General features: G+C 37.7%; 8 protein-coding genes across 14 annotated transcripts in view; 5 read left to right on the top strand and 3 right to left on the bottom strand.

The window, feature by feature from the left end:
• Positions 1-14,225: 14,225 nt before the first annotated feature.
• LOC410293 (collectin-11) lies at positions 14,226-76,598 on the top strand. Its single transcript, XM_006557421.3, has 7 exons — positions 14,226-14,545; positions 16,277-16,454; positions 35,358-35,448; positions 47,260-47,541; positions 70,749-70,861; positions 74,209-74,444; positions 74,566-76,598. Exons 3-7 carry the CDS (start codon positions 35,364-35,366, stop codon positions 74,681-74,683), a joined length of 834 nt encoding a protein of 277 aa, XP_006557484.1. The 5' UTR covers positions 14,226-14,545; positions 16,277-16,454; positions 35,358-35,363; the 3' UTR covers positions 74,684-76,598.
• Positions 41,201-47,245, bottom strand: LOC100576370 (DNA ligase 1). The gene is made up of 4 exons (XM_026443751.1): positions 43,690-47,245; positions 43,340-43,504; positions 42,941-43,276; positions 41,201-42,713 (listed from the first exon to the last, which is right to left on the bottom strand). Exons 1-4 carry the CDS (start codon positions 44,490-44,492, stop codon positions 42,395-42,397), a joined length of 1,623 nt encoding a protein of 540 aa, XP_026299536.1. The 5' UTR covers positions 44,493-47,245; the 3' UTR covers positions 41,201-42,394.
• Positions 76,599-83,473: 6,875 nt separating the features above from the next.
• On the top strand, positions 83,474-86,845 carry LOC410289 (paraplegin). Its single transcript, XM_006557420.1, has 9 exons — positions 83,474-83,918; positions 83,982-84,263; positions 84,339-84,564; positions 84,659-84,961; positions 85,063-85,231; positions 85,356-85,708; positions 85,779-86,275; positions 86,359-86,484; positions 86,573-86,845. The coding sequence occupies exons 1-9, from the start codon at positions 83,751-83,753 to the stop codon at positions 86,705-86,707; spliced, it is 2,259 nt and encodes a 752-aa protein (XP_006557483.1). The 5' UTR covers positions 83,474-83,750; the 3' UTR covers positions 86,708-86,845.
• Positions 86,846-87,768: 923 nt separating this feature from the next.
• Positions 87,769-92,574, bottom strand: LOC408336 (exonuclease mut-7 homolog). 4 transcript variants are annotated; one of them, XM_391887.5, is made up of 13 exons: positions 91,946-92,574; positions 91,734-91,874; positions 91,277-91,461; positions 90,962-91,200; positions 90,716-90,897; positions 90,445-90,636; positions 90,169-90,366; positions 89,937-90,086; positions 89,531-89,809; positions 89,267-89,418; positions 88,747-89,184; positions 88,472-88,662; positions 87,769-88,388 (listed from the first exon to the last, which is right to left on the bottom strand). In XM_391887.5, exons 1-13 carry the CDS (start codon positions 92,085-92,087, stop codon positions 88,013-88,015), a joined length of 2,865 nt encoding a protein of 954 aa, XP_391887.4. In that variant the 5' UTR covers positions 92,088-92,574; the 3' UTR covers positions 87,769-88,012. The 4 variants fall into 4 exon arrangements, 3 of the variants coding, with proteins under 3 accessions (XP_391887.4, XP_006557480.2, XP_006557481.2); XR_407478.3 differs by having other exon boundaries at positions 88,010-88,388; positions 88,472-88,679; XM_006557417.3 differs by having other exon boundaries at positions 88,010-88,388; positions 88,591-88,679.
• Positions 92,575-92,590: 16 nt separating this feature from the next.
• LOC726780 (transcriptional protein SWT1) lies at positions 92,591-96,755 on the top strand. The gene is made up of 12 exons (XM_026443948.1): positions 92,591-92,882; positions 93,132-93,720; positions 93,831-94,040; positions 94,118-94,356; positions 94,527-94,763; positions 94,849-95,076; positions 95,140-95,394; positions 95,487-95,679; positions 95,763-95,878; positions 95,967-96,124; positions 96,220-96,360; positions 96,475-96,755. Exons 1-12 carry the CDS (start codon positions 92,751-92,753, stop codon positions 96,716-96,718), a joined length of 2,742 nt encoding a protein of 913 aa, XP_026299733.1. The 5' UTR covers positions 92,591-92,750; the 3' UTR covers positions 96,719-96,755.
• A 443-nt stretch (positions 96,756-97,198) lies between these two features.
• On the bottom strand, positions 97,199-101,903 carry LOC410288 (phytanoyl-CoA dioxygenase). The gene is made up of 5 exons (XM_393769.7): positions 101,748-101,903; positions 98,357-98,500; positions 98,153-98,266; positions 97,915-98,065; positions 97,199-97,795 (listed from the first exon to the last, which is right to left on the bottom strand). Exons 1-5 carry the CDS (start codon positions 101,766-101,768, stop codon positions 97,377-97,379), a joined length of 849 nt encoding a protein of 282 aa, XP_393769.3. The 5' UTR covers positions 101,769-101,903; the 3' UTR covers positions 97,199-97,376.
• A 6,697-nt stretch (positions 101,904-108,600) lies between these two features.
• On the top strand, positions 108,601-116,930 carry LOC100577537. Of its 2 annotated transcripts, none has more exons than XM_006557415.3 (5): positions 108,601-108,982; positions 112,923-113,436; positions 113,767-113,907; positions 114,217-114,403; positions 114,550-116,930. In XM_006557415.3, exons 2-5 carry the CDS (start codon positions 113,234-113,236, stop codon positions 115,204-115,206), a joined length of 1,188 nt encoding a protein of 395 aa, XP_006557478.1. In that variant the 5' UTR covers positions 108,601-108,982; positions 112,923-113,233; the 3' UTR covers positions 115,207-116,930. The 2 variants fall into 2 exon arrangements, with proteins under 2 accessions (XP_006557478.1, XP_006557479.1); XM_006557416.3 differs by lacking the exon at positions 108,601-108,982 and adding an exon at positions 111,821-111,959.
• Positions 116,931-119,162: 2,232 nt separating this feature from the next.
• Positions 119,163-122,769, top strand: part of LOC100577504 — a 20,937-nt gene continuing 17,330 nt past the window's right edge. The window contains exon 1 of one of the 3 annotated variants that reach the window (XM_003249075.4): positions 119,163-119,393. The gene's annotated coding sequence lies outside the window, so the exon portion shown is untranslated. Of the gene's footprint in view, positions 119,394-122,292 lie in introns of those variants that run through there. The other 2 variants (XM_006557413.3, XM_006557412.3) reach the window with 2 other exon arrangements.

Here is a 122,769-nt window from a genome sequence, read left to right as displayed (position 1 = left end):
ACGCTTTTCTTCTCAACACTTTGTTTAATTGACGTTTTACGAAAAATGTCGACCTTTTATAAACTTTTGGGTACCAAGACTCAACCAATCAAGACACGTTCTTGAATATCTTTTACGTGATTGGTATACTGCTGCTACGAAAATATTTTGCATTTAAAAAAAAGTCACCAATTTTTCTTGCTTATTTATTCGCAAAATAAATACTTTTATCTTTTTTCTTTTTTAAGATTTTTAAACTAATTGGAATAATATAATATAATAGATAATTCGTATATTATAAATACTTTGTAATATATATAATTATTATTCCGTTAATACGAAAATTTATAAAATTAATATATTTTTAAATATTCGCGATTCATTTAAGCACTTTTCACGCGATTCCCACTTTTCAACACGAAACATTCTATTCAATTGACGTTTTACGAAAAATGTCGATCTTTTATAAACTTTTGTGTACCAAGAATCAACCAATCAGGTCGTATCCTTAAATATCTCTCACGTGATTGGTGCGATGCTACTACTAAAATATTTCACATTTAAAGAAAAATCGCAGAAAATCATTTTTATTTATTTATTCGCAAAATAAATACTTTTATCTTTATTCTCTTTTAAAATTTTTAAAACTAATTGGAATAATATAGCTAATTTATATATTATAAATATATTATTAATAAACTGTTATTCCATAATGCAAAAATTTATAAAATTAATGTACTTTTAAATATTCGCGATTCATTTAAGCACTTTACACATATTTTCCACTTTTCAACACGAAACATTCTATTCAATTGACGTTTCACGTTTCATGTCAACCTTTTATAAACTTTTGGATACCACAGCCCAACCAATCAGGACACATACTTAAATATCTCTCATGTGATTGGTACGCTGCTGCTACCAAAATTTTTCGCAAAAAAAAAGTAATAAGGAATGTTTTTTATTTATTCGCAAAATAAATAATTTTATCTTTATTCATTTTTAAAATTTATAAATTAATTGAAATAATATAGGTGATTTCTATATTATAAATAAATTGTTGTTATATAAATTGAAATTTTATAAATTTGATATATTTTGAATATTCGCGATTTATTCAAAGATTTAATACGAAGATTTCGCACTCTTTTTTCTTCTCAATACATAACAATTTGTTCAATTAAAATTTTACAAAACATGTCGACCTTTTATATACTTTTAGATATCAAGATAACACCAATCAGAACACGTTTTTAAACATTTCTCACGTGATTGGTGCGATATTAAAATATATTTAATGAAAAATCGCAGAAAATCGTTTTTGCTTATTTATTCGCAAGATAAATATTTTTATCTTTACTCTTTTTTAAAATTTGTAAACTAATTGCAATAATATAGATAATTTATATATTATGAATGCATTGTTATTCCATAAAACGAGATTTTATAAATTTGATATACATTTGAATATTCGAGATTTATTCAAAGATTTATTACAAATATTCGACATGTTTTTCTCCTCTCAACACGAAGCATTCTATTCAATTGACATTTTACGAAAAATATCGACCTTTTATAAACTTTTGAGTACCAAGGATCAACCAATCAGGACACGTATTTAAATATCTCTCACGTGATTGGTGCATTGCTGCTACCAAAATTTTTCGCAATTAAGGAAAAGTAATAAGGAATGTTTTTTGCATATTTATTCACAAAATAAATAATTTTATCTTTATTCTCTTTTAAAATTTGTAAATTAATTAAAAAAATATAGATGATTATAAATAATTTCGGTAATTTATATATTATAAATACATTATGATATAATATACATTATAATGTTATTCCAAAATGCAAAAAGTTATAAAAGTAATGTACTTTTAAATATTCGCGATTCATTTAAGCACTTCACACACGTCTTCCACTTTTCAACACGAAACATTCTATTCAATTGACGTTTCACGAAAAATGTCGATCTTTTATAAACTTTTGAGTACCAAGGCCCAACCAATCAGAACGCGTTCTTAAATATCTGTTACGTGATTGGTGCATTACTGCTATTAAAATATTTCGCATTTAACGAAAAATCGCAGAAAATCGTTTTTGCATTATTTATTCGCAAAATAAATGCTTTTATGTTTATTCTCTTTTAAAATGTTTACACTAATTGCAATAATATATGTAATTTATATATTATAAATACATTGTAATATAAACTATTATTCTATAATGCAAAAATTTATAAAAGTAATATATTTTTAAATATTCGCGATTCACTTAAGTACTTTGCACGCGTTTCTCACTTTTCAATACGAAACATTCCATTCAACTGATGTTACACGAATAATGTCGACCTTTTATAAACTTTTGAGTGCCAATGCTCAACCAATCAGGACATCCTTAAATATTTTTCATATGATTGGTACAATGTTACTACTAAAATATTTCGCATTTAAAGAAAAATCACAGAAAATCATTTTTATTTATTTATTCGCAAAATAAATATTTTTCTCTTATAATAAATATAATATAATAAATCTTTATTCTCTTTTAAAATTTTTAAAACTAATTGGAATAATATAGGTAATTTATATTATATAGGTATTTATATTATAAATATATTATAATATAATATATATTGTTATTCTTTAATGCAAAAATTTATAAAAGTAATGTACTTTTAAATATTCGCGATTCATTTAATTTAACACGAAACATTCTATTCAATTGACGTTTCACGAAAAATGTCGATCTTTTATAAACTTTTGAGTACCAAGGCCCAGCCAATCAGGACGCGTTCTTAAATATCTGTTACGTGATTAGTGCATTACTGCTATTACAATATTTCGCATTTAACGAAAAATCGCAGAAAATCGTTTTTGCATTATTTATTCGCAAAATAAATACTTTTATGTTTATTCTCTTTTAAAATTTTTACACTAATTGCAATAATATATGTAATTTATATATTATAAATACATTGTAATATAAGTTGTTGTTTCATAAAGCAAGAATTTATAAAATTAATATATTTTTAAATATTCGCGATTCACTTAAGCACTTTGCACGCGTTTCTTACTTTTCAATACGAAACATTCCATTCAACTGATGTTACACGAATAATGTCGACCTTTTATAAACTTTTGGGTACCAATGCTCAACCAATCAGGACATCCTTAAATATTTTTCACGTGATTGATGCGTTGCTAAAATATTTCGCATTTAAAGAATTACAGAAAATCATTTTTAGTTATTTATTCGCAAAATAAATACTTTATCTTTATTCTTTTTCAAAATTTTTAAACTAATTGGAATAATATAGGTAATTTATATTATAAATATATTATAATATAATATATATTGTTATTCTTTAATGCAAAAATTTATAAAAGTAATGTACTTTTAAATATTCGCGATTCATTTAAACACTTTACACATGTTTCCTACTTTTTAACACGAAACATTCTATTCAATTGACGTTTCACGAAAATTGTCGACCTTTTATAAACTTTTGAGTACCACAGCCTAACCAATCAGAACACATCCTTAAATATCTTTTACGTGATTGGTGTATTGCTGCTATCAAAATTTTTCACAATTAAAGAAAAGTAATAAGAATCTTTTTTATTTTTTCGCAAATAAATAATTTTATTTTTATTCTTTTTTAAAATTTGTAAGTTAATTGCAATAATATATACGATTTGTATATTATGAAATGCATGGTTGTTTCATAAAACGAAATTTTATAAATTTAATATACTTTTGAATATTCGCGATTTATTCAAAGATTTAATACAAATATTTCGCACGCTTTTCTTCTCAACATTTTGTTTAATTGACGTTTTACGAAAAATGTCGATCTTTTATAAACTTTTGAGTACCACAACCAATCAGAACACGTTCTTAAATATTTTTTACGTGATTGGTGCATTATTGCTATTAAAATATTTTGCATTTAACGAAAAATCGCAGAAAATCCTTTTTAGTTATTTATTCTCAAAATAAATACTTTTATGTTTATTCTCTTTTAAAATTTTTACACTAATTGAAATAATATAGATAATTTATATATTATAAATACATTTTAATATAAGTTCTTGTTTCATAAAGCAAGAATTTATAAAATTAATATATTTTTAATTAAATATTTGCGATTCACTTAAGCACTTTGCACGCGTTTCTTACTTTTCAATACGAAACATTACATTCAACTGATGTTATACGAATAATGTCGACCTTTTATAAACTTTTCGATACCAAGGCCTAACCAATCAGGATACGTACTTAAATATCTTTTACGTGATTGGTGCATTACTGCTATCCAAATTTTTCGCAATTAAAGAAATATAACAAGGAATCTTTTTTTCTTATTCATTAAGTTATGCCTTGGTAGGTTTTTGAAAATTTTTCCTGTTTTACAATTTTTCTGTTGCAATAACTTGATCTTACTTTTATATTGCTTTTTTTTAAAATTTACTATTATTTTAAGAGTGTAGAGAGGTATTTAACCTCTAGGTAACTCTACTCATTTTCCTATTATATTTTCACTAGCTTTTTAGCTTGTAATTAAAAAAGAAAAAGGAAATCTTTTTTCTTTATTTATTCGCAAAATAAAAGCAAATTGTTCGAAAAATCTAAGTAATTCGTATTTATTATCATAAATACATTGTGATATAAATTGTTGTTCCATAATGCGAGAACATATAAAATTAACAATTTTTAAATATTTGCGATTCATTTAAGCACTTTACACGAATTTTCTATTTTTCAACTCGCAACATTCTCTTCGAATGACGTTTCACAAGAAACGTCGATCTTTTATAAACTTTTGGGTACCTAGGGCCGACCAATCAGGACACGTTCTTAAATATCTTTTACGTGATTGGTGTACTGCTGCTATTAAAATATTTCGCATTTACAGAAAAATTACAAGATATATTTCTTGCTTGTTTATTCGTAAAATAAATAATTTTATCTTTATGCTTTTTTAAATTTTTTAAGCTAATTGGTATACTATAGATGATTTTTATATTATAAATACATTGTTGTTCCATAAAACGAGATTTTATAAATTTAATATATGAATATTATTCTCGTTTATAGTTTTTAATAAATTTGTAATATACAAATGCCCATTGTATTTCATCAATTTGTTTAAAAATTTCAAGGATAATAAAAAGAAAATTATTTATTTGTCGAATAAATAAGGAAAATTTCCTGCTACTTAAATGCGAAAAATTTTGGTAGCAGCAACGCACCAATCACGTGAGAGATATTTAAGGATACGTCCTGATTGGTTGATCCTTGGTACTCGGAAGTTTATAAAAGGTCGACATTTTTCGTGAAACGTCAATCGAATAAAGTGTTGCGTATTGAAAAGTGAAAAACAAGTGCAAAGTGCTTCGAATGAATCGTGATTATTTAATTTTATAATTCTCGCTTTACGAAACCTCCAGTTTATACCACAGTGTATTTATAATTATAAATACGAATTATCTAGGTTATTCGATCAATTCGCTTAATAAATTTATTACAATATAAAGCGAGAATATTGTACAATTTTTATCGATATTCTTTTAAACGCGATATACGTTTAATAATCCTTTTTCGTACGAGTCGGAAATCTTTTTCGATGAGAAGTGGACCATCAATTTTCAAATGTTAGGATTATAACAGCCGTGTATTAATTATTACTTCTTTAGCCAGGTATGTAAGCATGAAATTTTTATTATCCCTTATATTATTAAGTTTCGAGCGGATATACTTTTATGCGAATCTCGTAATTACGACATTTGATTTCATCATTTATTACGATCTCGTTTAAATGTTTTTTTTTCACAAAAATGCGCGAAACTTAAATCTCTTTCTAATTATTAATAAAATAAATTAATATTCCTAATTACAATTAAAAGTCATACCTTCTCCACAATTCACCATACTTTCTAAAAACACGGATTTTCGCTCGCATTCGATGCAAATTCAGAGTTTTTAATTTATTTTTCGCAAATCGCTCTTATTACGTAACTCAGTCACGTATCAGTCGTTCGAAGCGAACTTTGCTCGTTTGATAACCATAAAAATCCTTATCGCTCATTTCAAAGCCATCAAAGTTTAACGTTGGATCGATTTAATGCACAATCACACGAAGATTTGACTGATTTCTATCAATTATTCTCGCTGGCGCGTTAATTTTTCATCGTGACCTTTTCTCCCGGATGCAAGCTCCGACCACGAGCTCGTCGTAGTTGGTCAAGAACGATTGCCGTTAAATGATTAATCCCAAGAAGCTTTAACATGTACGCGGACGAAAGATGCAATTTGTATTTGCACAAATTTGTGCTGTATTCTATATGTTTACAATAGTTTCATCGAAAAGAAAAGATATATAAGATGGAAGAATAATATTCACACGTTGAATTATACGATACTTGTCGAGCAAATTTAACGGGATTTAATTAATTTTGCTCGAGGCATAAATTTCGTTACGCGAGGTGACGGCAAAGCGAGTGTACGAGTCGACGACGAATAGGTTTGCCTTCAGATTTTGCGTTAGTCTCGGCTAATGACTAATTCCGAGCGACTGCTTTGGTAGGCGAAGATGCTTTCATTGTGTTTGCATCTCGTTGCTGTTTAATATTTAACGGTAAAGTGGTGCGGAGCTGGATGGCTGAACGACGTTTCAAACGCCGGAGGAATTCAAGCTTCGGTTACTTGATGAACGACCTCTTGTTTGTCGATAATTAAAGAGGTTCGTTAGAACAGAATTATCGAGTGTGAACGAAGAAGTTTGACTCGATTATCAGCATCTCTCGAGATGATACAATACTTTTTATTTTTTTTTCCCTTACTCAAACGATTCACAATTGAATTGAATCGCGATAAATTTATCAATTTACCGGAGGAATCGTTCGAAAAAGGAAAATCGAAAGATCGAACGTCGAGCTCGTAACAAACATCGTTTGACTCTTCGAATAACCTGTTTATTATGCGCCTGGTTTAGTCCGAGATCGATGCACGCGTTTCAATTCCCTCTGTGGAAAAAGTGTACATATTCGATCGATACGGCGTTTAAACATCCAAGTACGTCCATCCCGAAATGGATAGGATTTGACCCCGCAACTTTTTAATTATAATAGTTTCACGCATTACACTCCCCTCCCCTCATTTTTTTACGTAACAAAGCGCGGCACAAAGAGCTATCAATAAAATACGCTTCGTTACTTTTCTCTCCAAGCCAAAGCCCGCCCGATGTATAATTAAAATTACTCTCGAACACAGCTATTCCAATACCTCTGCCACGTTCGAGCTTACGTGTTTTAACGAGAGAGAGAGAGAGAAAAGCTCTCGTAGCAATAAAAATACAATCATTGGGCAAAAGCTGCGATTCATGGCGATACGTAAGGGTGGATCGATAAGAGAGTTCGCGAGCTGTAACGTTGCGCGAGCCAGGCAATAAATCAACGACTGTCAATTTTACCGCGAGTGTAACATTATTTCGGTCGGACAAAGCGAAGCGTGGATTTTCGTTACGGTTAATCGAGAGAAGAGGAAGCATTTCGCAAGCAATGCAGATGTCCTGCTGGGAATGATCCAACAGCGGCGGCCGTCCTGGCCTTGCGAGGCGTGGCCCAGCGACCTGATATTTTTCCCGGATACGTGCAACGACCTCGTTACTTTTCCACTCGTTGTTCCAGTTTCTTCGCCGCTTCTCCCGGAGGGTCCAATATCCTCGGAGTGGTTTCGCGGTGATCATGATCCATGACCGCCGACTCTCGTCTCCGCCGCCACGGTTTCCAGTCACTCATCCCCGAATTCCGAGGGGAGGAATCCGAAATTATGCCATTCGAATCCTCACATTTCTCGAATCACGCATACTTGGTACACAGCCACTTCGATTACCGCTCGAGTATTTTTACATTTTTGGAACTGTACCAGTTGACCGGAACATTAGGAATTTTCTCTAGCAATGCAAAATAAAACGGATACGTTGAAATTTCGCTTCGCAAATATTTTCCACCGGTTTTATATATCGGGCAAGCGATCGATGTATTCTTATTTGGAAAATTTATTCGTCCGAAATTTCGCTCCAATATCCTTTCGTAATCGCAAATTGTCGACTCGGGTTGTATCCGGATGATAGTTTGGTAAATTCCATTTTCCTTGCTAGATCGGCGAGATGATCGAGGATAACCATCTATCTAGCGAACGAGGAGGAGGGGGCAAGATCAATCGTCCCGCTTCTTCTTTCCACTTTTATCGCCATGAAAAATAAGTAAATATCGTCGCGTCGAAATATTACGTATATAAAGCTTCGTAAACATCCATCCTGCAAAAATTCCGCCTACATTTTTAATATCGATAACGCACTTTCAAATTGAATTGCCGTTAAAGGATAGAAAGATTTCGACGCGAGAATTCCTCTTACAGTTATTCTTATTCTTATCGCGATTGATCTCATTTCTCCTGCTTTCCTACTTTGGCCGTATTTCACAGGATCCCCGTATGGCCGGCTCACAAGACGGAAAATTCGCGGATAATTCGCGGCCCCTGCCATTCGTTTATCCAAAGAGGAAGCTCGTTTCCACGGAGGTGGAAGAGATTCGGAGACGCGCATTCCGCCCTCTGTTCGCGCGTGTCGAGCCGGAAGGATATTTTGAAAGCGAGCCTATTTGTCCGCGGTGACCCCGATGGTGGCGCCGCGCTTTTTCCACCATCTTCTCGCGTCATCTCGCGTCCCATTTTCTCCCTTTGTGCTCTTCCTCCCCTTCCAATCCCCCCTCCCGCGATTAATGACGCTCGTTTTCTCCCCGGATGGCCCGAGAAAAAGGAAACATCCCCTATCCATCCTCTCCCCTAATGGACTGCACAACTATCGCGCGTAAGTTTCTTTCTCTCCTCCTTCCCCTGATAATTACCCATCATTGGCCTCGTTTCGCGAATTTGTTATCGAGTCGAATAGGAAAAGGAAGGTTTAAAATTGCCTTAGGAATTCGATCGAAACGGAGGCTCGATTTCCTCGGGAGAAAGGGAGAGGAGAGCGATTTAATCGAAACGACAATTGCCTTGGATAACTCGACACGCGATTTTCCCGATCCAACGATCCTTGCCTCGATCAAAGAATCCCGAGATAATGGCGCGTGGCGAGAGATCCTTTTATTCTCGGGGATGATAGAGAGGATACGGAGAGAAGCTCTTTCGAGACCTTCCTCCTCCTCCTCCTCTTCTTCTACCGCGATCGTCAATTTTCATCGATTGCTCTTCTATTTCGCGTGTCAGGCATCCCCTATAAACATCACCATCCATCAAATACGTGGTATCGTGACTCTGTATATCGGGCTGGCTCGGGGAATATGTCTGGGCGGGACATCGATGGTTAATGTCTCGTTTCGAAATCGGATTTCACGCGTCTTTCGAATCGAACCGTTCGTCGGGGAATATACATGTCGAAGAATTGGCGACTTTTGCCTCGCAACTTCATGTCGCGTTCTTTTCATTTATCGAGCAGAGCAAGATCGTTCCCTTTTCACGATATATTTTGCAAAGATTAAAATTTACTTGCACCGGTAATTAATTTACAAATTTTCCCTGTATTAATTTACGAGCGAAATTTTGCAAATTTGCATTCATACGTTAACGAAAATAACGAAACGTACTTTTACTAAACGCTTTGAAATTTCATTTCGAGAAAAATCATCGAAGATACATCTATGATATAAATACGATGATATTTCTCGTAATAAAATTACACCAATGTTCTGCATTTTAAAGTTTTCCTTAAACCGCTGACCTCTACAATAGATGTAATCTTGAAAATTACAGAAGCGCGGAAGAGAATTGGACAGCGGAAATAACGTCTCGTCGTATCATTTTTATCGCCAAATTCCAAAAATATTCCTTTTTTCTTTTCTTTCTCAAACAGAATTTATAAAACTAGACTTAACGGTTCACGAAACTCGGCTGTGATACGCGACACGGTAATTACATTCGCTCGAATCGACGATGGAACGCGTTATCTAGGGACGTCAGCGTGCATCGGGCGAATTGACGCGTCACACGCGGAACCCTTCGAAGAATCTCTCGTTAACGCGGCGCGTTAAAGGACGCGCGAGGGTGGTCCGCCACGCGGAATCGCGTTATCCGGACCTAATAAATGGGTTGATCGGATGAATTAGCGCGGCGCAATAACCGGGCGGACAAAGCGCGTCCGCATAACGAAACGTCACACAGTGGCGAATGCAGTCGTTAATTAATCACCCCTCTCGCTCGGGTATCGAATAAACGGCCGAGCATCGGAATCATCTCACCACCGCCAGGTGATAAATATCTCCGCATTATTCGTTATTCATATAACATGCATATATGCATAGGCGGGGCGCATTGTGTCGGAGAAGGGTGGGCGGGATGAACCGGCGCTGGTTAATTCGGTATAAATTTACATGTAATAATATTTCCGTTTCGCTCGACGGGCCACCGCGATTCTTATCGCGCGACACCAATGCGCATCGCGTTCATTGAAATTTCCCTACGATTTGCGATTCCTTCGTACTTTTTTTCCAACAATACGAAATTCATTTCCGTTAGGAAAATTCACGATACTGTTCTCGTTGGATCGAGTATAAAATATTATTATTATTATTACCGTTGTTACAGTGATTCTGGAATTTTTCGTAAAGAAATTTTCCCTGGGAGGAAGTTTAATATTCAAAAGTCGGAGGGGAGAAAAAGTTTGCGAGTTTCAGGGATACTTATTGCGTCGCGTAACCATTTTGAGTCTCACGATTCTTGTAATTTCTAGCCTCGCGAGAAGACAAAGAAAGAAATCTTCTTTCTACTTTCGAAACTCGATGGTGGTTTTCAAATCGGTTCTCAAAGTATAACGAGGGATATATTTCACTTTTAATCCGGGTATCTGGTTTACGGGATGATAATGGGGCGTAGTTTGATTTGTTTTGTATTAGTTGGCAAGTAACACGGAACTATATAGTTTACGATGTTGTTCGACACCGGGTTAATATTGACGGTGGCCCCATGTTCGTCACTATGCGCCCAATTTGCATAACCGAATCGATTCATCTTTCTCCAGGGGATCGAACATCTATTCTTAAAAGCCTCGATTCTTAAAAAGGAAAGGAAAGAGAAAGGATAAGTGGTTAATAGAACAAATGGGAAATGGAAAAAAATTATCTCTCGAGGAAATTAAAATGCCAGGCTGACGCGGAGCAGAAGCCCCGCTTGCTTATTTATTCCATTATAAAAGCTCGTGCTTGTTCCGTTGAACGCGCTTCTTCCCTCGACGTCGCGTTAAAAAATTCGGTTCTCATTCCGGGATATACGAAACGTATATTCCTCTTAAACTCCTTTCGACCTATTGCTAGAAAAATACGTCGAGATCGAAATTCATCTCTCGAAAATGCTATTCCACTCTTTGATGGATCGTTCCTTTTGTCGTTATTCCACATCTTTGCGCGACGAGTCCAGTCTCTGAGGGGAGAAACGCGGTGGAAAAATTGCAGAAACGCGTCAGCCGCACAAAGTCCCGGTTATTTTCCCGAGGCGGAAGTAACAACAGGACAATCCGCGTCCGAGCTTGGTCGGAGAGAAAAATTAAAAGTCGTACGCGTGTCTGGCGACGCACAAAGGGTTAACGAAGAGTCGGGGGTGGCGATGATCGAGGAAAAGGTGAATTCTCTCTCGCCCGGCTCGCTTCTTTCGCGTCATCGGGTGCGACGCATCCCGTTTTGAAATTCTTTACGTTTCCGTACGACCCCCTTTCATTATCTCTCTTTTTCTCTTTCTCGTCTCTTTAAAAATGTTTTCTGGAAACGGCGTCGCGTCGCAATTTTTAAACAATATCGCCTCGAAAAAGGAAATGCTCAAAATCGAGCGCTTTTCCATTATCGTTATTCGCGATAAAACTCGTTCCATATCTTTCCATTTTAAAAATCAGATCATCCGCGACGCGAGTTCATAGAGCAACGAAATCTACGAAATAAAGTTCCCTTTTCGACAGATTTATCCGCGCGTGTTACACGCGTCGATACATCGACAAGCTATCAAAAGCGGCGCGGCGTTTTGTGAAAAAAGAAAAAAAAAATATGGTGGTCGATTTCGTCCGATTCCACTTTGTTCGTTCTACGCGCGAACCGAATATTAAAAAACGGAAAGGAAGAAAGGGAAAGAAAAGGAAAAATAGGCCTGGCGAATGATAAAGGGGATTATCGATCGTGGATATTGGTCGGTTTCTCGATTGTTTAATCCCCCCTCCTCTCGGCGTGTTTATCGATTTTCGAAGAATCGGCCACTCCGCCGCTCTTATTATTCGAGGACAAAACTCGACGGCGAATTCGCCCCGACAGGGTGTTAACACGGAATACGGCCGCCCCCCTTCTCGATTATCCTCGCTTTGGCCAAGTTCCCGTATCTTGGAGAGGAGGAGGAGGAGAGTCGAAGGCCGATAAAACTTTGGGGAATTATTTAAATGGCTTGCACTCGATCGACCATTCATTCGTCGAGTTGCAACCCTCCGCGAGATTCAATCACGCGACCTCGCCTCGTCCTCGAATTACTTTACTCGAGAAACGACCAATCTTCCTTCTATTAAACGGCCGATCGATTTTACAATTTTGTTGCATCCCTCCTCGGAGGAGGATTAAACTTTAAAACGTGCGAAATTTGCCAATCGGTTTCTTCCTCCTTTGTGATCGTGAACGAGTTTGAACGGGAAAGGAGATTAATCGGAGGGATTTGCCGTGTTATTATACTTTTTATCGTTCGCATCCATCGATCCTTTGCTCGATAAGGCACTGTAAACGACCTTCGAAACTCGTTTTAAGAAAGGATCTTTGTATCGAAGATGATAATTTTGAAATCGTATCCTTGAATGTAACGAAAACGAGGGAATTAAGATCGCGATGAAAAATATCCTCTAAGGATATATTACGTACGAAAAAAAGAATCCATCCTATTTATAGGTTGTTCTCAAGGCGAGTCGGTGTTCGAGTTAATAGCGATCTCAGGTGCGCGCCAGTTCGGAGGAGAATGGCTGCAAGGTGGGCGCAAAGTGTCGCGCTAATAGGCCTGTCAGTCCAACTGCTGTCGCACTTCTCTCGTTCCGTTAATTGTTGCGGCCGCTTTGTAATTTGCGGCTCGGGACAGCATCGAAGAAGCGAAGCTCTTTTGTCGGTCGAAGCGGTGTACACCGATTTCTTCGAAGCGAAATCGTTTTCCATTATTAATTAATTAACCGTGTCGTTTGTCTCGTTTCGAATAAAATTTGAACAAATTCGGCATTTTTCACGCGTAAATAGGATTTAGAACGTATCCGTGCAATGGATCGGAGGAGCATCGATAAAAAGTTTCCTTTCGGAATTGCGTAAACGAAAATGATGGTAAAGCCTTCCCATTTTCCATCTAACTACTTACTTACCCAGCTAACGATCGGAATTTATTATTCCACGCTCAACTTAATAAATATTCATGCATTTAATGGGCAAATTTTTGTCGAAAGAATTTAACATTCTTTACAGATTTCTCTCTGTTTTTCACTGTTATTATATTAAAAAACAATCGATGGACGATCAATTAAGCCAGCTCGACGCGTTTGATCCGGAGCAGTCGGTTCACATCTATACACGTTCCTGCCAAAGTAGAAATCAATATTTTGAAACGAAACAATTCAGTTTCTACGTAAAATACTCTGCCCGTCCAACCTCGAACGTACAAATTCGTAATGCAAATTTGCAAACAAGCGTACGATATAGAAATTAATACATATATTTTTTTTAATAAACATCGCGAAACGTTTAAATTAACATGAGCGTTACGCGGCGGAACGTGGAATTCCAGGATTGTGCGAGAAGACGGCACGATTAGGTCAGCTATTCGGTTCAAATTTTGCGCGTAATTAACACATACCACGCGCGATATTTTGCCACGAAATTTTGGCAAATTTTGTCGCGTGTCCAAAATCGAACGTACATTTACAAAGAAAATCTCTCTCGATTCAACAAAATTACGATAATTAACGTGCAAAATAAAATCCTGCTGAATGGGCGGGAGGGAGAGAGGAGAAAATGGTGGAAAGCTTGGGAACGGAGACGAACGAGCAGAGAGGCGCGTCCAAGTGGAAGGCACGATCGGGAACGGCGATCCTTTCCTTCCATTCTCTCCCTCTCGGTTTCTTTCTCGTCTCACTCTCACCGGCTCGCCCGAGAATCGGGGAATGTCCTCGTGGCGAGAGTGGTCGTCAGTGTCTCGGTAGACCTCCATCTGGAACCTAGCTGCGTTCACAGGAAACGCTCGCTCGCTCGCTCGCTCGCTCGGTGTCACGTGTGTAACGCGAGGCGGAAACGCGGCGTGCCCGATGACGCGTAGAATCCCAAAGCCAGTAGACGAGGGATCACGGTGATCGCAACGTCTTCCGATTCGACTCGCTTGTTCGCAGATTCGATTGTCCGTCTCGTCGGTGCTACGTGTGCCGCGAATACGCAACGATCGTTCACTCGGTGTGATGAAACAGGATTGCGCCCGCTCGCTTTTGCGTCGTCGTCTCGATGCGTGGTCACAGGTGACGATCCTTGACAAACCAATCGTTCTTCGATTACTCTCGTTTCTATCGCTTTTCTCGAAATCTCGTTTATCGGACGTGTGAGAAGAAGAGCGTGGCTGTTTGGAAAAGCGAGATCGATTAAACGGCGTAACGGGCAGGTTGTTAAACGCGCACCGCTACGACCAATTGATGGGAGGCATTGTGTCGTTAATAGTTGGCTCGTTCGTTGTTAAACGAGGCATAACTCTTTCACCCGCGATCCCGTTGACACTGCATCAACGGTGTCTGAAAGCCAGCCACGGTGTGGTTCGCGGCGTGACGCGACCGCGAAAGGAAATTGCTCGAAATGACGACGGGGGTGAAAATCTCTCGATTTGCGCGCAATTTAATCGAACGATTCGACTGCATTAGACGCGGCGGCCGATCGGCGGCCGGGGCGAGGGTGCGATCTATGCCTGCCTGTAATCAGGAGGAAATAATTTGTTTGGTCAAGCACCAGTTACGCGAAATCTGATTGGTTACAGATAATCGATCGGTTTACGTAGCGCGAGGAGGAATTAGGGCCCGTTTCCCGGTTATCGTTGCTAATCGCTCGACCGTGCTCGCTTCCCGAATTTTGATTTTCATCCTACATTTGCTCACCAGTTTCAAACGAACATTTCCCCGGAAAATATGAAATCGAAATTAATTCGTTCGAACGAGCGTTTAATTGCCCGATAATCGATCGATAATCTTTCGTCCGCGCGTTAATCGCGATATTTTCAATTTACTTTCCCCGCATTAAATACGTTATTTCGATTTAGGTATTCTTTTGATTAAAAATATATTACATCGTGTAAGACGGGCGTGAAATTTTCGCGTAATTCATTTACACGGAATTTTCATTCGCGGTAAAAAAGCAAGAATTTCAGCAATCTTTCTTTGATCGATCGATAAAAGTTGCGCGAGATGTTTCGTTTCCGGTTCGAGTCGCCGGTTTTTCGCCTTTAAGATTCGAGGCAACGAAAATCGGCGACTTGTCGGTTCGCGACGGGAGTGGTTGGCACGACGTTACACGACGGGAACGTTCCGCGAGGGGAACGAATGAAAAGGGTGGAAAGCTCGGCGGGGATGAAGAGACTTCGATCCCTCTTTGATACCACGGATTTCCCCCCTCTCTCTTGCATGCGGTTTAAATTCACGAAAATCTTCTTTGGCAATTCCCTCCACGACACCGGAGAGCGTGCTCGAATCGCTCCATTTCCCATTTTTTTTCCTCCGACATCGACGAATTAAAGCACGTTGAACGATTCGATCGTTCAGTTCGATAATTTCTATCTTTAGAATTTTAAATTTTAAATTACTCCGCGAGAATTCTATTATTAACGAGTATTAAAAATAATCATTTTACGTTAAATGAACTTTGCACGAGACGCTATTTTTATCGTAATTAAATTTTCGCGGCATGCGATATTAGCCGCGCCCTCTAGCGGTTAATCGATAATCGATTCTGACATTAGATCGTGCGCGTCAGTCGTGCGCCCGGTACTGTAACGTTCGTCGTCTTTTTGTACGAATCGTCCGTTAATTCTTCACCTTTCGGCTTAAAACCGTTAAAATACTTTCGATTATCGCAGTGTCTTAATCTTGAGTGTAGTAATTGGTTCTTTTCGAATCGTGCGAACCTCGGGCGAAGCTTTCAATCGCGTAAATACATTTCGAATGGTTCTCGAGTGTCGATACACGGTGTGTTCTAATGGTGTGTTCTAGCTGAAACAAGTGCTGCGGGGAGTCGACAAATTTCAAGTGACATCGCTAGTGCCGCGAAACAATCTTACGCTTTATATGCTGTGCAACTGAAAGTAAAGTTAAGAAGGAAACGAAGAACGAGGAGAGGAGAAGAGAAAGACACCGAGGGAGGAGCTCCTTTAACCAGTTCGAAAAAACGGTGAGTCGACGAAATAAAGTTTAATAGCTTTTACGGTCGTTACTTTTCACGCATAATTATCCTATAGTTTAATAGTTTTCGAAGCGAAAACTTTGTGATGTCGCAAAATCACGAGGTAAAAGATCGATAGAAATGATAGGAAATGGCGGAAAATGGCGGGAAATGGCGGGAAATGGCGGGAACATGGCGGAACATTACGTGATGTCACGATGACATCGATTTCGCAACGATAATCGATAATCGATAGAGATTGGCGAATATATGTATCGAGACGAAATTTTATACGACGATTAATTTTATATTTTAATGTTCGTTTATAATCGTTAATACGATCTATTTTGAAGCGGTACATATTCGGTCGTGATATTAGATTATTCTTCTTGAAAAATTTCGAGGCCCTCGCGACATCTATGAATCGTAAACTATATTTCACATACACGTGCGCGATGCTTTGTGTTTTCGTCGAATGTTTCGCAATACATTTTTCTATGTATTTTCTTTTCTTTACACTTTTGATTATTTTTTAATTTTCTGATTAATCTTTCAGAAAATTAACTTTAAAAAAGAAACTTTTATGCTTAAAACTTCACATTATATATATATATATATATATATATATATATATATATATATATATATATATATATATGAATACACAGAGTCATCGCTTAGGAGGTTATATTCGAGGTTATGTTCGAAGGAAACACGTTTCTATTCTTTTGTGACAAGGATAAAAGTGAAAAATTAATTTTTGGAGATTTCCTTTAATTACGAATTTTAAGCGTATATTTCTTACACGTGTACCGCGACAAAGTATATTTAACGGACAAGACAGGTTTAAGTTTTGACATAATCGCGGACGATAAACAGTTCCGCGAAGAGTTAACGAGTAATTAAATAAGCGGGGAAATTATTTCCGTTCGCTCGAAGATAACTTTTTGCGAAGATGTAGCCGATAATTTTGATATACGAACGGTGCGAGACGGTACTAATTCTCGCGATAAAATTAACCAGAAAATGTTGGATATCCTATAACGGATGGAGAAATTTCGCTTCGTTGAAAATAATCTTTACGCTTTGAAATTTTTCACGTTTTTTCCAACGAAGATTATCGCGTAGGACGGGAAGGGAAGACGAGGCAACGAACGAATTTACCGAACATTTGCCTGCTAATTCACCTATGCGAACAGTGTAATCCGGTTATATTGTTGAAACCGCAGGAATGTGCGGCTGCGTACCTGTGCGGTTAATAGAACCTCTCCTATTCTCCGTCTATTCGCGCGTGTACACGCGCGTCCCCTGGTGTATTTACACGCGCGCGTGTGTGTGGCGCGCGCGTCGCCTGGCCGGTATGCACGGCTCGACCGCGAACAAAAGGGTGAGAAAGAAAGGAAACTGGGTCAATGTGATTTCGCGAACTCTTTCCGTACCCGCGATCGCAATTTAACTTGCACGACCGCGTGTTGTTCGTTGTGTTTTACGAACCTCCGTCGCCCCATTTCGCCTTCCTCCACTCGACGCCCCGTTTAAGCGAAAGAACAACCATTTAATGGGTGTAATCGGGGGCCGATTTTCACAGACAAAGGAATTCCACGATGAAATTTGCGCTCACCTGTGAATAGTTTTCTTCAGAGGGGAAACGTTGCTCTTGTTGCTCCCGAGTATTCGATATCTGTAAAGGTGTACTGTTTTACCGGTTTGATCACTTTCACTTCGCTAATGTATTTCGTTATATATTTCGCTCGTTACTCGAGCAACGCTTGGGAAACGAATTTATCATATCGGCCCTAACACGTACGATTTCAATACGAATCTATCGTACACTTTCGCTCACATCCATGATAATAATAATCATCGATATCCATGAGCCACCAGAGCTACCTTTTCCTATTCGTGGATTTAAAAATCGGCAAAATAGCGGGCGGATGAGAATGGAGAAAAAGCGGACAAGGTGGGACGAAATTCCGTGTCTCGATTATCGATTCCACACCCCTCCCCCCTCGCTACGTGTCCCGCAATCGAATTGGCCGGTTTGTCGAGGCTCGGCGAACGTTTGCCCGCCAATTTACTTAGGCACGACGTGCGTGAACCTGCGACAACCTCGTTAACGTTATCGGGCACACGGTAACGTGCAAATGCGCCGCGATTATCGCCCGGTGCAAATTACGCTCATCCCAGAGATTAAAATTTTCCCGTATTTCGCGAAAATTAAGGAACGAATCGAGAAAATTGTGGAGCGGGTGTTCCTCGCCACTCTTGATTGCTCTTGATGGAAAAGTAGGGATATAAATAGTCGAAACAAGTTTGCAACTAGTTTGATCAAATACGAGTTGAAGCATCGAAATGGAAAGTCAAATATTTGGGGGGAGGGGAGAGAAATAACAACGGAAAGAGAAATCTTGGAATAAACGTTGAAGGAATTAGCAGAAACCGATTATCCAACGTCTACTTATCTCCGTCAAGAACCTCTTAGTCCTTCTTATCGTTATTAAGAGCTTTTCGCCGAGTGAAAATAGAGGAGAAAGTCCGTGTTATCCTCCTCCCGGAAGTTTTGAAGAGCGTACACGCGACGGGAAGAAGCTCGACAGCCGAGAGAGAAATCGTGATCGATCGAAGCGCGATTAATTAAGACGTTCTCTCGATTATCGCTCCATCGTAAATTGGAATGGAATTTTAGAGCTCGTTGCGACGCTCGAGTTGGGAGCAGGCAGTTTAGAGACCCGGCGCGATTGTTAATTTTCGGGTTGGACGTCGTATTATCCGAGGGTGCAAATTGCCTCTCTCTTGGAACGAACTTGAGAGTTACCTGGACGTCTTAATGGGGTTGGCTCGTACTCGCCGCGGATTTAAACAACCTCCGCCCGGGAACCAACTTAACTCGCAGTTAACCGCGGTCGCGAATCCCTCGTTTCCTTCTCCCCGGGGCTTGAAACTCTCGTTTCGACCGGATCGAAATTAAGAAAACTCTCCTTTTACTCCGGTTTAAATTTCCTTCCGAATATTTTTCTTCCTTTCCACCGCCACTTTCGAGTCGTAGAAGAGAATCTCGTCGATGCATCGTAGAGATACTTTTTTCCCCTAGCATTTATGTTTTGTCGAATAGTTATTTCACGTTGTTTACGGGCGACGAGATACACGCGACGATATTTTAAACTTTCAAGTGGGAAGAAAAAAGGGAACGAAGATTGAAATATTTCACGCGTAAAAATGAATTGTTCCAGGATTAAATCGCATTTTTCACAGCTTCGAAAATCGGTATTTATTACGTTCCGCGCATATCGCATCGCGTATCCTTCTCTCGGTATCCACGTAATAAATCGAATCTCGGCTCGATTGTTTCCCGTTGTTAAATATTTACAAAGAACCCGTGTATTTTTTTTTTTTTTTCCCTGCAATTTGTTCCACGGTAAACAGAATCGGCGAGCGTACCACGGTCATCGAAATTGCATAAATTTTATTATCAATTGACCAATTCTAGCGCTTTTTCCCCCGCACGGTATTATCGACGTCCGATCGAACGAGCATCGATCGTGATTCCGGTGTACTCGTTTCTCGTACAAAAATAGAGTCGTTCGATAATTTTCTTCTTTTTTTTTCCTCCCCCGCGAATTTTGTTTCGGCAATTTCGCCGTGAAATACTCGATTTCGATACTCGTTGGACGATGATCGATTCGACGCGAGAATTTATATTCCGCAGGGATTATTATTCCGTATGGTTTGTAGCGGGTAAATCTGTAGCAGGGGTGAATTGGTTCGAATAAGTTGCCAGATAGACTAGAATACCGGTTGTTTAGATATCGATTATTGGATATTTGATTCGATTAAATCCGAATACCGATTCATTCATCCCCGATTACGTATAACCGATATAACTTTTGTTCCTATAATACTCTTTTGCGCGATATTATACAATTACACTCGAATTATCGATATCAGTTTTATCGATGTAATCAAGATATTGTCCAAGTGGTTTAAACAATTGAATTGTAATAGACGGTTCTCGATTCGACGAATAGAAAAAAACTCATTACTATAAATATCGTCCAAGTTGAAGCAAAATTCGTAGGGGAGAGACCCTTATTTGCATACGTCTTACGTCACCCAATCCGGCGCGACGAATGCTATAATTCTCGCAACCGCGACACTCTCCAACTCCGCAACGGAGACGGGAAACGGAACCGAGTCGAAATGACTGGGGAAGTGGCGAGCCGCGAAACGTCGCGAAATAATCGTCGTTGCGGATTCGCCCTCACGTCAATTATATCCGCGATCCACCAACAATTCCGCCATCTTCCTTCTTCCTCTTCCTCGATCTGTCCTTAAGAAGAGCGAAATTTCCACGCCTCGTCACAAACGTTGAACACTGTTCCCTCTTTCCTTCTTCTCGTTCCAATTTATGCGATATTTTTACATTTAAGCGGAAATTTCAAGTGAAACGAAACTCGAGTGCGTTAAACAAAGCGGGAAAAATTTGTCGCTTCGCGCGGCCGATCGACGGTGTTAAAAATTGATGGCGTTGCGCCGGAACAAGTCCGAGCGTCGGTCAGATTGTTCGGGCAACGTTCCAATCTTTTCGAAACTAATTACAGTCGCGGAAATTCATATCGATCTCGTCGATTAATTAAATAATGCGATCGCTAATTTTCTACCCTCCCCACCGTCGGGATATGAAATAATAATTTCGAAGGGGAAATTTTCTCACAACGACAGCCGGTAATCTCGATCGTAATATTTCCATGTTGCGCTATTCATTTCGCGTTACATACATTTCCAATAATTAAACTTCTCATTATCCCCTTCTTTCTGCTTCATTTTCGAACCGTTGCCGTGTTTATCGGCAACCGTGCTCCCCGCCTCATTTAACAAACAGAATGGCCAATTAACGCGACGATCGAGTTTAAAAATCATTTAACTCCCCCCCTCCTTCTCTCTCTCTCGCGGTTTTCCACCGGGTCGAAAATTGTCGGAACACAAATTTATTCTCCACATCGAATCGACGGGGGGGGGGGGAAGCGGTCGAGGAGACGGTTGAAAAATTCAAGGACCGATCCGTGCGCGGAATGGAAATTCTCGTCGGACGAGGAGCGTTCGAGACAACGTTCGTGCTCGATAATTGATCCTTCTCTGTCATTTTTCCTTCCCCCCTCTCTCTTTCTCTCCTCGATCGCGAATATTCCGAAATTCGAAACGAACCGTTCGTTAGAACTTTGAGTTGCAAGACGGAGTGATTTCCTCGTATTTACGTTGACACGTTGTACTCGTCGTAATTCTTTTATTAACCGGCGATTTATTCAATTATCGTCGGGAAAGATTCTCGCGAAACATTTTATTATTCGCTTTATCCGGCTTGGATAATAATGTATTGATTGCTCGTTTCTGCTTCGTTTTATTGCATCGTTAAAAACTTCGTAAAAGGCGATATCGGGGGGGGGGGGGGGGAAGGGGGAAAAATTAAAACGAACGGGCGATTTTTATAAAACGCTTTTCTCAACCAAACAAACCTGAAACGAGAAGCAATTTGCAGTGACAAAATATACGATAATCCTACGTAAGTAATTGCGAAAAGAAACAATTAAAACGAATACACTCTCCGTGTACACAACGAACCGTCACGACTCGTTCCACGAGCTTTCGAATAATTTCTCGCCAAGCGAAACATCGTGACTAATAATCCTTTTACGTAAACCGCGCCAAGGTAAAACGATCGCCGTGCGTATCCATCCATTTCCGCTTGGTCGTCGCCTCGCGTTTGAGCTCTAATTACGCCCCTCCATATCTCCAACCTTAATGCTTTCTAATCCCCGTTCTGGACACGGCGCACACGTGTCTCCTTTTGTCTCGTCGAAGCAAGGAGGAAAAAAAAAAAAAGAGAAAAGAAAAATCCGCAACCTCGATTATCCGCGATACGCGAGATAACCGCGCTCGATTTCCCGCTCGACCAGGTAAAAGTTAGTTCCTCAGGGGAGGGGATTAAAGGGAGAGGAATCGTGCAGATATATCCGAAAACCGGCGTTAACCGGCTTCCCCGCAGGCGGAATAACTCGGTTGGAACCGCTTTTGTTTCGGATCGGGGAAAAATGGCGGGCCAAATTGGAGCGTGTTTACGGAAACGGGAGAACGAAGCGAATTTTCGTTTCGTGCAATTAACAGCGGGCGAGAGAGAGAGAGAGAGAGATTTTTCTCGCTAATTGGCTGCCCGCTTCTTGCTCGGTCGCCCTTTAACACATAGATAGGATTCGTTTCTTCTCTCTCTCTCTTTCTTGGCCGAATTAGAGCAGGAAATATTCTGTTGGAAACTGGAAGGTGACGCGTGTAATATCCTGTTTCCGATAGGTCGCCGCGCCGTTTAACCTGGTTGCGCTCTTGGTTACGTAACGATTACGTAAGGTCACCGTGTGGCAGTGAACGCAACCAGGTGGGTTTATTGTTCCGTCGTCGAAGGATATAACGCGGGTTTCCCTCGATCGCGGTGAAAATGCACGGGTGACGCAATACGTTTGTTTCTCTCGCACGCGACGTGGAATTCGCGAGGCGTGCTGTCTGCTACCCACCGTGACGTAACGTGGAAATTTTCATCCATTTTCGAGGCGTTACGTTGAAAAATATTTGCATCGATAGGTCAAATTTTGGGGGAAAATTAATTTTTTATCGATCGACAATAAGAACTGTCATCGTTTCGATACGAGCAGCTATTTAGCTGTGGATGGGAAAAATATTTTCCAGAGTTTAATAATTTTCGAAAACTCGTAGCAATTAATCAGTTGGCCTTCCCGTCTAAGATCGGGATGCTAGTAGTTTGGGGCAAGAAACCGTTTAATCGATAAAAACGAGGGGAACGACGGGGGCAAAAAGTGGGAAATGATGGAGGTTAATGGTAACGCGATTCGGGCCAGATATGATTTCGCGAGAGGAATGCGGCCTACCGTCTCTATCAATCTCCGGCGAAGTCACCGGTCGGATCGCAAACAACTGGTCTAAGAAACCCGTTTTAGAAGCGAGACGTGACCCGAGCGGCGAGTGTCCCGAATGCCTGTCGAGAAAGAACTTTACCATTTGCCAGCCGGCCCCGCGATGCCGCGAGCCCCCGACAATATCCGCCGACACTTGGTAAATTGAGGCAAGATGGCGAAACTGTCGTAGAACCGGCGCGAACGACGCTGCAACTTTGACAACGATCGGGATAGAATCCACTCAGGATACGTACAAGTTTGCCAGACCGTAGTGGACGCGGTAGAATTCCTCCAGATTCCAAATTTCTCCCAAACTATGGTGGGATCGAATCGATATCCGTTTAACCGGCTATCTTTTCTTTCGATCCCTTCTTATCTCCTCCTCGATCATTCAATACAATACGATTCAACACTGATTTATTTTCCTCGTGAAACGTGTAACGACTCGATATTCCGTCGTTTCTCGCGTATTCCGATCGAGTAGAAGCGATCCAGTGCCCTTATTCTACCTGATTCGACCAACTTTCCGATCGTCTCGCTCGTTCTATTGACGTTCCGCGTTGTCCCTTGAATTTTGATCACCGTACACAACGTTTGCGCGTCGAATCAAGTAGAAATATTTAGATTACGTTCGAAGATGGAACGAAAGAGTCAACGATACTTTCTTCCTCCGATCATTAATTGACGAAATTCGTATTTCCCTCGATGTATATATATATATATATATATTTGGTCGGTCGATTCTCGAGCAATTGGCGAGTAATTGAAACTCACGGCGCGCGCACGGACTTTATTAAACTCGAGCAATGAAACTTTACACGCGGCGTTATTCTTTTTAAACGATCGGAGAGAAAGTTTTCTCATCGCGATAAAAACGATCCTCGTTCCGTCGAGACGAAATTCGGGAAGTGCGAGGCGAAACCGGCCTCTAAAATTCTTTCTCCCCGTACAACCGGAATAACTTCCGTGTTCGCATCGCCTTACGCAAATATTTCTCCGAGTTTTCTTCTCCTCCATTTTTCACTTCTCTGCAGAAAACGGGTTCGAGCCGATCCCTGTGAATTATTATTATTATTACTATGAAAAGAACTTGGATAAAAGTTTTACTTAGCCTTTTCCTTATCAAAAGTGGATTAATCAAAGAGAGAAAAAAGTACAATTCGTATTGGTTGTTTATAGTGAAAATATATCGAAGAGGTAGCGAAGATGGAAGAAAATTCGAAATCAAAGGGCAGCAACGTTCAATTTGAAAATCGTCATAGTGGTAATTATGCCTCGCGGCCATTGCGTAATTAGCGCTTTTTATCCCGTCGAACGTAAAACGCATTTTATGCGCGATATTAACGGTAATGGACGCAGGGTAGTAAAAGAGGGTCCGTGGACTTTGTCGATACTCCCCTCCTATCTTCCTTTCGCGATCGCGAAGGATCGTAAAGCGAATCCTCGTCTCGATTCTTCTACCTAAAAAAAAAAAAAGAAAGAAACCGTATTTCGATCCCAATCGAATAAGATTTATCGGCGAGCAAACCGTTTCCTTAATAATCAATCCTTATTTACCAGGACGTAAATTTAGGGAATTACGGGCGCAAGTTTATCAGGTGGTCGTTTGTCAGTTTATCGGGTTGACCGGTGACAACTTGGCAAATTAGCGATCGTTGGGGCAAAATTTGGTTTACGCGGCGATCTCGTTTGACAGAGCCTGTGAACGAAAAACTCTTTCGTTTCCCCATTGAATTCTCTTTCGACTAATGAGAGTTTCATCCGCTCATCGGATTCCGCGCGACAAATGGTCCTTCCCTTCGCAAACTTGCTTCATTAAAACGGCTGCATTAATTTGTCACAGATTCGCGAGCTCCAATCTCTTGAATTTCCGTCTAGGATTATGTCAAAGAGGAACCAACCATCCCTCGGTCAGATATATATATATATCTCTCTACCATCCCAACTTTCTACCTTTTATTTATTCTCTCGAAAACATCCTAACTGTACGTGGGCTCCCTCGAAAAAATTTCCCTCTATCAAAGCGTCAAAAATCATAGGATAAATTACACGAAACTTTCGAACCGATTTTTCACCTCGACCAAAGAAAAAACGTGGAAAGTTTATCTCTTGCCAAAGATGGAAGTTTCCACCTAGAGTCCACGAAAATCGACAAAATTTCTCGCTAATTAATTTATCTTGATAAATTTCGAGGAAATTTTTAGAATCCCCTTCTCCTCTTCATCGACTCCAACGATTCTCTCCTCAAATGCCACTCTCGACAGGTGTCGTGACGCCGAGTGAAACGATCGTTCGAGAGATCGAGGCATCGACTTGCGAGTCGAGCAGGCGATCAGCTGACTCAGGAGATGGCGCAGGTGATTCGTTTCACCTGTATCTTCCTCCTCCTCCTCCTCCTTCTCCTCTTCGTTCGAAAAGATCGATTTGACGACCTTTCGATAGTTGACCGGCCTGGAAAAGGTAAATCCTGGCTTCAGGTGAGCAAACAGGTGCATTCGACCAGGGGATCAGGTGACGCGAGAGATCGCGTTTCGAACCGGTTCCTCGCTCGCTGGAATCTCAGGTGCGCGAGGAACCTTGCACTCGATCGTCGTGTCCCCTCTATTTTCGTTACATTTTTCACGCTCCTTTATTTAGAACCCGTTATTCGATTATCATTTTTCCAATTAGTATTTACACAATTTAGAAGATCAACGTAACCGGATTAATTAAAAATGATGATTCGCCCGAGCGAGATTATATTAGCCGTGCAATAAATTAATTATTTTGCTAATTGCGTTATAAACTCGCCTCGACCTTTCGTAATTAATATCGTTACGTAACGAATTTACATACTTCACGCGTTTTAAAATCTCTGCCGATCTTTTCGACCAAATTTAAATTTACACGCGTTTATTTCCACGGAAATAAGTCGATCCGAAAAATAATTCATGAAATATTCGCGTCGCAACGTGGGAGAACTCGATTCCAACTCGAGAGGAGAAAAGAAAAGTAAGAGGAAGATTGGCGATCCTCCTTCCCGCTTGTTGTCCTGGTATCGAACACCTGTTCGCGCACCTGAATCACCTGGAACGTGAATTTATCTGCGCACACGGGGTCACCCGTCGAGAGTCCTCCTCGCGATCTTTACCGCTCTGGTAGGGGAGCTGTCGTTTTGTTTTAACCCTTTCGAACCTATGACTTCCCTTTCTAGGGAACGCGCAATCCTCCAACGCGATAACTCGAATCAAACCCGGATCCTCTTTTTCCAACCCGAGTTCTCTCCTAAAAAAAATTTATCGTTTTAGAAATCCGTGCCAATTTTTCGTACGCGACGAATATTCTGGTCCCTCGAATAATGAATAAAAGAAACCACGTATATTTATATATTCGTTCTAAAACGAGTATAAATTTCAGCTTAAATTTCTAGGTCAATGATCGGTATTAAAATATTGAAATAGAAAGAAAGGATACATCGGTTGTTTAAACACGAAGATACGTTATTAACGTATTCAATTTGACGGTCATTTACATGCGTGTATAATTGGAAGAGAAGACGAAGCAAAATTTCTTCGAGCCGATCGATCGACCGAAGGACGATGCGCTCGTTTAAAACGTTGAAATATTTGCGTTTGAACGGACTGTTTAAAATTGTCGAGAGAGTCGTAAAAAAGTCGGTATATACACGCCGATATTTTTCGAACGAGAGACACGTTTTTTCTTTACAAGATACACACATTGGACGTGTCGGCCGTCAATTCAGGTATATCGGCCGATTCCGCATGTCAGGAGAGCAGGAAATGCAGGTGGAGGACATCGATCGCGTTCCACCTGAGGCGAGTGCAACGTGCAACGTGTCTTGGTGCACTCGACTCTGTGAATATCGTTGTAGTGCATCTCGGACTAGGACAGTATACCTCGACCATTCGTCGTTACAGTTTTGCGCGTACGAAAAGCGAAGGGAAGAAAGGTAAAAAGTTTGTCAAAGTTGGAACGAGGGTTAAAGATCGGAACGATTCATCGCGACAATATATTTATACGCTTTGCGTATGATAATTAAATTCTCCTTTTTATATCCCTCCGTTTTATTATACGATTTGCGATTTTTCACGCTTCGAACACTTCTGACACTTTGCAAACAGGAACGACCCGATATTTACGATCCGTTGTATGCATTCCATTCTCGATGAAAAAGGAGATAATAAAGAAGATTCAGGAAATACCAGAGAGGATGTTAAAACTTGTAATCATTCTCCGATTTCATACGACTTTCTACGCAAAAATTTCCTCGATCGCCTCGCCGACATTTATTCCATCTCAAAAAGATTAAAATTCCACTCGAAACTCGCGTAACGTAATCTTATTTTAATCGGGATGATAATTAAAGTAAATTAAAGAAAGAGGGTTAACGAAGCTGCGAAATTCGTGTCGCGAATGTTGTCGGTCCAGAAGAAAATGGACTATCGATCGCGTGGAATCGCAAACGGGGACACGGGTGACAAAACTGGTGTCTCTTCTCCAAACTTGTTTTCGTTAAAAAAAAACCGATATTAAACTCGCGTTTATTAACCGTTCGATTCGAAGATTCGAATGGGAAAAAAAATTAAAAGTCAGGCCAAACGCCCGAATAAAAGTTGGCCAGATTTGCATTTGTCCCAATTTCACGGAACACGAAAGTGGCGAATCCATAGCGTTAACTCGACGGAACGATCGAGCTTTTCTCCACGATTTAGAAAAGCGAACGTTTGTCTGGCTGGCGACAAAGCGCAATTACGCGACGCGAGGTGAAAAATTTCCATCCGACTCGTACGCGTTTTATTATTCGAATATCAAGAAATAGCGCATAACGTGGACGAATTATTCGTGCTCGTTCGTTCGTTAAATAATACTCGACTATCGATTTTCCGTCAATAAACGCGTTCGAAAACAACATAGAGCCTGTGTCTATTCGTAGAATCGAATATTAATTATCGATTCAAACTCTTAAATCCTTTCGTTAATCGAGCTTTGGAAACGTAGGAATGATCATCTCTCGAATCGTAGGTCGGAATGATGGCGCGCGAGAGAAGGAAAGGCGAGGTAAGACTCGGTCGACGTCCACCGATTTCTTGTTAACCTGTTACTTCCTCGTGCGGTTTACCCCTACCATGGACGTGGGACGGCGGCAAGAGGAGAAGGAAGGAAGGAAGGAAGGAAGGGATGGAGGAGGTGGGGATGGAGAACCGCGACCTTACACCTTGGCCGTCCCACGGCTGCGACATCCTTCCATATCTGGTGCCCTGTTCGCCCACGCTCGTGGAATTTACCTGAAAAGGAAATCCGAGCTTCCTTTACCTGCTCACGCGCGTTGTACGTGTGCTCGTCACGCGGCGAGAACATCGACGCGCCACCACCTCGCCGCGTCGCCTCTCGTGCTCCCCTGGTATTCCCCACTCTCGCGCGAATCATCGCGTGGATCGAGCCAACCAAACTTTTGCGTTTCGCCTTTCCAGCTACGAGAAAATGTTGCGGAACGGAAGAGTCTCGAGACGAGTTAATTCTATCGATCCAATCTTTTTGTCCGTGGTGGATTGTTTACTCGATATTTAATCGCGACCGAGCGTTTAGGAGGAAAGGTTTTCTGGGTCGAGTGTTCCAGCGGAGAAAAAGTTAATTTTAAATTTACTTTTGATTCCAAGTATGAAAAGAAATTCGTTATTCTTTTTCCCGATTTTAAATAATTGTTTCACGTATATATATAGATATACGAAATACAAAAAAATACAAGGAAAATGGAAGCAAAATGGAATATATTCGCGTATTCTTCGTGGAATTCGGGTGGGAGGCGAATCGTAGAGGGAGAAGGAACGTGCGAACGAAAGCTTAAAGATAAAAGTGGGAGGTGTGGGCGTTGGACCAGGTAAAAGGCTGCACCTCTGATTCCCAGGCGAGCAGCAGATGGAAGAATCAGCTCGATCGCAGGTTGCATCGGTGCTAAAAGCAATCGCGTGTAACGCCCACCGATATCCTCTATCGTCTCCGAAAAAATGATCATCCGTGTAATAAATTCCTCGATATTCGTGGATCCCTCGCGCTTCAAGCGTTTCACAGCCGGCGTCACAGCGAATCGCTTCGACGCGTAAAATTCGATTTGATCGTTTCACCGAGTATTTGTCATCCTTTTTTTCTTTTCTTTTTTTCTGGCGAATCGTTCTCGGTAAAATGAAATTCATCGAGATTCGGAACTCGAATTATTTGTAGAAATAACCTTTCGCGTATTCGTTTTCGCTCTTTTTCTATTTCATTACGAGTCGGTGGACTCGATAATATTTCGATATTCTTACGCGAATCTTTCGTAAAATTTGAGAACGAAGCTACTTGTGATCGTCGGCGAGCGAGGGCAGTCATCCGGCATCGATTAACGTTCGTCGGACGACGGTGCTCGGCGGTGGACGCCTGCGTAATAATCCGTGAGGGTTGGTCACGCAGGTGCAAAACGTAACGCGTTGCCAGACGAATCGACGTGCGCAGAGTCGCTGGTTATTGGTATCGCGTTAACCGGCTAGCAGAAACGCCTCGAAGCTCTTTCGCGACCGAGAACCAAAGTCGTTTCACTTTCCTCGTTGCGGCGATCCTAGAGTCCAGTCCGAAGGACGAATCGGGTCGTTGATCCTCGCGACAAAGACGCTGATCGTGCGATTATTGTTCTGGCATTTTTCTTTCCGTTGCTCGTTTCTCGCGCGTTACCTTTGAATAAATTGCTTCAATTTGAACGGAGAAACGGATCTAGTCGATTCAAAGAGCGTTCTCTTTTTTTCTTCTCATTCACTCGTGTCGAATTATTTTTAAATACTCGTTTGAATGCTCGATGGTTGCGGAGCGAGTATCCTTATTGCGTCGATCGGAGCGTCGTTAAACTCGTTGCCAGCGTTTTTCTCTCCTCGGCCACCTCGCACGACGGACGGAACGAGGTTGCGGTAGCGTGCAACACTCGCCATATAAGAGGGTATCATGAGAACGAGAAAGTAATCCCTGGTTATGCAAAAACCCTGACATTCCGATACACGGGAACGTTCTAACCGCGTGCTCGCCGATTATGCTCCAACGAGTTAAACGGTCCCAACGGTTTTACACGCGAGCCACAAATTGTCGAAACGCGTTCGATATTCGTTCGAATAACTGCGTTGAAGGTATCGTAAATTGAAAAAGATTATCGATACATGGGAATAATTTTATTTTATTCGTAAGAAAATGTATATATTTTTCTCCTGATCATTTTATTTTGAAATAAAATGATCTTTCGATCGAATAAATTGGAATTACGAAAACGGTGGGGAAAAACGGTGGCGTTGTCCAATTTCCAGGGCCGCGTTCCATCGATCACAAAGCGGCAAAAGCCCTCCCCTCTCCCCTGGCTCCCTAAACCACGACGTTTAATTAAATTCCGCAAGCTGGAAGGCCGATTGTAATCCCGGACTAATGTACGCACGGTCTGCTTATGCTTACCATAAAGCTACCCCTAGAGAAATCCCGGCCCAGGTGAGCTCCCGGGACAGGTGTATCGATCAGTCGGTTAATTAAATGCCTGCTAGTCCATCCCCACGGGCTCTCCACCCGTTCTCTGATACCCTGTTACCCTCCACCGGTCCCTTGCCCCCGCGGTTTTTCCGCTCAAACTCTCGAGACGAGAGCGGATTTTCATCGATCAACAGGTGGCCCTTACGCTCGTCCCTACCATCCTCTCCCAATCCTCTCCCGAAACCTACAACCTTTTTTCCTTTTCTTTTTTTTTTGAATCGTTCCTTTACGTGAAATCAACAGAGATCTTCTTTCCAGAAGCCAAAATTTTATAATTTCTACTCGCTTCGTTAATTTTACGAATATGGTATTCGTCGATTAAAATTTCGGGAGATCGACTCCATCATGGACGGATGGATGGATGGATGGATTCGCGCCTTTTAATCGGCGAGGCGAAGCTTTTCTTTTACCCCATCATTGCTCCTTTTGTTCGCTCTCAATCACCGCTTTTCACTCGCTTCATTCGCCGATCGTCCGAGCGAATTAAAGCATTTTCGCTTGATTTCGGTAGTCAACGGCAGGAAAATGAGCGACCCCTGTACATAAATAAAACGGCACGAGATCGGTAATGAGATATTAAACGAGAGGGGGGGCGTAATGAAATTTCAAATACGATTTAAATTAATCGGAGGCGGCGCGGCGCGGTTTAATTCATCATCTTGTCTCCTTTTGTAAAATATTAATAAGCCGGGTCGACAGCCCCTGGATTTAATATCCAGGAACCGATTGGAAAATATCCAGTCCCGACAGTTGATCGGAAATCGAGCGGCCGTTTTCACGAGTAATTATTCGTCCGGGTGATCGACAGAGGCCGGGATAATTGGATCCGATCCGATTAAAGTTCGGACAATTATCAAAACTGGGGGGAATCGCAACTTGTACCAACCTGTCTAATTATCGCCCCCCTCTCCAACGAGAAATCGATAGTTTCGCCAAAGATCCGATAAAACGGATGGGAAAGAAATACTCGGAGCATGTATTAATTTCCTGGAGGAATTCTCGAGATTTCTCCTCCCTTCTTCTCGATCGACGGACGAGAAATACGCGTATTACCTTGTTTCCCCGCCCGTCACGTTCCAATCTCGACGAACACGTTTGCGAAGGGAAAATGGATAAAATATCGAGCCTCGGTCGGCCACGTTTTCTTACGTTCCGCCCCTCTCTTTCCATTATCCCTCCTCTCAAGTACACGCGGCCTCTTTCGACCATCTCCGACAAATCGGAAACGCATATCCACTTCCCTTTCGATATTATTCTCGAGTTTCCTCCTTTAATCATTCCAAACAGTTCCTCCTACTATTAAGACTCATCGAACAAAGTAAATAAATTTTTGAGAATCTCGTAGTATTTTTTCTTTCTCAGAGGATTAGCATTAATTAATGGAAGCATCGATTAAAAGTAAGGTGGAAGAGCGATTAGAGTTTCGTTATTTGGTGTGGAAGAGGAGACGGGTTTATTACTTTCCGCGTGCGGGGTCACAATGGGAGACGAGGAGGAGGAGGAGGATGGGACGCGATAGCAATAAGGGAGGCGAAGTAATATCAAGAAACATACCGCGGAAAACGAAGCAGACGCAACGTTCAGGTGGTTCATCTCGGTGATTCCGGGGACGGGTTGAACTTTCATCTTCTTCCGGCTTTATCCCCGCCCTCTTTAATTCTCGCCCCCCCAAGAATCGGGATGAGAGTTGCTCGCCATTAATAATCCGCCAGCTATCGTCCCTGCAAACTTATTTCTGTTTATTCCTGACCTTACGCCGTACCTGGATTAACTTCCTCTCCCTGTTGAAAAGAGCGGGGATATTTCGAGAGTCTCTCGATCGTCCAACGAGGAAAGCATCTCTCGAAATTCTTCGGTTTTTCGCCGGTTACCGGCAATTTCCCTCGAGTCTGAGGTTACAAAGTATTTTACGCATCGGGGGTGAGCGAGTTTGGAGCAATAAGGCCATCTCGAGAATCGAGACGAAACGTCTCGCGCGTTGCTGCAAGCGTTTACGAGACAAGGGGCAACGTGACCGGAATACTCGCGCAAGTATATAACGCGATTAGCAAAGTTTACCGAAACGCAGCCGCCAAAGGCTGGAACTTTCCGAAATGATTTCATTAGCGGCGAGGTTAATTCGGAGTGGCGGGTAAGTTGGGGCACAATGCCTCGCATCTCAATCGTATCGACCTGCGAATATTTTAGCTCGAACGAGGACGACGTCGACTCCATCGATAACGATCACTTGGAAGATCTCGAAAAAGCTACTATTTTCGAGTGGATGCCAGATCGCAGATATGGTTAACAAAGTTTGGAAAGTTTCGGACGGAAGTGAATTTGTCGGCGGTGAACAGAGGCACCGGTTTAATCTCCCGGGAAGCTACTTAGGCAGCGAGTTTGCTCGATCGCCGCCCTTTCTTGCGGGGATCTTGCCCCTCTCCGTTCCGTGACGAACAGCCCTAATTATCACTCGGTCGGATGTGGCCGGAAATTCCCTCGCAAATCCTCCCATTCTCCTCATTTTTCCCTCCGAGAATTCCGACTCTCAAACGTTCCCTCCTCGCGAGGACGGTTGAGAAATGAAGGAAAGAACCGCCATCCGTCTCGATAATCCCGACATTTCCAAGGCTTAACGGAACCGTAATCGTTCCCATCTTCGATTTTTAGAATTTCTCGGGGACGGGAATTCGGGTGGACAACGGAATTCGCTCGTTTCCAAGACTCGTCCACCGCGCGAGGATATCGTCGAATACTTTGGCGCGAATTTCGCCGCGAATTTGCCGAGATCGTGGAACACAAGTTGGTAGCAACGCTGTTAAACAATTATATCGAAGCATTCCAACAATTCGCTGGCCCGAGATACGACGATATTATATCCGGACGAATCTCCTCCATTTTACATCCCATTATTTTCAACATCCCTTCGAACTTGGATCGATCGTTGTTCGGAAGAGAGAGGTATCGATCGGATCGAAATGCATCTCCTCGTTTCATTGGCCATCGAATATTTCAGATCCGGGTAACCGTGAAACGAGATACGCGCGAGGTGGCCAGCTCCTCCTCCGATCGATCCGACGTAGGATCCTCCGAGGTGACGTTCCACTCTCCAAATCCTCTTACCTCGGAGAAGGAGCTTCCACCGGACCGTGTCCCTCTCCTCTTCTCTCTGGAAAAATGGAATGGTTTCGTTCCGGGATATTTTTCCGGGAGGGAAAGGAAGGATAAGCGAGAGACGTAGGCCGGCGCTGACAAAGTCGTCTATCTAGGAATCTTTGCTCGTCCGTCCGCGAAATAAGCGAGAGATAAACCGCCTCTATCTTCTATCTATCTATCTTCGATCACTCGAGATACTCCAAGATTTGCGAAAAAGCTTAGATAAGCTGTACCCTCTGCGATTAGTTTCAACGATAGAAATTGACGAAGGAATGGGAGAGCGCCACTTTTGATTCGTCGTATGGCCGGCAGAGAGATATTCGAAAGAATGATCCAAGATTCGCAAAGAAATCTGTACGTCCTTTGCGATTAGTTTCAACGATAGAAATTGGCGAAGGAATGGGAGAGCACCACTTTTGATTCGTCGCATAGCCGGCAGAGAGATATTCGAAAGAATGATCCAAGATTCGCGAAGAAGCCTAGGTAAACTGTACGTCTCTCTGCGATTAGTTTCAACGATAGAAATTGACGAAGGAATGGGAGAGCGCCACTTTTGATTCGTCGCATAGCCGGCAGAGATATCCGAAAGAATGGTCCAAGATTCGCGAAGAAGTCTGTACGTCCTCTGCGATTAGTTTCAACGGTAGAAATTGGCGAAGGAGAGCGCCACTTTTGATTCGTCGCATGGCCGGCAGAGAGATATTCGAAAGAATGATCCAAGATTCGCAAAGAAGCTTAGGTAAGCTGTATCCTCTGCGATTAGTTTCAATGATAGAAATTGGCGAAGGAGAGCGCCACTTTTGATTCGTCGCATAGCCGGCAGAGAGATATCCGAAAGAATAATCCAAGATTCGCGAAGAAGCCTGGATAAGGGTAAAGTGTATGTCCTCTGCGATTAGTTTCAACGGTAGAAATTGGCGAAGGAGAGCGCCACTTTACGCTTCGTCCTTCGTTGACGTGGACGGATCGAATCGACTCGCTTTTGATTCGTCACATGGCCGACAAAGAGAGAGAGAGAGAGAGTATTACGATCGATGGCCTATACAGGACAGGAAGATCGTGGTCCATTTCGCGTTAATGCCAGCATGTGTTGGCGAAGCGGAGTCACTGTGCGCAAATTGTTGGCCGCTTTTGTTTGCCGGGGCGGAAATAGCGGCACGGTTTCGCATTGTCGGGGATAAGTCCTCTTGTTCGAAACGATCCACGATGATCACGGATAGATTGGGTATCGATCGATTGGAAAAAGATTCGAGTCGCTATTAATCGATGTGTCTGCTTGCAGGTCGAAATGAGAAGGTGCGGCTTCGTCCTGTGGCTGGTCCTCGCTTGCCTCACCAGCGACGCGTTGCAACAGTACAGGGAAAAGAACATAAGTGAGTGATCATTCTCTCTTTCCTCTTACTCGCGTGTCTCGTTTCGCGTCCCGAAATTTTAAAATTTTAAAAAAGGGAAAAGTAGGCCGAGTTGATTAGAGTCGTTGCCAAAAATTAGGTTCGATCAAATTGAATCTCGGTTCCAATCTCGAACGTATTTTCTAATCTAAATCTTTACTCGATACTTTTTTTAGAAACCTATTCCTCGTCTTTTGAATTATTCATCGTTCGTGTATTACCGATGTTTTTTAACGAACCGTGTGATACATCTTGTTATCGATTCAACTTTCGTACAACTATTTTCCACCAGGTAAAAACGTCCCTGGAATACGTTATGTATTTTAGATAAGGAATATTTATAAAATTCTATCCCATCCTCCGTCGTACGGAAGATGCGCGAGTAATTTTAAAAAAATTGTCTTCGACGTGGAAGCAAGATCCGCGTAAAAGGGGATATTTCTACATTTTCCATACGTGGAAAACGTGTCTGAGCGATTTTAAAAAAAATGTATTCTTCTCGTGAAAAAAAAAATAAAAAAGAAGAGAAAATTTTCGAATCAATCGTTTATCCCACTTTACCGGCTCGAGCGTCCGTCTCTCTCTTATTACGAAGAAAAGGAAACAAAAAAAAGAAAAATAGGAAACGTACGGTAGCGACAAAAAAATCCAAACGTCGTATTTCTCTTGCTTCCTGAATCGCGTTCCCTTGCCAGTGGCATTGAAAAAAGGACGGAAAAAGGGAGATGGCACACCCCCCTTCGCGTACGCCATAACTATAAATCCGCCCGAAACGAACGTTCCGAAATACCTCTGCCGAAAAATCACCTTTTTGCCAACTTTTTTTTCCCCGTCTCGATCGCGATGTGACGCATAAATGAATTATCCATCGACGAATTAACGAAACGACGGCGAATGATTCAAAGATTCGAGCTTTTTCTCCAACAGGAAAGGAGAAAAATAATCGTTCCTCCCGCGATGTTTATGAATGGATATATATACACGTATGGGCGGAATATGGAAAGAAGGGAGGAACATATGGGAGACGAGATTCTCTATCCGTTCGATAAACTCGACGCATCGAAATCGAGGGGGAGGGAGGCTTTGGAATTGGAGGGAGGGACTCGAAAGCAGCCGACGAATACCCCGGTGATATTGGGAGCAGATTGGAAGCGAAGAATCCGCGGCGAGATTGAAAAGTTCACTCCCGATTCCCTTTTACCGCGGACAAGACGGCGGGATGGTAAAAAGGGAAAATTAAGCGCGGCCACGTAAGCGGAAAAACCAACCCTGTCGTTCTCAAAGCGCCTCCCCTCCCATTTTTCAAACTTTTCCTTCCGTTTTTAAAATATCCAGCTCGCGGTGTTAGATTTTCTCTTCGAGTCTCTTCGAGAATTTTAACCTTAAACGGGTTATCGATATTGCCTCAAATTTTGATATCCAACTCGTTCGAATTAAATACAAAATAAAAATTTCCTTCTCTCGAGAAAGTATCGATCGGGGCATAAACTGAGAGAATTCCTTTGCCGATATCAAAGATTTTTCCAACCGAGTAGAACAATCGTATTTTTCAATCCGGAAAAGACGTATTTTCCAGCTAAATAATCTTGGAGGATTCGTTCCTCGAAATCGTATTACGGTTAAGAAGATATACCAAATAATAAAGCAGATTCGATATTACATTTTTTTTCTCATAAATTCGATCGAGGAACAACGAAAGGATGGAGAAGAAATAATTGATTCGATCCGATATCGTTTTAAACGAACGCGCGAGAATCTTTTCTTCTATTTATCCATTTATTTAACGGTGGGCCGCGATAATCCTTCCATTGAAATGAAAATCGGTGGATATCTTTTGTGTCTCGCCACCAGACATGGAATAATCCGCATTAGTTTGTCCGTTAAACGAGCAATAACTATTATCAACTATTTTATAACGAACTGCGGGGAAGGAAAGAATTTGCCGATCTTCGACTTCGATATTTATATAATTACGAAAAATTATACATTTTCTGCAAAAAAAAAGAAAAGAAAGAAAGAAATAATAAAATTCCACGCGATCGATAAAACAATTTAATACATGCCGTTAAAATTATACTTTGAATAATAAACAAATTCTCGCTTCACATTTTTTTCTCTCTCTCTCGCATTCCGATATTTAATAATACGAGGGACAAGTTATTACGTCCCAATAAAATATATTATCGTAAAACGTCATTTAATTACCGCTTAATATACCGGTTGTAACTGTAATCCCCCGTATTATTCGTACACTCGAGTGTACGAGTATACAAGATTTGCACGCGCGATACAATGCCTCCCCCACACACGCTTCAACCTGTTCCGTAATCCGACGTAAGATAACTGCCGTCCTATCGAGACCGTCCCTCGAAATCCGATAACCGCGGAGGAAACTCTGAAACCTCAAGATCGTAGCTCGATATCTGGGGTCATCGCAAAGATCCTCGGAATCTTCCAATCCGCCCCCTCGCATTGGCCAAATTCTTCGTATCCGGAATCCGCCAGTCGTCCGATCGCGCCCAAATTCCAAACGCACTCTCTCCCCGACATTCTCTCCTTTCGAATTTTCGAAATGGATCGGATGGAATCGGATGGAATCGGAAAAGGATGAATAATTTATGCTTCGTGCGGAGTGAATGAACGGCAACATCTGTCGCGCGCCACGGAGCTTTGCGTACGCCGCTTAATTGGTAATTAGCTGGCGTATTTAACGGCGAACAATCGGTTATTCTCTTTCCAAATTCGTTTAACGAACGAATCGTTACAAACCAACGCTCTGATTGCGATTTTCCTCGCCCATCCTGCCTCGATCAACCTTTTTCCCTTTCCACATCTATATGTACACATTTTTTCGTTCCCTTGGACGAAGGAGAGTATCTTCTTTGATCAACGTGGAAGAAATGGAACGTGACGGTCGGGGGAGAGGCGGGATATCGCGGCGTGTCGCTCCGCATTTGCATACAATGCGCCGCGATGCGTCGGCCAGACAATGGCGGATCGCGCTCCTTCTTTCTCCCTCCTCCTTCGTAAATCATATCTCGAGATGGATTCGGACCACTGTAAACGGCGCAATCTTATCTCGCTCGGTCACGGAATCGCGTGTCGGCCAATTTTGCAACATAATTGCCGCGACCCTCTTTCGTTTCATTTTCTGCCTACTCTTCTACTTTTCTCTTTCTCTTTGTTGCGCGATCTAAAAAAAAAGAGAAATGGTTTCTCGATGCTTCTAATTTGCTCGCGATAGTTGTCGGCGGTAGTTGCAGGAGGAGCGTAAGAAAAATGAAGCGTCAAGGCGTTAAAAAACGGCGACCGAGAATTTATCACGGTTGTCAACCGTTATCCGTATACACCGTGTATACGCAACTCGATACTCGTGTTGGGCAAAAAAGGGCTGATCGATTGTTTCGGGCAAAGATAAATGATAAAGCGATCGTAGCAGCACGAATTTCTTTTCTTTTTTTCCCCTCTCTCTCTTTTAATGCCACTCTGGAGAAAAATGACGAAACGGGTAATCCCGTACAAAGACGTTCCAATTTACCTCGGACGAGAAAAACGTCCGATCCGATGTGTAATCGTCTTGATTAACGAGGACGCGTCCTTGATTAAATTGGGACCGCGATCGAGAAAAGGCGGGACTCTCGTCGACCATCTTCGAGAGCGCGCGACATTTCGCAATCGTTACATGGAAACGATACCACCTTTTCTTTATCCGACTGTGGAAGGAAACTATGGCGATTCGATTCCTCTTTTCCATTGGAAATTCTCGCAATTGAGAATCCGAGCAGAGAACGAGTGTAAAATTCTTCCAAAGGCGCGCGTAATTTGTAAAAATAACGATATTTTATTCGAACGATCGAATCCCAAGATTGTTTCGCTTCGTTGCGTCATTTTCGTTCCAACTTTTCTGCTCGCGTCTTTCGAGATTCTAGGGAGGACGCTTCTCGACTGCCTCCAATTATCTCGACAGAGAGAGAGAGGGAAAAAGAACTACCAATTAGGAAACACGATTCTCGTTCAGACTGGAACGGCCTTGCCAAGATTGGCGTATTACGCGAGATCGTGACCAGAATTGGAAAAAGGGAGCGATCGTTGAAAGCGATGATTTGCACCGTTTTTAATTGCTACGTGAAATTAACGAGCGCGCGATCGAGAGGATGCTTTCGAAGTAGATACTTTTCGAATTATTGTTTAATTAAATAGCAATAATCTTTCGATCACTTCTTCGACTTGAACTTTTTCCAGAATAAAACCGAAACGAAATTGTAAATTTTCACCAAGATACCTTTAGAATGCTCGATCGAACTTTAACCAAAATTGGAAAAATCTTTCCAATTTTTTACCGCTTCGAAAGAAAATTTCTCTTCAGAATCATCGTCGTTAACGAGTGGTGGAGATTTTCTATTCTTCGTCGATCCAACTATCGCATCGAAATTCTTTCTTATTTGTCGCGTATCCACGATATCCACGAATGCGAAGAATAAAGAAAAGGCAAGTTGGAATTTCATTAGAAGGAAAGGACAAACGGGGAGAGAAATTTGACGGAGAGGAAACGAGTTGAAAGACGAGAGAGGAAAATGAAAAAGTTACGATCTCGGAACTAAACTTGAACGAATAAAATATTAACCAAGTTACGCGTTTACACAATTTTTAGAAAAGTTAAGCAGAATTTCTGCAAGACGCACGAAATCCGTAGAAAATTTCGAGGCAAGAAAAAGAAGGGAAATGGAGCGAGGAGAAAGAAAGAACGGGAAGAAAAATGACGAAGATGGAAAGAAGCTGTTACCAGATTTCTTTCCCCTCCCTCTCTCTCCATTTCGCGAAGAAAAGAAGATCGGAAGATTGCCAAAAAGCGCCCCGCGATCTCCTCTATCGGAGGAACGCAATTTTTAGGGACGGGATAAGTATTAACTGCGATTAATATCTGGATGAAAAGCACTCTTCGTGCAGATCCAACAGAAAAATTTCAGATCGGAGATCTGCCAGCACTCATGCGTTTCCGTCAATTCCGTGGAAGAAAGTAATCATCTTTTCTTCCATGTGAAGAATAAACAGGTTACAAAGTAATTCTCTTCTCTTTCCATTTTCTTGCGCGCAATGATGCAACGAAAGAGTTTATTGTTCGAACGCATCGGTAAACGAGGGGGATCGAAGGCGAGACTCCTTCTCCTCCGAGACCGGTAAGTGCTGACGAAGGGGAAGGAAAGGAAGAGTGAAGGGGAAGTGGAGAGGTACATACGCGCGAATGGGCGAAGGCTCGTTCTTATTTCCGGCGCGGTTCATTGTGCATTGTTCGTAAAATGGAAATGGAGTCGGCGGTAATTTGCGTTTGAACGAGGGACCCCCTCCTTCGCTTCCTTATCCTTCCCGCCTTTTTCACCCCCCACGCCACTTTTCAGCCCGAGAAAGTCGAGGAGAAACGTTTTACGATTACTTACGATTACTCGACCATCCACACGCAGCGAATAATCGAACTAGTCGCGTTTCGAGGATACTATATCGTGATTCCTGTTTTTATTGGATCCTTGGAAAATTTCATGCCACGAAGAATAATAATAAAATTCGTATCGATATCGCGAAAAGTAACTCTGAACATCTTATGTTCGATGATACGAAGGTTAATTTCGGATCCAAATTGTGCTTTTTCGCTGTGGATTCGGTTTAATTTATGGAAACGAGGCTGGATTTATATGAGAAAACTAATCGAAGGAGGATAGAATCAATTTAATGACAGATCGAGATGTAACGATATTTAATCGGAGGTAAACGAGATAAAAAAAAAAAAAAATTTTCCAATTATATTTTACATTTAAAAATGAGATTTGAAAAGGAAATTTTTCTTCGTGATATTACATTTCTTATATTGCATCCGATTTACCGCGAAAAGATAATAATAATCGCAGAGGCGGGAAAAAATTAGTCGAGGAATAAAATTTCTTTCTCTCCCAATATACGAATCGAGTTATTTCTAAGAAACGAGGAGATAAATTATAAATCTTTAATATCCATTTGTTATTGTAATTTCGTTGGTTCCAACAATGATTCGAAGAAACAACTCAATTAGGAGAAAGTTAATATATACGTCCATTACCTGGCAATTTATCGGCATTCCGCTTGTAATATTTTCACGGTTCAAATTTCATCCAAACGTTCGATACCCAATCACGGAATGTATAATAAAGATCTGCAGCTAAAATTTCAATCGCGAAGAAACGATTATTCGCGAGGATCCGCCCAATCTCTCGCCGAGCAATCATTTCATAGGAAAAGAAAGAACTTGTTTCTGTTGCTTGTTTCATCCGTTTCGTTCGACGAGGAGGAAATTCGGCAAGTTTTTTGTTTTAAAAAGTAACAACGGAACAAAGAGGGAAAAGAAATGAAATGAAAATTCAATTTTTCCATTCTCTCTGTATCGAATAAATTTTCCCAAGAAACGTGCGATCAATCGGCGACGAGAGACACGACAGCCGCGCAAAGCTTTAACCACTGTTTACAATTACTCGAGTCTCCTAGCACGTACGCTACGTACTTTTAAGAGTTTACTTTGAATCCTGACCATATTTGCACTGGCGGTATGAATCTCTCTCTCTCTCTCTCTCTCTCTCGCCTCGCATTTCTTCGGTGAAAACAGTCGAAAGCTTGTCTCCAAACATCAAAGACGATCGAATAGCGTTTACTCGCTGCCTCGACGACTTATCTCCAAGAGCTGGTCGTTTCTCCAAACTTTTCTTTTCCGATATCCTCTCTCTTACTCGGTCGAAGACGAGTTGAGAAAGAATCGAGATCGTTTCGAAATTCGGTTAAATATTTCGATAATTGTTGATGATATTCGTCGTTTTTTTATTTGTTCAACAAACATTTGCGAAAGATTTCGAGGATTATTAAATTCGAATTATGCGGTACAAATATTCGGACGAAACTGCGTATTCTTTCACTTGTTTTTACTAGGCGTTATGTATTTCCATCGATGCCTTTCCGGGGTGGGTATGTAGCTAGGGCTCCGGCTGCCTTTGCCCTTTTCGTAGATGAGATTATCCGAAGCTTTCCGGAAGATGAATGTCGAGAGATCCAGACTCGCGAAAACTGTTTTCGAATAAATCGCGTCTGAATTCGACGCTAGTTGATTTATATGGAACTGCATCGAGACCCGTTTCTTTCGAAGGGGGCAACTTCTCACCGCTCGAATTACGTACACGTATTCTGTCTGCGTTGATTTGTTCGCCTGATTTTGCTGATTGATCACGGTAACTCTAAAAAAATGCACGAACAATCGTTTTCAACAAAATTCAAAACTTTCGCAAAGTCTAAACTTTCTCTTCGTGCGATTTTTTTTCTTGCAATATTTGGAAAAGACCATGTATTCGAATTTAAATTCGTATCATCGTGAAACGCATCCTCGATATTTTTTCAGGATATTTTGAAACAAAGGATAGGAGAGAGAGAAAAAGGTTAAACAATTCGTGGGACAACAACGTACTTCCTGTGCCTGATCGATCGTTTCCCCTCCGCATCCTTGAGGCAAGGCGCGTTCACTTTTCTCTCGAGCTCGATATTCGAGTCCGACTTGTAAGCGGTTCCTATCGAGTTGAGAGAGTAGCGGGCAGGGTCGATCGTGGTCACGTCGATATCGTTCCTCGACCGATTTTGCTCTCGCTCGCCGTTGCTATTCTCCAGCTTCGCGATCTGCCGATCGATCCCGACCTTGTCGGACAAATGATAATCCGATTCGTCGTCGGCCCGCTTACGAAGGCTTTCCTCGAGCTCCAGCAAATCTCGGAAAAACGTTTGGCCTTTGCCGCCGAACAGACCTGTTCTGAAACAATTCCGCGTGTTTACCGAAGTTTATCGAACGTTTCCGCGCTCAAATCCGATATACCTGCTGTCCTCGCTCCGCCTTTTCCTCGCCAGCGTGCTCTCCGTGTCCGAGTGAGCCCTCTTCAGCACCGTCTCCTTCTTCCTGTGCCTCTTCAGCTCCATCATTATCATGCGCCGAATTATGGCGTTCAGGTCGTCCTCCTGTTTGCCGTGGCTGGTCGTCGGCCTGCATTTTTCCCAATTTTTATTACTCTTCACGCTCGAATTAGCGTTAAACGAGGAGCAAACTCTTTTTAGAAATTTAATTGATCAATTTTCCGAGGAAAATGAGAAACGTTGTTAGAAATCGTCCTCGTATATCGCTAGAGTGAAATAACAAATAACGAATCGTTTCTATTCCGTCTTACTTACGATCGACTCAAGAAGATGGTGGATTCAGTCGGGTTGCTGTTCTTCAACGTGTCTACGTCTGGAGAGGGTCCAACCGTCTCCTCCTTTTCCTTCCGATCGTCCTCGCATTCCATATCGTTCTTACTCGAACGCGTTGCATCCGTACGATTCGCTTCGACCTCCACCACCTCCGCCTTCTCCTCCTTGCTCTCCTCCTTCTTTATCTCATTCTTCTCCTCCTCCTTCTTTATCTCATTCTTTTCCTCCTCCTTCTTCTCCTTCCTCTCCTTCTTCTCCTTCCTCTCCTTCTTCTCCTTCTTCTCCTTCTTCTCCTTCTTTTCCTTCTTCTCCTCCTTCTCCTCCTTCTCCTTCTCCTCCTCGCGATGGGAGTCGGCGGGCACAGGAATTTTCTCCCTCGAGTCGGCCGTGTTCGTGAGATTTTCGTCGTCCTCGTGCTCCTTCTCCGAGATGCGATCTTTAGAAGGGTGACTTTTCCTCAACACGTTCATCTGAATGCTCAAAAGTTCCTTCGAGCTCGCCCTCAGCACGCCGCTCTCTTCCAAGATGGAAACCAGAAACTTCTCCTCCAGCGACGGATCCACCATCGTCTCCTCCGACTCCACCGTTTTCACGTCCAAATTCCTCTCCGTGGTCAGGCGCTTCCTCCGCCTCTTCCTCGCGTTCCTCGTCTCCTCCTTCGTCCTCGCGGCCCTCGTCGCGCCGCCTTCGTCCTCGTTCTTTCGTTCGCTCGACCCTTCCTTGTCCATCAGCAACGATTTGCTCGGCCCTCTCAACAGTCTCGTCAGATCGTTGCTCGAATCCATCGTTTTCGCATTCTCCGCCTCGATGATCTTCACCGACGATACGGAATCATTACGATTCCCCTTTCCCTTGCAAAAATCCACGATCTTGATCAAACGTTTCAACAAGTAATTCCGCGTCTTCTCCAATGTTTTCGCTACGTTCAAATCGATCCGCGCACCCCTCTGCTCGCTGAAACGCGGATATATATGTATATATATTTTTTTCCTTTCAGAGGAATCGTTTTTCGAAATTAATAATTAACACGTCGATCACATCGTTATACATTTTCAAATTTCGCAATAGGAAAAAGGATGAGGACGAAAGTTAACTCGAACGAAAATCGAATCGAATCGATTCTTTCGCCATTGTTCGATTCGACCCGATTTAATTCGTTTTCCCTCTTTCTTAACGTAACGATATTCGTGATACGACGGAGGGGATGGGGAAAAAAAAAAGATAGGAGTTGTAATCGCGGTTACGAGCTTACGGGATAAAGTTACACTCGGGGAGGCGATTGGCCAAGAATCGTTTCCCGCTGTGGCACAGGACACCGGTGGCGTTCAGATGATTCGAGACGATGTCTTTGAAGCTGGTTCTCGTTTTCACCACCTTGATCGATAACAGCCTCGAAACGGTGGTCGTGATGAGGAAAAGATTCCAAGCGAGGACACCGAGCAGGCAGACGCAAATTAGTGACAATATTGAGCTATCTTGTCCCACGATACTTGACATTTGCATAGTAGATGGGTTACTGGGAATGGTAGCACGCGATCACGAGCACGAAAATTTCTCCATATCAGCCTAAACGTATCGTTTACACATCCTCGTTTCTTGGTTCACCCTTAACACGATTAATTTTCGCCGAAATTTACGCCTCGCGTTGTTAATTTTCCTTCCTACGAGAGATTTAGGTTATCCAAAGATATGAATTTTGCAAATTGATTGCACTTGTTTTCTTCACTGCCCCACCGTCCAATTTTCCGAACTTTGGTTTTCTCGGCGAAACGAAAACGAACCGGGAACGTATTGAAATTCGCAGCTTTTCCGTTATTCGTTCGATCGTAACGTTGCTTCCTAGCGCAAAATTTTACCGACCAGCATTTTTCCATTCCAAATCGGACAACGATTTGGAAAAAAATTTGCTGGAAAAAGTGGCAGATAAAAAAAGTATATATTTAACGCGATATTCGACGAAAGGAGAAACTATAAACGTAACGATTTCAATCTTTTCACTGTTTTTCGATTATTTCATTCTCCTTTTTCGTCGGTATATATTTTTGCACATTTCAACGAAAGGATCTCGCGATAGAGAGCGTAATGTAGTCGGGAGTATAATTTCTGAATCCCCGCATTTTCGACGTAAATATTTTTCCCCTCTCCCTCGGTGAACACGAAAACAAACGAGGAGGAAGACGAATTTTTCGAACACGTTCGATAAATTATAAGATACAATTTTATGCAAATATTTTTGCTCGGATATTAAACGAGGACGTCTTTAGAATTGCAAATGCCTCGTGTTATTAATATTTATGGATCGTGGAATTTAACGATTTCGCGTCAGACGCGATTATCATCGACGACCGTGCGTATTATTATTATTATTATTAATACAAGATTCAATGTCGCGAAGTTCGAGGCCACGACGAGTAATAATTACGTGTCATTTTTCTTTATCGATTCGAAATCGACTCGATCCCCCTTCTTTTTTCTCGTAGAAGAGGAATCCGGACGATATCGAGCTTTTTCTCCTATCCCCGAGTGGCGTGTATCGAGTTCACCCTTTAATCCGCACGCATCGCACGTACACGTTGACGTTGACGGTTGGAGGACGTTGTCGAGCGTCAAACGCATGCCCGCGCTCCGGAGGACTCTCTAATGGAGTGTCCTGCCGGCTCGAGTGGATCCGTTGCATATCATTTACCTTTACGAGCGAACGCGGTTCCGCACTCGGCATAACGCCCATGCCCTCGATCCTGTTTCCTCTTTGTAGTCCATCTCTTTCGTGCAAGTCGCGTGTAAATATTTCTGCCTCGTTAAAATTTCCATCCACAAGTTTCGAATCCTTTCGAATCTATGCCTGTTTCGGATCCCTTCCATCTCGAAACGCTTACGTAAGATCCATACAAAGGTGCATTATTGTTTAAACGACACGAGAGGAGGAAAAGTTGAGATCGAAGTGGAAAGAAAATCTACTGGATCTGGATCGCGACGACACCCGACCATTTTTCACTCGAATTACGTTGGCGAGGATTGGAAGAAAGCGCCGCCGCCACAAAGCGAAACTGCGTCCCCTTCGAAAAGCTGGGAAGAATGGAGGCGAACAGAGGCCGAGGTATTACTCCAGTTTCTCTCAGGGACTCTTAGCGACGTACGTACGTAAAAGTTTCATGCATACGAATGTAACTCTGGAACCGTTTTTGAAATTGAGACGCCGAGAGAAGGAAGAAAAAGAAGAGGAAGAGGAAGAGGAAGAGGAAGAAAATTTCTGTGACGCAAACGTGAAAGAGGAACACGAGAAGAAGCCTCAGCCTAATTACCAAACAAGAGGAGAACACGATTCCTTTTCTTTTTTTTATCTCGTGTATGGCACAACGAAAAAGAAGACGAAATAATAAAATCGAGAAAGGAAAGAGAGAGTAAAGTATCGGGCTGATTATTGGAATAACGTGATCTCTTATCTTACAGGCGGCACGAAAAGGGAAGGAAGAGGGATTGTTTGATAATAATATTTAAAAAAAAGGAAAATGTTAGCCCGATTACCAGAGCAACGTGATTTCTGTCTTACAGGCGGCGCCGAGACAGACGCGGTGCACGCGATCTTGGCCAGATACCTTCAGAGGCGTCTTCAGGGGTCTCAGCTGTCGACGCCTCCGCCGCCGGCGGTCCTCTTCAGTAGCCATAACCAGGCCAGAGTGAGACAAGGTCAGAGGACGACTGGCAATGCATTGCCGAGGAATGCGAGCGAGAAAGAGAGGAGGGGAGGAATGGAGGATTACGAGGATTACGAGGACGACCTTGAGGGCTTCGAGGACAGTGAGAGGAGCAGGACCAGATTCGATTTGTTCGCCGGTAAATCCTTGAGCCTCGAGCCGCATTCTATATTTCCAATATTCGTCTCGTATTTTTACCTTTTCTCAATTCGCGCCTCTTTCCAAGAGGCTTGGAGAGGAAGGAAAATTAGTGAGATAACGCAAGATTCTGTTGTGCGAACAACTTTCGATTATAAAGAATACACGAAATAGAAAGTAGCGCGTTAACACCTGCACGAGAAGAAGAAACTTGGCTTCCAATATACGTATCTAAAATAGAAAGTTGGAGAGCCTTAAATTTTTTCGTCGTGGCAGCAATCTTTCCACCTCCGTTTGTCCATCCTCCGTTCCGAAATAGAGAATATTAAAATCGAAATCATCCCTGGAATTTTGTCTCGAGTTATCGTAAATCGGTGCGTCCGTTTGAATATTGCATAGGCGCGTGATAACTCTTGTACAATTAGCGGGTTTAATCCGGTTATCCCGTTATTTAGCCGGCCATTTCTGTTATTACACGTAAAATACAAGGATGGACGGATTATCGAGCCGGGCCTGTGTGTAACCGTGCAACGAGGATAATCGAATAAAACGAGGGCTAATCGGACAATCGAAGATAACGCGGTGCCACCCGTCCAGACATCCCTCCTATTAATATCCCCCCTTTCTAATCGACCGATTCCCAATTATTATCTCGTCCGTTGTTTCTTTCTTCTTTCGATCCGATTAATTCAAATCGGCGCGTCAATTTTTATCTCTCCTCTTCCATCGAAATAAAAACGACTCGTCTTTAAAAATCGAAATAATTTGTCGACGCGCTACTTGCCGCTTGGAATTTCGGAATATCGATTCGAGAGAGAGAGGGAGGGAGGGGGGGAAAAGATCGATGTCCACCGCCTCGAAATTACCCATCTGCCGTGTGTAATTCGATGACAGGGATAGGAGCGTGCATTGACGTCACGACGACGCCTCGTCGCCCAAACCGTTCTCGAATCGTTGGAAACGCTACTCCTCCGTTTCGAAAACGCGTTCTTTTGTCGACAGAAATCGGAGATTGGAGATGAAAGGGTTGTAAATGTATTCTTATGATTTCTGCTGGTCGAATTTAATTAATTTCGGGCCAATTGTGTATCGATATCGGTTCAACGAGCACGTCAATCGTGATAAAACAATAATACAGTGTTTATCGAATAACCGTGTATGTTCACGTGGCATAATGATAACACAATAATATATATATATACTTGATATAGAATAAATTTACACGTAGCATAATGTCACACGTCGCCGAGTTAATTTATTTTCGTATTGTAATTTGAATTTTTTTTTTTTTTCATAGAGGTAAAATAGAAATTAAAACGTCATTTCCAAATTTTCGAAAACAAAAATACAATTTTAAATACGATCCCTTCGCCAACACGCGCGCCACGTAATCGATGCACAATTTCAATTAATGTTTCTCGTCGGAGCGTTTACTTTTTCAACTCGTTTGGTAAATTTTTAAAACCGAAGAAACTTTACACGGCTAATGCCGTGTAGTCGGCGGTTGCCACGATTCCTATTCAATTTTCACGAAGCTTTCCTTTGAAGTTCTCGACGAAGGCGAACCGCGCACTTTATCGCGGAAAAATGGGAATTGAAACTTGCTCTTTGTCTTTCAAATTTCAAACTCTCGGCAAAGTTCGCGACCATCCACCATGTAAAGACCCGCGTTCCTTCCATTTTCCGCCACGGAAGAGAATTTCATTGCTGGAAAAGATCCCCTCCCAATCGATCACAGCGAATTTCCCTATTGGAAATTCAAATATTTAAAAGCGAATTAAATCGCCAACTCTCTCGTGGAAAACTTCCATCGCTCGAAAAAACCGAGTGATTCGATCGAGTAGGAGTAGAAGAGAGAAACAAGAATTCCGCGCAACGATTGACACGCATAGAAACGTGACGTATCGAATCCTTTTTTTTTTTTTTCTTCTTTTTTAACGAAAACGTTTCTCTGCAATCACCCCCGTCCAACGATTTAAAGTTGGGGGAGCTCGATATTCCGAACGAAAACCCCTGCCGTGCTTTTAATCGAGCGCAAGGGATTTCGATATTCGTCCGATGCTGTATGCGATCCATCCAATCGAACCGGTCACGGGCCGTCGATCGCGTCCAACGACTTGTTGATAACTTTTATTTGTTGCTCGTCGCCGCTCCCTCCCTCGTCCCCTGCCCTCCCAATCGGTTCCACGTTCGTCCAATTAAACGTTCGCGGCCTCGCCCGTAAACTATCCCGTCGCGATTTATCTTTCGACTTTATCGCCATCCCCCCCCTCAATTGCCAAATTGTCCGATCGCGTCCGGCTTTGTTAATACCCGCGGATCGCAGCTTCCACTTTTCTATCGACTCGCATGGCGGAGAGAATCGTTTTTATGGATTCTACGGGAAATAACGCGTAGTCAATTCTAAGGTTATCGTTTTTTAATTTTATAAAGAATAAACGAGGAGGATGGAAACTCGGCGGCGAATCGCAAATTTCTTGGGTACGGTTTCAAAGGAAGTGTGTCAAAAGTGTTTGCGGTGTTTCGTTGGAAAGTTTTCTTTGGCCCGCGGCGGCTCGAAAATTAGCGGATGTGTAGTAGGCGTGTTTGCACGGATTCCAGAGGGGAAAAGTCGCGGAGAACACGCCAACTTTCGAGCACCGTTTAACTTCTACTTTTCGAAACGACTAGTAGGAATCTTTCTCAATTTTTTTTTCTTGTGTATTATCGTTTAAAAATCCACGGGTATAGAGATCAATGGTGGATAAATTCGGTGGAAATTGTACTTTTTCGATAAAGTTGAGCAAACTACGTAGCCGATATTATTGAATATTACATACGTATACGTAATCAAAGTTTCGTATCGAGAACTCGATGCTTGGACTCCACCTAAATCTTAACCATTGTTAGAATTCTAATCTAACTCTGCTAATTATACGGTGGTAACTCGGTGGTAAGTTGGAACACGCGATACTCGATGAATTTACCGTTCCAAGTTAAGTTAGTTGGAATAATTCGGCAATATCTCGTTTAAAAGGAAACTTTAAACGTAATCGATAATTTCGAGATCGATTATTCTCGATTCCTTCGTTTTTCATCGCCGTGAAAATCGAGAGAGATCGATCATCTTTTGCAACAGTTTCTTGTTACGAACGCGTCCGAGATCCGTGCAAATTGTATATTTATAAAGTGACGTTTCACATATAGTTGTTTACTATACGTGATATAATATGTTGAATAATGGAGCGTGAAATTAACGTGGCGTACACGTATTTCGGTTGGATAAATGCGAGAATAGTCGTTTATCTGGATCGATGCGTGGACCGAATGCGTTTTCATTGTCGTTGAAATATATTTCGTTAATTCGTTCGAGCAACGAATAATTAAAGGAAACAACGTAATTTTCCTCGAAAGAGATTCGATAAAATTTTTCGCTTTTCAAAACGTGACATTTTTCGAAACGTAATTCCATTTTAAACACAACTCGACCGATTTTACGTTCGATTTCAATTTTTGATAAAATTCTCTCCATATTTCCTTACTTTCCTCCATTTCTTTCAGATTTCATCTTTTTCAAATTTTCATTCGCGTTCATATCGAACTCCATTTTATACCTTTCAAAGAATATCGTTTGCACTTTTCCTCTTTAACGAATAACACGTATAAATTACCGTAGGAAATTGCATCGATAAATAAAAATGGGAATATATTTATCACGGGGATAGGAAAAAATAACACGCCCTCCAAAACGTATCCCCTATTTTTATATCGTTGCATTACCATTTCGCTAGCCGGTTTTAATTTAGCCCGGCTATATTACCGGCATTCTTCCAAATATTCCAAGTAAATAATTTCACGGAAGATATATCTGCCATAACTGTGGCGGCCATTTCGAAGCCGCGGCGCAATTTCGCGAGTTGGTCGAATTACGTTTAACCATAGAGGCGGAACGGGCACGCCACGGGCAGACCGATCGCGTAAAATAACGATGAAATTGCGAATAGAGCCGATATCTGCTCATCACCTGTCACCTGGCCGATCCACCACCCCCATCGTTTCGTCCTTTTCTCCTCACATTTCCCAGGGATTAATATTATCCGTCCACGCGCTTCCATTTCCCCTTCGTTCCCCAAATAATACCCATTTCGTCTCTCGTTCCGATTTATTTATCACGCAGATCGTAATTTCGCTTCTTCTTCCCTCGAACAACACACGTTCCAGCAATTTAGAAAATTATTTCTTGCGCTTGTTCCTTATTTCGCTGGCAAAATATTTATCCGAATTTTAATTTTCCGAGTTGGATCCAGCGGAACGGAGTTCGAAACAAGATATATGTATAAATAATTCTTTCCGACGTTTACAACACCCAACGGGCCGAATCTCGTGTTCCCTGATAAATAATCGATCCTTGTTGAGAAATGGATGTGACGCGTTGCTAAACCGAGTATCCGTGTCGCGAAGACTTCGCCAGCGGGGCGAATAGGAACGAGAAAACTCGAGATTTCTATCCCGATATCATCGCAGTTCCGTAAATAGGCGATCGTTCCATTTCCCCTTTTTCCTTTCCGAATCTTCGAGAAACCTCTTTCCTCGCCCCGGACTTTTTACCACTTCATTGCGAAAAACTTTTACCTTTCGACGAAATCTCGTCGGTTTTCAGAAAACCTCTCGCCAACTTTTCGTCCCGGATAAAATTATATCGAACTCGCGTTTCGCACTCCCCTTTTTCGAAATAATAATAATAATTGATCTTTGAAAGTTTTTCTTTAACTCGAATATGAAGATCGACTCGACGTTGGTTGCCAACTTTTCGAAGCGAAATAAACAATTCAATCGCCTTGATCAAGGCAGTTGCCAATTTTTAATCACGATTTCTTGTAAACGCTAATTAAACCGTTTCTCCGGCGGAATTTAAACGGTTTAATTAGGGTTACGGTCACAGTTTTGCCTGAAATTAGGGCGCGGTTCGTATTAGCGACAATGTCGCAGAATTGCCGAGGAAAAATCCCTTTTTCCCGCTTCTTTGCATAGATACGATAGATTTTATTGATCGAGATATCTCGAAGTCTCGAAATGCCATTTATAGCGATTTATTTCGCGGACTCAAGTTTGATTTCACGGGGAGCAAAACGAGAAACACGAGGACCAGATCCTCCGTTAATTACGTTTCTTGCGCCGTGGCAACGTGATTCGAGCGGTGTTTGTCGATGGCAAAGACGCCGCTGTCGGACGATAATTCATGCTAAAACGCAACGATCTTGCTTCGCCACCGACTATTCCCTCCTGCGGTGTGCTTCGTTTCGATTTCTCTCTCTTCCACGACGCATCCATTCAATTAAAATGCGTGAAAACTCTTTTCGACTTTCGAAAATCTCGATTGAAATCTCTTTTCTCGAAACTTGTCCTCAGGAATTTTTAAAACCCAAACCCTCTTTCCATGATGATTATGCCAAGTTTCGTTAACTGGAATGGAAAAGTTTGGAGAAGGAGAAAAAGTGGCCGTAAAATCTTCACCCTATATATATATACATATATATACACTTCTCTCGGAGACAAGCAGAAACAGAAAATTTCGTTTGAAAAGTTTTCCACGAATCTGCTCGTTCAAATCTAATAAAGATGTTTCCTTCCTTCGATAAGATTCATATTTTTCCCTTTTTTCGCTCGATTCGTTGTTCCCCGTAAAAGCATTTCTATATTTTCAAGCCAGGCTGCGAGTTTTTCCCCTTCTTTCGCGGTTCGCTTACTTCCGCTCTTTCTCTACCCGGGCAAAGTGTAACCAAACTATGGAAATTTTGTTACGCAACGAGTTTGTTTAGGGTAACGCAGCTCCCTCCTGCATCCCTCCTCCTCCTCCTCTCCCTTTTTCCGAATATATTTCACCGCTTCAGAGATCATTTCATTCCTTCGTCAACAATTTTTCTTCCTCTTTTCTTTCCAATTTTTCTCTGTAATCCTTTTCGATGAATTTTTTCCTTTTCTAAAATCTGCCACGTTTTCTTTATCTTTGTTCGGAAAAAGAAAAGGATTTTGCCACGACTTTCTTTCTTCACTTGATAAACGTAATAGACATCTCTCGTCACGAACGAGTTATTTACACGGCGTTGGAATAAAGGCAACGTTCTCGAAAGGAGGCCTCCCAGGTTACGAGGATCTGCGCGACGTTGATAAGCAGCTGCAGACAGAAGGAGGCATTATCGCGCCATCGTTTTCCAAGTCCACGAGCCTGGATCGAGCCTTCTCGAGTTAACGGCTGCTGCTCGAAAGGATGCATTACGCTTGCTATTCCTCCTCAACTTCTTCCCCGTCAACACCAATCCCACTTTAATTAGAAATTAATCGCTGACCGTTTCGCTTCCGTGTAATTAATTAACTCGACTCTCCGAATCCGTATCGAGATGCTTGTCGAGATTTCGGGTGAGACGAGCTGCTGAAAACCTCGGTCGCTTGTTGCATTCGCAACTGGAATTTCCAATCGATCGTGAAAGCGGCGAACATTTACGTAAGACGACAGGTTTCGTCGTAACCGAACGGCCGCGAGACTATGTAAGTGCTCGATCCGGAGAAACGTATCGCGAAGTGTATCCAGTTCGCTCTGCCAAGGCCGGTCCTCTTTGGAGAAAGCGACTTCCCTCCCTTTTCCCTCGCAAAGCGTCGTCCACGATAGATTATTTCGAATGAACGCGTAGAACGTAAATTATCCGAACGATAACGTCCATTCAAATGCGTCTCGGACTGTATAAAATTCATCGCGAGTAATAACGCGTTTATGATCAATTTTACGAGGAAACGAACGTGCAGTAACCAACGTTTTTACACTTTGTGTTTTACACTTTTTCGGATTCCTTTTCAATATCGTTATTATTATATACGAATATATAAATGTTATATTCAAATATTACACCGCACACTTTTGCGTTACTGTTAACGGAACGATAGCTTGGCATCGACTGAACGTAAAAGTGTTTACATTTCTGTGCAAAAACTATCAACAACGGCGTATCGACGCTCGAATACTTTTGTAACCTGTTAATAGCTCGTGTATACAATAATTATATTATAACTATATAAATCGATGACTTTGAATCGATGTTATGAAAAATTGGAAATATAACTCGCTGTATAAAATATGAATTCGTTAGATGGGACGATGTAATTTTAAAATTCGCTAAAATTTCTCGTGTATTTTTCGACGGAGAAAGTTACCGATCGTTCGATTCCATCGATGTTGACGTTGGGAAAATTTATCTCTCCCGTCTTTCTAAATAGCTTCAAATGTGGCTTAATCCCCTTTCGCGATATGAAACAATTAATATTCTCCAATTTCCCGAGCAAATTTAATCTACCGGACAGAAATAAATGGCCGAGCTTCCTTCGAGTCGAGTCGGTGCTAACCTCGGATCTGGACGCTTTTTAATCAAAGTTAAATATCGGCCGTTTAACGCGCAATTAACATTTATCTTCGAACCAGATTACTTTCCATCGATACTCGATCCGGATAAAAATCGGCCAAGACGTTCCACCATCTTGTCGTGTCCAAGATCGCGAAACGTTCCATTAGTCGTCGATTTGACCGGTTGCTTTAGCGATATTTCATCATCGATAATGACAAGAAACGACTCGTTAATTCGTTGATTATTAAATTGAACGGCGTTTTCAGAGAGCATGGAAACTACTCGCGACACGAAACGTCGATAACTTTAATTAACGATCGATCGACCTTAATTTTCGAGAAAGATGGAAAAGATCGCTACTCTTTCGTCTTGTTTAAATATTTCCGTCGTCTGATATATCGAATAAATTCCGCGTATTTTCGTTCGAGATCCAAGAGACGCTTGAATTTAATGAAGAAGCACTAATCGTTAGAAATAGATGTAAGCACCGCGCTACGTTCAATTATGGCTGCGTGCATCATAATCGTCGTAAATGCTCCGCTTCCACCTTTCCACCGTCTGAGCATCGTTGAAACGTTGAATTATCATTGTTACGAAACAGGGAATGGAAACAATAAATTAATCAGGGTGAGGTAATAACGACGAATTTACTCGGTTGGAAACGTTTATACTCGAGAATCTCTAAATTTTAAATCGCCATTCCGATCTACGTGTATTCCATTTCAAATTTCCCTCCTCCAGTGTCTATGATTCGGTAATTATAAACTCTCTCTAAAAATCTCCTGCTAACGAGAGTTAAACTGCGAATCGAGAAAAACTTTATCTCTCCGCTTGCTCCGACTTACGCATCCCACTTAACGGTAATGAATCCTTTTAAGGATTCTCGAACTCAATTAGCCCAACGATATATATTTCGCCAATCTTACTCGATAATTCCTGCTTTTTTGAATAATCACTTCTTTCCTCTTCTTCTTACCAAATCAAGAGACTCGGTTCTCTCTTTCTTTCTTCTATCGGCGATGGTGATTTTAGAGCGGACCCAAATGTGATTCGTCGAGAGTTAGACAACCTTGAATCGGTGAGCGTGTCCTTGTCAAGATGGCATATTTCTCTTAAATCCTCGACCGACACTTTCGAGAAATTATTTCCTTTTCTACAAATTAACACATGGTACATAGCAAGTCTCATCTTATATAGAAACATGCGTATAATAATAATAATAAGAGAAGTAATAGAGAATTTATACACAGATTCAAAGCTATTTTAAGCAGACGTGAGATTGGGTAAAAGAACGTAAGAGAAATGTTTGCCAATCGTCTAACGAGCATACTCGAAACAGCGTCTGTTTACCGTAATCTCATCGAAATTCTAAATCAATACAATTCTATACCTAAGAATTAACGAGTCGAGGCAAAGCTGTATAAACGTGAAAGGGATGTTTGGATTTATGTATCGAGTATTCGTGCATGCGGTTGAAAACGAGCGTGATCGAAAGTGAGAGTTTCGAGAGAGAATTTAATTCAACGGACCGTGAGACACAATGCAACGTGTCGTTATTGTCATCGTTCTTAAAATAACTGTTATTGCTCGGATATCTGCGCGGCATTGGCCGCGACCCAACATTCCTACGACGTTAATTACGATTAAATAATAGATTTCGATACGAATTGTCCGAAAAACCGGTGATCAACTTTATCGAAAGTAAAATTTACCAAATTGGTGCCAATTTGCGATGGAATGTGTCCGATGATAGGGGCGGGCAAAGTTGTAAACTTGGCGATTTCACAACTTTCACCGTTATAAAATATCGGTTCGTCGGGTGAAATTTCAACTTCGCCCGTTAGAGAGAGACTCGCCTCTTCCCTGGCGCGGGTTACACGCGTTTTGAAGTTGGTAAACAACGACGGACGAACGGAACGCCTCTTCGTGCCTTTCTAAGTATGACCCTGGTTACGAAACGAATCACCGAGGAATCTCAACTTTCATTTTCTACGCTCGTATCTGCTCGGGACGTGCTCGGTGCATGCTGCTGCACGTGACACGCGTCGTGCACGTGCACGAGCGTGTGTCCACGCGTGGCAAATGCATAATAACGGCCATTAAGGAGGAGCTCGAAAGACGAGCTTTCGATCTGGGACGGTCAATCTTTTTTTTCTTCTTTCTTTCTTTCTCTCCTCTCCTTCTTTCTGGAAACGCAACGTTGGAATGTTGTTGATTACCTTGTTACCATTTTATATTATGTAACTTGAGCGTGCTTCTTCTTCTTCTTCTTCTTCTTCTTCTTCTTCTTTTTTTATCGATGTAACAGTGTCGATTTCGAGTGTTAATTAAATATATATTTGTGTACATTTTTTTCCAATATACGAGTATACAATAATTTTTCCAAGATAAATTGCCAACGTCTTCCTTTCGATATTCCATATAAAATCCGGATATTTCCCAACAAGATGATAGATAAATTAGCCAAGCCTCGGTTTCGGAGAAGAAAACGAAAAAAAAGAAATAAAAATTCCGATTCCAAAGTGTGTATACTACCAATAATAATAATAATAATAAAATTTCCTGCGAAAAAAGTCCTCTGAAATCTATTTTCAAACCGCTTGATCTGATCCTGACAGGCTGACCGAGGCCTACATTCTTGGGACGTGCGTTCATTGGTAAAAGGCGTTACGAAAGAATCCAACCGCTTCGTTCCTTGATTGCTGTATTCGACGATAATCGTATAATAATATTCGTGCATCCCATCAAAATCGATTGGGAATATAAAATGTAGAGGAAGATAATTATTTCGTAAGATTTATAATGATTACCAAGCCGTAAGGATTACTGTGTCGAAATCGAGAGAAAAGAAGCAATACTTTGTTTGCTCTCTCGTGTTAATAATTTTTCGTTGGCGCGTGAAAATTTATGAAACTATAAAATATATTAAACTTTCATCGAATCGTAAATAATTTATCCACGTCCGTGTAATGTTCATAAAATTAACAATTGCTATTGATGTAATACTACCTCCATTTGTAATTAGAGTTTAAGATATTTCTAAGAAAAAAGAAAAAAATCAATCAGCGTAATAATAATTTTTCAAAACATGCATACATCAATAATACGTACATGATGTCCCAATCGAACGATATATCGGAGAGATTATTTTTACTTCGATAAAATTACCGATTGCGGGAATGCGATTACGATACAACGTTCGTTTATCGAAAGGTAATTTTAATTAGGGTCCACTTAATTGAAATCCTGCCTGTTGAATCCACTTGAATCTAAACGTAGCCTCTATTATTCGAACGAGGCATCGTAGGAAAATCGATGAATCTTCTCTATTCTACGAGTTTCGGATGTATCGATTGTTTCCTCTCATTTAAATTCTGAAACATTTGTTTTAATTATCGTAACAATATGATAATATTGTTCTTTTTTTTAATAAAAAATAAAGTTGAAACGCAATGGAAAATTAATTTATCGCTTAGCGAAGATATCGAAATATCTGGAGGAGAAAAAGAGTCGCGTTCGTTTTAATTTCAGTTTTCAAAGTTGTGAATAATTATGGAGTGGTTTCGAGTGTTATTTTTTTTCAAACTTTCTCCATGCACAGCTAAATCTAGCGCATGATCACGTTATTTCGACATCAAAGGGGAAAATAAAAACAAGACCGTAGTGAATCATCGAGAAATAACGAAACTTTTACTCGAACCTTTTGACAGTAATAATAAATCTCGATAATTTTTAATATTTGCCGCAATGGCGTAACATTTCTCGACTAACGTATTCTCGCCTTTCTCAAGTCCCCTAATTATCCCGTGTGCGTTCGTAGTTTCCGCTCTGACGACATCATATCGTGCGTATATTTGCCAATCCGTGTGGAATTGTCCAACGAGAGGAAACGAAAGTTCTGTTCGGGAGATAAAATCGAATATTTTTAATAATCCATAACTGGAACACAGTTGTGATTATTAACGAGCTTACCCTCTCGAATTGAAAGCTTAATTTTCGTAAAAAAAAAAATTAAATAGACTCGTAAATTAATCTGGAACACATGGTCAAGGGCCATCCGCTTTCTCTTGCAGTCCATCTGGAGCACGCGACGAATCTGGCTGGAACAAAAGGATCGAACGGTTATTTATTTTCGACTCACGAGGGATGAAACGATACTCGCACCGTTAAAAGCACTTCTACAAATAGTAGTCGTCGTTTTACCGTGGCGAACGACGCTCTCGAACAAGGATTCGCGCTTGTTACGTGTATCGGGCCCGGGTTGTCGATCGATCTCCTCCTCCTCTATCCTCCAGATGTGGAACAACGTCGTCTCGTATTTTATTTCTCCTCTATTGGGGGGGAGGGGAGGGGTGATTTATCGGGAACGGTGACGCCTCATCGACGTGTCTCGATCGAAAGTACAGGGAATTGGATTCTCAATCGCGTCACTCACGGACGCGTCCTCGTCGTCGAATAATCTCGCTAGAAATCTCTCTCATGAATAATTCGCGCCCGAGTTGTCGATACTTGCGTATTTGTTCCCTCCCTCAAACGATCGCTTTTGTAAATACCCGCCCTCCCGCACGGACTTGACATCCCCGATTCATTCCCGAACCCGTTCGCTTCGAATCCTCTTTTCTACCTTTGGATGCGACGTGTGTTCAGCGGCCGAAAAAAATATCTTTCTCTACGCGGTTTCTACGCGGTCGAGAAAATTTTCGCCGGAGTAGAATATCATCGTTTAATTTCTTTTTTTTTCCTCTCTCTCTCTCTCTTTCTGCATGTAAAGATCGTCGGTTATTAAGTGTCACTTTTCTTTCTAATTGCAATGTTCGTAATTAAAAGCAACGGTCTATACGCGATAAAAACCGGGAAAGTTGAACGCACGTGTTCCGGCTGTCTAGGAGGATAGATTTAATCAGAAAAGATATTTTAATTTAAAAAAAAAAAAAAAAAAAGAAGAAAGAAAGAAAAAAAAATGAAAAATTTCACCCATGAAATCTATCTCTTTCGAGATATAATATATAATTTTCGACTTTTTTTAAAGTTGAATGAATCGTAAAAGTTTCGTTCTTGAAAAGACAATGAGATTTTAAAGAGATTTTGAAAGGATAAAAGGTCTTTGCTTCTATACATCCGTATACAATAGCTGTATAAAAAATGTTTATCAAATTAGTGGGTATAAAATGCTGTAATATTATTATTATTTTTTCTTTTTTGATAAATTTTAGTCACTTGTCTTTCTTTCTTTCTTTTTTTTTTTACGACTTTCATGCTTATTTTAAAAGGTTTCATACTCTTGTTGGTTACGTGCGCAACGTAACGAGTCGAGTATAAAAAACTAGGCTTGTTTTCTTTCGTTTACGAGACAGGTACTTTTATTAAAAATTTCAACCCGTAGCGTAACTATAGCTTCGTACGATGACTTACTCATACTGGATATTTCAACAAGTTATACTCATAACGTTTATCTCTTTAATCCAGACACCGAAATTTTCATCGTTAAACTCGTTCTGAAATCTCTGTTATACCTTTATTTCTCATCACTCATTATTGTTATCGATTTTCGATAGAAAATTTTACGCCATTCCTTGCTTAGATGAAAATTATCACATTCGTCCAAAAATCATAAAGCCACGATCTCGAAACGATCTATCAAGAGACGCGTGTCTACACGGTTTTGTTGGTCCGTAAATTTGGCATACGTCTACGACATTTGTTCGTCGACTTAGCCGTGTTCCAAGTTCCGTCGAACTCTCGAGAATGGAGGACAGCTCCATGGAACACAATTTGAAAAGTTGTGCGCAAACAACTGAGTGGAGATCCCCAACGGAGGATCAACGAACGTGTCCTCGACGCAAACGAGCGTTTTAACGCGTAATCAGTGCTCGATCCTTCCTTCTCCAAATCGTGGAATCGCGCGAATTTCAACGTGGAACCGATTCCAACTCTCGTTGACTCCTCCCGACAATCTTGAGGTAAATGCAGCTACAACCGTTGGAATACGGAGTATTACATTCGTGCGAGGAACAAAGTTGGATTTTTCTTTTTTCGTAGGAGATACAGTTCGTTGATAATTAAACGGGGACGAGAAGAGAGTTTGTCGGATAGAAGCAGAGGGAGGGAGAATTTTTTAAGGATCTCTATCGTTCCTTTCACCTCGATCCGTTTTTTACCGCCTCCGCAAGGCTCCTCCTTTCGAAGAACCGAAATTCCCCATTGTTCGCGGAACGGTCTCGTGGTCACTTTGGAATTCCTGGAAGCTCGAGGACTCTCGCCTCCTGGCGAGAGCGGTCCGTTTACTACGCGTAGGACACGGTGATCCGTGGTGGTGGTCTCGCATCCGGTGAAGGCCGAATCCGATTGAAAAGCGAAGGCGGCCGCCGGTTGCCGTTCAGTTGGCCGTTGTTTGCCCAACGGGATTCGCCACTTTTCTCTCGCTCGCTCGGCTATCCGTCCCCGATTCCGCTCATATTTCTCTCGCCCCTCCATTTTCGAGAATTAAATCCGTTCGTCTCCCTCGAAACGATAATGTAACAACAGCTTCGATCGATGCTCTCGAGCGAATCGTTCAACAGGGGATAACTCGTATCGAGCTGTTGTTCCAATCTTCCAAAGGAATCGAACGAAACGAAACGACGCGAAAATCGCGGCGGTGGTGGTGACATTCCGCGATAACCGCAGTGGAGCGGGACGCACGTGCGAGCCTGTCCATTCACTTTCAGCCGGCGAGGCCCTCGGAACGCGCGCGCTTCCACATCCACGCGTGGACCTGTCGCGTCGAGCGGAAAGCTGTTGGCATCGGGGACACATGCTCCTCCTCGGGGGCACTTCTGATTCGAGATGAGAAGAGATCGAGAGGACGGGATGTCGTGGAGGCTGTTGCTGCTGCTCCTCGCGCTCCTCGCCGGTTCCTTGGAGGCTGTCCCTGGCAGATTGAACGGTAACGTGTCTCCCGATCGTCGTGTGGGGATAAGTTTCACTCGTATTTCCACGCGTCTCGATCTACGCGCGAGTGTATACACGTACGTATACACGTGTGGTGGTATCGTTGCGAGTGATTTTACACACAGTGTGGAAGAAGAAAGTTGACGCTGCTCGGTTTGATATTCCATTCGAAGGAGAAAGCCGAAGCCTGTTTCTCGAATCGAGTATTCGAACGAGGAAGTAACGATCGAGGTTTGAAAACGAATATTATATCGCCTTAGGAGCCTTTTCCTTCCCTTTGATTGATCTTCAGTTTATTTCTCGAACGGGACGAGGCTTTTTATCATCCGATTTTAAGATATCTCGATATTTTTGGATCTATGGAAACAACGTATCCACGACGTAAGTACGAATATGGCGATGATAATGGAAATATTTCATCTGGAAGATGGATGCGACTACCGCCGCTATTATCGAGATCGATTCGATAGTTTGCCGTTTCGAAAGATCAACATTCTCGGTGAAAAATTCGCCCCCCCCCTCCGATAACGGATTAAACTTTTCCCATAGTTCACGACACATTTATCTGGTTTCCCGATCCGTAACTTACATTCCGCACGGTTGTTCCCGGATACGTAGTGAAAATTCCAAACACGAGACGATCTCTCTCCGACTCTCTCTCAAATTTTTAATAACCAAGAATTTGAACCCACTCTTTAATCTCCATTAACGTCGAAATCGTTTGAAATATTTCGCGATAAAAGTATCGGATAGAACGCGTGGAAAATCTTAATGACGAAAAAAAAAAAAAAAGAAAACTTTTCCCGTTGTAAATTTTACTCGTATTCCATCTTAAAACTTTCCCCTTCGAAAGATGTTTGGTCAACCTTTCGCCGACCATGATCGCTAATACCTCCCCGACCTTGAACGGTATGTTGATTGAACGAGCATACGGCTCGTACAGCCCCCGAGGCTACGAATTCCTTTCCTTCGATCTCGTTCTCGACGTTTATCGGCCAGCCAATAATTTCGTGTCATCGATCTCTCCCTCTCGGATCGAACGGTTCAAGGTTAGCCTCCGTTCGGTCATCGAACAAAAGCAAATCCGATCTCTTTGAATCGACCTTAAAAATTTCCTTACGAATTCCTCCGATATCGAGTTTCCAGTCCCAACGAAACCAGTTTGACCCACGCGAGCAAACTATACCCGCATCGAGGTAAAGTAATTTCTAACGTTCCCCAAACTTTTTATCCAACCGAATTAACTTCTTCTTCTTCCTTTTCTCCTATTTTTTTTTTCTTTTTCGAAACTTCTAATTACCGGTTCGAGAAGCAACCGGACGCATTCGTAATCGAGCGATCGATTCCTCCCCTCCGTTTCCTTCTCTTCGCTTCCGCCGATTCTCGAAACGATCTCTCGAGAGGCGGACCCGTTTCCGGAGGAACGCGCGGGTATAAATCAGTAGCAGCTGAAAAAGATTAATGAACCCATTGTGAGCAAAGAACGCCAGTTTGACGGTGTTAGGAAACTGAAGGAGGAATTACCGTCCGCGGTTTCGATTCGACGCGCGACGGCTCCCACTTTTCCACCACTTTTACATTCCCCCTCCCCCTCCGATTCGAGAAAATCGCATCGTCCACGGATTTCGTCGCTCGCTTCGACGCGAGGCCAAAAGGAAAGGATTCGATTCGAATTTCTGATTACGTCGCGCCCCAATTTCGTTGAAATTTAGACCGATTCGAAACGGTTGGGGGAGAAACGCAGGATTTTATCTCGGTCTAACGATCTCGTGTCCTTTGGCTCGATTTCGCAGGCAAGACAGTCGCGGTGAACGCTCGTCACGCTCCACGAGATTAATTTACAAATCGAATGGCGTTCGAATTCTCCACCGTTTCGAATTCGACGATCGAAATCTGACTTTTCGAAAGAAACATTGATATCGCTCGTAAATTCAAAGAGGTAAATTATATAATCTGTATTAATCTATGATCCGATTATTTTTCAACTAACTGTTCCTCGAGCTCGTTCGATATTTTATATTTCATAGAGAGTGTCAAAGATCCGTTTTCAATCATTCGTGTTAATCACCGTTTAACGGATTAAACGGTCAGACGCTGTAGAATGTTTTCTTGCGAAACTCCTTGGGCGCGTTACGCTCCAGAAGAGTAATTTCTTAATGAGCCGGATCCGAGCCGCGACGAGAATGCAGAATAGCGCGAATAAAAGCGTCTGGCAAGAAGTATTTTTTATTTTATATACGAATTCTAAGCGTTCAACGATAATGGTAGACAATGTAAGAGAGAATTTCCCCAATGTCCCGAATATTTTATGATACTTTTCCTCCCCAATGTTGACGCGTATAAAGAATAAATGCAAGGGAAACACGGAAAATTCGAGAACCTTTTGCTTTCTCTCCGTTAATAATTTCAAACTTTACTTTACTGTTTCTCTTAAAAGCTTGTCCATATTTTATCTTGCGAAAATATAACCAAGGGATGAAAATTTTTTTACGTCTCTCGATAATTTTCAAGGATGTACAATGTGTTTCGTATTCAATATTTAATCGAGTAAATTTGTGGCAATGGAGAGAAGAAATTGTTCACTTTTATCCTCGTTACCTTGGAATCCGAGGTAATTACGGGATCCTTTGCATCTGGTTTCTGGGGAAAGTTTAACGCATTAATAACATATTTCGCGGTTGCACGCTTCGCGAAACGATAACGAGAGTAAACCGAGTAGCGCGTAATGGAACTGGAAAAGCAAGTTGCGTTTTTCACGAACGATCAATTTCTCTCATCGACCGTTTGATCGTTATAAATGTTTTCGTGGACGAGTCATAGTTTGCCAAGTTAATCATTGTTGACATTTGTCTCGCAAAATGTGTTCAACGTTTCACGTGGTTCCAATAATTGGGTATATTCTCGTCAAAAACAAAATTTGGAGACAGTTAATATCGAATATTTCGTAGTTTAGAAATTCACGAGAAGAAAAAGAATAAATGGCGCTTTAAACTGGATAATTTACATTCGTGATAAATAATTTGGTTTTTTTTTTTGGAACGTTCCGCCCGAAGGAAAGGGGATTTATGCCGTTCTTCCCTCGACGCCGATAAATCACTTTCGGACGATGATCGCAAGTTTTGGAGGGAGGAAAGTTGTGAACGAACCTTCGCAATTGGAATTTCACGCCTCGGGCAAACTCGAAGCCACGTGCACGCGATTGTGCACGCTTATTTCCGATGAAAATATCGTAATCTCGGATTACGCGACTCTTTAAACTTTCTTACTGCATTCCATCTAGTTTCGTGATTCCTTCTGGGGGGAAAAAAACTTGGAAATATTCGCTTTTTTTCCTCGAAACCGATAAAACGCGTCGACTCGTTCTCTATCGAAAGGTCACGCAGATTTTCTCTCGTCTTCGTTCGTTATTAATATACGTATGTACGTCTTATTAATGCCTTTTTGAAAACAATCTGAAACCGTTTCCGTCGAGTTTCCACTTGCACGAATATTTGCAATTCGAACGAGTTCACTCGGACGAGTTTACAGTCAAACTCTTACGCAAGAATCGGGACAAAGAGATCAGAATCGTCTCTCCCTTCGATTCTCACGTGGTCATCCGCGTGCTCCTCTCCTCCCTTCCTACCAATCTTCAAAATGTCACGTCTCGTTTGCACGGTAGAATCGAACGAGTCGAGATCGTAAGTAAATCGGTTCGAAAATTTCGTTCGAGGCGTGCGTAAACGTTCCATACAGCGTGACATACAGAATGGATTTGGAAAAGTTTCGGGTCCCGGGGGAGCGGAGCCGTGAAACGATATCGAATTTCAGATAAAACGGATTCGGTTCACGGTAAACACGCGCCTTCTGCTCGCCGTCGATAATATCTTGGCCGGGGTGGAATTTACGGGAAACGAATGGATCGATAGGGGAAGGGACGCGCTCCGTGTCCCTGCTGATGAATTACGATTCCCTCGTTTTTCTTCCCTTTTTTCACGAGCGAAAGCGGGCCCATTTAATGGAAAATAAATAAATGGGCAAGGTTCGGGCAGAAAATATAGTTTGCCGATTTATTTATTTATTTTTTCACGCGCTTCGCCTAGGAATCGAAGTTATGCTCGCATTTCTCGAATTCTTAAAAATCGTCATCGCTCGTCTCGAAGATTTAGACGAGCGAGAATACTTGGAGGATAGACTCGTAATAATGGGAAAGATGTTTTGAGCTGGAAATACGCGTGAAAGAAATATTTGCGATTATTAAAGAGACGCGGTATTATCCGAGGCAATGGTAGATTAGACACGTTGACGAGAAACACGCGTTTATTTTTATCCTCCATCTTTTACGAGCGGGAGTCAAAGATGTTCTTTTTTTCCTGCGTTTCTTTTATGCCACGCTTGATTGTCACTTCGTTCCCCAAAGGAAGTTTAATTATCCTATCCCCGACTCGAAAGGTCATCGCGGATCCAGAGGCGCTTACTTCGAAGAGGAAAAAGCAACGGAGAAAGTTTCGGAAACCGGTTGCCTCTACTATCCTCCTCGACGTAACCGTCCCGTTATGCGAACGAAAAAAAGAATAAATAAATAAAAGGGAGTAGGTCGTGCTATGCCGATTATCTCAAGTTTCTCCAATAATTCCTCTGCGTAATCGCGTTACACCCACGCAAAATTCGTTTCATTATAAAAAAAAAAAACAAAAAAAGATGAGAGGTTTATTTGTATTTTTTACATTAACAGCGAGTTTTTTTTTTCGAAATCAACGGTACGCGTTTTATCAAAGTTTAAACTTTGATACGAATTGTTCGATGTTGATTCATTTTTATACCCGCCTTTTTGCGAATAAAATAATCAACGTAGCTTTTAAATCGTATAATAAACGTTTATTTAATGGAACGTTTAACCATTGAATACTGGATGATTTCACGGGACTGTGAAATTAAATATTTCACGTGTAACCTAATATATTATGATATATAGTTGAGAGTTGATTATCGCAGGAATTTCAATGAAATTTCAATTAATTCTGTATTTCGTCGAAATTTGAATCAAAAACGATAATTTGATCGTGAATATATAAAATTCAACGGAATCGAATCTTTTCCCCTGTTTCTTCTTCCTCGAATATAGTTTCGAAACAAGTTTTATTTTCAAAGAAAGAGAAAAAGAATTTTCCGAAACCGCAAATATATTACGTTTCAGACACGGAACGCGCGGCTTATTTCGATATTCTTCTCCTTCTCCTCCTCCAAACTCGGGCATCGTGTTCCGAATAGGACAAGACAGTTTTCCAATGGAGACATTTTTGGAAAGTCCAAGCCCGACCCACTTAGACCAAACTTCCAACTTGATTTTTCGAATAACTCGGTTACCCGAATAATCTTCCGCTTGTCCAAAGAATTTTCCAACCTTTCTTAAAAATCCCCTTTCAAGCGTCCTTCCTCCGTCGCGTTTAATTTTCCACCGGGCGCGTTCACGTATCGTCTTTCCCAAAAATCAGCCCGAGAAATTGAGATAAATAGGTGAGCGAGGAAGCAGACTTTTTACCAATCAAGCGTGACGAGTTTCTAATCTCGACGACTAATCTTCCTCGACTATTTATCATTCTTGGCTGAAATTCTTGGCGCCGTTATTATGTAATCGTTAATTTTGACGGGAACAAGTACGACTATGATGAATGTGTTTCTTCAGCGTTGGAAATCTTGTTGGGAAAGAATTTTGCGCGACGCTTCTTCGTCTTTATCTCATTCTTCAAAACTCGGAAGAAAACCCGGAAAGAAAGTTAAATCGTTCTCGAATTTTTTATTTTCCAGAGGGAATTATCGAAAGTCTGGAGAATTTTTGATTTTCGAGGGTTTCGCGGGACAACAACAGTGGGAAACGGCTTACACGCGTTTCTCCTCGATTCCGTAACTCAATTCCGGCTGTTTTAACGTCAGATGGAAACCTGCCTTTTCCATTCCCATGAAGCGATCCTACGGCTTTCTCCTCTTCAATTCGGCAGAATTGTTTCGTCTCGACTTGTCTCCGATCGTTGTACGCGACAACTTCCACATTTTATCCATGCGTAAATTCCATCCAGAATATCTTTTGATAATCTCGATTGAAAGTGTGAATGCAGCTTTGAAGCGAATAGTTAAGATATATTATTATTATTAATTGTTGTATCATCGATGGGATATAAACGTGTTGAAATTAGGCGTGGATCTTTAAACCAATTATCGCGTTTCGTTGTAATCAAGGGTAAATCAGATTTATTACCGCTCATAAAATTACAGGGCGGATGATTGGACGCGTTCCAAAATAGGTGGCAGACAGCGGACGGTTCACGCCAACTTTTGTAACGCGTTCATTAATTACGACAATTATTCCGAGATTCGGGCTTATTAACGATCGTTAATGATCGCGTTACACGCGAAGATACCGACGTTTAACAACAAACTGTGTGGTGCTCGATAATCGAGCAACCGCTCCAATTAACATACAGCATCGTTTGGGCGTGATCCGCGTTTCAATAAATTACCGCGATAAATCGCTTACCATTAAACATATTTCGCGTAAATAATTAATTCGAAACATCGAGTAGCGAATACTTTCTCGTCGTTATCGTTATCAAATCTTGCTTCTCTCTTAATCGTATATTAAAAATAGAATAAAAATCATCTTTCCCCTTCGTTTCCACGATATTCTCCTTCGCGCGTCCAACATTTTCATCGATTCTTCGCATCTTCAAAGATTATCGTATCAAGATCTGCATTAATTTTCTAACGCGCCTTCCGAGACACGTGGATGGAAAGGAACCTGAAGAAATTGATAATTATCACGGAGAAAAATTCGGTGAGAATGTAAATCGACTCGCCTCTTTGCGGTAGACGATCCGTCCGAAACCGTTCGTAACGCTATTCCTAAAATCCAATCAACTGTCGAGGACGGGCAAGGATTCGAATCGTTCCAAAACGTTCTGAAATTGCATCTCGAGTCTGGCTCGAGTTTACCATTGCATCGCGAAACAATGGGCAAACAGTAGGTTTCGATTTAACATCGCTGGACCGATCGATTCGGAATTTCTCCTAAACCAGCTCCTACGATCGAAATTCCAATGCTGAATCTCTGTCGTGAAAATCGAATATCAAATATTCGCAACGTTGTCGGAAAAGATTAAAGTTTAAATTCGAGTTCTTCTCGACAAGTTGTAAATCTCTTCGCATCTTTAAGACGAGTCCCCGGCGGGGCGTTTTCGCGCGAAGATAAAAAAAAAATGGGACAGGGAATAAGGGACGGCCGGTGTCTATTAAGCGACCCGTTGAATATTAATGGGCCGCGGCGCGACGATTAACCAAGCGATTATTAAAATATGCACAACGCCCGTCCTAATTAGCCCGGCGACGAAAGCGAGAACAACCCCTCCTTCCCTTTCCTTCCCACCCACCGCTTTCTTTCATTACCTCTGCTCGATTACTCTGCACGCCCTTTCGAACGAACACGCGACAATTTCCTGCAGGATCGATTAATCGAAAATGAGTACACCGATGCTCGGAATCGAGAGTCATGGTGTCTCGTTAAAATGCATGACCCCCCTTCTCGTTGAGAAATCGTATCACGGGACGTAAGTCCGTTTTTTGCCAATTTGGGAACGCCCGTTACGTCGACGGATCGTGCTCCTCGTGTGTTTTCGAAATTAGATTCCAGATTTTTCTCATTTTATGGCGCTGCTATTCTTCGACGTCGCGTTCATCCACGATATTTTCTCTCGTTATTCTCGCTAATTATTATTATTATCGATCGAATACACGGTAATAATCGGTGAGAGGTACTTTTTCTACGCTTTTGTAATCGCGATCAAACTCGTGTCGTCTCTTTTAATATGAAAAGAAAAAAAGAAAAAAGGCTTGTATATAAAATCGCTTTCGCAATTTGACGTATGGTCTTGCTCGATGCGCGTAAGGAAAAAGAAAAAGTGAAATTACAATCGTGTTATTTACATAACGTTAAACGTTAATAAAGTAGCATTACATTCCGGTGATACGAAGCCCGGAGAGTTTAATCGAAGAGAAATTTACCTCGATCGATTACATCTGGCGCCGAAAATTTGTCGCCGAGATTACGTAAAACGAGATACACAAGTTCTTTCATCTCTCTCTTCGTAAATAAATTATTATTTTCCTTTTAATCCGGTTTAAATTTTTTCGAGTTTAAATTTTAACGAAAATATTTGATAAAAAGTACATTCGGTGCTTTTATCTTAACTCCACCGTCCAGACTAATTAACTTCGTGCTAATTAAAAAGTTCATTCCTTTGTTAACGGAAGGCTTTCTTTCGGGCTGATTTCTCTTCTACAAAGTAACGGCCTTCCCCACCTTTTCCAACATTGTGCCTCGATAAATAATACAAAGAAAAGAAGTGAGCGTTATTTTCCGAAAAGAATGATGATAATAATTAATAATCTTGAAATTTAATCCCTGAACGAGTCCACAAAAGTTTGAATCGAGTTAATTTTACAATACCAGTTAAATCCAATTCTACAGATACTAATCGATATCTATTTTCCATACGAAAGAATCAAGGAACACGCGACGATCACCTTCGTTTTCCCCCGAATAAGTTGCTCCTTTTTCATAGCCGCGTTTCAACGACACTCAAAATGAATCAAAGTAGCGGTGTTCGATTTTTCCTCGAATCCACCGGCAAAGAATCCACTTTTCCGCTTTACGTAACGAATCGAGTCCGATCCTCCGTGAACGCTTCGTAATTGCGTTTTCTCGCGACGACGTCCAACGGTGAAATCTATTACGTGAATCGAGAGGGAACTCTGGAAAAGTAAATAGCGGTAAAAACGTAATTATTGCTCGGCAGAATAGAAGAAAAAAAAAAACCTCTTTACCCCGGTTTCTTTAAATCCCTCGTCTCAAACCTTGCCTCTGTTTTCACAGACGACTGTCCCAACTGCGTGGACGAGCACAGCACCAACCTCGCCGCCTCCAGATGGACCATGCCGCTGTTGAAGCTCGGCGAGAAAAGATATTACCTGGGGATCTTCTTCAAGGTATCTTTCCACCGCCGATCACTTTGATTTATCCACCTAGCTCGCCGGACGCGACCTGCTGGACATTATCCAATTATTTCCGTGCCCGTAACTTTGCTCGCTTCATCGAATGCCTGTTATCGATCCGCTCTCCGGAAACCTCGATCCCTTCCTCCAAACGAATTCGAAACAACGAAATTTCGTCAACTTGGTTTCTTGCAAGGAAACGAGAGAAGGAAATATCGTTGTATATTTTATTCTCGAAAATGAGAGCAAGTATCGCCTCTCTCTCTCTCTGTTCGTTCAATTCGCACAGAATCTCAACGACTCTTGCTTCCTCCGTGGCGCAACCTCCATCCACTTTAAAACAGGAACAGCGTCGTCTCGGGGACGATCAATGCCTGCAAGTACCATTAACCCATTTATCGCGTATTCGTGTCTAGTTTAAACCCACTTTGACACACCTCTAACCTAGACCCTACACCCCTTCGAGTTCCCAGTTCGTGACCACGAATTCCGAAAAGTGGATCGAACGACTCCTTCTCTTTCTCTACGATTGCTCCACGGGTCGAATCGCCTCGATCGCACGCAAACGGAACCGTGTTATTAAGATTTTGCAATGGCGTAGCAACAACCATCTTTCCGAAACGGTGACGTAAAGCGATAAATGAGGGTGTTTCGCAACAGCGTCAAGGAGTCCTGTAATCCGGATTAACGGACGTCCTTCCATGCTATTTTCCTCCGATAAATCTTATTCCAAATATCCAAGATTATCTTACGTTTCGTAAAAAGTTAAAAGAGAAATAAAAAAAAGCTTTATACGTGATTTATATGTATCGAATTATTCGTAACGGTTTCGTAAACGAAATTGTTTGGAGGCGTTATTCCACGCGTTTGATGCTATAGAAATATCGGAATGGGAAGGAAATATGCAAATGTCGCAGACCCATGTTTCTTTCGCGCTTCCCCTATCGCTTGTAAAATACGAGAATGCTTGTTGCGTGGTCATTTGCCAGCCGTAATGGAGCCGGCTGGCGAAATTTATGCGGATTTACGCTCGCGTTTTTGAGCTCGTACTTTCGCGCTGAATCGCGCCCCGCTCCCTCCGCGGGAAATTCATGGAGGAAGGTGACAACGAAAAGGAGGGAAATACGATTTATGAATAAAATTGAACGTAATGTAAAGGGGGGAATTTCACTCGAAACGCGAATAATTATAACACAAATATTTCAACGGGAAAATATTTTGTATTTTTATCCACACCGTGTACATCTCGTCCCCTTTAGCTTTAATTAGATCGTCCAAATAACTCTGTTAAAATGCTTTCCCCCGTATTTGCATACCTATAATTTTTCACTCTGCGTTTTCTCTCCATTTTTTCCTCTTCGCGAAAAAAAAACAGACATTTCCAGATATCGAAGCGAGAGTTTGAATTTCATTAGATCGATACTGTCGTTTCCTCGAAACGAAAACTTTTCTCTCGTATTCTACGTAAAATAATTTCCATCGTGGGAGGCAAATTTCGAGCCATTTTTATCTCGTCGTAATTGTGACGCATTTGCATCGAGATCTCTTTCAATTTCGAGAAAAAAATGCAAAGAACAAGGTGGATTGTTTCGAGGAAAGAAAGGAGGCACGATCGAATAGACGTTGAATGTGCGTTCATCTTTTTTTTTTTCTTTTTTCTCTCTCGTGGACAAAGTAAAAGGGTAATTACGGGGAGAAAACAGGGTGGCTCGGTATACGCGATCGCGAATAATTCTTTTCACGTTCATCGATTGCCATGGGTAATTTGCTAGACGGAACGAGCGCCCTTTCTGCCCATAAAGAACCGGTATTTTCATCGGAATCGAGTAATTTTCAAGTGAATTCGATCAAGGGATAAATTAGGGGGACGCGATTATTCGAAATGTTTCCAACGATTTTTCAAAGGAACGACGCAATAAAACGATTTAGCCGAGGAAATGATAAGAAAGAGCGGATGTTGGAAAGTGGATGAGAGCAAAGTCGCATCGATCATTGGGTCGATCAGAACGAGACGAGATGCGACACCTTGATCCTTGAAAAGAAAAGGAATAACAAAACGGGATATCGAAAACGACACGGAGAAAGAAGGCAGTTTATCCTAGGATGATATACACGAAAGCGCGGTATCGCAACGATTTTCCACTTATCTGCGATTTATTCGCATTCCGGCCGAGTTTCTCGCCTCCTCCTCCATTCTCCTCCTCCCTTTCTCGTTTCCACTCTCGCGTGACACGTGTCTCGAGTTCTTTAAAAGGGGAAAAAATTCGACCAAGTCTTCGCGTCAAAAATATGAACGACGTACGCCTCGCTCACGTTTCTTCTTCTCGTTGGAAAAAATTATATTGCGTGCTTATGAAACGCTTAGAAAATTCGAGGAGAATGTATCATGTTGATTTCATTTGATTCAATTATAACACGTAATTTGAAAATTCTTTGATTTGTGATCATAGGAGCATTTTGAATCGAAGAAAATGTCAATTAATTTAATTACGTAAACGCAATGCGTCAAGCGTATATCATTAAAATTGTTGAAATTAGTGAAATTGTTAAAAAGTGATACGTTGATTTCGGCAATTATAACACGTAATTTGAAAATTCTTTGATTTGTGATCATTTTGAAGCATTTTGAATCGAAGAAAATGTCAATTACGTAATTTATTACAATTTAATTACGTAAACGCAATGCGTCAAGCGTATATCATTAAAATTGTTGAAATTGTTAAAAAGTGATACGTTGATTTCGGCAATTATAACATGTAATTTGAAAATTCTTTGATTTGTGATCATAGGAGCATTTTGAATCGAAGAAAATGTCAATTAATTTAATTACGTAAACGCAATGCGTCAAGCGTATATTATTAAAATTGTTGAAATTAGTGAAATTGTTAAAAAGTGATACGTTGATTTCGGCAATTATAACACGTAATTTGAAAATTCTTTGATTTGTGATCATAGGAGCATTTTGAATCGAAGAAAATGTCAATTAATTTAATTATGTAAACGCAATGCGTTAAGCGTATATCAGGATATCATATTGCAAATTGCATCTACGGTGTTCAAACGTACAAAGACTAGTGTTATATCAAACTCCATAATTTAACGAATAATTATTGTTAATGTCCAAACCAGTGTCCCTTTTAATTACATCAAATTACATCGAATCTCACTTTACGATAACAAATTACCATTCAAATCAATGCGTGCATTATTCGCTTCAAAGCCGACATTTACCGTAACTTTATCGTGCTCCATCTATTCGTTTTTTTATAAAGATGATTTATAAAAAGATGAAAGATTGAATGCTTAATCGAATTATTCTTATTATTCGCCCCATGTTCCAGGCCAATTGGTACAGAGCGTCTCAATATTGCCGATATCACGGGATGCATCTGGCGAGCATAGCGTCTCAGGAGGAGAACGACAGACTGGAGAAACATATTAAGGATTTCGGTCTTGGACACGAGCACTTTTGGACCTCTGGTACGGACCAGGCCGAGGAAGGTACTTTCTTCTGGATGGCCAATGGCAGACCTATCACTTTTGAAAATTGGAACGTGGGCGAGCCGAATAACTTCAGGTACGTGTTTAAAAAAATTGCCATTTCTTTCGCGAGAAATGAAAATCGTTGGAAAGAGATTAAGGATCGATCGAAGATAGATTGTCGAGAAAGCACGAATCGACGATGCGTTTGGTTACAGATACGAGAACGGTGAGGAAGAACACTGCCTCGAGCTGTGGAATAGGGATGGCAAGGGATTGAAGTGGAACGACAGTCCGTGCAGTTTCGAGACCTTTTTCGTTTGCGAGGTGCAATGATCGATCCACCCGACTGCGGGATTGACGAAACACCAATCTTCGAAGATCATCGATCCGCCCGATTGGATTCGCGATACAACATCGATCTACTGCTACCTTATCGAGTCGTCCGGCCAACTACTGTTGCTGATCGATCGATTCCTCTCCATCGAACGAAAATGGAAGAAAACTGACTCGTTGTGTGTGTGCGCGCGTGTATTTCGCGCTCGTACGATGGATGCACGCCGAGGAATCGCAGTCAGAATGACGAACCTGTGTAAAGATATTTTTGCGAAACTGTAAACTCGTATTTCAATCTTGGAGAACTTTTGGAGAAAGTATTGTAAAGTTCTCGCTATTGTAAAGTTTCGTGCGTTCTATTTTGTATCTGAACAATATAATAAGCGTATAATAAGCAGAAATAATGAAAATGTCTTTTTACCGGATAAGAACTGATTTAACATTTAGCTTATTATCGTTTCTCCTAGATATAATATTTGCTTTTTAAACATAGAAATCGTAGAATAAGAACTTACAAGTTTTAATATCGATATAACGTAAATTAGTCATTTGTCGTTGATATAAGAATTTTTTTTTTGTGGATAATAGATAGATTTAGATGATAAATGAATTGGAGTTCGCGTGCGTGTTTATTTTTCTAAATAAAAAAATTGTAGAATTATAGACGCATCGTTCGACTCGTAGAACTCCAGTGAAATGCAAAGATCGTTGTTAAGTCAGTTAAGTCAGAAAATCAGGGAATTTTTCGATTTTACCGATCAATGGAATCACATGGATTATTCGTTAAAATTTCAAGTTCCATCGATTGGCAAAATTTTTCACTTCTTATCGTATAAGCTACCATTTTCCTTTTTCATTAACCAAAAGCTCACCACCGTTAAGAAAAAAATGATGAAAGAAAACGACGATTAAACCGGATAACGTAAAATATATTTTTATTTTCCAATTAATAATTGGTAAGCAAAAAAATAAATAAATAAATCAATAACCAAATTATTACGTTGAATATCATATAGCAATTAGCGAATCAATTTAATGTTTATGAGCGAAATATGTTTGCTTGAAATTTTATGATTTTGATGTGGAAACACTAAATCCGGACGTTATAAACGAAATTACGTATTTATATGTGGCATCGTATAGCACTATGCAATAAAATCCAAGTCAAATATTACTATTTTTTAATCCCTCGATGTTTCCAATTAATGTTATATAACTTCCAATATAATGTTATATGATATACGACAAAAATAGAAAAACTTTAATAATCTTGTTCAATCTAATAGCGAAAAGTTTACATGCCCGTTCTGTTTTTCAATGTAAAAGAAAACTGTAACAAAAGCGTGTTTCTTTGATGATCGATCTAACGTTTCTTCAATTTTCAATGAGTGAAAAAAATCTCGCGTTTTCTACAGGGACGTTGGTTTGAACATCATGGCGACGAAGCATCCAAACACGTCCAAATACTACTGAATAGATACCGCGGCAAACCGCGTTTTTAGAAAAAGATAAAAAATTCGATGATAAAACGAGCAGAATAATACAGGAAAAAAAAAAGAAAAGAAAAGGAAAGGAAAGAAAAGAAAACAAAAAAAAATGAAAAAACGAATGAACGAAGCAAAAAAGGCATGCAACTGTAATGAAAGTTGTTCTCCCGGAACGTTGTATTCCCGTAACGGATCTTTCCGGTCGACGTGACCCATGCTTCGTCGTTTCAACGTTCTTCCATCCTTTCCTTTTCAAGCCGACATCAGCCCATCAACGTGCGAGTCCCCTCTATAGGATTGACAGAACCAATTAGTGGTTCCGTCGATTTTTCGTCGTTTCTGAGGGGAAGCAACAATACCGTGGAGAGAGGTAGCGGACCGGTAAAAAGGGAAAATAGTATAAAAAAAATAAAAAAAAAAAAAAAAAATGTACGTAAAATAACTGTAAAAGCGTGCGATTGAAAAGGGACAAGAAAATCGATATAGAATAATGAAAACGAAATTGATAGAAAAGCGAGATAATGTTGCCTAAATTTTTGTGTACAAAATAGGCCTATCATATAATTTTGTGCTCCATGTTCAAAAATATTCGATTCCGAATATTAAAATACAGAAATTATATTTAATCTAATCATAAAAGTTGATAAAGAAATAGAATAAAATAGTCGTTTAAAAATCTTTTATATATATATATGTATATTCTCTCGTAAATTGTCATATAATATTTAATAATTGATTGTATTCATAGATTTTTTAATTATTAGACAGACTTATATACGAGTTGAATCATTCATGAATTAAAAGTATGCTCGTATTTTTTTGTTATAACGTAATGAAAACAATAGTTTTTTTTTTTATAAAATTTTAAACTTTAATATTTTTGTAAAACAGATAAGAAAGTATGGATGATTTAAAGTTTTTAAGATTATTTATCAATAAATTATGCAAAAAAGATAATATATATCGGATATAAGAGCGCGTACGTTTTCACAGAACAAATAAGAAGAGGAAATAGTGAGAGAATAAGAAATCAACGCCATCTCTGAAATGTTAAGGAAATCTCTTCAAAAGTTGAATAAGTAAAATAAGAATAGAAGATCATGTTTTGAATTTCAAAAACATATTTCCAGAAGAATTAAAAAAAATTCAATTTTAATTCATGAATAATTCAATTTATATTTGAATCTATCAATAGTAATTATTTATGAATACAATTCATTAAATATATATATAATCATAATGTATATAATAAAAAATAAATAAATTATAATGCATAGCAATATTTATAAAAGGATGTTATCAAAGGAATTATTTTAAAAATTTATTGATTTTATTTATCAATTTTTGTGATTGAAATAAATATAATTCCAGTATATTTAAGTAATTCTTTCTATTGATTTGTAAAAAATTTTATTTGATAAAAAATAAAAATATGTAACAAAATATATGGAGTATATAAAAATATATATGTATGTAATATTTGCATATTTTTTTATCGCACTGAACAAACCTTTTTATTTTATCTTTTGATATTTAAATCATCAGCTAAATACATTTTATAAATACTGTTAAAGAACTTTATTCGTTGTGATTCCGAAATGCAATTATTTTTCTTACCGTTTACATAATACCTCTATTTTCTTGTCTTCATAGTATAATATTTATATAATTTTTTCAACCGAATATTCGTCCTGTTCATTTATCGGCGCTAAAATATAATTAAAAATCATAATTTTAACAGGAGCGTAAAAAGCGCAAAATTATTTTCTCATTGTTTCATCATTATATTACTTATTATGTTAAATATAATACAAATGTTTGTTAATACCTATAAATGTTTATAATTAGAATAAGACATAAAATAAAATAATATAGTTATTTCTCTTTAAAATTTTCAAATTCATTTAGCAATTACAATTAGATTATACATACAACATATAAACATGAAAAACTTCAAAATTATAATTATATAAAATACAAAAACCAGATTTTTTTTTTATGTTTTGTTCATAATTTTAACATGATAAATTCATCATATTTAATATCTAATGTATACATTATACATAGCAAAATGTATAACATAATATATACAATTATCCTCAATCTGAAACACAATAATAATAATAATAATAATATTGTAAAATTTATTGTAAAAATGTATATGATTTATTTGTAATATAACACTAATCTTAATCACATATCTACATTACAACTTAAGAAACAATATTTATATATAATATGCATTTAAATAAACAATTACTTACACATGTATAATATATATATTCTTGAAATAAATTTATTTCTTCAAAAATATTTTTTCTTTATTATTCCATTTAATATATTCTTCAGTTATCCTTGTACAAATAATTTTTAAATTATATTTTATCCACTGTATTAAATTCTTTGATCCTGGGAGAATATTATATCCATACACACAAGGAATGAAAAAATTTCGACGATCAACGCCATCTCGCGTTTGGATCGCGGAAGCTCCGACTTGTTACTAGCATAGCAGAATATGCAAGGAGGTATACTCATCCGCGTGACGTCACAGACAAGGAACGCAACATAATGCGAGAAGGATAGAAACATTTTCGCGCCAATTCAAAGATGCCATATTGAAAATTCCTTAATTATTCATTTTCTCGGCAGAATTTCGGCATTTTTAAGATTTTTTAAAAGTATTATTTAAAAGTTGGAATTCCAAGCATTATTTCCCATCATTATCAATTTTAATGTAAAAATTTTTAAATATCTTAAAGATCTTAAAGAGCTGAAATTTGTAAGACATGAATATGAAATAGATATATATATTAAATTCCATAATTAATATAAAATAAAATGATGAATAAAACGTTTTTCTTTAAAAAGTAAGAAATAACAAGCATGACATCTGAAAAGATATATAAAAAAATAAGTATAAAAGATAAATAAAAATATAATATATATTATGTAACGTATCATAAAAGAGTTTTATCTTAAAGAGTTAAAAGTAAAAAAAAAAAATGTATAAAACAGATAACAAATTACATAATTAAATAGTATTAAAATAATGAAAAAATATATTTTTTTTTTTGAAGTTTAAAATCTGAAAAAGTAAGTATGTAAAGTTAAGTAAAATATAAAAGATAAATAAAATATGAGAAATAGATACAATTCAAAGAAAAATTTAGCATCTCACCTCTTTATATATTAGAATCTGCTGATTGCAAAAATTGTAACATTCCCAAGATATTGGAAAATTTCAAGAATTCAAGAGAAATTTCACATACCATTTGTTCTCAAATTATATTCTTCTAATATAAAATTACTGGAAATTACTGAATAATTTTTAAAAATCTTCAATCAAATTGTAGAAAGAATTTCATCTCCTCTTTGAATTGCCATTTCTGAAAATTAAGAATATATTAGATGTGAAATAAAGTATAATGGAATCTATGAAAAAAATATGCAATATTACAATGTTTTTGTTGTCCAAGTTATTCAAGTTTTCTATTCCATACAATTTAAAATTAAATCAGTAACATTTCAACTTGTCATTTTGAGATGAAATGTTATCATCTTATTGCTATATTCATTTCTTTTTTTCTTGTTCTATCCAGAAATAAAAAATTTAAAAAAATATTACAAATAACAATTTATCATATTAAACATATAATTATAATTTATTTATTGGTAATAAATTTGAATTAAAAACTACCAAAAAAACATAAAAGAAATTATTAATTTTTTTTTCTATTAGTTAGTTTATATTCATTACATCATAATTCTGTAATAATAATATTTAAAAATGATTATTATATATGATTAATTATATAATGATTATTATATGATTAAAATACTCTTTTCATGTTTTCAAATAAATTAATTTTTCTACCCTTATATTTCTACATAAATTAATTTAATAATTCAAGTGGGATTAAACATACCTTCAACAATACATTGCAGAGATTCAGCAATCAGGATAATTTTTTTAATTGTTATACGTTACAGTTTTAGTAATCAAGTAGTAATAAGTCATTGCATTCCAATTAAATATATCAACAGATTGAGTTTAAATTATATCTAGTAGATAATTATGAAAAGTACGATATTAATCTTAAACTAATTTTAATTATGCATCTAACCAAAAAAAAAAAAAAATACATTGCGTTTCTTGATTTATTTATATAAATACCGTATATAATACTTACATTTTTCGAATATTTCTGCGAAAATATCTTTTATTTATTATTTTCTTTTGCACTATCACATATTCTCAATTAAATAATTTCTTAATTAATCGAAAGATTAATATTAACAACTTTATTTCATCTTTGAAATGTTCAACTATATATGTTTTGCCCATGAGATAGATAAGGATCGAAATGTGTACGACAATCAACGCCATCTCGCGTTTGGATCACGGAAGCTCCGACTTGTTACTAGCATAACAGAATATGCAAGGAGGTATACTTATACGCGTGACGTCATAGACAAAGAACGCAACATAGTGCGAGAAGGATAGAAACATTTTCTTACCAATTCAAAGATGCCATATTGAAAAATCATTAATTATTCATATTCTAGTCAAAATTTCGGTACTTTTAGGATTGCATCTAAAAGCTGGAACTCCAAACAAGCTTCTCGTATTAATTTCGATATAAATTTCTTTGCCATTTATTTTTTAATTATTTATTCAATGAATTTTCATTACGGCATCTTTGAATTCGCGGGAAAATGTTTCTATCCTTTTTGCACTATGTTGCGTTCCTTGTCTATGACGTCACGCGGATAAGTATACCTCCTTGCATATTCTGCTATGCGAGTAACAAGTCGAAGCTTCCGTGATCCAAACGCGAGATGGCGTTGATTGTCGTACATATTTCGATCCTTATCTATCTCATGGACAAAACATATGTAATTGAATATTTCAAAGATGAAATAAAGTTGTTAATGTTAATCTTTCGATTAATAATAAAGAAATTACTTAATTAAGAATGTGTGATAGTGCAAAAAAAAATAATAAATAAAAAATATTTTCGCAGAAATATATATTCGAAAAATGTAATGTACTATACATGCTATTTATATAAATAAATCAAAAAATGCAATATATATATATTTTTTTTGAAGTTTGATACCTGAAAAAGTAAATATATAAAGTTAAGTAAAATATAAAAGATAAATAAGATATGAGAAACAGATACAATTCAAAGAAAAATTTAGCATCTCACCTCTTTATATATTAGAATCTGCTGATTGCAAAAATTGTAACATTCCCAAGATATTGGAAAATTTCAAGAATTCAAGAGAAATACCATTCACATACCATTTGTTCTCAAATTATATTCTTCTAATATAAAATTACTGGAAATTACTGAATAATTTTTAAAAATCTTCAATCAAATTGTAGAAAGAATTTCATCTCCTCTTTGAATTGCCATTTCTGAAAATTAAGAATATATTAGATGTGAAATAAAGTATAATGGAATCTATGAAAAAAATATGCAATATTACAATGTTTTTGTTGTCCAAGTTATTCAAGTTTTCTATTCCATACAATTTAAAATTAAATCAGTAACATTTCAACTTGTCATTTTGAGATGAAATGTTATCATCTTATTGCTATATTCATTTCTTTTTTTCTTGTTCTATCCAGAAATAAAAAATTTAAAAAAATATTACAAATAACAATTTATCATATTAAACATATAATTATAATTTATTTATTGGTAATAAATTTGAATTAAAAACTACCAAAAAAACATAAAAGAGATTATTAATTTTTATTCTATTAGTTAGTTTATATTCATTACATCATAATTCAGTAATAATAATATTTAAAAATGATTATTATTGAAATACTCTTTTCATGTTTTCAAATAAATTAATTTTTCTACCCTTATATTTCTACATAAATTAATTTAATAATTCAAGTGAGATTAGACATACCTTCAACAATACATTGCAGAGATTCAGCAATCAGGATAATTTTTTTAATTGTTATACGTTACAGTTTTAGTAATCAAGTAATAATAAGTCATTGCATTCCAATTAAATATATCAACAGGTTGAGTTTAAATTATATCTAGTAGATAATTATGAAAAGTACGATATTAATCTTAAACTAATTTTAATTATGCATCTAACCAAAAAAAAAAAAAAATACACTGCGTTTCTTGATTTATTTATATAAATACCGTATATAATACTTACATTTTTCGAATATTTTTGCAAAAATATCTTTTATTTATTATTTTCTTTTGCACTATCTTTTGCACATTCTTAATTAAATAATTTCTTAATTAATCGAAAGATTAACATTAACAATTTTATTTCATCTTTGAAATATTCAATTACATATGTTTTGTCCATGAGATAGATAAGGATCGAAATATGTACGACAATCAACGCCATCTCGCGTTTGGATCACGGAAGCTTCGACTTGTTACTCGCATAGCAGAATATGCAAGGAGGTATACTTATCCGCGTGACGTCATAGACAAGGAACGCAACATAGTGCAAAAAGGATAGAAACATTTTCCCGCGAATTCAAAGATGCCGTAATGAAAATTCATTGAATAAATAATTAAAAAATAAATGGCAAAGAAATTTATATCGAAATTAATACGAGAAGCTTGTTTGGAGTTCCAGCTTTTAGATGCAATCCTAAAAGTACCGAAATTTTGACTAGAATATGAATAATTAATGATTTTTCAATATGGCATCTTTGAATTGGCGGGAAAATATTTCTATCCTTCTCGCACTATGTTGCGTTCCTTGTCTATGACGTCACGCGGATAAGTATACCTCCTTGCATATTCTGTTATGCTAGTAACAAGTCGGAGCTTGCGTGATCCAAACGCGAGATGGCGTTGATAAAACTTTTTTGTTTTTGTCTCGTGGACAAATTATATTTTCAGAATTAAGAGAATTAATGCATTAAATTTTTATATAATTTAGGTGTTGTTTCTAGAGACAAGAATAAATAAAGAAAGCATAAAAAGAAAAAATAAAGAAAAAATATTCGTGAAGAAATAGATATCAATAATTTAAGATTTTTTTGTTTAAATATATCTATTTATACATATTGTTATAAACAATAAAGTATTTATGTAATATAGATAAATATCGACGATTTAAGATTTTTTAGATTATTAATCAATAATTGTTGTATTTTATTGTAGAGCAAATAGAAGAAAGAAAGAAAAACGGAGATAGAGAAATTGGTCATCAATCTTTTTACTTTATTTTTATTTTTTTCTCACTATTTGTTCTTCTTATCTATATTCAATCCTGTATTATATATATATTCCATCATAAGTAGAGATTATATACAGGATTGGATACATTTTTTTTCATAGTTTCTTTTTTAAAATTATTTACTAATGTGTTTTAATTTTTAATATAGAAAATATAAATCTATTTCTCATAATATCTATGATATAAATTAGGATTAGATCGTTATATTGAATATTGAAATATTGCCAATATATTATAATATACTATTTAAAATATTTATAAGAAATTCGTAATTAGATGTATCAAAGTGGAGATGTTAATAGATTTACACGTGATTTTATATTGCATGATATAATATGCAAAATTCTGTAATATATTTAAAACGACAAAATGTCGTTTCTCGAAAAATTCTTGGATATTTATTTAAATATAATTTAAAAAAACATGAAATATTTAATACCCTGTCTACAAATATTAATTTTCACAATCACATGAATAGGTTATGTTTTCCATTATCACATTCGGTAAATATATTTAAATAATTTAATTTTACATTATAAAATGATTATAAGAAAATGTCTTTTTAGTTATGTGGAATAAAACTAAATAAAGAATTATCTGAAATACAATCATTACTTTCAAAAAATAAGTTTTTTACAATTTATTTTTCGAAATTGTATAATAAAAGAAATTTTAGTACAACTTCTACTTCTAAAAATCAACAAACATCGAATGATGATTCCGGTGACAATCCTAATAAGGATCCCAAAAAATCCAATGAACTTAATATATTTTTTTTCAAAACGTCTGCCATTATTTTGTTTTTTTTAATATACTATTCTTTATTTTCTGGATTAGTGGACCGTTTTGTAAGTACATAAGTAAATTATTATCAATTACAATAATTTTATATAATTACTTATTAATTTATTATTTTATATCAGGTTATAATACTGCAGTGGAATGATTTTGTAAATGAAATGCTTTTAAAAGGTCAAGTTCAAGAAATTATAATTTATCCAGATTGTGTACAAGGTATAATAAAAAAAGGTGCTACATATAAAGGAAAACATGTTTATTATAGACGTCTTCAATTCCTTGATGTCCCTGACATAAAAAATCTTGAAGTAAAAATTAGACAATTAGAAAAACGCATTGGAATTAGAATGGGTATAATAAGAATATACTATACTATTTTGATTTTAAGTATAATTTAATTTTGATTCATATTAAAATTTTATTTATTAATTTATTTATTTTTTAGAGGATGGCATTTCAATTAGATACGTTCATATGAATGAACAATTGGCTTTAATAGAATTAATTCAAACGGCATTAATATTTAGTCTATTTTTTGTAACTTTTCTTCCACTAATAAAAAAGAAATTTAAAAGTTTTTCTTCTATAAATAAGGCAAAATATACTTTAGTGGAACCTTTTTCTGGTAAAGGTGTTCGTTTTAAAGATGTAGCTGGTTTAAAGGAAGCCAAAATAGAAGTTATGGAATTTGTTGATTACCTTAAAAATCCTGAAAGATATACAAAACTTGGTGCTAAAGTACCTAAAGGTATTTAAAATTCTTACAATTTAAAAATCTATAATTTTTTTACATATGTTAAATATTATAACATTTTAAATATGTTACAATGTCAATCAACTTGTTTTTAGGAGCTTTACTCTTAGGACCACCAGGTTGTGGTAAAACACTTTTAGCTAAAGCTGTTGCAACTGAATCAAATGTTCCATTTCTATCAATGAACGGATCTGAATTCACTGAATTAATAGGTGGATTAGGTGCAGCACGTGTTAGGGATTTATTTACAGAAGCAAAAAAAAGGTTTTTTTATTTATATATTATATATATATATTTATTTTTTTATTATTATTATTATCATTGTGAAGAAATAATAATATTATTATTACTATAATTGAACTAATTTTCATATTATTTATTCTTACAGAGCTCCTAGTATTATTTACATAGATGAAATTGATGCAATAGGCAAAAAACGATCAGATTCATTCACTGAATTCACTAATTCTGAATCAGAGAGAACACTAAATCAACTTTTAGTAGAAATGGATGGAATGATAGCAGTAAAGGATATTATTATTTTGGCTTCAACAAATAGAGCAGAAGTTTTGGATAAAGCTTTATTAAGATGTGGTAGATTTGATAGACATATTTTGATTGATCTTCCTACTTTAGAAGAGAGAGGACAAATTTTTGAATATCATCTTCAGTCATTATTATTGAAAGACAAACCAATAAAATATTCTAAATATTTAGCTCATCTTACTCCTGGTTTTAGCGGTATGTATACAACTATTGAATTTAAATTGTTTTAATTTTTTTATTTTGAACAATATTTCTTTTTTTTAAGGAGCTGAGATAGCAAATGTTTGTAATGAAGCTGCATTACATGCAGCAAGTGAAAAAAAGATTAAAGTTGATGATAATGACCTCATGTATGCAGTTGATAAAATATTAGGTGGCTCAATAAAAAAATCTAGTACATTGACACCTTCTGAGAAAAAAGTTATTGTTTATCATGAAGCCGGTCATGCATTAACAGCATGGTTATTGGAACGTACAAATCCTTTAATTAAAATAACTGTAGTACCAAGAACAAATAAACGTTTGGGTTTTTCTCAATTTTCTGATTCAAATCTGAAACTTCAAAGTTCAGAACATATTTTTGAACGTATGTGTGTATTATTAGGTGGTAGAGTTGCTGAAAATATAATGTTTAATAAAATTTCAACTAGTGCACAAAATGATTTAGAAAAAGTAACGGAAATGGCATATTGTCAAGTTCAACAATTCGGAATGAGTCCTTCTGTGGGTTTAGTTTCTTTTGATAAAGAATTAACAACTATGGTACAAGATATATATATTTAATTTTTAAAATAGTAATATATTATTAATTAATATTTTTTATTGAATTTATTTTTTAATTTTAGAGAACTAAAAAACCATATAGTAAAAAGTTAGGAAGTTTAATGGATGCGGAGGTACGAAGAATAATAATCGAAGCATATAAAACGACTGAAAAATTATTACAAGATAATAAAGATAAATTGACACTAGTACGTATGATTATTATTAAATATATTAAATAAAATATTAAATCAAAGAAAATATACTCATTAATAAATTTTTTTATTTTATATATAGTTAGCTGAAACTCTTTTGAAAAAAGAAACTTTGACATATAAAGATATAGAAGCATTAATTGGACCTCCACCTTTTGGAAAGAAAGATCTTACAGAATTGCAGGAATATGAAGAATATAATCCAGGCACACAATAGATAAACATTAGTGATATTTTAAAATATTTATATATATTATTAAGTTGTTAGTAGAAGAAATAGAAGAAATAGTAGAAGAAAATATCTTTATTGTATATTTAATATAATATATTTAATTAATATACGATATATATAATATTATTATGTTGATTATCTGTAATATCATCTTCATAAAAGAAAATGTTTACTTTTATAAAGGATAAGAAAGAAACCACAATTTAATAAAAAAAGTATTTATTAGTTATATTTTGAAAAAATTAAAATACAAATCAACTCCATAATATAAAAAATGATTTAAAATTTTTTATTGTATAAAAAAAATATATGTTTATATATTATATATTGCGCAATATAAACACATTAATTATATTTCATTCAAATTATATGTAAAATAAAAATTATTAATTATATACTATGATAAAAAATTTTTTGTTTAAACTTATGTATTTGCGAAATTGTTAATCGATTAACAAATCCATTTGATTTTTTATGTGTATTCACATGAATTTACGTTCATAATTAAAGGTTCCTATTTCATATTTAAATACATGCATACATATATAACAAATGAAATCGAATTTTAATGTGTATAATTTTTAGCAATATTATATATTTTTATTATAAGTATATAATATATATATATATATATATATATATATATATATATATATATATATATATATATATATATATATATCAATTTTATGTACATTTTTTTTATATTTTTTATATTTTAAAAAACAAAGTTAATCAGATATTGGAATCGCTTTTTGAGCGCATATATTTTATGGACAAATATAAATAAAGAGACTTACTTTCGGTGCACAATCAAAATGCGCAATATTAGAAATATTTTTATATTTGACCATTCCTCTTTCAAAACTCTAATGTATATTTATACAAAATCTTCAATATAAAAAGCATACATATTTATTTAATTAATTTTCATTTATCAGAAATATAGTTAAAAATATATTTGCCAATAAATTTTGTTGATCTTAAAATATAAAAATAAAATAGATATTTAAAATAGAGATTTAAATATATAAGAATAGAAGAAATAGACAGGAATACTTTTATTATACCTTTTTTGTTTACAATATATTTTTTATAACTAATGGAAAATAGTATAAAGTATATTTTTATAAGATATATAAAATATTCTTGATATTTGAACAAAGTTTATACAAAAGTCAGCAGATTATAATATGAATATTAATTAATAACCAAAACAAAACTTTCTGAGATATTAAATATCTTAAAATGGGATATAATAATTTAAACATGTCTTTGTTATTTAATTCTTCATTTCCTTAAAATCAATGTAGTAGGCATAAGAATGTCCTTAATAGAATTCTTAAGAGTACGTTCTAAATGTGTTCCATTCCAATAAATCTTTCCACATCGATCACAAATATAAAAAAATTGTACATTCTGTAATACTTTCATTGGTACTTGATCAATTTGTATTCTTGCCTGATATTTTGTTGAACATGTACTGACATTCACAGAACAGATTATATTAAGTATCCACGGACGATCATCATTACTGTGTTTCAAATTAGTATTGTGTTCCAAATCATTACTTTCTGCATCTGCTGTTAAATATGAATACGTATCATCGTGATACGATGGATTTGGAGAAATGTTGTAATTATTTTTACCAGTTAGTTCAGCATAACTGAAAAATTAAAAAAAAAATGTATTAATGTTTATATTTATGTTTAATGAATAGTTTTACATAAAAAAGTTTATCTAAATAACCTTTTCGAAAGTTCATACATTAATGACTTTCGAACTTTTGAAAATTCATTACTGTTACAAGCTTGACATCGACTAAATATATCATTATGCGTAACCGCAATTTTGAAGTGATTTAATACCTCTCTTAATTGTTCATCAGGAGTGTCAGACAATACAAAATAGCAATCTTCAGATGGTATGTATTGTAAAAACTATATAAAATAAAAAACTATATATTATATTAAAATAATAATTGATAATAATATTATTTAGATTAATTAAAACTATGAACTTACTTTTAAATATCCTTTATTACGAGTTAAAAACACTCTTTTTTCACGCATTGCTAGTTTAACACATCGTTCTCCACCCTGATCAAATGCAAAATGAACACAATCGCATCCACACATTCGCAATTTATTTGTTAATCCACCTAACATTGAATCACAAACTACACGCCATGTGTGTATTTTTTTGTATATAAAGTTCTCAATATCTAGAGATTTATTGTTTACATGAAATTCTGTTTGTTTTGTATAGTGACATGTTGATTTACTTATATTATGTGATTCATTTAAATTCATGATCCTCATTGATAATGTTGATTGTATTGATTTGTTAGAAATATGATGATTTTGATAATTTAGTTTCCTAAAATTTCTTAATTTTTGTGTTGGTAAATCTCTTTGAAAATTTTGTTGTTTATCATATCCTTTGTTCTTACTTACATGGGACTAAAAATAAATATTTAAAAAGTACATATTTTAATAAGTTGTAAAAATTCTACAAAATTATTTGTGACATAGAAAAATTTACCTTTTGTGCTAATCTTCTTATATTTTTTTGTGATGATGATTTAAATGGAATATGTTGCAGTTCTAAACAAGCATCATCAAATGGTATTTCCAAATGTTCACATTGAATTTCTAATGTCGCATATATTTCTAACAAACAGTATGCATCTAATGCTATAATGTTACATATAATTATATAATTATATTTGAGTATTATGTAAACATATGTTGTAATAATAATGAAAAAAAAAATTAATGAAATTAAATTTATGAAAGAATAACTAACCGGCATATATTATTTGACTTTCTCTTAATGGCCTTTGTTCCCAATTAGAAAATTGATCAGATTTATTTAGTTTTTGTCCAAGACAAAGTTCTACAAGCTTACTCAAATTTTTTTTAGTAAATTGATCATCACTTTCATATGGGAAAACAAATTTATAATCTTCTACCAATTTTTTCCATAAATTTACAATATCTAAATATCCTTGTCCATATATTTTTATTTTCGATAATGCAGGCAAACTACTACGTATAACAGTCATATCTTGAGCTATTCCAAAACCTAGATCATAAATTTATAAATAAAAATATAAATATAAATAAAATATTATTTAAGTTAATTTTAATTTTCATATTATCTAACTTCATATCTTTATAAGATAAAAATTTTATAATTATGAAAATTTTACCAAGTTTTAAAATATTTTTGTTTTCAAATAAAACTAAGGCTAATTTTGCCCATAATTCTGTAAACTTATTTCCCATTGTAGTTACATCTATAATGTACACATTATCTTTGGTAGCTATTTGTATTAAAGCTAATTCTGTTTGTTTTGTACCTAATAATGATAATAATTACTATTATTTTATTATATTATAACAAAACGAATTTTTTTTTATTGATTTAAAATATTCAAATACCAAAACAAGGTTTCCATTCTGAATCAATACCAACAATAGAGACACCATCTAATCCTTTGTCCAGAAATTCTTCAAAACTATAAGGATTATTTATTATTTTAATAGAATCCCTTGATAACTTTAATTCATAATAATTCATAAGATCATTATCATCTTCCCAATCATTTATTTTGCTAGTCGAAGCTCCTTCATTTATACCTACATAATGAAACATTGTAAATAAAAATAATTTTAATAATTTTATGAATAATAATAATAATAAAAAATAATTATTACTTTCAGATTCATTTTGTTCTTCTTCATATAAAAGTATCCATGGCCATTTTTCTCTAGCTACGTTAAACTTTTTAGCCCAATATAAAGCTTCACTTGAATCTTTGGTATTAAGTAACATTTTTATCATAGTTAGTTGTAATGTTTCATCATCCTTTACTGCATCTTGTACCATTTCTCTCCAACTATCAGTACCTTAATTTAACAATAATTGTTGTTTTATTCATTGTTATATATATGTTTATATTTTATATTATTAAAAAAATTTACATACTTAAACTATATTCTTTATAACGTTTATGTATGAGATACTGTAAAACACCTTCACATCTTTTTTTATTTAAATTAATACAAAGTTCTGATGGAAGATTATACAATTTGACAAAACGTGCTATTAATTTACCCATAGGTTTTGTATTTGTGATTGACATCTTTACATCTGGTATTTTATTTTTTCTATAATATATTAAAAATATTATTATACTTAAAATCTTTTCTTTAATAAATTATTAGAACTTACATAATTAATTCATTTAGCAAGTTATGCATACTATTATCAGGTCTAATTAAATTGTCCAAATATAAAACTAAAGCTTCCTGTAAACGAGGACAATCAATTAAAAATTCTTCTACAACTGTTAATTTGTTTTGTAAAATAAGTGGTAATATTAAAGATTCTGGATCTGAAAAAGATTCTTGTAATTTTAGTATAACCGCATATTGTGCTGCCTCTTTATATTTCTTTTCTTGTATCATTTCCTGTAAAAATATATATTTTGTTATGCAATAATCTAAAATTCGAAAATTACAATATATATTTAAATTAATGTAATACCTGTATTATATGAAGAAATTCTTCTTTATGTTCTACAAACTTATATGTACTTGCAACCATTTTAATAAATTCCATATTATTTTGCTTAATAATTAATTGAAATGTTGCTAATTTTAAGTCTAGAACTAGGAACTGTTCATACATTTCTTTTCTTGATTTTATCCATTCTGCATATTCTTCTATAACTGTAATTCATAAAAATTTATTTATATTTATAACATTATAGTATCTTTTTAAGAATTTATAACAATATCTATATATGTATTTAATATTGTTATTATATATATATATTTATGTGTGCTTATATATATATACTACTTTTAATATTATTTAATTTAATATTAATTAATAATTATATTAATTTATTATATTAATTTATTTATGATATTTTACTTCACTTTACATAAATATATATTTTAATATATAATAAATATATATATATTTTATAGATACAAACCTGTAAACGCTAATGATGAATTTTTTTTTATATGTTTAAAATCTGAAGTATTTACTAATATTCGTATTGTACTTAAATATGGATTAGGTGCACTATCAAAATATTCTATCAATGTTTTATTTACAACATCACCCTTTTTCCCTATTAAACATATATAATATAATTAACAATGAATATGAAAATATTATTATTATATTATAATTTATATTTACATATTTGCCATATTTGTTCTAATGATTTAAGCCATTCTTTTGTTGCTTCATCTATGTACGAAAAAAATGTTAAATCTTCATCATTATTTTCAGAAAATTCTACTGTTGATAAATCATTAACATTTTGATATTTATGTGACATTGCTTGTATAATAATTTATATTAACAATATATTGATGGAATAAATAATAAAACTGAAGTAATTTACAATATCTTTGCAGATTGTTACACGTAAAAAACAATTGAATTGATATGTGTAAGAAACAATCGAATTCATACGTTTCGTCAATCTTTTGCATAAATATCGACTTATCTTTTATTATCACAAATGCATTAAATCATAGTTTAAAAAAGAAGAACTTTTTTTCGAAAAAATAATTCAATGGTATGAAGAAGAAAGACACATTTCTGAGATTTTAGATAGTTATATACATGAAGCAAAACAATAACGTTAAAATCCCCTACGTGGTAAAATTTCTTATTCACAACTATATATTAAACAGATTTAAAAATAATATATTTGATTAATTATTCTAATATCTTTCATCTTGAATATGAAACACAAATATTTCAAAATTTAATGGAATCATTAAGACATTCTCCATGTAAATTCATTGTTTTGGAACACGTGACTGACATCATATGTATTTTGTTTATGATCAGTCATCGTCTATTACATCGTTGAAGTTTATAAGAGAGCGTGTAATGATACATAATAAAAAACTCGCGTTCTGTGAAATTGAATTGATTCTCTTTGTAATTAAATTTTTTTTTTATATGTTTATGTTTTTCGATTATTTTAAATATGATGAAACATAAATTACCAGCAAATTGGATTGAAATGAGCTCAAAAACACATCCACATAGAATATATTATTTTAATATCAAAACAAATCAATCATCTTGGAATAAACCAACAGTAGAACAGACAGAACAAGTATTTTAACATATTTTTTTTATATTATCAGTATTATTATTTGATAAAAGTTAATAATATTTGATTCTTTTTTTCATATCTTTTAACCTATAGATATCTTTATTATTTATCTTTGTACTTTTTTTATAACTTTTATAACTTAATTATTTTGTATATTAATTATAATTTAATTATAATTAATTTTTAATCTATATATGTATTATAATTAGATATTAAAAATAAAATAATTATAAATGATTTTATTATTAGATTAAGAAAAAATCAAATGGATCTTCTAGAAAACGAAAACAATCAACACAAGACAATGAAATTAATGAAGTTCAATCTCCTACTTCTGAATACAATGAATCTAAGAAACAAATCTTTGAAAGAAAAAAACTTGTCGCGAAACGTTTTGTTAAGCAAACACAGAAAAAAGATAATGAAGAAAAAGAAACTCCACAAATGAAAGTAATTCGAGAAAAAATGTTAAAGCGGAAAGAAAAGAATAGTCCTAAAACTCAAAGTTCTATATCAGCTAAGGATGCTATAAAATCACAATCTTTAAAAGTTGATGAAACCAGTTCATATACAAAAGAACATGGTATTCATTCAAATTCAAAAACAAATTGTACTCCACAAATGCAAATACTTTTAGAAAAAATACAAGAAAGAAATGCAAAAAGTTCTAAAACTAAAAAAGTAGAGGATGTCAGAAAGAATATGATATATAAGCAAAAAGTAATTAAAACACGATTAAGAAAGAAAAGTGGGTGTAAACAGGAAGTTGATTTAGAGGTCATTTCATCTCCTTTAAAAAATAGAAAAGAGGAAGAAAAACAAAACAATCTAAAAATTGGTTAGTATATTACAGATATTATAATATAATTTTTCTATATTATTTTTATTTACATAATTAAAAAATTGAATTATAAAGATATTAATTTAAGTTAAACTTTTTAATAATAGCAAGAGAAAAAAATTTAATGAACAAAAGAAAGAGTGAAGAAAATAATTCAATTGAAACTATATCAACAAAGTCAAATCGAAGATCTTTGAAGAAAAATTTAGGAAAAGAACGTATGGAAAAGTTAAGAGAAAGCTTATCAATAAAATCTGATGACAATTTAAATGAGAGTATTTGCACTTCAACGAATTCTTCTTCTATAGATTTATGTGGTAAATATTACTTAATGTTCTTAATATTCTTTTAATATTTTAATTTTTTATTGTTAATTTACTAAATAATCCAATAGGAAAGTTACCAAACATTTATAAAAATGCAGAAGTTAGATTGGTGCGATTAAAGGAGAGATTTTTAAATGATAAAACTTTCGTTAATAAAAATTTATGTACGAATAAAGACAAAGAAGCAGCAAATTCTTCTACAGAATCAATAACAACTGTAGATGATTTAATAAAGCAGTCTAATGAGAATTCTTTCTATGAAGAAATGGATTGGGAACCATTGGAAGATGAAAAAATTATGTTTGAAGTAATATCATATATTCTTATCAATCATAATTTTACACAATTTTTTTTTTTTTTTTATATAAATGTATTTATAATAAATAATAGATTTACAAATACAAGTATGAAATTAAATAAAAATAAATATTTTATGTTAATAACAAATAAACATTAACATTAATTCTTAATATTTAGGTTCAAGCTGTTAGAACTCAACTTTGTACTGAAACCAATGTAAATATGTCCTATAATGTACCTAATAATATATTAAAATATCCCTTATTATCAGAAAAACAAGCAAAAAATTATTTGTATATTGTTGTTGATACTAATGTATTTTTAACAAATATTGATACTATTGAATTAGCAAGGGAAACTACTTTTAAAACTTACGATCATTCATTAATTGTAATACCATGGACTGTAATATGTGTAAGTTTTTATATTTTTTATTTATTTTAATAAAGTTTTTTAATTTTATAAAATTTTATAAAATTTTATAAATGTTTTATTATAGGAACTTGATTACATAAAAAATGATAATGGTAAATCAAAACCAACAATATTGTGCGTTAAAGCGAGAAAAGCTATAAATTATATTAACAAACTTTTTTCTTTAAATCAATATGTAATTGGTCAAACACCAGAAGATGTTGCAAAAAATAAAGAAAAATTTTCCACTGATTGTCCAGATGATGAAATTTTACAAACTTGTTTACAAATTCGTGATTTAGGAAAATCTGTCGTAAGTTACAATATAAAGTTATAGTAAAAAGATTTAAATATTTCAAATTTCATTATTTTTCAGGTCTTACTATCATATGATATAAATCTTTGTAATAAAGCGATGATTTACGATATTATAACACTTGGAAAAACTGATCCATTTGAAAAAATCGATTATCTTAATGCTTCTAATCATGTAAATAGATCATTTTCTAGTTCTAATAAAAGTAATGAAAGTTTAAATTTGGATTCTACATCAATTTTATGTCAAGAATTGTATTTATCGGATGAAATATATGAAGATATAAAAAGTATTATAAGAGATTTTCTAACAGTGGTAAATATATATAAATAAAATTTAATTAGTATTATAATTAGAGAATACAATATAAGAGAAATGCAAGATTTAATAAAAAAGAAATTTTGCAGATAGTTAGCAAAGAAATGCATACGTTATACGGTGATTCTTGGGAAAAATATGTTATTATAAAACCACCTTGGACAACTGTAACTGTTTTACAGTGTGCTGTAAAACATTGGATAGCTGCTATAAGCGAATCGTTTGAAAGAAAAGCAGAAATTATTCTGAAAGAATTATTACAGATATTTAAAAATACATCCGGTAATTTAATTATTTATGTCAATAAGATGATCATTTTATATGAAAATTTATATTTATTAATAGTTAAATATTTTTTTTTCCAGATAGAAAAACTTTGAAGGAAAATAGCTATATCTTAAATAAATGTAGCGATTTAGCACAAATGATTAATATAGACAAACATTCAATTTTAATGTTACGAATTTCTAAAAAAATTGATGTAATTAATCTCGTAATTCTTTTTGTTTATATTAAAATATTTTTAAATAATTTATAATATTATTTTATTTTCTTTTTTTCTCCCCAAGGAATTAAAAGAAAAATGCCATAATTATGAGATTGAAATAAATGATAAAAAATTATGTAATGCAATTGGAATTGAAAATAACATAGAAGAACAGGAACGTAGAGCACAAAAAGCTTTTCAATATTTTGAAGCGGCATATGTTTATGCCCGCGATATGTCGTAAGTTTTATAATTAATGATATTTATATAAATTTATAATTAATGATATAATATATTTACAATATATTATTGATTACGATTATATTGTTTTACAGTGGTATGGCAGCCGAAGCGATTGGAATGCCCTGTTCTTTCCATTATAATATTCTAAATCCAGTTCCATCTATAGATTATATAAAACAAATACAACCAGAACTTGCAGCAAATGTAAATAAATTATTATGCAGTCTGAGCGCGTAAGTTAATTTTTATTTATGAAATTATATAATATATATTTTATATATTTAAATGCATATATATATGTATCAATTACATATATTCCATATATTATATATATAATTTTATTGCAGCGTAATGGAACAAGTCAAAAATTCTTGTATGGATCATCGAACATTGATAAATTTACATCAAACATTGATAACATTTCTGCCTAAGACTGCACCAATAGAAAAGAATTTGATTGAAATTGATATAGAGCCCCTCGATGTATATTGTTGCATAAAATTAAGGCAAGATGTATTAAATATAGGTTTACATCAACTGCAAGAACTTAGTACTCATCTTTGTAGATTAGCAAGCTACAGATGCACATAAATGTACATTTATAAATAATTGTTAATTTTGTTTCGAATTCAGTTATATACATTTTTTATAATATATACAGTAAATGTAAAAAAATATTACAATTAAAACGTTGTATAATTATATTACTTATCGACAATACTTTTAAAAGATGCATATTTCATATTTTCATATTATTATTATTATTATTATTATTATTATTATTATAATAATCATAATTTTAGTCATATTTACATAAATGTTTCTGTTTATTTATATAATATGCATTTTTTAATAAGTAATAATATTTAAATAATGTTTTAATTGTAATTTAATCATTGTAAGAATAGTTTCTTTAACTGTATATATATATATATGTATATATATATATATAAAATACATCTTCATATATAAATACAAGTTTTTTGTTGAATATAAAATATTATTAATATATTATATATCTATAGTTCGCATACCTGTAATACGATAAATGGTATTTTCTCAAACAAAATATTAATATCTTAAACATTTTTATTAACAGTTTTATATAATATAAGAACTTTTGTACAACATGAAAAATAAAAATGCACAGCCAGAATAGCAAATAGGTATTATTTTATGATACTTGGCAATGTTTAACAAAGCAATTTGATAACATTTTAACGAGATGTAGAGTATTATCTTTGTAAATTTAATTTCTGTATAGTTTTAAAAATCCTCCTGGAGGTGGTTGTAACCAATTCTCTTTCGAATAAGAAATATGTTGCGTCTCGATCACGTGAAACGTATAAGCATGCCTCGATTTGTCGCTTTTGTTTGGATACGAAAAATGTACTACTTGACCGTGAATAAGAATACAAGTCCCTTTGCTAACTGGTACTGGTCGAAAGTTACTAAGTTGATAACAAGGTGCAGGTTTATCGTATATCAATAAATCCTTGGAATCTGGATCCTTATTCCTTACATAACGTCGATGAACGCCGCTTTGATGAGAACCTGGTGCGATCCACAGACATCCATTTTCTTGAACAGAATCTTCCAAAGCGATCCAAAAACCAACTAGTTTCACTGGATCTGTGTATAAATACGATGCATCTTGATGCATCATCACTACAAAAAATATTTATATTTATATTTAAATTAAGATAAAATAAGAATATGTATGTATATATATATATATATATATATTTTTTTTTAATTATCAAACTAATTAAATTAAAAATAATAACCTTCCGATCCGATTCCCGGATTTTTATAGATGTACATTGATTGACAAACAGCTGGTTCTTCATAATTCAATTGAAAAGCTGCTTCCTTGACTCTTTCATCGAAAGTGTATTTTCTAAATGTGGGATGAAGCGCATGAAGAGCATGACCTACCTATAATTTATATTATCAAAAATAATTGATATTCACGCGAATAATTATTCTGAAATTTATCAAATTAAAATATATTTCTTATTTCACCTTATTAAGGCATACTCTAGGATGAACTTTTAACTTTCCATTATCGTCCAGGGCTTCGGATTCGAAGAATACACTGATCTTATTAGCACTGTCCAGAAAATATTTATCTTTGTTCTGATACAATAAATATAAATTTGAAATTTAAATAATAAAAATTATTGTTATACACAGAAAAAAAATAAAATATTTTTTTATTCAATCTACCTGTTGCGATTCTATCGAATTAAAAATTTTTCTCTCGCTTTCCGGCGGTAAATTTTTAGTAAACTCTTCCCCGCAGAATTTAAGTTCATCGATTTCTTCCGGTTGAAAGAAATCTTCCAAGACGACGAAGCCATTTTTCTCAAACTGTAAAAATTAAAATTAAACATTTTATTTCGTTTGTAATAATATTCGTATAATAAATATGGATTAGATTAGATTTAGATTTTTATTATTTAATAATTCCTTTTTAAGTTCGATCAGTAATTATTTATGATATATTATATTTTTTTTTATTGCTATTAATCTATAATTTATAATTTATAATTTAATATATTAATCATTGTATTATAAACTTCTTTATAAAATAAATTAAATTGTACAAGAGTATTTTCAAAATATTACTCATTGAATTATTCACTTCCGAAATTGTTTATTACATCTATTCCTATTTATAGTATTCTTCGTTTGTAGATTTTAAGTTACAGAATTTAAAGAAAGAAAAAGTTTAGATATTTTTGTTTTTATTCAATTATAACAAATCGATTATAAAACAATTATATTATATTACATTATAGCAATATATTAAAAAAGCTATAAATTAATCTATAGTCTTTCTTCATAAAAACAGATGAAAATTATTGTTTTTAAATTTTTTTTCAAAATAAGTTTTCGAAACTTTTTCATCTTTTCTGTTTTTCTTCATACACGCATATATATACGTATATATAAGATATCAAATTACTTGAAAAAGTTCACAGATCCGTTGAAAAATTTCTTTGGTATCACGAATGATTCAAATGTGAATGAGCGTGAATCGTTCAGCTCGGAATAGAAAGGCGGTGCGTAGGTGTTCTATTCTTCTTCGTGAATGGACACGATGTACAGTCTTTCACAGTTTACAAAATCCGCGATTTTAAGTTACATTAGACGATGCTCGATTTTCTTCTCATTATCGAGAATTTAACAAAATATCTTAGAAAAACAAAAAAAAAAAAAAAGTAATCATTCGAGATGATACTTGACAGCACTTTATGATAATTATAAATCATTTGCTTGTATTTGCTAAATATTTGATTATTCATTCATATGTTACAATGATTTATAACAATCTTCTTAAGTTCTTAATCATCATTATTTATTAAAAATGAATTGATATATGTATATATATTTATGCAAATTTATATTATTTTATAATTATTTCTAATAAATTAATAATACTATATAACTATTGTAACAATTTCTTTTGAAAAAAACATTGTGAACAAAGTTCCTTAAACTAGTCTTGGCAACTCATTAAGGAAATTAATTTTTTTCTTTTCCTTCGTTAGAGACTTTCGTTCGAGATATACCCACTTGAAGAGAAGACCGCGTAGGAGGAACAAGAGCAACGTTTCGTCGTCGAACACACGAACGTAATGTGCGTTGGCCTCCCTTGGCTCTAATCGTCACCTTAACCGGAATCTAAAAATGGATCTCCGGATTGCAGGGTCGAAAGATGGCCATGGGACAACCACGTGCATCCGATTGCTTACAAATGTCTCGATTTTTTAATTATACATTTTTATCATATTCGTTTATTATTTATGACGCAATGATTAATTGTGACAATTTGATATTTTCAATAAAAAATAATTTTAAAATTTTGCAAAAACATTTGACTCGGATTAATTATGGAAAATTTTGTGAGTTGTAAATTTGTTTCGTTAAAGAAATGAAGTTTATTAAATAATATATATATATATGTGTGTGTATGTGTGTGAATAATATAATTAATAAGAATATTAATCACAGCGATATAACTGCATATTAATAAAACGATAAATAAATTGACAAATAAATCGTTCGATGCATTATAAATATTAAATATTATCATAATATTATCAGGATAAATAAATTTAATTTAATTTAAACATTTTTATCAATAAATTGTAATAAACGTATATATATATATATATATATATATATATATATATATATTGATAATTATGATTCAGTTAAATTTTTTAATTATAAAGAAAAATAAAAAGAAAAAAAAAATAAGAATCGTTGTTAATATATGCTATTTCTCACTTCGTATAAAATTTATAAAATTTTCTTCGAATATTCAAACAACTTTTTGTTGAAATATAAAAAATCGTAAATAAAGATAATAATATATATAAATAAAATTCTTGTTACAGATGATTAATAATAATAAAACTGTTAAAAAATCAATTATATATTAATCCAAAAAATTTTGAATATCAACCAATTTTATTACAAATATTTGTAAACAATTTTACAAGAAGATTCAATCTTTGATAAAATCATGTAAATTTCTAATGTGTTTTAAGTAGATATCTACGGAAGAAAGAAAACCTAAAAACAATTAACGCCGCTATTCTATTATCGATTTGTTTGGGACGTGATTTACAGTAAAAGAATGCTGACCCCTCCAAAGCGATAGGTCGAGCTTGATTATATCAGTCTTCTCCGATGACGACATCGGCCATTGGTCTCTTAACTCTGATTTCGTCGCTTCGAACATAGAGACACTGTGACGACTGTCTCGATTCGCTTTTAGCGAGCCCGTATATAGCTTTGGAATCGGTCATCGGATCGTTCGATCGACAAAACAGGGTTTGATGACCTCTTGCTTTAAAGAGCGATCAAAGGATCGTCATCATCCACTTTATTTCCACGCTTTTTAACTTGTAATAATAATAATAATAATAATATCGCAAACGAATCAAAAAATGTTTCGATACTCGTGACAGTGAATGAAACGAGAATATTTGTATTTTTTATTTTAGCGTTTGACATACGATCAAGATGATTAAAATTATATGGCGTGATAGAACGTAATAGAAGTAATCATAAAAATTGTACTATTTAGAATTAGAAGAAATATGAAATATAATTTAAAGAATCGAATCGATGGAATACTGAAGAGAATTTGGAAGATTCAAGTATGATATTAAAAAAAAAAAAATCGATTAAAATACCCAAAACACAAAACACGAGTTCACGAACGAATTGGAGCGCATAAAAAAAGTTAACGTAACTTTTAGAATCGTGGACTGAATTTGTACGATCTTATTTAACTTGAGTTCAATTCTTAAGTTAAGTTCCATAAAGAAATCCAGAATAAGCAATAAAAATATTAACAAATCTTGCGAAGTACAAATTTCTCGTTCATCAAAAAATTAAAAAAAAAAAAAAATAAAAAAATAAATAAAAGATAAATGGAGGGAGTGTTTTAAAAATACATAGTAACACGATAACACGGTAAGAAATAATTATCGTGATTTAAATGTAGTCAGGTTGCACGTGGTCGGTATGGCGCGAATACAAAGCTGAACCTTGACTTTTGTTCGAGATAAAGTAACGGGGTCGTAAGCGGTTAACTCACCTGCGACCGGATGTCCTTCATACTATTATGTCCGTCACAGCCGGTCTCGGACTAGTCGGTTGAATTCGCTGTACACGAGTGAGCGTGCTCGTACGTAAGTACGTGGACGCGACTGAGCGCTACTACGAAATGACTAGGTGGTACGCGGCGAAGGCTGACGCGAAGACGGCTGACTCGGGTCGAATCGTGCGGAGTCGAGTCGAGTCGGCCGATCACGAGTCGTCGGGTCGAGTCGGGTCGGATTCGAATATGTACGCGCCAACGCGCTTTTCTTAACGCAATTTGATCAACTTTTCATCGAAAAGTGAATAATCCCAACAACGGAATTCGTTAAAGCGATAAAGTTTTATTATTAATAAATTTAAAATCTTTTTTTAAAAGGAAATATCCCGAAATCGATTTTTTTTTGTCTTTCTATTGCCAATGCTCGCTTTCAGCTTTTATTTTAAACGAAATTCATTTATATATCTTGTCTAAATATTATCCCTTACGTTACCTCATCGCTTCTTTTCTAAAACGTGACTCAACGAAAGTCACAATTACTTAAGACTTGGACACACGTACGTGGAGAGACGCGTATTTCCTTCTCGATTAATTCCATTCCAGAGAACACTAACGGGTTATAATATTCCAAATGCCAAACAATCTCGATATAGCCACGAGAAGCAGATAAAAAAAGAGTAGCACGCATTTAAACGCGAGATTCGATGACTCACGTATTCTAATTAATCTAAAATGACGCAAAGTGTTGAAGAGCGTTCTTGTCCCGTGGTTGGAAGAAACGCGGGAAATGATATAAGGGACACGGTGTCGTGTCACCTGTACTGATATACTACGAAATGGAAATATAGTCAGGATACGATAAGCGATATAATATTTCTCCAACGCGGAAAGTCCGTGCCGCGGGACGAATAAATCGTTCCTTCTGCACGATTTGATGCGGATAAATTATTTCTTTCGGGAAAATCAGCGCCGCCAGGGACATTCTCGTGATGCACCGCGCGAAAAAATTCGCGCGCATATCGATCTCGCGAAATTAATCAAATATGTAAGATGCGTTTTCTACCAAAAATGTTGTAAAATATCGTGGACGAGTAAACTTTAAATAGCGTTGCACGATTTTTTAATTTTCGCTCAAAGATAATTATCGTTACTTTATACGATGACATGTTACAACGAGATTGTAATCGATATTTCATCTATACAGAATATTCTATAGATCGAATAACGAAACCTTATACAAAGAAAAATGTGCACAACGTAATAAAAGATACGTAACGCTTTTAACGATTATCGACGCACAAATCGTTTGCGCTCATTCGAAGATTATTATCCAAGAGTGCGGCTTCTGCGCTCTGATGCTTCTTTTATTCGTCGCTTTTTTTTTTCTTTACAAGGCGACTCAATGTTGGAAAAGAAGCGAGTTTCTCCGCCACTTTTCTTCCTTTTTCTTCTTCTATCGTTTTTATACCTTTATACGCGAATGGAAAAACTACGACAAAAGTTTCTCGAGTTCAAGATTCTCCTCGGCTGGCCACCGAGGAGACGAATGAATAAAACTAGGAATAAAACTAAGGTGGAAATTTAATTTCACGCGGCTCGTTAATATGTTAATCTTACGAGCAAAAATTTTATTTTATCGGCCGGCTTCAAGCTTCTGCAATTGCGAAAAACGTAAACGATTATTGTGAGCGAATAAAAACGCGAGGTTGAATAGGTTGATCGTCGGTATTTTCAACTCTTCCGTCCCGACGAGCTTTTTCGCTCGTTCCGACTCGCCAATCGCGATGAATAATAACCTCTTGCATGACATTCTTAAATAGATAGATTTTTCAAATGAAACGGACGGTCGCCGTGCATTCGTAAATTTTTAATCTTTTTATCTACACGACCACACTCGCGATATACGCCTTCAACGAATTTTCGTTTTAATTTCGAAGAAAAAAATTTCTAAGCGCGGTTGCTAAATAAACGAAAAATTAAAATAGGAATAAAAAAAATCAAAATGAAGATAGTTCCCAGATAGATTTTTCGCTGATTTATTATGATCTATGAGCTTCTCCGATTTTTTTCTCCACTTGCAACGATTGATTCCAAAAATACTCTTACATTTGCATCCAAGATTTATTTCACTTTGCAGAAGAAGAAAATTTGAAGTTGAATTTTGACTGAATTTTTTAAAACTTGAGTATCTAATCGCGTACAATCCTATCCCATTTCGAAGTAACCCCGAGCAATAATCTTATTACAAGAGGAGAGGGGAAAAAAAAAAAAGATTTGCCAGGGCATGAACGATGCATTTTTAACCGTGGCCCAGAACTAGATGGGGAGGCGGGTGAGTTTCCTCTCTGGTTGCGACACGGACGAAGGAAGGTTGCTCGAAACACAGAGATCAGAGCGAAATAAAGTCCGCGGGAATTGTGCGCGAGTGCCATTTGACTGCAGGCCAAGCCAGACACCGACTTCGTTTCTTTTTAGACCGTAAGGCTTAGCTGGTGCGGCATTATTGCGCTATTAATGGCGGCCTCGTTGGTCCTCGTTGGCCGTGGCGCGCGAAACGAGGACCAACCAACAGCCCTTCGCGCGACCCCCAACCCTCTCTCTCTCCCGAAAAGGGGGTTACGACCGTTCCTTGATAATCCGGATAACTTGACGCGGATGTATACGTTGTGCAGGGACTCGTGTGTTTGGTACGATGCCAGGGTCGCAGTGTCCAAGGTTTAGTTAATTGAGCGCACGAAACGCTTTCCATTTTGCTTCTTCGATACGTTGTTTCTTTTTATTTTTTTTTTTTTCGAATTGAAATTACTTTATATATATTAAAATTTATCGAGCAATTAAACAACATCGATGAGTCTATACAAAATACGTGATATCTTGTATTTGCAATTTGAAATTGTTACGATCTTCGAATGATTCGAATTTTATAAAGGAAGGAATGGCGAGGAAAAGAAATGAGACGAATGGATTGGAAGATGGGCATATGAAAATAAGAAAAGTGGAAATTGTAAATTGTAAATTACATTCGTTTTATAGATGGGGAAATGGGACGGGGATGTAAATAAAAAAACGAGATAAATAAGGCAGAGGGGGAAAAAAAAGAGACGCGGTAAAAATGGAAAGAAAATAAGATTAGAGACTCGAGAGACTAGCATCGTATGAGATACGGGATAAATAACAAAGGAAAAGAAAAGGGGAAAAAGAAGGAGGGAGTACGAGAGAATTGAAGAAAAGTGAGAAGAAAAAGGAGTAAATAGAGTGGGGAAAAATGGAAAAGAAAAAGGAAAGAGAAGGAAAAAGTGTTAAACGGAAACGGGGAAGAGAAACATGCGGTGCGACTAATAAAAAGAGAAGCTTTATTCAAAACGTCCCATAAAAGCTGGAGTAATAGAGAAACGCATTCGGACGAATCGTTTTCTCGTTCTCTTTCCTATTTTCGCATTTACGATCATCGTCGAAGAATACACGTATTGTTCTTTTTCTTCCTTCTTTATTAAATCTGCCAAGATCCTTTATTTATTTTTCGTATGCTTAGCCCAAGAAATGTTTACATTCTGATATTTTTCAAGAATAAGAATCTTTTCTTTCACAAACGTTTACGAAAGTGGAATAACAACTTGAAGCGAAAATCGAGACAAGAAAAAATTTGATTTTCCGAAATTTCTTTTATTCTTTTCTCAGTTTCTTTCCCTCTCTTTTTACAATCTTTTAATAAATTTAGATCGTCGATTTTCCTTTAAACTTGGAAAATATAGTAATTCAATACTTGAACAATTTATTCAATCCCCACTGCGCCATTTTCAATAACAAAACACCTTCCCTCTATTATCGCGAATACATGGAAAATTCGCGAAACGGTTCGAAGCAACTCAACGTCACTCGGTTTATATTCAACGAAATTCACGTGTCAAACGATCGATCGAAAATTGATCGCGTAACGAACGCGAGGCGCCGAAACAAGTCGAAGAAGGAAACAGAATGCAACAATCGGGAAGGATTATTCGAAATAAGGATTTACACGTGAATGAAAAATAAAGTTTTCACATAAGAAAAAAAAAGGATAAAAATTAACGCTTGGTAAAAAAACGAAAATCGTAACGTTTTGAACTGGTAATACGACGAAAAAGAGAATGTCAGCTCGAGGGTGGAGTTTGGTCGATGGGCCGAGTTGATATTGAACTAATTATCCGGATTAACGTTGGTAATGCGATTTCTGGATTATATTTATTGACCGGTCACTACGTGGTGGTAGTATTTCGCGGTGACTTTCATCACGGAGGACTCGTTTTAAAACGAATTTACCGTCCCATGTTTCGAAAATCATTTCGAGGATACCTGGACGTCGATTATTTATTATCGGGGCCAGTTATTCGAATCATAAATGAATTTTTTTTCACGAAGAGATTTCACTCTCTCTCTCGTCATCGAAAGTGACCTACAATTAAATAGAGCGAACGATTCTGATATACATTGTAATGTTCTCAGTTTCGAAATAATCGGAATATTCAACATTTGGAATATAACGTTGCTCGATAATAATTTATTTTATTATTATTATAATTTTATCCACCGAGCTCTCTCATTATGCCACGCGAGCTACATTATCAAGCGAATAATTCTCGTATAAAATTATCGTGAAAACGTCTTTCCAAAATTTCACAATTTTTTTTTCTTTCTTTTTTTTTTTCGGCATTTAAATTTATATCACGCAACGATCATGTTCTTGTGCAAAAGAATATTCTTTTCTATACGCGAAATTATATTGTATCATCATAAAGGAAATTAAAATAAAATATCGAAAATATCCAAATTATTCAAAAGTGTTTTCTTAATCGCACTTTTTTTTCGTCCTTTTCTCGAAGTAGAAAGTAATTGTCAAGTTTAGAAAAGTTCTTCTAGAACTTATTCCAGAAGAATAATTCAAGAACGAGTAATTACGAGTAAAAAGTCAGCTTCAAAGCCGTGAGGAATAAGAAAAGAAAGGCGCGATGCAGCAGGGAAAAGATAGTTTCGTTTGTCTCGGACAAACGTTTCCCTGGAAAGTTTCCAATTTAATGTAATATTAAAACGAACGGGGGAATCGGCACATAAGCGCGACGAAATAGAGAACGATTACTCAATGAGCGTTACGAGTGTGTATTATATATGATTAATGTTTAATTTGTGTTATGAATTAAACGCGATAAGATAAATTAATTAGAAATAACGTTTGCAAAAATGTCTTGGTGAATGATTCGAATAACGTGTTACGATCGGTGCACGTGTTTGAAAAATATTTTTAGTTTGTAAATATTTCCCTGAAAAACCCTTGTTGCGCCTCCAGAATTGGGAGCATTCACATTTGGCGGATCATCTTCAAATTATATCTCCCGTCTTTTGTTCGAACTCGTTTAAATATTCGTATATCCTTATAACATTTTACTTCTCGGATTAATCTCGCGTTTTCTGCTCGCGTGGCTGAGCTTCACGCGCGAATACATCGATTTGCATCCATACGTGGACGCAATTATTATCACGTACGTGTAAATAAATAAGCAAGTTATATTTGAATTTTTAGAAAAAGAACAAAATACATATATTTATTCGACACGTAATTGAACATTCTTTGGACGATAATGTTAAAAATGAATTTATATTTATATTTATAAAAATTCGAGGACAAGATTTGGATGGAAAAAGAAGAGACACGATACTCGAGACGCGTCTGCAACTTTTACTTTTTTTTTTTGTAAATAAATTCCAAAGAGCAATCATAATTATTAATTTAATTTGCTATTTGAATTTTACCTGCTCGTTGAAAGTCATTATCGGTCGGTTCGTGCAGTATTTATCTCGAAAAAATAACCATCTTCGATTACACTCGAGCACTCGCGCTGTCTCTTGACCTCAGATTAAATCAATGGTGGATGGCTGAATCGACCTTCGGGTCATCGATACGATAAGAAACAACAACTCGTGTAGCGCTTTTTTTCTCTGTTATTCTTGTTTTTTCTTTTTTTATTTCCCGTTTATTTATATATTTCGATACAATGTTGTAAAAATTTATTCTCTCTCGGTCGTGATTGTACAGGTTGTTTTTTTCAAATCGAGCTTGACACCAATTTCGTCGACTATTCATTTATTAATCATCCACGATTAATGAAAAAAATGATATAATTTTATCGATGTTTCGTTTAATTTCATCGATCAAACGTACACGCATTTCCTATTGAACTTTAAACCGATAAAAATTCGATGTAAAAAAGATCCAATTGCCTTTCTCTTCTTACAACAACATTTCCCTCCCCATTATTACTATTAATATCGTATTCTTCTCCAAATAATTCTAACAATTTAACATGCTTCTTTTGCAACCATCTTTCTTATCGGAAAGCAATGTTGTATAACGCGTTTCTTCGTTTATATATTAAATACGATTTAGAATGTTAAAATAAATGATGCAAGAGGTTTTAAGAGCTCATCGAAAGGAGCGCAAGATATTCGATTAAAAATATACGCTCTGTATAAAATAGTTAAATAATTGAAATATTTTATATATAAATTTTCCCTCTTCCTGGAATAATAATTCGAATTTTTCGTTTACTACGTTCACGATTATTATTGATAAAATAATAATAATGATGATGATAATTAAAATATAAATGCGATAATTAACATTTATATCGTGATTAAAATATACGATTCAATACGGTTTAGATTACGATCCAAATACGATAATACTTTTAATACCATCGGTGCACGTCTAATCGTAGAGAAGAAAATAAAAATCCACGTGATAAATCATCGACGAACGATGATTAATCACAGCGGGCAAAAATTCAGCGTTTTTTTTCGCGAATCAAGCGTGTACAGTTAGGTATAGCGAGAGATATCTCGTGGTAGGGACCTGGGAACCAGCTGTTCTAATCTCTTTCGACCGGCATATCGCGAGTGGAACCGCGGTAGTAGTACGCTCAACGTCAGCGTGGACGTTTCCTCTCTCCTTCGAATCTCCACGCGTCCGAGATCGCTTCCAAAACTTCTTTCACCTTTTCAAAAAACGATCGTCGAATGTCGGGCCACCGTGATATCGTGGTGCAAGTTTCGAGTGATCGGCGGTGACTCGTTTCGAAATTCCGGACGTGTACTCGACTCGTGGCGGAACAACGTCGGTGTGCACAGTGAGCTCGATCAATCGTGAAACGCATCTTCAGCAAGATTCTTTTTCCCTTCCTTATTTGGATGAGTTTATTTGGGTAAGAAGAAGAAGAAGTAGTATTTTTTCACGATGATCGTTCGAAAATTAATACAAGTATATTTGTACGATAAAAAGTCATAAGCAGGTTGGAAAAGCTTTCACTGTTCAATTTCTAGAATAGAATAGAAATTGATACCGTTTCCGATATTAAATGCGGGTGATGAGGATAAAATCGAGGGCAAAAGATGGAAGAAATTTTTGTAAATTAACGCAGGTATAAAAGAAAAAAAGAAAGAAAAAGATGGATGTTCGTGAAAAGTGGCGAAGAAAGTCGCGGGAACTAGAGAAGGGAGAAAAATTGGCTCACGATGCTCGGTAACGGTTTACGACAAGCTGGGAATATTTTTCTGACCCCAAACTGACAAGCTCGGCACAGAATGCCGCACACGAGGCCCGATTAAAAAATGTGCTCGATAAGAAACTCGTGGAAAAGTTCGTGTTCCTTAACCTCCTCCACGCTGCATTTCTATTAAGTGGCGGTGGTAGCTAACCTGGGTCGGGAGGGACGCTGATCCAATTTACTTTTCATTCAGCGTGAGACCAACAGCAATTTGAAAATTTTCTTCACAACGCTTGCCCGCCTTTCGCGTTCAATCAGCTCGTAATTTATTCTTCCTTTCGTTTCGTTTCGTTTCGTCTCCTTCCCTACTCTTCCTTTCGTCTTTCGTTTCCTATCACTTGGGAAAAAAGTAGAAAGACATTAGCGTAACGAGTTTCTTTCGTGGGCCGAGTACTTTTTAGATCAAGGCGTTATATTTCTCGGAATCGTTAGAAATCGTATACGACTTTGTTCTTATACACGCACGATATATTCCTTTTCAAAGAGAAAGAAAAAAAAAATTGACAACTTACATACGTCGAATCGTCTTTTGCAAAGTACTCGATAAGAGCCTCGCGTTTGGACGCGCGAGAAAAAGCGCCCGTATCTCTATTCCGACGAGCTGAAAGAAAGTTTCGAAATTGAAAAAAAAGAAGAAGAAGAAAAAGAAAAGGGGGGAGAAAAAAAAGATTACAAAATCGTCGGTCGTAAGGAAAGATTCGAGAGTACCGATTTATCGCGCGTAGTCGATTTCTCGCTAATTGTTTATTGCTCGAATGGTCGTCGGATATAAATTGCATCGCGTCGCGACGTATTTTTAATGATTCGTGGACGCGCGTATAAATAGTACACCATGGCGATAACCCGTTCCTTCTTTCTTTCTCCTTTCCTCGCTCGCTCCGACCATCCAACGTCTCGGTCGCCGCGTTTTTATCGCGCTCCCGTCATCCTAACACCTCTTCCCGCTCTTTCCTCGTCCCCGCTATTGCATTCACCGTTTCTCTCCTCCTTTCGTATTATCGCGTCAGGACCTCGATTTTTCCAACACCACGATCGACGAGTGTCTTTTATCTTATTACGTTACACCACGTTTCCTCTATCCTATACGTAATATCGTAATACGAAAAAAAAAAACTATCAAAAATTATCAAACCCGGATACGATCATTCATCCACGCGTTTCTTCTTCGTAATTCTTGAATTTCGAAGTCCAAGTCCAAGTCTTCTTCTATACGTCGTTCTATTCGCTACTCGTGAAAAAAGAAAAGAAGAAGAAAAGGATGGATCGAAACGGATTAGAATCGAGATCGTGGAAGCTGCCTCTCCCGTCCCTCGTAGCTGCCAATAAACCGTGGTTGTCCACGGTTATTAACGCAATTAGAATAATCGATCGTCTAACGGAGTACGGCCGATATCGCGGTGTAATGGCATTATTACGACGACACGATGGGAATGATGTAAGGTGACGTGCGGCAATCCGTCGGGGGAGGGAAGGGGGAGGAGCGCAACGTTTCCTGCGGGTGAAATCAGGTTCGCGTTACCGTTCGCAACGGAGTTGACATACGGAGTTGTCGTCGTCGTCGTCGAGGGAGGAATGAAGGGCGATTAAACCACGACGATTCCACCACTCCTCCGTGGTGGTAAACAGCCGCGACGAGGGAGAATGCATTTAAGGAGAGAAACGCCAATAATAATATCGAATTATATTCGAATCGATTCGTCTCCAACGAAAAACCAACGAAAAATCCCTTCGCCAGAATAATTTGCCGAGTAGAGAGCGGATTTCCAGAAATCGGATTTTTCCACGGAATTCATCGAGTCCAAGATAAATCGATAAATCGATAAGGATTCGCCAACAACGATCCTCCTGTGTTTCGTTAATCTTATCTATCTTACTTTTGAAATCGCCTTTCTTCGAAATCCGACGGCGGGATGCTGCTACAGCTAGCACTCCGGATCAACGATCCAGACCGCGACGATCGCGATTTACAAGTTCAAGCCTTGTGCGTCCGATAACAAGTTGCATTGAAAGCCTATCGCCGCGATACGAGAGGCTCTCATTTTTATCACGGTCGCGACGCTTCCTCCTCGAGTCGTTGGTCGCGCGCCGACCGCGCGTAAACACTGGCTTATTATTCCGGAATAATATCGTATCGTGGATAGAGTTAGAGGAAGGGAGACGGGGAATTTTTACATCTGGATCTCGATCGACGAGACGACGAACGGGAAACGGGAAACGGAAGGAGAGAAGCGGGGTGAAAAATGGAATTTCGAACGAAACGGGGCAGACACCAGCTGTTGACCTCTCTTCTGCTCTTTTCTGATCTTTGATCTCTCGTTTCGAGATAATCGTTCGCGTAGCTGATCGAAAGATACGGTTCGTAGACGGATCTGCAGACCGAACGAATTAATTCCTCGCGACGTACTGGCACCGATACAACGCCACTCCATTCGTTTCGAACTTTTCGAAAAATCGTTTCGTTTTATCCTTCCAATTTGATTTATCCGCGAAAAGAGTACGTAACGTTTCCACTTTTTCTTTCTTTTTTTCCCTCCCCTATGTTGTTCGATCTAAGAGGGAGAGAAGCGACACGAATCCCACTCGACGAGCTGCCTGTCACAATCGGAAACGGAGGATTGTTCCGCTCGATTGGCTGGTAAACAGAATCATTATGTCATCCACAACTGGGCAGCGTGATAACGACACCGTCGCGGCGTGTTTCCCAGATCACGTGTCGGACTTTCTCCTCGCGTAACGTAAATTATTTTCACGTTCGATATCGGCGGACAACGCTTTCCCGCCTCTTCCTCCATTCGTCTCTTTCATTCTCCCACTCCCATAAATCGTTCGGATTTCTCCTCTCCGTCGATATTCAAGGAGCGATCGAATCTCGTCCGAATCGCGTCGATACGCGTGTCTTATCATCGCGTCACGAAGGGACGGAAGAAAGAAAGGATTTCTCGAATCTATTTTTATCCCTGTTCCAATTGTTTGACGCGAAAGAGAGAAACATAGATACATTTCGTTTAGATAGATTCACGAAAATTTACGATCCCTGATTGGCAATTGCTTAACGGAATAACGCGCGAAACGATCGACCCGGACGATTCCCGGTATCGAGCGCGTTTGTCTTTCTCAACGACGACGGGCGCAACCGGTCGAATTTAACCCGTGTTCAATGTTTCAAGAGGGTCAACATTACTCGTCGCCGATTTGCTCTTCCCACCCATTTCCCTACCGTGTATCCGTGCCGTGCCACTTTGACCGCGATAACGGGCGAATTATCATTGTTAACCAGCTATTAGCGGCTCGGTGTCGTTGCATTAGCGTATCGTCTACTAGTCCGCATTTGTTCAAACGCCACTCGCGCCCCGTTTAATCGCTCGCGGCGTTTAATTAATAAACCATCCGAAACCGCCGTTTCCACGCGTTACGCAATCGTGTGTCCATTCTTTCCCCCCCAAAACTCCTCCAAAAATGGATTTCCATTTCTCATTATACCTCTCTACCATGCCTTTTCATACCCGATTAATATTATTTGAAAATATTTTATTTTCGAGTATCTCTTCTATCGAGGGATACATCGAATCCATCATCCATGATCTTTTTGTCCTCGCAGAAAGAAGGAATCAATGGAAAAAATCCATTAATCGAATCGAGGATCATCTTTGTGGAAAAATTGGCAAAAAATTCTGAAAGATGAAAGGAACAATGAATCAATGATTGTATAAAAAAAAAAAGAAAAAGAAAAAGAAGAGGAAAGAATCGAGGATTTTTGGGAGGGAAGACCGCAGACACAAATAGAGTTAACAAGAGAGGCTCGTATACGTACGGAGGAAAATTCTCTGCCAGCAATATCGTAACGTTATTAAGAGTGATCACCCACGTTGCAGAACTTTCCGCAGACGCAAGGAGACTTTTTCACGGACAATGGGAACAATGAGGAACAATTTCGCGGCGGTCTTTGTGCTTCACATCCTGATGCACTTGACGAGTCAATCCCTCCCCCCACCACGCGGCACCAACGAAAATTCCTCCAAGAGAAACAGTTTGTCCGAACTGCGATCGACGTCCTCCCCGATCTACGAATGCCTCTTCCTAGATCCGGATCTGCCCATTTGCGACGAGGAATTGTGAGTGTTACTTCGATATCAAAATTCTTCCCTTATTTGTTTTTTCTCTCCTTCCTTTCGTGCAAATATTCACCGTCGTGTAATGGAATGATTAATTAAAAAAAAAAAAATAATGAATCGAAAAAGATTCATTTTCTTCGATCGTTTTTTAACTTTTTTTATTTTTCTCTCCCGCTCTTAATAATTATTTGGATGCTCGTCCAAAAGTGATATACTATTTTTTCAAATGATATCGTAAAATTTATTATTATGCAGCGAGATAGAGATAATATAAGAGCTATAAGTATTTATATACAATATGTGAAAAAATTTTGTTTGAATTTCGTTTAGAATGTTGAAGTTGGCGGAGGAGGATTCGTCGAGCGATCAAGATAATTTTGGTAAAAATAGCGGGCGACGCTCGACGAGAAACGTCCATGTATCCACGACGGACGTCATAGTGTACACCATTGAGGGTTGTTTACCGTCAAAGTAAGACTTGTGCATTTCTCTATTCGATCGATATTTATTTATTATATTCTTTAGACCGCTCGAGAGAAATAGAGGAAAAGTAATATTTCTGAAAAATATTTCGGTACATTTCAGGTACATTCAACTTCGAATAACGAATTTATTATACTTGACGAGATTATATTATTTAAGATTGAATAATATAAATCGTTTGTCAAACGTTGCCGCGTTTTTTATTTAACGATAGAGATTAGAGATCAAATTACCCTTGCGTGCGTTTCGAACGGAATTAAACAAGAAAATGGTCGTAATGGTCGAATCGTTCGACAGGATACCCTTCTCGATGCCTTCCTGCGAGGGGATTTCCTTGGACAAGATCGTGGATGTGCAGAAATTCCGCCCCTTCGTCGTGAAGGGAGTGACAAAGCCACCGCTCGTGTTCCCGAAATTCAATTATCGCGAATGGCAGCGTATGATGATGCGGTTGCAGAATCATGTCTCGCCACAGACGGAATTCGTAAGTAATCGACTCGATTCATCTTCCACTTGCCTCACTGTTTAATCAATTCCTTCGAAATTCCTTCGAAACACGATCTCATCTATACTTTCGCCACACCGCTTTCGATCATTCGATGCCGATATTCGACAACTTACTGGTTTCAGAAAGAAGGACAGCCGATCGAGCAAGCGTCGTCGTCGTCGTCGTCGTCGTCGTCGTCCGTCGATCGATCCGTGGTTCAGGAAGTGGTAAGAAAGCAAGAGCTGATGAAGGCAGCCACGAAGAAGGAAATGATGCCGAATATGATGGCCGTTATTACGACCAACTCGAACGACTCGTCGCCGAACCACTCGCGCATTCTCGATGATTCCAAAGTTGGGGAATCGGTGGATCGACCAGCTGCAAGCACGGGCCAGCAATTTTCCGATATCGTATCGCGGCCAGCTTCCACCTCTGCAAGCGTACAAGATCGATCCCGTGACCGAATCGATAATTCGACGCCTGATCGTTCCAAGTTCAATGTTGGAGAAAATTCCGAAATTCCCAATACACCGCCTCGCTACAACCCCGTCGCCCCTCCGGAGTTATCCTCCAACGAGCTTCTAAACTATCACAACTCCGACAAATTCTCAGAATCGCTTGAGAAGAAGACGAGCGGGATGATTGCGCGCGACGATTTCCCGATTTCGAGAAAAACGACGGTCGGACGGTTGAGAAGAACAAGGTTACCGGCAACGCGCAACCAACAACGAGCGTCGACCGACGAATCGCGATTTCGACGAGATTCCGATCGCGGGAAAGCGAAACGAATTGTCGATTAAAATTCGATCGGCGAGCCAATTAACGTTTGCGAATCTCAAATATCGCAATTTCACGTAGAAAGAGAAGTGGAGGATCGCCGCTGCCGATTTTGACAGATAACTCGTTTCGTCCATCGCTCCCGATCCACTCGGAACGCGACGGATTCGCGTGGGAGCTGCTTTCGATTTTCGCGAGAAATTACGACAGGTTATGAAAATTGGAAACTATCTCCCTCCCGGATTAAGGAACGAGTACGAATTTAATTTCTCTTTCTTTTTCTTTTTTGGATGGAGGACATTTCAAGAATTTATAACGGATCATTTAATTTATAATTGTAGGTTTTTTTTTTTTTTAATTTATCCAAGCGAATGTAAATGTCGTCCAGATGAGTTCGATGTAATTATAAGTGTTATTTAAACGTAATAATTCGTTATTTATTTAAGCAAAAATTGATCAGCATAACAGAAACTTTCGTTCATTTTCACCTTAAACGGTTCCCACACGTGTCATTTTTGTAGAAAAGTTATATTATCGGTATATAAATCGGTACTTGAAGTGTCCTTGACATTTATAAGCCTAAAAAAATATTTCGCATCTTTTTCGCTCTCCACTTTGTCCACTCTGTATATAAAACTCTTGCTGCGCGTTACAATTACGGATTAATTACCAATTATCAAATTATTACTTGGTTAACCAAAATGACAAAGCGTCGAAATTCGCGAAAGATCGAATCGTAGGAGGGTCTGCTCTACTCTATCGCGACGTATCGAGAGGTAAACGAGGTGAACAGTGGCAGCGTTGAATCTGCTAAACTCGTCCCCGATCTTGCTTGAAATTTAGAATGAAATTTGTCAACGAAGACAAGCTGTCAAATTGAAAAGGGATAGGGTTAAAACCGGTTACCAGAATCGAGAATACCGATGCTCCATTTTTTTGTTTCTTCCTCTTCCTCTTCTTCCCCTTCCCCTCGGCCCAAGCATGGAACAACTCGTCCCGACTCGACGCGACGCCACGTTTCGACGAATCGCGTGACTTTTCTTCGCGGGAAGGAATAAAAATATATTTTTCGTTCCCTCGAATAAAATTAAACAATTATTTTCCACTGCGTTTCCTTTCTTTTTTTTCTCTCAAGATTTTCGTTCTCGACTATCCAATAACTTTGGTTTGGTCAACTCTAGAAATAGTACGTAAGTCTTTGAACGCTCGACACATTTAGGATGAAAGATCGCGTTGATGCAATTGATAAAATTATACGTTCGTATAAATATAGCGATTAAATTGGATAGATTTTCAAGATCTTATAAAATTATTTTGAAGAAGAGTTCAAAGTTGTCGAAGAAGACTTGAATGGATATACATCTTTATTCGCGTATCTTTACTTTATCTTATCATTTTTTAAGAGAGAACGATGAATGGTAAGTAAGATTTCGCTACGTTACCTACGATCTCGATCACGTAATGTAACGGAAGAATTTTGCGTAGTTTTGATAAGTCGATTATTTAATCGAATAGGATTATTAGGATTAGCATAGAATATTAACTTAACTATGCACGAGATGCACGAGAAATTTGCGTATCTCTGTACAATCTATATAAACCGTTTATGCTCGATCTTTGGATATTATCCTTATTCATCCTCGAATCATAAAATTTTCCAATTTTCCAAGTAACAACCTGGAACAAACTTGTGTATTCTTTGTAATGAAAAGGAAAATAAAAATAAAAATTCGTAGATCAAAATAAATTCAAACTTTTATTTCGCATTCCAGGGGAAGTAAAATATATAATAAAATTTCCCAAAAATTCCAAATACATTATAAAATTCTTGTTAAACTTTTAAAACTACGCTTAATCTCTACTACATTTTCAAATTTACCGATATTTTCTGTTCCTTTCTCGGGGAAAAAATCGCGATCATCAATTCGTCGATCTGATTTCAACATGATTTCGGTTTCTTTCGGAACGTTACGGCATATTAGTCGTTACACTCGACTCTTCCACGACTCCCTCCTTCGACGATTCCAAAATCAACTCCGTCGGTGCGAATTGGTCATCGGTCCGTGTCTCGAAATTAGAAACGTTGCTTCGAGTCTCGGGTTGGAGGTTGGAGGGCGCGATACGCGGCGAATCAGGAGCCTGCGTGGTGGTATAATCCAGGCCGAGACTCGTGGACGATGCCTGGCCAGAATCGGGATTCTCGACGTCCGCTCGCCCCGACGACGATCCTGCCACGGATTTAACGGAAAACGAATTCGTCGCCCCTTCCCCCTTCTTTCCAATCACCGAGATGCTGAGGGAAGATTGCATCGATTTCGAAGCTTCCTCCGCCGCGTCCTTCTCGTTGTCGCTCACGCACAATGGCACGCCGATGTCGGGCAGACAATTTTGAGCGACCAGAGTGGCCGTGAACGGAGCGTTCAGCACCTTCGTCACGTATATCTGCTTGGGTTTCGTCGTTTTGTCCAAGTGCGGAACCAAGTATCTCGCGTCTCTCCTCCCCGTCAACACCTCCGTCCTCTTACCCGATTCCGACGCACTCTCCTCGTCCGTATCCAGGGAAGATCGGAGCGGGAAGGAAGAAGCGAACATCTCCGAGGCCACGAATTCCCTTAAAACTTCCTCCTCCTCGTTCGACTTGGACCCGCTCGATAATTCCCCCTTTCCTTGGCTCGGGACGTTCGCCTGCTGCCCCGTCCTCAGGCTGTGCAAACACGAGGATACACCCTTTCCCGGTTTCACGCAAATCGGTTGATGCCATCGAACGATCTCTATCACGCGTATCTCCTCCTGCGGTTTCTGATGTTGGTGATATCCCGACCAGAAAAATCGATGCAGATCCAACGCGTCCACGTTGCAAAGTAATATTCCCACCGCCAACACGAACGACGAAAGGATCTTCATGGCGAGGAAAATGTCTCCGACGAGATTTTCTTTATTCCAAGATTTCGAAGGGCTTGACGACAACAACAGCTCATCGACAAGGACTGGTTGGATTCTCGACCGGGGTGTGGCTATTTATATAGGCGGAAAAGCAGCCGAAACTGGATGGAAAATACCCGACCGAGGGATTCCATTTCCTCGGCCAACGACCGCGACCGACACCACCTTTTCGGATAGGTCGACGATGTTTCGGGCGATTAGCGCAGACCCTAGCTGATATACCTGAGTCGAAACCGATTCCACGCCACTTAGGAGGGGCCACTAACGTCGCGTTAATTGCCCTTAAGCGTCACGGGCCGTGCATCCGTGTGCGGGACGCTTCTTCCAGCGGACGAAGAGATAATTACGAAGATGGAGCGCCGCTAATGCGAACGTGCATTTCCGAAACGTTTCTTCTTTCACCATTCTCTACGCATTTTTATTTAAATCGTGCTCGTCTCACGGCGCAATAATTTCCAATTTAATTTAATCATTTTCATTCTCTTTCGCAACGAAAGAGCCATCTTTCAACCAGTTTAAAAAAAACAGGTTTAAACGATCGATTCCATTACTAAACTTAAACATAATGGAATGAAAATTCGAGAAACGAGCATCTAGGGAACGTATCTAATAAAAGGTCTCTCCCCTCGAGGGAGAGGATAAAGAGAAGGAGAGAGAAGAAGAAACTCGGGCACACCTGAGTCGGATTCCTGCTAACCATTAATTCAGCCCCTTCCATCCTTCTCCTCAGGGAGGAGGGGGGCACGAGGAGAGGAGAAGGAGGACAAACACGAAAAGGAGAAGAAGAATAGCGGAGGCGGGCGATTTCTTCAACGGATACGACGAGGATACGACGATCGCGCGACGCGGTATAGAGCGGAGGCTGCGGTTAGAAAGGTTTAAAGCCGGGTCCACAGTGTCGCGGCGCGGCTCGCTATGGCCGCATACCACCTGACCATCTACGCCCGAGCGATACACACAACCTGTCCGGCATCGTGCATCGCGGCCGCGTACTCACGGTGCCGTACGTCTGACCGACTGGTACCAGTACGGTACCAGTTGCCCTGCAGCCAGCCGCCCAGCTGCGCGCGCGCGCGTTTCTCCCGTCCGAGCATCGCCATCGCCTCGCCGATCCCATGATTCGATCGATACATTCCGATATCTCCCAAGGACCGAACCATCGACCGAGAGCCGGGCCACCGTTTCGTCGCAGCAGAGGAATTTCCGCATTTACCCAGTGAAATTGCCAGCTTCTCCGCCTACGCGAAACAGAGATAGAGAGAGAGAGGTACGTGCGCCATCTCAAGCGTGGAAACGTTGAGACAAGTTTGCGCGCAACTTTCCAAGCTTGTCCGTGATCGAATTCCGTTCGGATTGACCGAGTGTCCCGGTGTCAGGTTCGTTCGACACTTTATCTCTGCTCTCGCTTCGTGAACTTGAATTCACGGGGGAACAGGCTCTCGCGTTGCGGCCAGCCACCGCAAGTCTCTTCTTCCACGGTGTTCGGCGCTTGGACCGGTTTCCCCGCAGCTTTTCCTCCTTCACGTTTCCCCAAATTTTATCGCGTTTATCGCTACGGATTATGGTAATGCTCGAATCCAGGTATGCCACTAATGCTGTTTCAACCTTTTCAGGACGTGATTTATGGTTATGGTTATACGGGATACGAGTCTTCTTCTTTTTCTTCCTACGATTTACGAAATAATATTTACGATCGTGGAAAAAGACGTTGTTGTTGGGTTCGGTTTATCAAGACTCGATTTATGGATTCTTCGGTTCATACTTGTGGATTATAGCATTGAATCCGAGCGGAGAATTTTGAACAGGCGGGACGGAAGGGCATTTGTCATGGAGAATAGTGAAATTTTGGAACTCGTTTATCACTCGTTTCCCGTTTATCCGTGGAAAAATTATTTTTTTACGGAAAGGCGTGGCTCGCATTCCGTTTCTCTGCACGGCTGTAAAAGCTTCTCTCTCCATCTATTCCGTATATATCGTCGTATCACGCGTATTACAATAGTCGAAACTCTAGGCGTGTCGTTTCAACAAATATTCTCCATCGATACAAATTCTAAAAGCTGATACACGCGTTGCATCTCGACTTTGACTCGACTTGTTATTTTTAGTTTCTTCCGTAATACGCATCATCGAATACGAGCTTCGCAAAATTCTTCAATTACGTTTCAAACCAAAGTCGACTCATATAAAACACTCGTTCGTCGGAATTACACTCGCATATTCCGGAGGATAATTTTTCGTTCCGTAATTGCAAGCAGAGAGTTCAAGTAACCTCGTTTCTCCACCGAGCATTTCGGTATTTCGAGCAGTTTCCATAAAATATTTACGACCTTTTCGCGGAACGACGACGAGATCACGGTTCGACGCTACCGAGTCACGATCATTGCGTAACACACCGGCTGTGTCGGATATCAAAAATACCGCTCGGTTACCACACCATCGCTTTTCCTTCTTTCCCATTGTCCTCGAGGCACAGGTGCAAACTCTCGATTCGGACAAACTTAGAAAGTACGTCCCTTCCTCCCTCCCCCTCCTCCTCCTTTCTCGTTTATCGCGATCCTCGCTGTAATCGCGAATGCACCCACGCGTGCCGCGCGGTGAAACCTTCCGATAATTCGTTCGCGTGTGTTTAATTTACGTTTACTGCTCTCTTCGTGTCTTTTCGCTTCGTGCTGCCACGTGTACATATACATTACAAGTTTAAGAGACAAGGAAGAGGCTATCGACTTTTGCACAAGCGTAAAGTCGAAACGTGACAAAGGTTAAGAAAGGGGACGCGATCTTTCCACCTACGTTTAAGGCAAATTGCGCCATTATATTTCGTAATTAAACGTATCCTTCGACTCTTTTGCATCTCAACAACGCGTACTCTCCCCCCGCGATATTTCTAAATTATCTCCGTGTTTAAATACCCGACCGTAAACTCCTATTTTTCCGGAACGCGCGTAAATTTAAACTAGCTACTAAAATATGCTTTATATTCTCGTTAAAATAAAACGTGTAAAGATTAGAATTTTAATTCGATTTTACGAGACTGAGGCGCAAAATTTTGGCGAATAACGCACGCTTTGCGTGCTTCCTCGTCGAGTTAAAAGCCAAGACGGCGTTTTACGCAACGTTCAACTCTCCATTCGCTGCCCGGGACACGTTCGACGACGGTTCGTCTTCGCGATAACGTCGACTTTGAGGAAAAATTGGAACACCGTTCGTAGAGGATAACGCAACGCGCCGTTAAACGTTTCCAATTTCACGGAATACCCGAATGCACGCGTCACGCGATTCGTCCACACTTTCTCTCTTATGTGATTCGTCTATAGCCATTCTATAATATAATGGAAAAATAAGACGAGTTTTTAAAAGAGCCGACTGTTCGAAATTGCGCGTATAAAGAGTTAATAGAGCATCGATAATCGTTATATTATTAGACGACACCGTGCGTTAACGACGCGTTAAACGATGACCGACGAAACGTGGGGATCCGATGACATTGATAAATAACGAGCGGAGAACAGTGAAAAAGCAAGAAACAAGAGCCGCGTATATAATAATACGATTACACGTTGCACACGGTCGCGCGCTTATTCACCGATTCTCGAGAACAGGCGGTGACGCCGCGTCGTGTCGTAGGTGTTGCCCCGTTCCCATTTGCCCGTCCATTCATGGCGAGCACGTTGCTACGCAAAACCGATGCCCATGTGCGCTCGCTCAAATCTCCATCTCCTTTCTAAAAAAATTGTCCAATCGATCTTGCCGCGTTATAATCTTAACAATCGTCGCGAGAAATCGAGAAGAGATCCTCCATCAGGATTTTCGAATTCCTCGACCGGTGAAAGTTTTCGTATACGATGCTAATAATAGACGGATTAATAAGTCGCCTTGTTGTCGAGGAATTTCTACACACTTTACGGGCAAAGCAACGAATCGAAGAGAGATTGTACAATCGTCAATTTTCCGTTTAGATAAGATTCTCGTAAAATTTCCAACGACGTAGAAAACTTTGAGAGATAACGCCTTGTCCGTGCAATTATATATATATATATATACACCCTTATTTTTCTCGTCGGAAATAAGAAATTCCGATCGACGTTTAAATAAAAATCCTTTTCACGAAGGTTTAACGACAAGTTTACAAAGTACCTCATGATCCAGATATACAGCATCGTAACGCAAAGAGAATTAGCTTAAATGGACGTGAATGCAGAGGCCGGACTGTTTTCCATTACAACGCAGAGGGGAATGACTGGGAATCGCGTAGCGGCGGCATTATGAATTCGCGTATTCGTTGCCCGCGATTCGTCGAGCGAGCGAGCGAGCGTTCGCTGTAACGTCGCTGCCACTTTCCAACGGACACGGATGATTTACACCGGCCGATCGTTTAAACAGTCGCCATTTCACGCCCGTCCTTTCCTCGTTTTTCATCCATCCTCGTTCGCTCGCCACGGTAGAAGTAACGATCCGTCCAATTATTCTACCGAAAATCCGAGATGGATTTTCGCCACAGTTTCGCCGATTCGAGGTGACGACAAAACCGTGATGCTGGAAAATTGAACACGACAAGGAGAGATTCGCGCAGTGTCGACGTAGGCCGGACTTGCCGACCACGTCCCGTTAAAGGGTGTGTTCTAACATTCTTCCAACGATCATTG

This window comes from Apis mellifera, linkage group LG11, assembly GCF_003254395.2.
Source record: "Apis mellifera strain DH4 linkage group LG11, Amel_HAv3.1, whole genome shotgun sequence".
Lineage (NCBI taxonomy): Eukaryota > Metazoa > Arthropoda > Insecta > Hymenoptera > Apidae > Apis > Apis mellifera.
This window is presented reverse-complemented; position numbering and strand designations above follow the sequence as displayed.

What these genes read in the sequence shown, in the direction of transcription:
- LOC100576370 (XM_026443751.1), bottom strand. Translation starts at nt 44,492, where the DNA reads ATGGATTCGAGCAACGATCTGACGAGACTGTTGAGAGGGCCGAGCAAA. An exon ending in ACCATCTTCTTGAGTCGATC is followed by an intron (nt 43,505 to 43,689) that starts GTAAGTAAGACG and finishes GGAAAAATGCAG; the next exon opens with GCCGACGACCAGCCACGGCA. An exon ending in CGATCGATCAGGCACAGGAA is followed by an intron (nt 42,714 to 42,940) that starts GTACGTTGTTGT and finishes GCATTTTTTTAG; the next exon opens with AGTTACCGTGATCAATCAGC.
- LOC408336 (XM_391887.5), bottom strand. Translation starts at nt 92,087, where the DNA reads ATGTCACATAAATATCAAAATGTTAATGATTTATCAACAGTAGAATTT. An exon ending in AGAACAAAATGAATCTGAAA is followed by an intron (nt 90,367 to 90,444) that starts GTAATAATTATT and finishes TTCATTATGTAG; the next exon opens with GTATAAATGAAGGAGCTTCG. An exon ending in AGAATGGAAACCTTGTTTTG is followed by an intron (nt 90,087 to 90,168) that starts GTATTTGAATAT and finishes TATCATTATTAG; the next exon opens with GTACAAAACAAACAGAATTA.
- LOC726780 (XM_026443948.1), top strand. Translation starts at nt 92,751, where the DNA reads ATGATGAAACATAAATTACCAGCAAATTGGATTGAAATGAGCTCAAAA. An exon ending in ATGAAAAAATTATGTTTGAA is followed by an intron (nt 94,357 to 94,526) that starts GTAATATCATAT and finishes CTTAATATTTAG; the next exon opens with GTTCAAGCTGTTAGAACTCA. An exon ending in TACCATGGACTGTAATATGT is followed by an intron (nt 94,764 to 94,848) that starts GTAAGTTTTTAT and finishes GTTTTATTATAG; the next exon opens with GAACTTGATTACATAAAAAA.
- LOC410289 (XM_006557420.1), top strand. Translation starts at nt 83,751, where the DNA reads ATGCAAAATTCTGTAATATATTTAAAACGACAAAATGTCGTTTCTCGA. An exon ending in ACGCATTGGAATTAGAATGG is followed by an intron (nt 84,565 to 84,658) that starts GTATAATAAGAA and finishes TTTATTTTTTAG; the next exon opens with AGGATGGCATTTCAATTAGA. An exon ending in TGGTGCTAAAGTACCTAAAG is followed by an intron (nt 84,962 to 85,062) that starts GTATTTAAAATT and finishes ACTTGTTTTTAG; the next exon opens with GAGCTTTACTCTTAGGACCA.
- LOC410293 (XM_006557421.3), top strand. Translation starts at nt 35,364, where the DNA reads ATGAGAAGGTGCGGCTTCGTCCTGTGGCTGGTCCTCGCTTGCCTCACC. An exon ending in GTACAGGGAAAAGAACATAA is followed by an intron (nt 35,449 to 47,259) that starts GTGAGTGATCAT and finishes TCTGTCTTACAG; the next exon opens with GCGGCGCCGAGACAGACGCG. An exon ending in CAGATTCGATTTGTTCGCCG is followed by an intron (nt 47,542 to 70,748) that starts GTAAATCCTTGA and finishes CTGTTTTCACAG; the next exon opens with ACGACTGTCCCAACTGCGTG.
- LOC410288 (XM_393769.7), bottom strand. Translation starts at nt 101,768, where the DNA reads ATGAAGGACATCCGGTCGCAG. An exon ending in TGAAGGACATCCGGTCGCAG is followed by an intron (nt 98,501 to 101,747) that starts GTGAGTTAACCG and finishes TAATTTTTACAG; the next exon opens with TTTGAGAAAAATGGCTTCGT. An exon ending in CTAGAGTATGCCTTAATAAG is followed by an intron (nt 98,066 to 98,152) that starts GTGAAATAAGAA and finishes TATAAATTATAG; the next exon opens with GTAGGTCATGCTCTTCATGC.
- LOC100577537 (XM_006557415.3), top strand. Translation starts at nt 113,234, where the DNA reads ATGGGAACAATGAGGAACAATTTCGCGGCGGTCTTTGTGCTTCACATC. An exon ending in CCCATTTGCGACGAGGAATT is followed by an intron (nt 113,437 to 113,766) that starts GTGAGTGTTACT and finishes AATTTCGTTTAG; the next exon opens with AATGTTGAAGTTGGCGGAGG. An exon ending in TCTCGCCACAGACGGAATTC is followed by an intron (nt 114,404 to 114,549) that starts GTAAGTAATCGA and finishes TACTGGTTTCAG; the next exon opens with AAAGAAGGACAGCCGATCGA.